This window comes from Phyllostomus hastatus, unplaced genomic scaffold (genome assembly GCF_019186645.2).
Source record: "Phyllostomus hastatus isolate PE091 unplaced genomic scaffold, TTU_PhHast_1.1 phas_scaffold_755, whole genome shotgun sequence".
NCBI classification, from domain to species: domain Eukaryota; kingdom Metazoa; phylum Chordata; class Mammalia; order Chiroptera; family Phyllostomidae; genus Phyllostomus; species Phyllostomus hastatus.
The window spans coordinates 9,927,667-10,071,845 of record NW_025334039.1 but is presented as its reverse complement, the minus strand read 5'-3'; the positions used below and the strand labels follow the sequence as shown (position 1 = coordinate 10,071,845).

Sequence of the window (144,179 nt, the reverse complement as noted above, 5' to 3'; positions counted from 1 at the left end):
GACAAGGAAAACAAAAGAAAAAATAAACAAACAAAATTATATCAAACTAAGAAGTTTTTGCACAACAAAGGGAACCATCAACAAAATGAAAAGACGGCCTACTGAGTGGGAACATATATTTGCAAATGATACATCTGATAAAGGGTTAATATCCAAAATTTATAAAAAACCTCATACAACTCAAAACCAAACAACCAAAGAATCCAATTAAAAAATGGGCAGAGGACCTGAGCAGACACTTCTCCAAAGAAGACATACAGATGGCCAATAGACATATGAGAAGATGCTCACCATCACTAATCATCAGAGAAATGCAAATGAAAACCACAATGAGATATCACCTCATACTTGTCAGAATATCTACCATTAATAAATCAACAAACAACAAGTGTTGGTGAGGATGTGGAGAAAAGGGAACCCTTTTGCACTGTTGGTAGAAATGCAAGTTGGTGCAGATACTAGGGAAAACAGTATGAAGCTTCCTCAAAAAATTAAAAATGGACCTGCCTTATGACCCCAGAAATTCCATTTCTGGGTATCTAAGTGAAGAGAATGAAAACACGAATTTGAAAAGATATGTGCACCCATATGTTCACTGTGGTGTTATTTACAACAGCCAAGACATGAAAACAAAGTGCCCATTGATAAATTGATGAGTAGAGAGGTGATATATATATACAGTGAAATATTACTCAGAAATAAAAAAGGATGAACTCTTATCATTTATGACAACATAGATGGACCTAGAGGGTATTATGGTAAATAAAATAAGGCAGACAAAGACAAACAGCGTATGATTTCACTTATAGGTGGAATCTAAAAGGCAAAACAAATAAAAAAACAACAACAAAAAAACACACTTCCTCATAGATACAGAGATCAACGGATTGTTGCCAGAGGGGAGGGAGATGGGGAGATGGTTGACAGAGGTGAAAGGGAATAAGAGGTACAAAATTCCTCTTAAAAAATAAATAAGCCACAGGAATGTAGTGTATAGAACAGGGAATATAGACAATAATATCATAACATTTTATGGTGTACAGATGGCTGCTAGATTTGTGGGGATCATATTGTAAGGTATAGAAACACTGAATCACTATATTGTACACCTAAAACTCATACAATATTGTATGCCACCTACACTTTAAAAAAAAACAGAAATGGTATGATTTTCATGAGCCTTTATGATAAAACTGCTTAACTCAGTGGCTGTCATATGAATGTGCATATGTGTATGTATGTTGCCTTTAGTGACAGTATGTTTCTTGTTCAACCCATTTTTAGTCGACCCATATTTGACAGTAGCAGATATTAGCTTTCTTATATGTTTGGAACTATCTTCTTAAAAATGCCTCTACTTAGAAATATATCTCAACTATAAGAATCCAGTTTTCTGTACCTTAATGCTTGTCATCATCTTGAGTGAAGCCAACAGAGTCATGTTGCAGAGTCTACAGGCTACAGAATGCCCAGGGAGGCACTAGGTCCCAGGCCTCTAGGCATCTTCACCTGATTGTCTGGTACAGCGGAGCTTCCTCCCCACTTCACCCCCAAGCTTGTTGAATGAATGAATGAGGGTAGGTCATGTCTCTTTGTATCTGTTGCTCACATGCTTTGCCTTCTCCTCTGCTCTCACTGCTCTTTACCACTTGGATCTTCCCTCTGGTGCTCTGGGTGGCTCTGCTACTTTCTGCAACTCAGAGCTGACTACAGGGAACCAGAGTAGCTTCATTTGGAGTTTCATTTGCAAAGAAAAGGTGGGTGAGGCAGGAGAGGGGAAGATGAGTACTTCATAGCCTCTTTCCAAGACCAGAACATCTATGACTCAACTGTTAGACCCAGCACATTTTTATCAGACCTTTGGAGCTCAACATATCAAAACCTAAATCCACCATCTTCTTCCTTTCTCTTTGTCCTGCTCTACCACGTTTCCTATCTGGGCAAATGTAATCTCCACTCACCTGGTTGCCCTAGCCGGGAGTCATTCCTTCTGAATGCTTCCTCCCTTTTTAACCCCCACAGTAACTCAGCGGCTGTCGATTCTGCATTCCAAGTGGCCCTGGTACTGGTATTCTCTTTTCCACTTCCACTGCTACTGCCCCTGTTCAGGGCTTCTTCACAATTGCAACGACCTCCTATTTTGAATCCAATCATCTTTCTATAGTTTCCTTTAGTCTATCTTTCAGTAGTTCATTCATTCACTTATTCAGTAAATATTTTTTAAGGACCTGGTATGTGCAGAAACCCTTCTGGGCATGGGGCTTACAGCAGTTAACATAAGAGGCAAAAATTCCTGCCCCGTGAATCTTAACTTCTGGTGGGAGGAGACCAATAATAACATACATAGGTAAGTTTTGTAGTATATCAGAAAGTGATAATTATTAATAAGACAAATAAGGGACATGGATACAAGTGTTGGGGAGAGAGAGGTGAGATTTTACATAGGGTGGTTAGGGATGGTTTTACTGAAAATGTGGCCTTTGGGCAGGGTCTTAAGAAGACTAAGTGGTGACCCATGCAGCTATCTGGGAGACAGGCACGAGTAAGAGGGAAGGTAGAGCTGTGCCTGGTGTTTTCCAGTGGTTGGGATGAGTGGAGACGGCAAGAAGTGTGAGCAGCATTAAGAGAGCTAATGGGAGCCAGGTCATATGGAACATTTACATTTAGAGAGGTCATAGGAAGGACCTGGACTTCTGTTTCCCTGAAATGGGAAGTCTTTGGAGATTCTGAGCAGATGTTGTGAGTCTGGCTGCTGTACTGAGACCGGGCTGTACGAAGTTACAAGGGCAGAAGAGGAAACTATTAGGAGACAGTTATCACACTCAGGATGCCAACATGACTTTAGGTCATCCTCTCACTCAACATTCTCTAATGACTTCCCAAAATGGACAGGATACAATTGAAACGGTTTGAATGGCTTCTAAGGTTAGTCATAATTTGTCACCCCTACCATTTTGATCCCATCTCCTTGTGGATGAAGAAGGGCCACATACTGAACCTGACCCTCAGGGGAGGCCTGCCTGGTGGCCTTGCAAACCCAGAGACCTAAAGTAAGCTCAGAGAGTGGTCTGGAATTACAATTTACTAACTGAAAGCAGTTTATGGCAGGCACTCACAACCTAGGCTAGAATCTTCCCTAACAAAAGTCAATCTTTACCTTCATTAAGTCTGCCTATTGTCTTTTTGCATCTATGATAACATACCTTTGGAATGCCAGTAATTTTCTTTTTCTGGACACCTCCAAGCACAGATGCCACACTGAGCACCAAAGCAAAGACCATAAATCCCCTCATTGTTATTGAATTAACTGTTGACTGTTAACTATCCTTTCCCCATCTATGTAAAAGAAGTATGTGTCTATCATTTTACTTTTTATCCAATCCCAGAAGTTTCTCCGTTTTGCTTTCTCCTGCCTCCCTAATCTATCACCAATGGATTTCATAAGTCCCTTATGTCTTCTTCCTTGATCCTAATGTATAAAATAAGGTGCAAAACTGCCATTCTCCAGAGCATTTTCTCAATCCCTTGAGGTTTTGCTTCCCAGCAATTGTCATCAGTTTGGCTCAAATAAACTCATAAAAATTTCTTACAGGTTTGGATGTTTTTTATATTGACCTCTTGCTAAATCTGACTACTGCTCCCCTCCCCCATTCTTTTGTCTGATTGACAGCCCGGTAAATGCCTTTTGAGTTTCCAAGACACAATTTAAATGCTTCCTTCTCCATGAAGACTTCCCTGATTTTACCTATGTTTCTATTCCACATTTGATTTAAGCACTTGTTCCTTATAATATTCATGTTTTTGATTCTCCTCCCACTAGCGTATGTGCTTCCTAAGGTTAAGGACTCTACTTTTCATCCTGTTACATAGAAATGACCTCCCCCCCCAAATTAAATTAATGCCTTTAACCATGGAATTTGTATTGGCTTTCTCTATACACAGTTCATGGCAAGGGACTGGAAGAAGGGTGGAAGGAAGTACTAGATTTTGAGATCATGTGAGTTACTAGATTCTTTTTTTTTCTCCTTATTGCTAAAATACTCCAGAAGCCACTGAAATCCTTTTTACAAAGGGATGCGAGGATGGGATTTACATGCCTCCTCGATCTGCAGTCATCTCCTCCCCTTGAAGAACAATGAAATCCTTTTCTATTGTTCCTTGTGTTTATCCAATTCCAGAATCCCCCAAGTAACACTTCAAGAGAAAAAGAAAAACAAGAGAAGAAATAAAATGACTTTTCTCTAGCTGCTATTTTATAATACTCTTGGGTTATTTATTTACATATGAATTTTGTTGGAGGAAAGGATTGTCCTAAGCATTCAGGCTACACTTATTTTCATCTTTGGGTTAATGTTTATTTCATTCAAATCTCTGAGAATGCCATTCTATAAGACTTAAGAAATGTATTTTCCCCCAAATCCTGGAATCCATTTTCCCCAAAATATCAGCTTCTAAGATGTTTCTTCCCAGTTGTTTTGCATGCTTATTTTCTTGTTGCAGACCTCTCAGTTGAGACTGGAATTCACAGTATCTCCCCACAGTTTCTACAATAACAGTCATTAAGATACTCTTTTGTCTCATTCTGTTGATCATTAATGAAGCTGTTAACTAACACTAGAGCTTCATTGATTCCTGGGGCAGGGCTACCAGACATTTCTGTAATGTGGTACATCGCCTTTCTCCTTCGTTGCTGTCATCAGCCCTCAGTTTTCAGCCAGTGTAGAATGCTGGAGTCCAAATCCAATCCAATTTGAATTCATTTTGCAAGGAAGACTTTATTAGGTACTGTATTAAGTGTTTTACCAAAATTAGGTTATGTTACATCTTCATTTTATCTCCCTCTTTTATTAATCATGCAATTCCCACTCTCTTTAAAAAAAAGAAAAAGACGAAAAAAAAAAAGCAATTAGGTTTGCCCAGCTTGATTCAATCTTAAAATCCAGGCTGCTTATTGCCCGTGGTTCCATTATAACCTAAATGCGTGCAGTTGCTGTCAGGCCCCCATCTTCCTTCTCTACGAAATCAGTGCCACATCAGCTTCTATCAGAACTTCATACCTCCTTAGGCCTCAGTTGTTTTAGACGGAAAGTCCCATCTGATTAATAATGCTTGGAGCTGCAAGTCTCCCCAGAGGCATCAAATAATGTGGTTTTCAAAGTGCTTTTCTCAAAGTTCTTTCTCCCCATAGATGCCGTAGGGACCACAGGGAAATGATAAGGCAGGCACCCAGGGGCAGTGTTCCTTATTCCTGCTTTAATCAGAGCAATATAGTTTTTATCTGTCTTCTGTATCAGTGTTCCATGCAGGACTACCTCTAGTCCACATGGAACCTTTGTGTAAGTTAGAAAAAGTCACCCTTCCTTGGAGCAGACACAGACTCACAACAAGGTAGCCATGGTGTTGTATAATATTTGATTTCCTAAAGGGGTCTCTGATGCTAAAAATTAAGTTGGAGAGCCTTTAACTCAGGCCAGCCTATGATGAACACAGGAAAAATCCAAAACCAACAAGACTAACTTTTCACCATTCCATAGCACGGTTGTCTGTGTATTCAGCTTCTTCCATCTTGAGTATGTAAATATTTTTGATATTTTCAGTGGATAGCTACTCCTGCCTTGACCACTCATTTGTGCTCACAGATAAATGAATTCATCTAACACATATTTACTAGGCATTTACCAAGTCCACATTCTCATGAAACTTATATTCTAGAGGAGGAAGATAAGTGATAAACAAAGTCATACATAAATGCAATGTCCAGTAGTGAAATGTGCTACAAAGAAAAATAAAGCAAGATGAAAGACAGAGGGTCAAGGGAAGTGGAGTACTACTTCAGGCATCCCATAGAACAGTAATCTCTGAGAGTGATTATAATCTCTTTCACCTTCTTTTTTTTTGAAAATTTTTTATGGTACAAAGTTTAGGAAACAAACAAAAATACCAACAAACATATTCTTCTTCTCCACTTAGTATTCAGAATTTACTAATAATGTCAATAATAAAATGTGTATCAAACATACAACAGTTTTTAAATTTATTCAATAAATGTTACTAAATAGCCACTAAAAGGAATACATGCAAACAAATAAGATGTGTAATAAAACATTTCCTGTCCTGAAGGACTTGAAGTCTAGTGAGATGCGGATATACATATAACCAACTATAACACATTCATAATGAAATAACAAAAATCTTTCAAAGAACAATGACTAGTTGCAACTGGTAGGAGATGCTGGGAAGGGGAAGGTTTAGGTCAATAATATTCAACAAATATTGTGTGTTTGTATTCAATTAGAAAAGATGTGTCAAATGAGCTAAGTATCAAATATGAAAAGGCCCCTAGCAGAAGGTCAAGGCAGAGAAGGATGAGTAGAGACAAAGAAACTAGTCTGATAAACAGGGAGTAGCTTGGAGAGGTACAATGGTGGAGGCATTGCATAACAGGCTAAGGAATTGGAGATTTCTCCCATAGGCGATAGGGGGAAATGGCAGAATCCAATGAGATGAATGAATCAGTATATCTAAAAGAGACTTTCAGGACTTCCAGCCAAGATGGAGGTATAAGTAGATATACTTTGCCTCCTCACACAACCAAAAGAAGGACAACAACAAATTTAAAAACAAAAAATAACCAGAATTGCCAGAAAATCAAACTGTGTGGAAGTCCGACAACCAAAGAGTTAAAGAAAAAAACATTCATCCAGACTGGTAGGAGGGGCAGAGTGGACTCATGGCAAGGTGACAGCTGAAGGACTGGGCAGTGTCACATTTGCATGTGGATAAACTGGGAGGAACAATGGGGAAGCGAGACAGGTCTCACAACCCAGGGGTTCCAACACAGGGAAATAAAGCCTCAAAACCTCTGGCTGAAAAATCCTGTGGGGGTTTCAGCAGAGGGAGAAAAGTCCCAGCCTCACAGGAGAGTCCATTGGAGAGACTGACAGGGTCCTAGAATGTGCACAAGCCCACCCACCCATGAATCAGAACCATAAGGGCCAATTTGCTTGTGGGTAGTGGGGGAAGCAACTGAAAGCTGGGGGAGAGCTGAGCAGGCAGACTTGTTCCCTCTCTGACCCCTCACCCACTTAGAGCTCCACAACACAGCAATGTGGATTGCCCTGCCCTGGTGAATACCTAAGGCTCCACCATTTACTATGTAACAGGCAAACTGAAGAAAAAAAATATGGCCCAAATGAAAGAATAGATAAAAGCTCTGAAAATAGAACAAAGCAATGAAGAGATAGCCAACCTATCAGATGCAGAGTTCAAAACACTGGCAATCAGGATGCTCACAGAAATGATTGAGTATGGCCACAATATAGAGGAAGAAGTGAAGGCTGTGCAAAGTGAAGTAAAGAAAAATATACAGGGAACCGATAATGAAAGGAAGAAAACTGGGACTCAAACCAACAATTTGGAACAGCAGGAAAAAATAAACATTCAACGGGAACAGAATGAACAAGAATTCAAAAAAATGAAGAGAGACCTAGGAACCTCTTGGACAACTTTAAATATTCCAACATCAGAATCATGGGGGTGCCAGAAGGAGAAGAGAAAGAGCAAGAAATTGAAAACTTATTTGAACAAATAATGAAGGAAAACTCCCCCAATCTGGCAAAGGAAATAGACTTCTAGGAAGTTCAGGAAGTTTAGCGAGTCTCAAAGAATTTGGACCCAAGGAAGCACATCATAATTCCATTATCCAAGATTAAGGATAAGGAGAGAATCTTAAAAGCAGCAAGAGACAAGACGATAGTTACCTACAAGGGAGTTCCCATAAGACTATCAGCTAATTTCTCAAAAGAAATCTTGCAGGCAAGAAGGGGCTGAAAAGAAGTATTCAAAGTCATGAAAGCAAGGACCTACATCCAAGATGACTCTATCCAGCAAAACTATCGTTTAGAATGGAAGGGCAGATAAAGTGCTTCCCAATTAAGATAAAGTTAAAGGAGTTCATCATCACCTATCCCTTACTATATGAAATGTTAAAGGGACTTATCTAAGAAAAAAAAAGTATATAAAAATATGAACAGTAAAATGACAACAAATTCACAACAATCAACAACTGAACCTAAAAAACAAAAACAAACTAAGCAAACAACTAGAACAGGAACAGAATCACAGAAATGGGGTATTATCAGCAGGAAGGGGGTGGGGAGAATTGGGGAAAAGATACAGGGAATAAGAAACATAAATGGTAGGTAGAAAATAGACAGGGGGAGGTTAAGAATAGTATAGGAAATGGAGAAGCCAAAGAACTTATATGTGTGACCCATGGACATGAACTAATTGTGGGGGGAGGGAGGGTGGAGAATGCTGGTGGGAGGGGAGGTGCAGGGTGAAGGGGAAAAATGGGGAGGAAATAATGAGACAACTATAATAGCATAATCGATAACATATATTAAAATAATGAAATAATAAAAATAAAAGAGACTTGCAATGATTTTGTAACATATATGGTATTAGTCAATACATTGACTTATATACTGAATATGCAGTACAAATGTATTTGTTAGGATTCTCCAGAGAAATTGAACCCATAGGAGAAGAGAGAGAGAGAAGGAATGAGTGCTTGAGATTGAGACTGACTTTAAGGAATTGGTTTATGTAGTTCTGAGTACTGGTAAGGAGTCCACTGGGAGAATTTTCTCTTCCCCAGGGGAGGTCAGTCTTTTTGTTTTAAGATCTTCCACTGATTATATGAGGCCCACTCACATTATGGAGAATAACTTACTTTATTCACAGTCCACTGATATACTAAATGTTAACCTTATCTTAAAAGTACCTTCACAACCATATCTAGGTCAGTGTTTGACCACATGTCTGGGTTCCATACAGCCTAGCCAAGTTGACACATAGCATTCACCATCACAGACACCTTCTCACCCTTTGTCTCTGGTATTGCGTGCACACTCAGTAAACAATTCCACCACTGCCCTCAGCAGCAACGGGTCTGTGGACAGTGTAACTGAAGCCTGTGCACAAGTGAGGAGAACGGAGGAGGCCTCTGATGTATTTCAGGAGAAGGCACGGAGCTGGAGCTCGGTGCCTGCCAAGCACTAAATTCTGACTGTGATTTTGTAGGTCAGAAGCGAGGCCCAAGACTGGCATTCCTGACAGGGAATGCTGACACCACTGGTCCATAGTCCACCCTTAGGGCAGCCAGGCAGTAACATTTCTGAAGCTCTAATTTTGGCAAGATGGGTACAAGGGAGCCTGTGGAGGAAAAGGGGCCCTCTGAGTTAGTAGCGGAGGGTGGCAAGCGTTGCCTCTCGTGTCTCTTTGAAGGCAATGGTGGTTTTCAGACTTTTGTGCCTCATCGTCCCCTGGAGAGTTTATAAAACACAGGGGCTTCCTCTCTGGAGGTAATGACAATGTGTCTAAGGCCAGGACTCCGTGTGAACAATATTAATTCCAGGAGTTACTGAGGCAGATATGGGGCCCCCTTTTGGGAAACACTTGTTTAAATGTTTAAGGTCCAGGAAACACTACAAATGTGTTTTCTGAAAAAAGTTTTTGAGTCACCTGCAAGCACATTTGCTGGGGCGGGGTTGGGGGGAACCTAGTAGGGTGGGAGATAAGTTTTGGCAAATTCAAAGTTTTACTAGGATGAGAGGACATGTATCCTTGGGGAGTGATGAGTCTATAGCTACATGGAAAAATTCCTAACCAGATTGGACAAGGATTCCTCTGCTCTTCCAAGGGCAAGGATCAGAAGTGGCCCCTAAGCCCTGTGCGTAGATACAGAAAGTCTCCAGCGACACTGGTTGTAGTTTTTTGAATTAGGTCCAGCTGTTCTATCAAAGATGTCTGAAATGACAATGACATTACTGAAACATATATTTCTCATGTAAAAGAAATCTGGCTGGTGTGGTGACTCCATAAAACTCCTAAGGGGCACGGGCTTCTTCTAGCCATAGTATGTTGCCTCAATGTCTCAGATGGCTGCTAGAGAACCAGCCATCATTTCTATATCTTAAGCAGCAAGAGGGAGGAAGGAGTGAAGAAAGGCATGTGTTTTTCCTTTGAAGAAGACTTCCCAGAAGTCCTATATATTATTTAATTTCACATTTTAATGACCATACTCCCTCAAATAGTTTAGCTGAAGTATCGGTCATGTCCTCTCAACTCCACCCCATGTCAGTATTCTCTGCTAAAAGTGAAGTTTTCTGTTACAAAGGAAAAGGGAAAATGAACCTTGAGAGGCAGCTAGAAGTCTCTGTTAGAGAAGATGCTCGAGGTTAGTCAATCCACAGAGATGCCAGGCTGGCAGGTAGGGGAAGTAAGGGAGGCCCTTAATGGGACAACCTCAGATGGAACAATATGTAAAAGCAGAGGGTTCGCAGCTAGTTTTGCAATCATCCTGGCTTCAATCATTGATTGAAGAAATGCTGATCGATTTCTTTGGTGGTTCAGGCATGGTACTGTTCAGTGATACAACCATGAACAAAGCACAGTCCGTCACTTAGTGTCTAGCGAGAGTTACTAATAAATTTACAGGCTATTATAATGTGTCAATCGCAACATCAGTGCTAAATGTAGGTGCTGAAGTGACCCATAGGTGTGATATCCAACCTAGTTTTGGGAATCAAGGAAGATGTCCTTGGTGAGGGGAGGGGTGTGCCTGTGCTCATGTCTGAGTCTGTCTCTGTGTGTGCACACACACACACACACACACACCTGGTGGAGTGTTCCAGGTGCAGCGAAAGATGTTAAAGGGACCCAGGATGGCAAGCTGCAAAGAAAGTTGCCTAGACCCCGAACTGCAGCGTACATGTGCAGCCGAGCCACCCGTAAGCCGTGAGTGTGTGTGTTCACATGGGCAAGCAGGCTCACCTACGTGCTTTCATAGCAAGAGGATGTTTAGCTGGGAGAAGGGCTGACAGGAGCGGTTATTTGCAAGACCATGTAGGTAATTATATTTTCAATATTCTGTATACAAAACAAAATGCATAGGTGGTAAAAGATATTTTCTCCCTAACAGAAGGGCTCGTGATACTATGATTCTGACAGCACAATGAAGGTTGGGGGGTAGGGAGACGGGGCAAAACCCAGAGCTGCAACTTTGTCCATTTGATGTGCATGCCTGGCAAACAGCTGGAGTATTTCTCCTGGGGTTAGTTTTTCAAAAATAAAATTTTCCATTTAAAAGAACAGACAGAGCCATTGAAAAACGTTTTTGTTGTTGTTGTTTTGTTGTTGTTTTGTTTTGAAGACACCAAATTTGAAAAGGTAGAAATGTGGTGACAAGTCCAGCCCACTGTGGGGGATCCATCACAAACCCTGAAGACCCAGGATGGAACTTCAGCAGACTGGTAACACTTGTCCACAGCCCCAAAGATGCTGTCATAATTAAGAAGTTTTTGTTTCTCCTAATGGAGTTTGATGGTCTTAGTTTATCAGCAACCTTTGAATTGAATTAACAACACGAAACTAATTAATCCTGGTATACCCTGGCAATCCACTTAGAAGCGGCATGCAAAATTCAATTAAGTTCCTTTGCCTTTTATGAAGCATGCACAGTCAAGAAGCCTCGGTTTACAGCTGAGAATTAGGTGACAAAAGGAAAGAGCTTGTCATGTTTTTCAATCCCGATGTATGAAATTAGACAATGGGTTTTAGAATTCTCCCGATTCAGAAAATTGGCATCTAAAAGGACAGAACAAAAACCCTCCCTGAGCTAACCAGCCCTTGCCTCCCTTGCCTTTGCTTAGATCAGAAGAGAAAGGTGGTGGTCGGTGCCTCTGCCTGGCTGGCCCTGGTTTGTCACCAGAACCTTAGAGTTCACGCTGCTTCTTGAATGCTTTTTGCAAACTCTTCTTTTCCTGGCTTCTGGCATACTCAGTGCTGTCAGTCTTATTGATTAAAACCCTTGGTGGATTTCAAGACCTTCTCGCCCTGTATTGTCACAGATCTACTTAAAATGGATTTTCTCTCTTTGCCAGACCTACGTTTCTCAGTTGGTTGAGCAGATGCAAAGCAGGTGGTACCGGGACTTCAAACAGAGCCTGTTTCTAGTTACCGGGGATAAATGGTAGCATTATAACTTCTTTTGTTTTCTTGTCTCTTTACATTTTGATTTATCTAAAAAAAAATCTTTATACCTCTCAGTGTGTACAGTTAATTCAAATAAGTAGCATTTATTGCTGTTAGTAAAAGAGTATTTGGCAGAGGTAACAGTCCAAGGCTTTGAATAGCTGAGACCCCATGTGAGAAAGATGTGATAATGTGCTGCAGAACAGAAATGTGCTGTGCACACATTAGTGCTTCTCCCATATTTATTTTTCTTTTGCCCCTCCCAGCAGTCCTTGGCATTGGGAAAAATGCGTGAAATCTGACGAATTCGACCCTTCAACCCCTCCAGCTTTGGGTTTGGAACTCATGACCTCGTGAGAGTCCATCACAACATTTCTTCCCCAGACTACGCTGACTAGTTCAGGGATCTCAGATAGTCCTGTTAGAGAGAACCTCAGGACTTTTGTTTGGAGTGTGGGAATAAAGGCACTTTTTATCTTTCTTTTTTTTAAGATGAAATATGCAGATGGAAGACCCGGAACATCTGCTGTCGTTTTTCCACCACAAAAATAGTTTTGTCTGCAGACAAACCTGGTACTTGGAAGAGTCCAGAGTCCAGGAACCATAGTAAAAGTTGCAGGGGTTTATAGACCTCTGGGTCAAACTGAACCCAAAGCCAAAACTATCCCTGGCCTTTTCAGTTTGGTGAAACAGTATATATTTTTTAATGCTTCAGCTAGTTATAGGGTCATATTTTATGCTATTTAAAATGAAAAACATTTTAACTGGATGAGTCAGCTTTTGTTATATAACAAACATCCTCAGATTCAATGGCTTATTAAACATAAGTAAAATAATTTATTAATGTAGCACAACAGCTTGTGGGATAGTTGGGGTCAGCTGAGCTGGGCTCAGATTTGCTGGGCTGCTTTGCTGGTATCTCCTGATACTCGTGGATCATCTGGCTTACTCATTCTTCTGCGGATAAACTGGGGCTGTGCTTGAGACTGAGCTGGGATGAGTCAGCTTACCTGGGGCAGCTCCATTTGACAGGTCTCTCCTTTTCTTGGGACCAGAAGGCTAGCATAGGCATGATATTTTTTTCTTGGTATGGTAGAGGCACAAAGTGATAAACAGAAACATATACCGTGTCTTGAGACCTAAGCTTGTTACTGGCTCATTTCTGCCTCGTTCTGTTGGCCAAAGCAAATCACATGACCAAACCCAAGGTCAAGAGGTGAGAAAATAGACTTGACCTCTTCAGGAAGGAAGTGAAAAATCACAACATAAAGGGCAGGAAAAGGAAGGGGGTGAAAAAATTTGGGCCAATAATGCAATCTGCCATACTAACTGATACAGGGCCTGCCACCAACATTTATTGTTATCTGGATAGCTCAAGATAACTAGAAAACTTAAATTGTAAAACTGTATAGAAAGTGATTATGCCAGTTGTGACAACCATTTGAAATCTACCTTTTGTCAGCTAATGTATTTGTTTTGATATTTTTTTCAGTGAAGAAACAAAATTTAATTTTGAATTATACTTTGGTTTCTATATAAGCTGATCTCTGTTCAGGCATGATTTAATCATCCTCTAGATTTAAACTATTTATTTTTCCCTATATATGCAATTGATTTAATGATTGTAAAAACCAACCATTTCTTTTTAAAAATTACACATATTTACTCATGGAACTAACAGTGCACCCTTCTATGTGAACATGTTTAATTTGTTTTACTGGGAAAAGGCACAGAAACTGAAAGTCTGGAACTTTTCACCTTCATCATTCAATTTAGATTTGGATGCTCTACTGAGGTTATGAATATAATACTAGCAACAATAACAATAGTAGCTAATGCTTATATAGTTCTTAGCATGAATCAAGCATGGTCCTAAAGGGCTCTATATAAGTGACCTCATTTAACCTCATAACAACCTTAGAAAGTACTTTTATCACCCTCCCATCACACAGATAAGGAAACTTAGGTACAAAGTCAAATACATGGCAAATGGTAAATCTAGGATTCAAACACAGTCAGTTTCCAGATTTCATGATCTTATGTGTTAAAAAATACTGTTGGAAGCTCCGTTAGTGCACTGTACCACACTATGATATTATTTTGTATGCATATTATTGTCTCTCTAGTCTGTGAATTTCTGGACATTAGAGATGTTACTAATTTTTATGCCACTGATGCCTAGCACAATGTCTGGAACATGGACAATGATATGAAGATTGTTGATATTCATTGGATACTGAAATGCATTTTACCACTATAAAAATGAGTAATTACTCTATAAGAATAAGTAAATATTCACTTATGTTCTTGTTTGCCATGTTAGCGTTCTATGCACTTGATCTTAACTCACAGTTTTTGTGGTATTTTTGTTAGTGAATTCGTTTTTCCTTCCCTTACAGTTATGGACTTCTAAGTGCTTCAGCGATGTTAGTCTGCTGTTGACACCAACAGTCAGCAAAGCTCCAGGAGTATAGCTTATAATGACATATTTGATCAGGTATAGAGTTTCTTCTTTTTCTGCTCAGTATTGTCAGAAAATATAGTTATTGGTCTAGAAATGAGAGTTCTTTACTCTAATTAATAATTCATTATTTTTAAAGTTAAATATCAAATCTCTAACTGCCATTGATTCTTTTAAAATATGTAGAACCAACACATCCAAGAAAGATTTCTGGATTCTAGCAACCAATGATCACCTTTCCCTTGAACCTTTATAGTGTTTCCATGACTTTTATTTTGATTATTCATGCTCCTAAGCACCTCTATTACTGTTTTAAGAAGGAACTTAAATTGTATTCCAATCACACTCAGCACTATGACTTATTAGAAAGGAAAGATAGCCCTGGCTGGTGTGGCTCAGTGGTTGAGCTCCAGCCTGTGAATTAAAGGGTCACCAGTTAGATTCCCAGTCTAGGGCACATGCCTGGGTTGTGGGTCAGGTCCCCAGTAGGGGGTGTGCGAGAAGCAACCACACTTTGATGTTTCTCTCCCTCTCTTCCTCTCTCCCTTCCCCTCTCTAAAAAATAAAATAAAATCTTTTTTAAAAAAGGAAAGATAATTAGAAATGTTGCAGGAATATCCAACCTTTTGGTGTCTCTGGGCCACACTGGAAGAAGAGTTGTCTTGGGCTACACATTAAATACATTGCAATACACAATCACAAAAAAAACTCATAATGTTTTAAGTAAATTTATGGTATTGTGTTGGGCCTCATTCATAGCCATCCTGGGCTGCATGCGGCCCACAGGTTGGACACCCCTGGAGAGTAAGCAGATTATGTTTCCTGGTTTCCCTTAATATTAAATTCAAGGATTTATTAACTAACAGAAATATGATGCAAATAGATTTGGCTCCATTTCTTTGATATAACATTTGCACAAATGCTGATGGATTAGACCATGAGCCAGACACCACCATTAGACTATAAATTTCTTGAAGGTAAAGTACATATCTTTTGACATACCACCAGCAGTTAATATGGTGGCTGGTACATAATAATTAGTACCGGAAAGATAGATGGGTGGATGGATGGATGAATGGATAAATGGATGGACAGATGAATATCAAAGAAGTAAAATTAGGTTGTATAAAGTATATATCAGTGTCTTCTGATCGCATGGAGATGTTGTCTGCTCAGTAGGCTTATGGCAACCAAAACACTTATTTTCTCACCCAAAGAAGTAACAACTGTCATAATATTGATTATTAAAAATACAAAGCAAAGTACAAAAGTAAAAACAGTGTGTTTTCAACCATCTGTACTACAAATTATACTTCCAGTTCAATGCTGTCTTTCAAATGTGGGGAAACAGATTTCTTGTTTAATCCTCCTTTGCTGCTTATGCTCACAATATTTTTGCAATTTCCTTGAAGAAGATACCACTCTCTCAGATATATATTTGGACACACTTGTTAAAAGTTATACACCTTACTTTGCAGCCACATGCTCAGATTTTATTAAGGTGAAAAGATATCTGGGAAAAATGAGAAAACAGAAGTAAAAATATTAACTTTATTGAACTAATGAGATAATATGGGGACCTGCTGGGGGATTTGATGGCAAAACAAGAGTTTCAGAATATTTCTTAGGGTTCTTAATTATAGGATGGTGATAGAACACTGTCTATCAGTAACAAGACCAGGCCTCATCTGCATTTCACTTTGGAAGACTGAATTTTCCAAAGGACTCAATTTTAGCTGTTACTTCCCTTGATTTATGCTCTATAATATTTAAGTAGGTGACTAGATGGAAGAGTTGGAAGTGTGCCTCAAACATATAGCCCTCATTTTGCAGGTTCTTGCATGAACTGTCTTTAAAAGCAAGTACCATTGTCCTGTGTACCTTCATAGAAGGGACATTTTGACATTTTCAACTAAATTATTAATAAGTGCTTTGAGAGACCTGAAGAGCTATGGAACTATTATCTAGCTTTTAAAGATCCTATAGTTAATTTTTTAATGTCCACTATTATCATATTTCTTTTGATCCTTTAAACTGTGAGAATTCTGTGTTCATAGAATTTATATCTAAGGAGCTCTTTGGGCTTTTGGGGCTTCTGTGGAAACTATTGATTATCAAAAAGGAATTCCAGAGTTTTTTATTTATATGAAATTTTTATTTTCTTTATCACAATGTTTTTAAAGATCTTCCTTCTTCCTCATTCCAGGACAAGGATCATATCAAGAGATCAAAAAATGTAATTTTCCATTTTGGATGTTGAAATTCTGGGATCACGATGATTCTGCCAGCTGTATTCCAGTTTTATATGTCATAGTTGTTGTAACTGTGACCATCGCTCACAACTTCTCTTGTAAGGACTTCTTTTCTTTTCTTCAGCACATTTTGAGAATATTTTTAAAGAACCACCCCCATTTCCTTGTAGAAAGCCATCTTATATTCTACAGTTGGAACTCACCATACTCTACTTCTACTTGGGTTTTACCACCATAACTTTCTAGGTCCTACGGACCAAAATCACAGATTCATGTATCTCCTTGTTTATTCTGATTTCCTCTTTTTACCTCCACTAAGCAGAAGCCTAACTTGTCACTAATGTATTTTCTGTGTCTTCTTTCATCACTGATCCATCTTCCCTTGCTTTTCAATATTTTTTACCCTTTTGTTTTTTAAACCAAGAATTTGTTTTAGGATGTGGGAAAAAATGAAATCCTCTGGGGATCTAATGTAGACAGGAATTGACCTAATTAACAAATGCAGTTTCAAAAATGATGGATAATGATTTGGGTGTATAAACATTAATAAGTAGGAAAATAAAAAAGATTGTGTTCTATGGTAAAATATTGTCCCTTCTCCCAGCACCCTCCCCCCTGCCAAATATATGAGAGTGGTTTCATAAAAGAGAGAAAACAAAGTAATTCTTTCTTCTCAGTCCCGTCATCTTGTTATTGCCATTTTAAGTTGTAGGCTTGACTCTGAAACTGGCAATAGTCATTATGAGATGTGTGGATTAGAGAGAGAGTGACAAGAGCCAGTGAAAAGATTTGGGACGCATCAAGGAGACAGGCTTCTAAAAGCTCTGCTGCTTGCTAAAATAGGCTTTTGTGAAAATGGAAATCTCTAGTCATCTCTAAAATAATTGATTGGCAAATACAATGAGTGACCGAGCTGAACCAGATAGAATTTGAAAAGTGCCAACAACAAAATTATATCCCTTCAACCAAATATGTTTTCTTTTCACTGAAATATAATTGATTCATAATAATACTAATTATGCCTAATTATCATCTCAATTATTTTATCCTAGCAAGCACATTTTATCATTATGGTGTTTATCGGGTATCTAATAATAATTTATATTTTCCCCCTTTTTAAAAGAAAAGTTTCACTGGTTTCAACACACTTCCATGGTTTGGTAAGATATACAATTATTATTATTGGCTTTTGTTTGATTGCAGGCCTTTGATGAGTTAGAGAGAATAGGTTCCTCTAAACTCTTCTATAATAAGTTTTATCAGGAGAGTAGTTTAAGTGGTATTACTGGGGCTCTGGAGGGAGGCCCCCTGTGGCTTTACTGATTAATTGAGGGAGTTGAATTATCTTCTTGTGGGATGAATGTGACCAAGGAGCTGATACAGAGGCAATAAGAAGAAAATGTTAAGTTTCTACTGTAGCCTGAGAGTTGCTTAAAATTCCCCACAAAACGTAGAGACCATTAAATGGGAGAATTCTCCTTTAACAACCCTATCATGTCTTCAGCTTGGTCAGCCTTTGAATGTGTCTAGATTTGAAGAAGTCATTTGGCAGAGACAGGCCCTCCCACCAGTGAAAGTCCTTTCCCCCCAAACAGAAATGCTTCTATTTCTCAGCCCCACCTCTACCTCTTAGGGCCACACAGAACCCTCTTCTGTGTGACAGGTCTTCAATTTTCATAATGGTGACTAACACTCGTAAAGCATCTGCTCATTGACAAAGTGGTCTCCCATACATTATCACATTCAGTCCTGTCAATTGCACTGTGACATAAGCACAGTTGTCCCAAGATTTTCCTCACTCTGCTGTCTCACCTTCACCTTCCTTCACACCTGTCTCACTCAACCTTCGAGCCTTTGAATCCCCTTCTGTTCTGGCAGCTGCCTCTGAATTTTTCTCTGCCCAGTTGTCTGTGTATGAAAAGTGTAGCTCTGAGAACTACGTTGTCCTGCTTTCAGCCTCGTTGTTGTGACCCATGCTTTAACCTACTGTGGTCAAAGATTTCTTACGGCAACGTAAGATGTCATTTGTGTTTTTGGCAATGCTATCTTCTGCAGGATTGATCTGGACCACAACGGAAACTTTTAGCATTTTAATCATGCAGCTGCAAAGTCACCTTTCCTGTACTTGTGAAGGTTTCTGTTTTCTGTTTTTGGTTTCCAGGCTAGAGCGCCCCAATTTTCTCCTGTAGGACCTGGGGCAAATTGACTGACTACTGGACACAGGCAGGTATGGCCCGAGTTCAACTTCCTGCTGCACCACTATTTAGTTGTCTTTCCACCTGTGTCAATGGCAAACCCATCCTTCCAGTTGCTCAGTTCCAGAACCTTGCAATCAGCCTTTGGCCCCACTCTCAAAATTCCTAATAGTTTCACCTTCAAACATTTTAGAAGCTGATTGTTTCTCAGCCGTCCATCCTAACTGGTCAGGTTCAAGCACCCTCAGTTCCTGCTCAGGTGCTGTAACAGCTTCCGACTTCGTCCCCTCCATCCCACATCCGCCCCTGTACAGTCTATTTTTCATGCGACAGACAGAGCAATCCTTTTAAATCATGTCAGGACATGTTATTAGTCTGCTTAAAGTTCTCTGCTGCCTTTTCATTTCATTCAGAGCAAAAGGTAAAATATTTACAGTGCCCCTCCCACCCCCACGATGCTCTCCTGGTCTCCAACTGCTGTTTCGCTTGTTCACGCCATCTAGCCCTGGATTCTCTTGTGTTCCTCAAACTCACTACGCCTGGTCCTGCTTCTGGACTTTTGCACTTGTGGCCTCTACACAAAACCCTCTTCTACCAGATTTCTGCTTGGCCCACTCTTCACTGTTTTTGGACCTCTGCTCAAACATCCCCTTATCAGAGGACCTTTCCTGACTGTATGGAGTAGCACCCCAAGTCCTCCATAGCTTGCTTCATTTTCCTCCATAGCACTTTCTAGTACCTGCCATATTATATTGTTAAAATACAAACTGAGACATAGTGCAAATTTTAAGAGTTTATGTGAGCAAAACTTGATTCAAATTGGGCAGTGCCAAACCAGAAGTGGTTGGGAATGCCCCACCCACAGGGACTATGGGAAAGATTTATATAAAGAATTTAAAGAAACAAAGATGAGAAATTATTGATTGGCTATAGCTTAACCCCTAATTGGCTGTTTGTGATAGGTTGACCTTTAAGTTTTGATTTTGTAGCCTTGAGGCATTTATGGGTTTGGGCTTTGGTCTGCTTAGTCAGTCACCGAAACATTGAAGCTACTTTAGTCTAATAGACTCTTTGTTTAATTAACAACATATTCACATATTCACGTGGTTTCATTGTTTATTGTCTGTCTTCCTCAATCAGAATGGAAGCTCCTTAAGGCCAGGTCTGTTTTGTTTACTGATGAATCCAAACATCTAAAATAATGCCTGGTACCTAGTAGGCATACAACAAACACTTGTCAAATGAAAGAATATTTGGACAATTTTTACATTTCTGACTTTGGTTTCCTTGTCTGCAAAAAAATAAATACATAAAGATAAAGATGTTTGTATTAATTTCCTAGGGCCATGGTAGCAAAGTACCATAAACTTCATAGCTTAAACAATGGAAACATATTGTCTCCTAGTTGTGGGGGCCAGATGTCCAAAATTAAGGTGTCAGGAGGGTTGTTTATTTCTGGATGCTTCAAGGGAGAATCCTTTCCTTACATTTCTCTTAGCTGCTGGTGGCTGCCAACTACCCTGGGTGTTTCTTTGCTTCTAGATACAACACTCAGGCTTTGTCTTCATGTTCACATCAGCTTCTCTGCAGCATCCCCAGAGCTTCTAAGAGCACTTGTCATTGGATTGAGGATGCATTCTAACTTAAGATGATCTTGTCTCAAGATTCTTAAGTTAATTATATCTGTGAAAACCCCTTTCCCAAATGAAGTCACATTTATAGGTTCTGGGTGCGCATATTTTTTTTTGGTAGTCACCATCCAACCCCCTACAGCACTATCATGAGGACTATACACAATAAGGTTTATGGAAGCTCTTTGTAGAATTTAATGTATTATTCAAGTGTGAGTCATTATGTTAAAACATTTTATCCTCTCAGATATGATTCGGTCCCAGCCTACTGAAATATGTTTAAATGCTAATTCTAGCTTCTAGGGTATTCATTGGTCTTCCTAACCCTAAGTCAATAGTAAAATTGCTGAATATGTCTTCTATATATTCATTCCAGTTATTAATTTAAATAGCATTAAATAGAACAGAGCCATGGAGAGAGGAATGAGGTCTGAAAGCAGAGAGCTTTTCTGGATCAGCATGAATTGGTTAATCAGTACATTTCAGGTATAGGGTTGTGTCCAGTTAAGTAACTCCCTCAGGGTACTTTCATCTTTCTATTTCTGCATATTAACCACAGCAATATTATGTTATTCTTTTGAATCTCTTATAAAATATAGATAGAGCTGGCCCATCCCATTGCATTTGTTTGTTGATTTATTCACCTGCTCCTTCAACCAGGAATCATTGAGTGCCTGCCAGGTGCCAGGCACTGAGGAGTTGGCATTGAACAAAAGAGACAGTGTTTCCACTCTAGTGGAACTTATTGTCACTTATTGCTTGGTCTAGTGACTAGAATTAGAATGAAAACTGTGAGTGAGTGTGTGTGTGTGTGTGTGTGTGTGTGTGTGTGTGTGTGTATTACGGAGCAGGGACTGGAAATGAAGTCAGGCAGTCATGACTGTTTTGCAGCCCATCCTAACCATCACATTCCTTTTTAGGTGTTTCGAACCATCCCAATTAACTGGTCTGTTCACAGATTCCAGCTTTCTCCTTATCTTGTTTGAATATTAGAAGTGCATTTGTTGGGCTCCTGTCTAAGAGTGTGGATTTAGGTCTCCAATTCTTCAGATTCAACCTGTGGTCAATCCTCTTGGAAATTTCTCTTGGTCTTTTGAGGTATCATTCATGCAAGGCAGAAGGCCTGAATCTAGATGCCCTTTTCTGTAGCAATTATAAACATAGGCAATAGTGTGGTGATAGCCAGAGGGAAAGGGGGGTCGGGTAGGTGGAGGTGGGTAAATGGAGGGAAAGAGGGAGACAGAAAGAGACTTTGCTTAGGATGATGGGCACATGATGCATTGTGCAGATGATGTTTTATTGAGTTGTACACTTGAACCTGTTTGGTTTTGTGAACCACTGTCACCCCAGTAAATTCAACTGAAAACCTGAATATTATTTTAAAGCCAAGAAGAACTGCTATAATTTTCAGCAACTTCACTGGGCTAAATGCTTAACAAACACCATTTTTAAAAATCCACACAAATTTATCCTATGAAGAAAGCATTTTACCTCTGCTTTACAGATCAAGAAGCAATGGCAACAAGGGGTTAAGTAACTTGCCCAGTGTTACACAGCTAGTGATGGTCAGAGCCAAGTTCAGGCCTAAGGCTCTTATTCTTTCACCTCTAGGCTACCCTGCCTCCATTCTTTCCCTTTGATCTCAGAGCTCTTGAACTCCCTCCTAGTGTTCTTTTCACTGATCTGTGCTCCACCCCTTTCAGTTTAGAAATCCCCCACTTGAACATAGCTGCTGTGTTCTTCTTCCCCTTGGTTATCCTTCGAATCAGACCACCAGCCCAAGGCAGAAAGCTGCTTATCCCTGTCAATGTCAGGTTCTGAATAAAACTGGAAAAGCTTCCTTTGTTGTCCCTCACATTTTTCTCATCAAGAATCAGTTCACTTGGGGCTTCCGCCTTTCTGACATAGTCCTTATAAGTCCAAGCCTCTTTCATCTGGTTAAGAGCCCTTCTTACCATCTTTTGAATATTTCCATTTTAATACCTGAGTGTCTCAGAGAATTGGCTCCTTTAGGTACTTCTTTTTCCCTTGATTGGATTTATTTGCAATTACATGTCAGAATTACTTTTATTTTCTGAGAACGTTCCACTTTTTTGAGTAATCTCCTTTTTAGCATTTTATAGCCTCAGTATCATCAATCAAGTTGTATAAATATACCCTGGGTCAAACTCTATTCAGTACAGAAGTCTAAGAATCTGGTTCCTCAATCTCTTGAAGGAGATATTATAATATTATGTTCTATATGTGGCATCATATAATGACATACAAATTAACGGTTAAATCTGTGTTTCCTCATTAAGTGGCATAGAATGGGTTGGGGGAATAGCTGTGAGCTAGAACAGTAGAATAAGCCTCCACAGAACAGGAGACTTGAATAATATTAGATAGTATATATAACATTAAAAACCACTTAATCCTCCCTACAACCCAATAGAATATCCCCATATTTCAGATAAGTGAATGGAAGTATAGAATGAATAAGCAAGGTATCCAAGGACACACAGATTGTAAGTAGCTAAGTAGAATTTGAATTTTGTGCATAGGACTCTAGAGCTCAAATTCTTAACTGCTCAGCTCTCCTGGAAGCTTCTAGATAAAGAGAGAGAGAGAAAGAAGGACTACCAGATGAGGAATGTTCATGACTGGGATGGGGCACTATTAAGAGGAAGACTTTGGTTGAAGGACATTTACTATTAATTGGAAGAGAAGGATAAGGGCACTATACCTCAGTGATGGCCCTGAAAACCAACTGGGCCACCATGTGCTCGGAGGAAACAGCCCCAGATCTCATGAAGCCCAGTTCTGGTAACATGACCAGAGTAAGGAGAAGAGAGGCTTATTCTGTGAATTATAAGAAAAAATTAAAAATTGGAGTGGTAAATGACAGTGAACAGTGTCAATAGATGCCCCTTGCAACAAATCAAATGTATTCAATGGGGAAAATCATTGCAGCACATTTTGACATCTTGGGCCTTTCTTGTGCTCGCAGATAGCAGTATTAACAACACTGTCATTGAAAAGGAAGAAAATGACACATATAACAGGTGAAAATAAAGCCATGTGAAAGGTATGAAATTTCTCAGAAAAATGAATTTGGAGAAAATTCAGAGAAATGCACATCTGTTCCACTATTCAATGATCAAACACCTTGAAAGCAAAAACATGACTTGGAGTGCTAGTTGGCTATATCATCAGCTGGTGAACCTACCCCCAATAGATAATCCTGTGAAAACACTACTCATGTGATTTAATCCCATGTTTTTCATGAAGCATTAAGTTGCTTTCTAAGGATTTCTAAATACCAGGTTGCTGATGGGTGTGATTATTAACAATCAAAGAGTCCTATTCACAAGTGTAAAGGCTGCAGTCTTGGGAATATGGCTAACTTCCAATTGAATAATTAAAGACAGTATTCCCCCTTATCAGCTGGGGATGCATTCCAAGACCCCAGTAGATGCCTGAAATCATGGATAATATCAAACTTTATATATATGGTATTTCTTTTTCTACTCATACAAACCTAGAACAAAGTTTAATTTGTAAATTAGACACAGTAAGAGTTTAATAGCAGCAACTAATAATAAAATAGAACAATGATAGCAATATATTGCAATTAAAGTTATGTGAATGTGGTCTCTCTCTGATAACTGGTCTGATCATTGGGATAGCTACTAAGTGGCTAACACGCAGGCAGCATTCACGGCATGGAGATTCTGAACAAGGGGATGATTCTCATTCTGGGTGAGACAGAGTTGAGATTTCATCACTCTACTCAGAACAGCATACTCTTTAAAACGTATAAATTGTTTTTATTAAATAGAACTTTCCATGTAATATTTTTGGACTAGTGTTGACGTGGGTAACTGAACCCGTGGAAAGTGAACCCGTGGATAAGAGAGATGACTGCATAGAGGACCTTGTTGAATCCCCCTTGGAGTTGTGGTTATGAGGGCAACTTAGAGGGTGATTTGTAATTGTGTCTGTGGCCATAGAATTGTGCGATGCATCAACAGTAGAATAAGCATTGGCCTCTACTGAAAGCATAAAAAGAACCTATCATGTCTCCTATGGGAAAGCTAATGGTCTCCCTTCAAATAAAAAAAAATGAAAATGATTACTGACACAATCAAAATAAAATGTCAATGAATCATTTCTACTTCTAGTTTTGCAGAATATAGTTAACTACCAAATTATAGCACTATGTCAGAGAGTGTTTTAGAGTACTAAAGTATTTGCTTTTATAGTATCTATCCAAGAGATATTGTTTTTAGTACATAATTGAAGTCTGAGCACTCTTAATTTTTTTATTTTTTATATAATAAAGCAAAAGGACTTTTCTTTTATAAGGTATAACATCCTAAACTCTGCATCTAGTAGATAAGGATACAAATGATTTTTTAATTAATAAAAGATTTGATAATTTACATGATCGAATCCCAAACCCAACTGTATACAAGAATCACCTGAGAAGCTTAAAAGTAAAAAAGTTCCGTGTTCTTAGGTCCCTAACATGAACTGCTTAATTAATCAGTGGTTGGGAGTAGGATTTGGCAATCAGTATTTTTCTATTTTTCCTTTTAATCCTCATCCAAGGACATTTTTTCATTGCTTTTAAGAGAGGAAAGGAGAGAGAGAAACATTGATGCCAGGGAGAAGCATTGACTGGTGCCTCCAGTACACACCCAGACCCGGGATGAAACTTACAGTCTAGGTATGTGCCCCAACTGGGAATCAAACCTCCACCCTTTCGGTTACTGGACAATAGTCCACACAACTGAATGATATCAGCCAGGAGGGTAATCTGTATTTTTCAAAAACACTTGATGTGCAGCCAGGTTTGAGAATATTTGGTTATCTTCACTCAGCTTCTAGACAATTGCTTCTCTTATGAACTAGATGTTTAAAAAATACCTTTGATTAAAAGAATGGTAGCAACCAGGATAACATCCCACTGTACAGAGAGCCAGCAGCTGGGGGGCTGACAGTAGTGCTGGGGCAAGGTTGTCTGCATCCACAACCTTTTCTTTGAGGTCCTTTGAGACGGGGCCTCAAAGTCATTGGTGAAAGTAGAAAAAAATGTCTTAAATCTGATGGATGTCTGATAGTTATTAGACAAAGATCATCAACTACTGAGAAATCCTTGTTTCTTACATGCATTTCACAGGAACTTCTTGAAAATATGCTCCAGTCATTTTCAAAAACAATTAAAAAAAAAGCATAACTAGGGAATTGCAACATTTTCTGTCCAAGTCTGGAAGGGAAACCAAGTAAAAGTTTATCAGTTACTCCTTTGTTCTTAGGTTCCTAACATGAACTTAGAACATTGATAGAATATTTATGGAGGTGATGAAAACTACCTAACCTAAAATGACTTTGTTTATGAAAATAAGTTTATCATCTTTGTGCCGTGGAGAAACTCTAATGTCTTAGGTGGAACCATGGCCGTCTCAATTCATCACACCACCTATAACTCAAAACAGTGGATTCATCAGATTTTTCCAGTTTATTGGCAATGGGAAAGAACAGTTTATTCATCTTGTTGGATTAGATGATCTCTAAGGTCCTTTCCATCTATAAAATTCTATTATTCTTTTCCATCTCAGTGATAGACAAAGTATAGAAATTCATCACATCTCTCTGGTACAGTAGAAACTAGTAGAATCTACAAGTATTTTAACCCCAGAGTTTAGTCTCCTCATACATTTTACTGGTGAAGTATACCTTATACAGCCTTAATTTTTTTATGACTCAAAAGTAGAAATTCATCAGTAATAATGGTTATAATCAATATGGGGGTGCTGAGTGGTGATGGTAAATAATAGACTCATTACTATTCTCTTGGGTCTCATTCCTAGCTGATGATGAATAATCTTTGAGATATAAAAGATCCTCTATGATACTAAATTATATGAAACCCATGGAATATCAAATAGTTGCCGCACTGTCTTTGGTGCTCCTATAGTTTCTCATATATCTGTTAACATTTATCTCATTATTTTGCATTTTTCCTGTGATGTGTCTGTCTCACTGACTAGACCAGGAGCCCTTTGGAGGTCAGGGCCACTCATAGGTACATCACCAGGATGCAGTGCAGTGCTCAGTGTGTGCTTAGTTGGCATTTGATTGGATATGTCTTGAATATTAAATGAATTCAACTGCCTACAAATAACTGTTTCATTTTTTGAAATAAAGGCTGAAAGACAAAAATCTTTCTACAAAGTCTATGATGAAGCTTAGAAAAGAAGCTAAGACAATCTCAAGTACCTAGAAAATGTTAACTCAAGAGAAGGCTAGAACACTTACTTATCAGGTCAACTTTCTCTCACTTCTGCTTTTAGGAAGGATAGGTAGATCAACTAAACAATCATTGTGTTTCAATTCAATGTAGTGTTGTTTAGTGTTTAGATCAAGTAATACAGTATGTACCATTGATTTCACGGGGGGATGTCTTCCCAGGTATTCACTTGATCACTTTGGTGAAATATTTAACTTGTCTGAACTGCAGTATGTTTTTTAAAAATGGAAAGGTTAAATAGATTAATAGTTTTCTAACATTATTAATAGAGAAATCCTTTCTGTCTTTCAACACACACTTATGTGAAACCCTTTATAGAAAAATGATGCAGTGCTATTGAGATGGGAGGAGGAGTGTATTGGTTAAGATATTAATACTAGGTACTATAACAAATGACCCTTAATCATAGAAACAAAAAATAATTTATTTCTCAACTCACATAAAGTCAATCTGTAGCCAAAAGTAGGGTTTGAGGGTTAGGACTCTCTCCAGATGATCACACAGAGACACCAGTAGGTGGAGTCTCTGCCACCTTTAATGTGGGGGCTTTGAGGCAAATCTACATTTTGATGCCAACCAGAAAATGTAAAAAGAGACAAAGGATTACCCATGGGAGGTATTTTATGGTCCAGGTCTGGAGGTGGGCACATAGGTGGGGCCATCAAACCTAACTGCGAGGGAGGCTGGGAAATATGTTCTTCTTCTGTATCCACAACAAAGAGTAGGTAATGGGTTTGGTAAACAGATAGCTGGACTCTGTCACAAAAAATGGTGGCCTGTCACCCAAGAATGTTTACCTAGGGCACTGAAGAGGACAGTTTGCAATCACTGAAACAGGTGAACCCTAAGAGCCCCTTCAGCTTAATGTTCAGTCATGGTACCAAGCACCATGCCTGAGACACAGGAGTTCCATAAATGCCTCACTTTCCCTGAACTGTTGAAAGAGAGATGTTAATTCCTGTTCGGTATGGCATAGGCCGTGTTTGGTACCTCCCCTCTATGCACCCCTGCAGTGTGATAACTCTCCCGGAAGTTCCAAGTGGCTCTTGGAGTTGGGCACTTGCACAGAGTATGAGATGGCAGAGCTCTCTTAATTCTGGCTTGAAGTTGTAAAATAGATCTAGCTGTTTGTCATTCATGTTAAGGAGAACTTAGAAGATATAAATGAAAAGTTTCACTCACCCATATCAGACAAGGATTCAAATCCATGTGATGTCTAAGATGTCAGCTATTCTCTCCATAAGCTTCTTACACTGCCCCTGCCTGGCTGTTGTCCCCTGCTGGGTCAAACCTTTCATCCTGACTGCGTCCTGCTGAGCCATCTCTTCCCTGTGTCTCTCACTACGTGTGCTTTCCTTCAGCAAGCTAACTGCAACCAGGGTTTTGGTTATCATCTGATGAATTCCACATCTGTTTATTCAATCTGTGTCTGCACATCTGTATACCGAAATGCTCACAAGACAGCTCATGTTCAAAATGTCCAAGACCAAAATCCTATTTTTTTCTTCCTCTGGAATCTCAGTCTTGGAAGACTGCACCATCATTCACTGCTTCATCCAGTTTGGGTCTGGGAACCACATTATCTGTTTCTCCCTCTTTTTCATCCTCCTTCAAGCCAAAATGGTCACAAAGTTATAATCACTTATGTCTTTTTAAAAGTTTTTGTAAAAGATTTTCTTGATTTACTTTTTAGAGAAGGGAAGGGAGAGGGATAGAGAGGAAGAGAAACACCAATGTGTGGCTGCCTCTCACACGCCCCCTACTGGGGACCTGGCCCACAACCCAGGCATGTGCCCAAGACTGGGAATTGAATTGTCAACCCTTTGCTTCAAAGGTCAGTATTCAATCCATTGAGCCACACCAGCCACGGCCTTTTTAAACATTTTTGAAATTGCCCCGTCTCTCTTTAAATCACCACAGGAACCAAAATGCCCATCTTCTCTTAGCTGTATTATTTACACAGTCTCTCAACTGATCTCCCAGCCTGTAGTCTCTTTCCTCTTCAGCCTGTGGTGTATTCAAATCCCCAACACGTACTCCATTATGTAAACCATTTGCCTGGCTAGCAGGCTCTTAGCTGTCTCACTCCTGCCAACTATCTATCTTCATTTACTGTCCCCTTCCCAAATGAACAATTTCCGACAAAGTAGTCCCCATTTGCTGAACATGCTGTGCCTCTGGTGCCTCCATGCAGGGTCTAGAAACATCCACAGACAACAAGTAAACCACATGGGCTTGGCTGTGTTCCAAGAAAACCTAACAAAAGTAGGTGGGGGCTGGATTTGACCCACGGGCGATAGTTTGTTGATCTCTGCTCTATACCTTTGTATTTGTTGTTCCTTCTGCCTGGAATGACTTTCCATCCTCACTGCACACCTCATTGTCTCTGCCTCTACCCTTATTTTGAAATTCTAATTTTCAAATGTTTACTGAAACGTTTCTTCTTCTATAAAGACATTTTTGAATAATGCTCTCTCCTAGAGCATATTATACATATAGGCAATTCTGATTATTTGCAGTGGTTGTATTCTGTAAAGTTGCCTTGAACGCTGAATTAGTGAATACTGAACCATTGCTTCCAGGGTAAATACGAGGTTAGGTTCCTGTGAGCCTACAGTCAGCACATTTTCACCAACTGATAGATATATAACCCTGTTTTATGTGTGTGTCTGTCTAGAGAAACCTAGTTTAATATATATTACTACTTCATTAACATTGTACTCACAGTCAATAGCCAACTCATGCCTAAATGATGCTTATGTGACACACATATTTTCTCCACAAGGCACATCGCAACCTTTTTGTGCTTAAGAACACCCGACAGCACTTCAGCACTTGCTTGGAGGAACTTTTAAACAGTAAAATCACCAACAAAAGTACAAAAATGTGAAAAATGTGGCACCAGGTAGACCACAAAAGGCATAACTGTTTACAGGATGAGAGCAGAAATGAGAAGATAGAACATCCCTTCGGATTGTTCTCCCTCAGCTGAGAAGGTACATATCAGACGACTCCAAGGCATCAGTGCTCTGCACATGTCTGCAAAGGAAAGCACCATGACTACTAATTGTGGGCTTACACATACATTTTAGTAATTGGGGTATTTGCAAATATGGAATTAGGAAGGGTTGACTATATCTCCATAGCAGAGTCAATAGACTGGACTGCTAGGTTCTTGTGGACTACTTAATTCTCTTTCTCTTTTCTATCTCTATGTCCTTAGGGCTTAAGTGAAGATTTTGAGTATTTATATGAATGAATGAATGAATGAATGAGTGAACGAATTTAATAAAATATATATTCTGCTTAATATTTTTAGTAGAGGCTTTATACATGCAGGGAAACTTTAAAAAAAGACTTTTTCTAGCATTTGCTATGTGATTAATAATTCTACTGCAGTACATAGGGAATGATGTTGCTTTCTTTCTATTTAACATCTTCATCAATAATTTCCAACAGGCAGTAAACAACAAATTAATGAAATCTGCAGATGATACTATATAAAGAGGTGTTGTAAACACCAGTAAGAGTACTGATGTAGGATAAATGAATTCAGAGAAATTAAAAATATGAAGTAAATGAGGAATGATGCAACCAGAAAAATACAAATAAAAAATCTAGTCAAGCAAATTTTAACTCTCCAGGAAAATCTGGATACTTCTGCTTGTTGATTCTAAATTACCTGTGTACTTATTTATTCAGCAGGCTTTTATGTGGGGCCTACTAGGTACCTAGGATAGTGCTCTGTCCTGGGGTTATCAAAATGAACAAGACAGTCAGTGCTCTTGCCTCATGGGGTTTATATTCCAGAGGAGGAGAAAGAAAAGAAGAATGAATAGTCAAGAATCTCCAAGATAAGTGAAGAGATGATACTGGAGTTGAAGGAAGAGCAAGGGAAAAGTGTGCTCCAGAGAGAGGCATCCCCAAAGCAAAGGTACAGGGAGGGTAGAATTTATATAAGAGTGGCAGACACAAGGAGCAGAAAAGGAAGATGGTTGGAGCTTAATGTAGGTGTGGCCTGGAGGATAAGGGGGACTTGTGACCCGTGAAAGAGCAGGCAGGGAACAGGTTGTGTAGTACCCTGTAGGCATTGTGAAGGAAGTTGGATTTTATTTTAGGTGCCATGGGAAAGCATTGACAACTTTTAAGAAGAGTAAGAAACAAGATTAACTGACATTATTAGGGCAGATATATGGCAAAGGGTTCAATTAGAGGGTTATAGCAGTGATTCCAGCAAGTGGAGGTGTGGCTTGGGCTAAGATCTGGAAAGGAAAAGCTTTTGGAGGACTGGGATCTCTTTTCAAGGGAAGACTGGCAGGACTTGTAATGGATTGGCTGGGGATGGTGATTGGAAGGACCCAGAAGAATCAAGGGCGGACTCCTGCATTTTTTGGCTTGAGCAACTGTTTGCTTGAGTAACCAGGAATGAGAGCTACTGACTGAAATTAGGGAGGCCTCAAGGAGGAACAGTTTAAAGAAGAAGGAAGTAGAAATTGGTCCTTGTGGATATATTAAGCTTGAGATGCCTGTTAAACATTCAAATGACATTTGATTGTGAGCTTAGTTTGCACTTTACTTATGGTTAATGATGTTGAGTGCCTTATCATGTGCTCATTACCCACCATATATTTTCCTGCATATGGTTTTTGTTTCAGACTTTTGCCCATTTTTATTTGCTTATTTATTTTTGCTAATATTTGTTAATGATTTTTGCTTCTATGATCATAGGGAAAATGGTCTGTAGTTCTTTTTTCTTTAATGTCTTTATCTAGTTTTAGTATCAGAGATGATAATTAGCTTATTAATTTTCATAATGTATCTGTACATGAGTAGGTTTTAATTTTTATAATATCCATTATATATTTTATTTTTTTTAAACTTAAGGTTAGTGCTCTCTGATTTCTAAGAAATCTTTGCCTATCTTAATGTGGATATTTGGGGAGAGTGATATGCTCAGAAAGAACATGGAAGCTCTTTGCCCTTTCTCCATACCTTCCTTGCCTTATGTATCTCCTCCATCTGGCTGTTTGGAGTCATATCCTTACATAATAAACCAGTAATTCAGAGAGTAAAATGTTTTTCTGAATTCTTTGAGCTGTCCCAGTGAATTGATCAAATCCAAGGAAAGGGTTGTTAGAACCTCAGACATGTAGCTGATTGGTCAGAGCGCAGGTGACAACAGTGGGGAACAGTCTTATAGGACTGAGCCTTTAACTTGCAGAGTCTGATGCTGTCTCCAGGTAGACTGTATCAGAATTGAGTTGAATTGTAAGACAACCAGCTGGTGTCCGAGAATTGGTGACAGCAGAAACCACCCCCTCCACATTGGAGATTGACTCCAGAATCCTTATTATCTTCTTACTGAAACTTAATTTGTGGGCTAAGATATGCGTATCCTGGAAAATAGCCCATGTGCATTTGAGAGAATGTGTGTTATGTTGTTGTTGGATGGAGTAGTCCTGTGTGTCACGCAGGCCTAGTTCATGTATTGTGTTGTGTAAATCTTCTCTTTCCTTACTTATCTTTGCCTGGATGTTCTAGCCATTATTGTGAGTGAGGTATTGATGTCTCCAACTTTTATTGCCCCTTTCTCTTTTCAATTCTGTCAGTTTTTGCTTTATGCACTGATTGGGTTGGCCAAAAAGTCCATTTAGTTTTTTCCATAAAATAAAAGACACATTTTCCATTTTCACCAATAACTTTATTGTTGGGATATTTTGAGTATGTTGACTATCTACCACATGGTATAATGTTGATTATTCTCAGCTAATGTCTTGATTTGATGGCTATCAACTTCAACTGCTCTATCTGACCATGGAATATCATCCAACAAGAAATCTCCAGCATGAAACTTTGCAAAACACTTTTGACACATTTGACCAGTCCTAGCACTGCCCATACACTGTCAATACACTGCCCAAATCTTATTTTTTTGTATTTCAGTGTGTATTTGTCTTTCTTGAAATAATAAAGCATAATATGCCAAAATTATTATTTGTTTTCTTCCATCTTCAATATTAAAATGACTACACAAAAATTGACCACTTTTGATAAGTTTTTTTAAAGCATACTGATATGACAGCTGTCACATTGCAATCTAACAAAACTGTTTTGAAAGAAGTTAAAGACAACTAAGCACTACTAGGGCCATCTTATGAAAAAAAAAACAAAGGAGGTTTTTGGCCAATCCATATTTTGATGTTCTGTCATTAGGCACATAGATACATATAATTGTTATATATTCTTGCTGTGATAAACCTTATATCAATATATAATGTCTTTATTTGTTCCTGGTAAGCTTTTATGAAGTCTTTTTTTGTCTAATGTTAGTATAGCCACCCTTGCTGTCTTTAGGTTACTGTATGCATGGAATATCTTTTTACATGGTTTCACTTTCAATCTGTTTGTGTCTTTGGATCTCAAAAGAGTCTGTAGTACACAGCAGATAGTGGGATCATGTGTTTTTATCCATTCTGCCAATCTCTGTCTTCACTGGAAAACAGGAACTTAACAAGTTCTTACTACGTGTAGGCGCTGTGCTTGGTCTGGGGATAGATCCATGAATAAGACAGAGACAGAGATAGTCTGTGGCCCCAGGGAGTTTATGTGTTCTTATAGGTATACAGCATTAAAAATTAATTACATGACTAATTTCTTATAATTATGTAAATCCTATGAAGGGCAATATGTAAGTGGATGGTGTTCAGAACTACAAGCTTGTGATCTAAATCAGACTTTAAGCCTTAGTTAAGTAAGCCTGGAACTGACCAAAAACCAAACAAACAAAAGAGAAAAACAAAAACAAAACTATAGTGTAAATGTTCATCTCTCTCCATGACTTCACTTGACTGCAACTTACATACAACTTTTCAACATATCACCATTTGTCTTTGTAAGTAAAATACATTAAGAAACCATTTCAGTGTTCATACATAGGCCACAATGGATATGCCAATAACTATAACTTTTCTTGGAAATGAGTAATATTAACCTGCTTAATATGTATTTTCATCCCAAGAAATAGACACTTGGTATTTTCCCTAGGACTGGATTATAGGTATTAGAGATGGAAAAAGCAGAATTGGCCACAACAATGTCAGTTCTCCCTATTTAAGAAAATGCCTAAAAATGCAGGAGCCTGTCCGGCCTCCTCATATAAGCCCACCACCACTTTAGAATGATTGCAGCAGACTTCCCCGTCGTCGTGTTGGGTGGGGGGACAGGCACTCCAGCCTGAAGACGACGGGAGGTGGCTGTGGCGGGGGAGACCCTTTCTCAAAACTGTGTGATTGCCTCGAGTCCTCTGAGCGCTGGCCAGCCATGACTTGTCTGATTATTTCTTTCTCCACATTTTTGATTTTGAGTTCTCTTAGCTAAAAGCTCAATTTTTAAAAGTCTCTGAAATCTGATTATTTAAATGAATGTAAGTGGATTCAATATCTACAACCTCATTATACGCTGCACCAAATCCATTAATAAATCAACCATGATTCAACTTGCTTCTGTATAATGGAATTTTTGCTGGAGGTGCTGTAATTGGAAGAACACCACCAATTGCTTGTTATTTAATCTAGTGATTTATACAGATATTTTTAAATGCATATAATAGAAAACCAATTAGTATTAAGTTTCATTTCCCAATTAATTTTGGGACTAGAATGATTAAACATAGCTACCTGAAATAGCTGGTAATGAGCTGAAACAGGACGAAAATATAAGCAATTAATTGACTCATCAATTCACATGGCACAAACTGTTCAGTTCATATTTTAAAGAATTTTGAAAGAAAAAATTCTCTTTGGGGGAAGAGCCTAGACGGTGGTCATAACCATGGGTAAGACACTCTAATTTTCACTCTCAACATAAACTGTGTGAAGAGTCTTAAGCTCAAAAAATCTAAAATTCGTAAGTGGACGTGGATAAGGCTGGCCTGTGCCCGCAGCCTGTGTATCACAATGCAGAGGGATTTTGTGAGGCCCTGCGAATTCATCACAAAAGCCCACGTCCTGCAGAGGAGGGCAGGGTTCCTCATTTCTGTTTCGGTCAGCTTTTTGCATTGTTGATTGATTTACTGCAGTGCTGTTGTCAGTATTTTATCAATAGTCACATAGATCTCATGACTGGCATTCTGGCTTTTTAAAACCGTCCCCTTTGCTGTTACAGAGACCTGGAACCTGGAAGCCTGCGGGGAATGGCTGGTAGCCGTTTTATTATTATTTATGAATTCATCAGAAAGGAATAATGACCTCTAATTAAAGCCAGAAAATTACTCCTGGAATAAATTGCTAAAGGTCAGTCTCTTTGCAAAGAACCTGCTATGTGTCTATGTGCCTCGTGTTATCACTGTTACCAATAAGGCAGCATTCAGTCTATTTGTATGCCTAGGTGAAGGGAAAGAGTTGTTGTGTTAGTTCTTGCTTTTGGTGTTGAATTTCAATTAAACTCTTTTAATTTTTCCCCCCTGTTCTTGGTATGTTTCTCTTTTGAAGGTGGGAAGAACTGCTCTGTACTAGAGGTGATTAATTAGAATGGGCCATTCTTTTCTTGAGAAAAGTAATATGAGTATTACTTTTAGTCCAAAAATATTTTGGAACTCCATTTTCTAACAAAAGAAGTTTCTCCCCAATTATAGGAAGTTCTATGAAAAGCATTTGTCTATTTTAGATTAGGAAATCAAAGTGAATCAAAATACTGTAATAATCAAAAGAAATAATCAAAAGAAACAGCCTCACTTGAGATTTTGGCACAGTGAATAGATATTTAAATATTTAACAACTCTTTTTATCTTTACCTGTTCACAAGTTATAAACAGGGAATTGGAATGAAATGAAAAAGCTGCCTATTGACTTTGAAATTAAAGTAGTTATTATGCCCAAGGTTTGAATAACTTCCCTTCTGTCTGTTAGAAGGTTCTGTTCTCAGTCTTGCTGGTGTTAAATTAATTATGTGCCTAAAGAGGTGTACATCATACTGTGTTGATGCTATGTATTCTCTCATATTTTGGGATTATTGAGGGGACTTTGGCATTTTTTAAAAAAGATTTTTTAAATTTGTTTTTAGAGAGGGGAAAATGGGAAGAAAGGAAGGGAAAGAAACATCAAAGTGTGGTTGCCTCTCACCTGCTACTCACTGGGGATATGGCCCACAACTCGGGCATGGGCCCTACACTGGGAATTGAACCAGAGACTCTTTGGTTTGTAGGCCAGCACTCAATCCACTGAGCCAGGCCTGCCAGGGTGGGGTTTTGGGATTTATCAACCCTGAAAAGATATCTTTGAGGTGATTCTTCAAATCTTGTTTTTTATCACATATGATGAGTAAATTTAATAAATTACAGTCTTTCTAATTTGGCATTTAGCATAGAGGTTTTCCTGCTGGGGGTGAGCCTGTCAAGGCCTGGAGACAGTTTTGGTTGTCACCACTCCGGTGGTTGTGCTACTGGCCTCTAGTGGGGGGAGGCCAGGGATGCTGCTGAAAACCCTACAGTGCACAAGACAGACCCCCAGACAGACAATAATCTGGCCCAAAATATAAATAGCTTGGAGGTTGAGGAACACTCATTTAGAGAAATAGGATAAAATGTTGTTTAATGGTAATAGTGACTCAACACTAAAATTTCACACTGGGAAATACAAATTTAAATAACAATGAGATGTCTTTATCACCCATCTGAAGAGCAAAAAGCAAAGGAAATGATATTATCAGTTCTGGCAGAGACGGCAGGAAGCACGCACACTCATGCATTACTGGAGGGAGCAGTTTGTCAATAGCTATGGAAAATATACAACTTTCCTTTCTCTCGGTAATCCCTCCTTTGAAAACATCAGTATACTAAGATCCAGCTTTTGTGTTGTGGTTAAAAAATTACTGGAAAAAACTATGTATTAATAGATAGGAGAATAATTTATGAGACATCTATAATATAGAGTATTATGCAGTTATTTAAAATATATGCAATGATGGAGAAGGTTACCCCTGATGTTTCAGTAGGTGGAAAAAATCAGTTTCATATTAACATGTACCTTATAAGACCATTTTTGTAAAACAAGCAGCCAATACCTTCCATACATTTGTACATTTTTAATGAGCACATGAAAGATTATTTAGCAGATATTTAATTTGATTGTTTACTTTGAAGAAATGAGAATGAAGGTGCCTGGAGGTTATTTATTAACTTTTCCCTTTCATATGTATTTGCTCTTCCATTTCCAATTTTAAAATTATAATATTGCTTTTGTAATATGCAAACAATTTAACAAAGAAAATTTCTGTCACTCTTCCAGGACTATTTTATGTTCTGTGTTGTTGTCTTGTGAACCTCCTGGAAATGTATACCTCGGTCAGTGTAATTAGTGAGGTATTTACTTTTTGTTTTGTTGATGAATGCTGAAATGAAAGGCATTATAGAATGAGTAGTTATAAGTATGTAATTTTTGTATACATGACACACTTCAGTCTGTCACTGGATATGATATCAATTCCATATGATAAAAATTGCCTCCACTGAGAAAATCTGAAGGTGATGGTGAATAGTGAAGAAGAGCAATCAGGAACTCCAGAGCTGTCCCCTGGTTTGGACCCATGGGCCAGTCATTCAGAGCTGCCCGGGGACCTGTTGAGGAAAGGGCACTCTTGTTTTCCTTGATGTCAGCCTCAAAGGTTAGGGACTTTTCCTGAATCTTTTATTATCTCCCCGTGTGTGGACAGCCTCAGTGTCTCACTGACACAGAAGTTGTTGGAGGTGCGACTTGATTGTTTTACAGTTTCAGATATAGTGGTGAGATGAATTTCTTTCCTTGAAAATTATAGGTGAACACTTGGTGTAAATACTATAGTTAAGATGGGGCACTGGCTACTATCAAGCAAGAAAAAGAACAGGGAGAAAGTTTAAGGGTCAGCAGCCCCCCTTCAGACTTTAATTATCACGGGTACTGAAACCACGGCAGCAAAGTGTTGACTGATTCGCTCACCCTGTCCCGTTCCTTCCCCTGTGGAAACAGCCAGCCTTGCTGACCACATATTTCTGACCCTACTCTAATCAGTTCACATGACTATTTTAATTTCCGTGGCAATCTAATGAGGTATATTTTATTTTTATCCTCATTTTATACTTGAGAAGACATTCACACAGAAGTTAGACAGCTTGCTAAAGTCGCACGGCTACAATATGTCGGAGCCAGAATCTAGGGAAGAAGGGTCCCCCGGGACTGTGAAAATACAGTGGAAATTTGAGACTGTGGAAACTGAAGAATCTTCTTATTTTGTTTGGAGTGATAAAAAAAACCAGAACACCATAACTGAGCAAATTTTTAGCTTCAGGAACAGGTAATTTTGTAAAGAAGACCCTTATGGATTAATTTGAGAAATATCACCTGTTATGGATATTAGCATTTGGTATTTAGCTAGGAACTGTTCACTACTTTAAATAATGACATTTATTTTGGCCCAGTGAATAAATATAATTCCTTCAACTTCTTCTCTTCTTTAGAATGAGTATGCACATATGCATATGTTCCTATAATTGCCTTAGAGAGCAGTTTGTAAGCAATATAATCCTCTGTAAATAAAAAAAATATGAAAGTTTAAATCATTTGGACCATAACCTAGCTTTTCTGGCCTGGAGATCTTGCGTCTCTGGTCATAATGAATGCAGTTCCATTACCATTTAATATCTTATGTACACGTTCAACGGAATTGTGACACCAACACATCAGAGAATGTAGGTTAGTCAATGAATAAAAATAGTTGGAGTGTGCTTTCTCACATTTGAGGTTTAATTCTCTCTCTGCTGGGAGTGTTATATTGAGAAGAACATATTTTGCAGATCTTTCTGCCTTTCTGCAATTCAGTCCTCAGTTCCTGTCTCCCTCCCTCTCCCCCCGACTTTATAATTTTCGTGTTCTCATACAATTCTGTAGCCATAAAGCCTACCACTATATGACTGGCTTTGGGGGGGGGCAATTTTGTATCTAGGTTTTCTTGTCACCAGTGAGTGCTTTTTTCCCTTCCTTATTGCATAGATTTTCCATATAGCACGTAAACCACACATCCTAAAGTGAAACACAGAGTATGAAGTCCATTTTGAGGAGGCTGAGTCCCCCTCCTCTTTGCCCTGAAGAAGAGAAAATTCAAAGCATGAAATACTGTAACAACTTATCCACTGTTTTTGATGAACAAACATTTGTACTGACAAGGTGAAAAAATATCTAAGTGTGAAGATCTTTGAGCAAGAAGATTTCTGACAGCTGAGGTTACCAGAGCTGTGAATACAGGATGGGGGTGGGGTGGGGTAGAGTCTCCTTAGAAAAAGCTGTGACAGGGCAGACAGCGCTAGGGTCAGGCTCCCTGAAGGATAATCCTTCGTGACGTGCCTAGCATGATGGAGGGTGTGTGGAGTCGTAACTGCCAGTCCTTTCTAATGCTTCCCTAGAAATAAAATCAAATAGTATAACTAGTTTGAGGAAGAATCAACACATTGGTATTAATTACTATACCACGGGGGCTCCCAAATGAGGGCGATGTCTTTGGGAACAATTTATTCAATTGAACCTGTGTTAGGATATAGCACCTGTTCTCCAGAAACACACAATCAATTCGCTGTGGTGATAAGCATCCCCAGAATTCAATCTGGAAAGTTAGACTGAGGTAAGAACTATTATGAAGGATACAAGTTATGCGGTACTGAAAGACAACAGAAGAGATTTGTTGTAATCAAGGATAGGGAATCTAGGAAGATGCACGGAGGACGTGGAATGTGAACAGGGACTTTTAAAATGCATAAAACTTTGACAGGAAGAAAGAAAGTGAGGGATGCATGGGAAGTGGGAATCATTAAAATAAAAGCTGGGGAATATAAATTGTGTTGACTACTTCAAGATGGTTGGAATAGAGGGTACCAAAAAGGCTGTAGCAAGAGAGAGATTTGGAATCCAGTCATGGAAGAACTGTACCTTTCAATCCCTCGCTTACTTGTGTCTGAGACCCCCTTTAACGGAAGGAACCATCATTGCATGTTGCATCACCTGGCACTCGATGGAGGTTGAATAAACACTGTCTCTGTGTAACCTGAAGAGTTAATTCCAGTCTGGTTGTGTGCTCGAGTTTATTTTGGCAATCCTAACTTCCATCCATTGTCAGTGTGCATTTCCATCATTAATCCAGTTTCAGGTGGTATGCGTTCTGATTTTTAAACCCCATGCGGAGTGGAATATCACCTCGTGACACAGCCTTATGCACATAGCTGTGAATATGAGATGGGCGGCAGCTGACCAAAAAGGGATGAACACTGTCCCTGATTTGTTTGGCCAATCTGAAGAAGACAAAACACTTCCCTATCTAGCAATACTCCCAAACACTGTAACTCTTGGCATTGAAAAAGAAAATGATGAAAGAAGCCTTGGATGCTCCATCTTTCCCACCCTCTCCATCTTGGACGTGGGAATGAAGGGGAGGCAGCCTCTGAATAGGGCAAAACAAATCACATCTGCGTGATGGATCGAGGCTGTGCTTGGCACACCCCGGGTGATTGTGTCGGGTGGAACAGTCATCAATTTGCTCCCCCAAAAGGGCGTGTGGTGGAGTCATAAATATTTCACAAAATGTGGGGTGGCATCTGCTTTCCTGTTTACGGAGAACAATGCCTGCTAGAATGTTCCTCCTTCAGACAGTGGTTGCCAGTTCTGATCTCTCAAAGAGTGATTTACCTGCTGACAGGAAGCGTTGCTATTTCTTTCATTTTCCTTTGAGTTTTCATTTTGATTTTTGATAACTGCATATTCTCCAGAGGCTGAACTTTATTTTATTATGCATTTTGTGGGAGGTGAAAGAAAACACACATTCCTGCTTACGGGTTTGAAGTAGGAGCAGTTTCTAAAGGGCAGAATCATTTTTCACGAATTGGTATTTTGTGGCTCGGTAAAGAGAAGCTGAGTTCTTGTAACATCACCATCAAGTGAGAGAGAGAGAGCGAGATCAAGGTGCTCTTTGTAATTTTGGCTGGTCACTTGTTATTGCTTGCACATTTTCATAATACTTCATATTTTAAAAGTGCTTTCATATATACAATGTTATGATATGATTGTTACAAAGGCTCTGGAATTTTTTAAAAAATTCCAAGAGGAGCAAACCAACTCTCAGGTTTAGGAAGTCACCTGAGTTTATGCAACTAGTTAGTGGCAGAACTAGGATTAGGACAGTGACCATCTTCATAAAATTATTTAAATATTCACAAGAATGAATGAATGAAGGAAGAAGGAAGGAAGGAAGGAAGGAGAGAAGGGAGGGAGGAAGGAAGGAAGGAAGGAAGGAAGAAGAGAAGGGAGGAAGGAAGGAAGGAGAGAAGGGAGGAAGGGACGGAGGGAAGATGGCAGGTGGAAGGAGCCAAGTGTAGCTGGGAGAGTGAACAGATAGATGATCGGTTCCATCTCAGTTCCCCCCAAAGCTGTCCCTGACACAAGGATCTCAATATAAATAATTTATATCCGTTCGTCTGTTAACTAATTATGTGATGTATGGAGTATTCAAAAGTCAATAAAGCTTTAAAACCATGGTTGGCGATGGCTGTTATGTTATTTTGCTCTCTTTGCAGTCAGGAGAAACTGGGACAGGAGCAGGTGAAGTGATTTGCTCCTGGTGCTGAAACAAGCCACCATGGGAAAGACTGACAGACTCTGTGATTTTCTAGGCTCACTCAGCTCAGCGGGGTCACGCCACACCTGAAGTCTCTTCCCCTCAATCCAGGTAATGAAACTGCAGCAGGGACAGCGTGCTTGCAGTCGTGTGGCGGGTCTAATAACTGGGCCGTCCTTTCCCGTTGTTATTGTTATGTGCTGCGACTGCGTCTGCCCCGCTTCGCGGAGCGCTCCGTCCTTTGTTAAAAGTACTATAGCTGAGTTACTGTGAGGCCAGGCTGCACTCGGTGCTGTTTCCTGTAGAGGTGAATTGTTACCTGGTTCCTCATTGTAAGCACTGGAAATACGTTTTTTCAAAAAAAAAGTTCCAAGTGAACACTGGAAATGATTTCGCAACACAACTTAATGAGGTTTCTGCGGCAGCCAAACATTAAAATGGGCACAAACCTGAGCTTATTTGGATTTTAATATTGTTCCCTCTCCAGGGGACTTATAACGGAATGCAGCTCGTATCTGTGGCAGGATCCTGCTTTTAGTTTTTTTTTAAATATTTATTTTTACAAAGATTTAAATTAAGTGCTATTTGCCCTAATTCCAGGGCAAAATCTTTTTCAATAAAAAAATTGAGAGGAAATAATATAAAATATTATCTACAAAGGATATATTTTACTTTATTTTTTTCTGTTCTGTGGTTATAGGCATGCATCTGTCACCGTTTGAACTTTGAGACGGTGTTGAATTCGGTTTGCTGCCTGGGGAGGAGGTGGCCTGGAGGCAGCCGGGCTAGGGTTTGTTATCAGGATGTTGTTTATGGAGGAAGAGGAATCACGGTGTTTATTTCTGGTCAGATTGTGTCTGTGTCTGGCACTGATATGAGTGTGTTCAAAGTCATAAATGGGACCTGGGGGACAAAGAAGCAGTGCCAAGCTGAGAGCCTTATTCTTGAGGACAGCAAGGAAAAGCGTAGACTCGGTTGGGATGGATCATTTATCCCTCTCCTCCCCACCTGTCGTCATGAACACAGACCAGTGCACGGGAGTGGAGATGCTGATGCCCTGAGCTGCACTCAGGGTCAAGCGGTCCCTGGGAATGCCAAGTTGGTCTTCCAAATCACGTGGGGCCACCTTGGGGAGATGCCCTGATGGGAGTAGCCTCACTCTGCTAGCCCCAGCCACCTCCTGTCCTGGGGCATGAAGGTTCTGAAGGTTTTCTTTAATTCTTTGAAACTGATTTTTCTCTGAGTTTTCAGCTTAGGGCATATTTTGGCTTTCTGAATACATTTTAAGAATTTTAGGAAATGATCAGACCTGTCTTTATGTAATTCTAATACACATTGGTTTCCCTTTTGGTTCTAAGTCAATAAGACAGTGGATCTAGGTCACGGAAAATAGAGTCAGATTAATTTTTCACCTTGAAATGAGATTACTGGATCTGATAGACAACTCTATTCATTTTATTTATTTAATCAACCACTCAACAAGTATTTATTGAATGTCGACTACGTGACCAACAGTGTCCGAGGCATTGGGATACAACAGTGAAAAATAATATATCAACAATCATAAGGGTCAATATTTACAGAGTTCGCTGCGTATCTGGTACCCTTCTAAGAATTGTATTTTACACTTGCACCGCCGACTAAGCACATCATTTTATTCTTCCCACCAAATGTGTGAAGTCAGAATAGCAAGTACAATTTTTACCATTTTTCATGGATGAAGAAACTGATGTAGAGAGGAACTTGCCCGAGGTTTTGTGTGAATGAGCAGATGTGGGTGATTCCAGCTCGCTCTCCCCTTACTGCCCACATTTTGATTCGTATCTGAGTTGGCGTTCTCATTCACAATGCCGCTGCAGCACGGTTGGCTACGTTTTCTAACATCTCTACAAAATCAAAACCAATTGGGATTATACCAGGATTTGGACTGACACAGATTTTGAAGGGAAGAGAGGGCTCATGAGTTGGAGAAACTTGGATGAGCCAGGCACTGTGCACGACCACGATTTCTCATACTCACAGCAACCGTGGGAAGTGAACATTGTTCTCCCCACGTTATACAGGGATGGGAAAGTGCAGTGCAGTATTTTGAAAGGATCTGTTCGAGGTGTAGTGGCCAAACTGGGATTCGAATCCAGGATTTTGTGATTCTGAAGCCTGTGCACTTTGTCTTCTGAAATTCCATTTCCCATGCATGTAAGACAATTGCTTAACTCTTATTCTCAGCACTGCCGTAATCTTCAAGGGTATTATGAAAGATAATGTAAAAAGATGAGGCAGTAGGGAAAAATCTGACCCTACTCCGTAGAGAAACAAAAAAAAAATACTTCCTAGGAAACTGTTTTTACAGCTTCTTAACCTGTGTGCTATTAGAAAAATATAGGGGACAAAGAAAATGAAACCCTTCTAATATTCCTTTGAAAATCAAAATATTCAGTGAATTCCCTTTGAGGAGAATGTGATTAACTTAGTCTCTCATTTCAAAAAGTTAAAAAGTACATTTCTCTTGATCATTCAACATTTTTGAATAACCAACAGCAATATGTAAGGGCCAGAAAGATGTGATTGTATCAGCCAGATCCTGTTAATAACTTGGATGGCTGTGGAGTCAAGCATGTGGCAGTTGCTCTGATGATGTATTTGCGCCCATGTTCCTGTTTCTCATCTCGCCTTCAGTCAAGAGTGCAGTCTACCAGAGTGGGAAACAGATAGGAATCTTTAAAGTTCTCAGCGTGGCTGTGGGCGAGTCATTTCTGGCTCCTTCGAGCTTATTTCTGTCTCTAAAATTACACACAATTATCCTCACAAAGGTTTAGGGAGAAGATTCATTAAGAAAATTACCACTCATTTAGAAAATTGCTGCTCAAGTTTGCTAAATGTTTCCCTGGTGGGCCTAATGAGCACACGGCTCTCCTCAAGGTGAATGAATCACCTGTCTCCCTGGGGGAGAGCCTTGCTTTTTCTCCATCTCATCCTTCCTCATCTTGGGGTGCCCGGGACTAACAGTTTGCTTTCCTTAGAAAGAACATTGACCTATTTACCCAATCTTTAAAAAGAGTTATGCTTCTCGAAAGTAGTGGTTTGTTCTGAATATTTTCTTCCAGATCATTCTGGATTTGTGAATGTGGGGGTGTAGAAAGCGGCCCACACAAAGCGGCACTAAGACGAGACCCCTCGATGGTTCTGTAATCACAGGTGACGCTTCCCTCTGCAAGTTTCAAATATGATTGGTCAGGACAAACACTATTTTGTACTGAACTGATTTAGAAAGGCACATGAGTGGCATGCGAGACAGTTCAACTATCTTAACCCACTGTGAAGTAGTTTATAACCTCCTTGTTTCTCAAGTCATCACTGATCCCAAGGAGCAAGTGCCAAAGGCAGCCTGACTTCTTCAGCAATCAGGCAGATAGTTGAAGAGGCCTGGTCAAAATCCTCAGTGAATATTTGCCTGTATGAAGGAAATGATGAAATAGACACTGTTATTGTATTGGAGGTGATGGATGGGAAGACTGCAGCATTAGCAATTTTCTCCCCCCACCCCCACCCCCGCCGTTCATGATAACTTCAGGCTTCAGCTACACTCCATCCCACATTCTCCTCTTGAAAGAGAAAACACATGAATTATTCTGATTGATAAGGAGGATTGGCTGATAGAATATTGTTCTTTTCTTCTATTTCTGGCCCTGCCCGTTTGTCACATAATAGTCTTTGAAATCAAGGACTGGGCTGACAGACAATCTAAGCAAAGAATCCTCTGATGGAGGCCCGGTCTGATGAAAATGTTGCCTTCATCTTTTTTATTGATTTGGGGTTTTCCTGTAGGGATTCAGTAGGGGCTACAAAACCAAGCTTCGGGTGACTTTGTAGCACACACAAAGTCAGCTTTTTAGGTATGTTTTCTCTAATTCTACCATTTCTTGATATTTCTCATCATATTTTGAGCTCATATATGACAAAATAAAAGTCCATTTATTTTCATGCCCAAGCAGTATTTTATTGAGACTTTGTCAATGACAGTATCCTATCTACAGGATAGTATCTCCAGACAGTATCCTATCTATAGGATAGGATCTCCAGGGGTAAGTAGTAGAGATACTGTAATGAGGGGAAGGAAAACATGTGATCTATGAGACTCAGATCTTTGACACTGGTCAAAAAGCAGAGTTAGGAAAAGATGGTGAAGTGTGTATGTATGTGTATCGAGGCGGGTGTCAGGGCCAATGACAAAGGGTCTGGGGAAACATTGACCAGTTCACCTCTTCATTCAATAAATAGTGATTCTAGGTATGGGGACATCAATGGTGGCGGGGTCCGTGACATCAATGTCTTTTTGTTGAGTTGAAGGGATAGTTTGGAAAATTCTACTTCGGAAAATGTATGGAAGTTCTTTTAGTGATGTTCCAATATTTGATAAGTAATGGAGGGAGGTCCAGCTCTTTGGGGGCCCAGGAAGTCGGGTGGGGAGAAATGCATGACTGGTTCTTACATCTCTCCTGCAAGCCAGTGCCCTGCCAGGGACCTTCACTGGCGTCATCTCACTCGGGGTCTCCGCAGTCAGGTGGGGAAAGTCAGGTTCCCCATGGTTTTAATGACAAGGCAGCCTCAGAGACCCGAAGAAGGAAAAGAAGAGGAAATGCGCAATCCCAGAAAGTATGGAGTAATTAACAAGTGCTTCTTGAGCTTGGCTGCACATTGGAGCTTTACAGTCCTCTGAGTGCCGGCTACGCTCAGACCGATTCATTCCCACTCTGCGGTGTTCGGCTCGAGCACCAGTGTTTTTGAAAGTTCCCAAGGTGATTCCAGTGTCAGCTCCTGTTGAGAACTATGGCTTTAAACAATATTTAAGGTATATTACATGTATATTTCTTTCTTTAAGATTCAGAATCAAGGAAAGTTAGGACAGGAAGTGACCCTAAAATCATCTGATCTAATTGCTTAATTGTACAAAGGAAGAACCCATGGGTGAGATAAGGAAGGTGACTAAGGAAATTCATGCAGCTAATCTGGGACAGAGCTGGGTGTCTTCCTTTAACTCTGACTTGCTGACCCCCTCAAGAAAGGCTGGAATACAGTCACGTCCATATTGCTGATGTGCATAATTAGACTTGGAGCTTTATGACATATTTTCTTGAATTTTTCTGTTTTAATTGTGGGAGCCATTTCTAAACACACACTAACATTTTAGTATTTTAGTATCTGTTTTGATAGTATTTTTTTTAATTGGGGTAGTGATTTTTTTTTCAAAACAAAGAATATCCACAAGGTGAGGCTTGAAAAGTAATTTAAATTTTGTCAAGTTTTTGCATAACTGCTGTATCTTTGCTGTCTCAGAAAAGGACTAGGGAATCAGAGGTCAACCAGAAGCACCTCATTTATATGATAATTACCAGTAAGCAGTGGCCAGTGATTCATGATACAAATCATTTGTTCCTCTGGGACTTGTATGTTTACTGGGCAGGAAGTATGTGATTATGTCGTACTAATTAGTTTCTTGGTGACAGAAAGAATGTAGCACAATTGAAACTAAGTTTAATTGTGTGCTGCTTAGTTTCTTTATTTACTTTTCATGGCGGTGTTTTTAATTTAGTTTTTAATCCACAGTAAGTCTCTGAATGAATATATACCTGGATGGCAAAACACCAACCTTCATATTACCACTTTCATAGTTTATGACACGCTTTAATATGCTAATCTTATGTAATCACAGCACCAGTCCTTTGAGGCACATATTAATGTTGTTATAAAACTCCCTTTACACATGAACAAATGAAGACAGAGAAGTTAGAGTAAGACTTGAAGCTCCTACAACTAGAAATGTATCATATTACTTGGCAATTATATGTTCTATGATTAATAATTATGAAGCATGGTAATGAACAGCCAGAAATGATCATTGTTCAGTTAACTTTTTGTAATTTTCTCAACTACTAAGAAAAAGGCTATAAAGGAAGATGATAAGCAACCATTGTATTAGGGATGGGGAATAAAATTATTAGTGAGGAATATAAATTGGAAGAGGTGTTATTTTCACAACAAGGGGAAAGAACTTCAGTGGGTATAAGCTGAATTAAAAATTAATGGAATGGTATTTCTATTCTAGTGGTAAAGAGGCCTGAGCCTTGGCCAGTGTGGCTCAGTTGGTGGGAGTGTTGTCCCCTAACAGAAAAGTCGTGGGTTCGATTCCCCATCAGGGCACATGCCTGGGTTGTAGGTTTGGTCCCTGGTCAGGGTGCATATAAGAGGCAACTGATTGATGTTTCTCTCTCACATTGATGTTTCTCTCCCTCTCTTTCTCCCTCACTTCCCTTCTCTCTAAAATCACTTAAGTGTGTCCTCAGGTGAGGATAAAAAAATAAAAAAAAATAGAAAAGAAGTTTGAGGAAAGCAAGGAGAAGGTAAGAGTAAGTTTGGGATCTGAAACCCACAAAGAACAGTAAAAGTAATTGCACAGAGAAAGACAGGAGAAAAGCAAAAAAATAATGACCAAATGCAGTGAAAAAGAAGTCTGTCATTAAACAAGGCAAGGTGGGAAGTTAGAAGTATGTAAATAATAAGTTTGGTTTTTAGTAATTTTTTAAATGTTCCAGTGGTATAGAAATGTTCATTTAAAGGATAGACAGAAAGTTATTATCTGAAATGGAATAGAAAAAATAGATAGGTGCCACTTTTACTTAACAGCATAGTGTTCACTGCATTTGTCTCCCAGGCAAATGTTTCTTGAATATTTATGACAGAACCTTTATGACAAAAAAATACGGTGCTGTATTATCTGAAATACAGGAAAAATGCTAGCTAGTGTGGAGCCCAAAGGCCCTTGGATATGGCTGATGTGGAAAGAATATTATCTCTGAAACAGCAGATTTTGCTATGCTTATAAAAAGCCTTGGGCAAAATGTAGGTACTACAAGAACCCAAGACTATCGATATAGGTGAAGTTCCACAGTCTGATAGGCAGAATGATACTGGCATAGAGGATTAAACTTCACAAACTCAAAGGGCACTGAATTTGATTTAATGCCTTTATTAATCTCCAAGTGCTTTCCTGAGGAATATTGTTATAAATTCACATAAATTCAAAAATAACTTGGGGCCAAGGGTGTACTACCTATTGCTACCTGTTAGGTCTCCATTATGTAAGCTCAGATCATCTTAGGCTGTCACATGGCCCATTAGGAGAACATCGGACAAAACTAGTGTATTAGTCAGGACTTTCCAGAGAAACAGAGCCCACAGGATGTGTGTATGTATATATATGGAAAGATCCGTTTTAAGGAACTGGCTCAGGTGATTAAGGGAACTATCAGATTCAAAACACACAGGATGGGCTGGCAAGCTGGAGATGCAGGAAAGGCCAATGTTGCAGAGGAAGTCTGAAGGCCACCTGCTGGCAGAATTTCCTCTTGCTCAGAAGATGCCAGTCTTTTGCCTATTTAGGCCTTCAGGTGATTGGATGAGACCCATCCGTATTAGGGAGGGCAATCTGCTTTACTTAAAGTCTGCCCGCTTAAATGTAAGTCTCCTCCGTAAACACCCTCACAGAATCATCTAGAATAATGTTTCACTAATAGCTAGGCTTTGTGGCACAGCCGAGTTGACACATAAAATTAACCATCACACCTAGGCTTACATTTTATACTCATTGACTTTTCCACTATCTGGATTCTCTTATTTAAGCTCTATAAAGCATGTGTGTGTACATGTGTGATCACTTTATCCCCCAAAGAAAGAGAAACATTATTGGCTGACTACACAAAATCAATACTGGAATTTGACTTTTTGTCAGTGTGTCTGGGAAGCCCAAGGATGAATGTGTGGGGTAGGACATAACTTTCAACGCAGATTCCAGTAGCTTTGGCTGATGGTATCTGTGGAAATGACTATACACATGTAGAAGCATAGAGACGTGTATTTCCATTTTAAGGAAACAGTCTTCAGGTGTGCATAATATGGAGAGTTGCAAAATTCACAGGATATTCTAAAGAATGGGGCTTGAGTCTTCAAAGGAAAAAGTAAACTACTACCATTGGTTTATAGAGTGATAATAATAACAATAATAATGATAATAATAATGGCTAACATTGTGTCAAGTGCTTTATATGTATGCTTTTAATATAATCCTTAAAACAGCCATTCTGAGTCCGAAGTTAAGGAGACCAAGGCACAGAATAGCTAAATAATCTGCTAAGGCCAAGAAGCCAGCGAGTGGTAAGAAGTCCTTGGGTAAGGAGGGACTTTGTAGTCATATGAATTGCTCTTGAACCCCCTGAAACAGCTCTGGCAGATGGCCATCCTGCTTCTGCCCAGCATCTCCAGAGACAGAACCACCTGTCTATCATTTTTGCATCAAGGAAGGATTCTGCTGAGAAGTCATTTGTGAATGGAGACCTGCATTTCACTCTGAGCCCTCCAGCTGCAGCTGGGCCTTCCATGCTACTTGTCCGTCATTTCACTCCTTTCTGGCTGGCAGCCTTCCTCATTCCCTCAGTGGCTGTTTTGAGCCTTTACCATGCTTCCCAGTGCCCCCCACCCCGGTCACTCAGGGACAATGGTTTCATTTTCTGTCTCACTGAAACATAGCACCGATGGGCATGCGCTTCCACAACTTGCCTCTTTTCCATAAGTCAGCCTTATCTTCACCCAGCCTTCTATCCTCTGGAGACCTAGAGCCTTTGCTCCAAACTCACTGGTTCAGGGCAGTCTAGGATGTAGTTAAGTATGTTGAACAGAGGGAAGAAGGGGGGATTCTTCATGAACACTTTCCGTTCAAGATAAGTTTTGAACTATCCGATATGATTTTTTCAAATTTTGCCCACCCTAATTTCTAATGTCTTGATTCAAGTCCATTTATCCTACTTTCTACTCACCCTTCAGATTTGATGCACAGATGTTTGTTTTTCATTTTTATGATTGTAATTGTGGCTTCTCTCTCATCAATAGTGATGACTTGTCTTCCAGAAATTCTTCCTTGGAATACTTAGAGTGGACTATTGGCTGCATACTACTACTACTACTACTACTACTACTACTACTACTACTACTACTACTACTAATAAATAATAGACAAATACTTCCTGAGTGCTCACCACCTTGCAGATACTATGTTAAGTGCTTTACAGGGGCCTCCTCATATAAAGATACTTAACCTGCCTTGCATCACTAATTCCTTTGAGAACCTGGACATTTTTCCCAGAAAAAGCTGCACTCAGGAGCATCCGCATGTTTTCTGTTTTGTTTTACATTACTGTGAAACAAACTGCCCCAAAACAATGACAGTTCTTTTTTAATTTTTAATTTCCACGATTGTGTGCATGGACATTTGGTTCTTCTGCTTGATCTGGTGTCAGCAGGGACACCGGGGCACCTGGACATTCTGAAATGGCCTCACCCGCATGGATGACGGTTGGTCCCAGCAGTTTGGCCAGGGGCTTCCGTTTTCTTTCTCTTTGGCCTCTCCATGTGGCTGCTTAAACTTCCAACAGTCTGGTAGTCACAGAGCCACTTCTGAATTCTATTAGTGGAAGCAGATTACAGAGCTTGCTCAGATTCATGGGAGCAGGTGGGGAACTACACACGAGCATGAACACCAGGAGGCATGGTTTACTGCAGGCCACCAAAGCTATAGCCAATGATATGCACACCCAATTTTGTGTAATAAGTTCAAAAATTATGCACCGCCTCCAAATCATTTAAGAACTCCAGGGAGTGGATAAGTTTCAGGTTAAGAACTCATGACCTATGGTTAAGCAAAGGGAAGCCTTTCACCCATCCTGTCTAGTGTAGGGAAGAAGACAGATAGTCCTTACCACGAAGGGAATTGCACACAAATAGCACACTGATGGGACCGTGCATGGCATGCTCCAGGGACAGGGAAAGACGATTTCACCAAAAGACTAGGAATTAGAGTTGGAATCAGATTATGGAGTATTTGGAAATGAAGCCTGGGGAGCTTGAACTTCATTCAGTAGGCACTGGGGAGCCATTGCAAGTGTCTTTTTGTTGTTGTTGTTTTTAACAGGTGTAACAAGCACAAATGCTGAAATAATTCACGAGAATTACAAGAACTAAGAAATAAGGAGAATGGTGTAGAGGGAATTATGTTAAGGAGCTTAATGAGGTTGTGGAGTTTTGACTCAGAAGTCAGTTTTAAAGTCAGGATTAAGAAAATCGCCCTAATAAAGGAGGCATAAAAATTGACTGTAGAAAAGATTTTTGTAGTACATTATAGATACATGTATATATCTTTCTATATACATCAATATAGAAAGCATTTTATATCTAGTATCATTTTGTGTAATTGAATTAACAAAGAGCTCAGTTAGCCTTTGTAGTTTCGATTCAAATATATTTTTTAAAAAACCAAGCCTGGAATTTTGGGGGATTGCTTTCTACCCAGACTTCAGAAAGCTTTCAAGTGCAGCTGGGAAGGATAAAGAGCCCAAGACTGAGACATGCTTACTTGGGCCCCTAAGAATGCAGAAGAAGCCCTTGGGGTCAGAGCAAACCTTGAATGTTAGCAGGTTACTCTTCACTAAGGCAGAATGTTAAACCTACAGCAAAGATCCCAAAGGGTCGAGAATACTATCAATAGGGGGCCAAATTCTATCTGTCATTCCATAAAAATGAGAAACTGTCCCCACTTTGGGCCCTAAAATGTTACCTGCCATAGTATTTAGAGGATATATATCAGGGATTAGGTGGGAGACTATAAAAGCCTGTTTATTCCAGGGGTGAAATTTCTTTTGTGAGCTTAAATCTGCTTCTTGGTTTCTGAAGCCACCTTTGTTGAGCTGCTTTATCATCGAGCTTTGGACTCTCTTGGGACTGATTCAGAGTGGCTTGCTGGGTGAGGTGATGGATTGGTGCTGAGCTGTCCACATTCACACGGGAGCTTTCTAAGGCCCACTGGCTGATATTGGGGAACTGGGCAACATGAGGTTAGCAGTGCCATTAGGGCTATGGAAAGGGTCAAAGTCAGTGGGACCATACAGCGATATCTCAGCACTGGGGGTTCTCAAAACAAACAAATAAACAAACAAAAAAACCTTATATTTTACGCCCAGAAATTTTCATTTAATTGTTCTGAGGAATTGTTTTTTTTTAAGTCTACTTGTTTGTTTTTGTTTTAACTTTATTGAGGAATATTGACAAATATGATTGTGTACCACATGATGATTTGATATACATTGTAGAATAATTACCAAGGTCAAGGTAACTGAAAATCTGTACCTGTTGCCCTATGTCACTGGAATGGGGAGTTTTAACATCCCATCTGGGTGATTCTAATGTGCAGCCACATTCGGAAACCACTGCTTTATGCACTCTGCTTGTTAGTACTGGGCTCTTACCTATGGAGCTACCCAGCCATGGTTCCTGATTTCGTAGGTATTACAGTTATTTGGGATGGATTGTTTTCAGGCACCTATCCGGAGAAGGAGGGTGGTAATAATAAATGCTATGTCTATGGTATCATAAATTCTTGACATTGGGAATGCAGAAGATACCAAAAAAAGTGTCTTAGAGGATTTTTAGCTTTCTGCTTTTCTAACAGTTATGTCTCTGTGATGGATGCCTGCAAAAACCAACCAAAAATGCAGTGGCAGCAGCACTTGACCTGAGAATAAAAGAGAAAGAAAAGAAAACACAGCTGTCTGATCTTTCACTCAATGTGCCATGGTGTCGGTTGTTTGTTTGGTCTTCTTACACTTGATTTAAGGAGGGCCAGCCTTCCTTCTTGGAAGCACAACATTATCACTTCTGGATTTCCATCCCCTCCTTGGCTGTTTGTAATTATCACATCCTTGTTGCAATGCATGGCTTCTGGCCCTCAGTCTGCTCATTGTACTTTTCAGCTCTAATTCGATTTTGGTCGTTTGGCACTGAGTCTGGCCTTTCACCTCTCAAACCTGTGTTTTCAACACTGTACCCACCAGCTAGCATTTTAATCACCCAATCTCTGTCTCCATCCCTCCCCTCAGTTTATTATTCTATTTTATCTTTTTTTCCTAACTTTCAACAACCCCAAAACAGCCTCTCAAGCAATAGTCACATTCAATAACTTTATGTTTCCATTCCCTAAAGTAGAGCACACTTTTTTATTTTCACTTCCACAGCAATAGCCTTTATGCTGACAGAGCAAGAGCTTTGTTCTCAGTATAGGAAGAGCTACAAATAAATGCATGTCTGTGTATGCATATACATCGCAAGAGAGGGCAAAAGAGAGAGGGTTTGTAAGCTGAAATATGGACAAAGATAGTGGTCTGTGCTGGGCTTGAAAACTAGTTGGACAATCTGTCTTGACTTTAGTTGAAAACTTTTCGTATTGAATTGCCCTCTTGGGGATGGAATCTATTCAAATTGATCTTTTCTATGAGGAGGCACATCATTTCAGAAATGTTTCTGTGAAGATGTGCTGTTTTCATGCTCAGGGAAGCACACTGCGTGCTGAGTGAGACCGAAGGAAATGCCAAATTAATTCATTATGTCCGTGGCAATGTTCTTTTCCCAGGAAAGGGCTGCTTTAATAAGGCAGGCGGTGATGTGTGCCGTGGCGTACCTGCCGCTGTAGGAAGCTCAGTAATCCTCTCCCTAGAAAACTCAGCTCTGCTGTTTGTTGTTTGAGGCTCTTGATTGTAATATTAGTTCTCGGTCCCACTCTTGCCATATTATATAAACAGTAGGGGAAGAGTGACAATGGAAATTATGGCAGAGAATGCCTTTCAGAATGGACTGCGTTGTGCATGGCTGTGGGTCTGTTTTCAGCACCCTGCCTGAGAGAGTGAATGGCTGTTGTTTCCAGCCAAATGCTGGCCACGGCAGGACCACTTCAAACCATCAGTGCGACAATGTTATCAAGCGGCTGAGTCCCTGCTTCTGTCAGTAAGCCATCATTATTCCTCATGAGCCAACGGCAGGAGAGGGCCACTGCGGCAAATACTCCATTATGTTGCATTTTAACATGTGCCAATCAGCTTAATTCTGGCCCTGACACGGTCTCAGGTACTGCTCTCTTCCACAGCAGATGCCTGCGTGCTTCCTCTGTCTGCAGTTCCAGAGGTTTCTGAAAGAGCGGCTAGGAACCATGATAAGTCAGTTCCAAAGAAACAGAAAGAAGCTCAATCCATTGGGTGGTTGAGCTCTTTCCAATTAAGTTCCGTGATGTATTCCAAAATCCTACAAACATCTGTGCCTGAGCAATCTTCTCATTGACTGATGTGTTTGGGGAGCAGATGCTGAGACACCTGTCCGGCCATAATGAACTTCTGCTGTCAGACTTCACCAAAGAGTCTATTGATCTTTGGGGACTTGTGGATCCTGTGGGGACTTAATTTTGTTCCTCAGGTAGAGGTGTGCATTGTGGATATGTGTTTGCCGTCACTTGACATTCATTTTAAGCTTGGATTTGGAGGCCTCCAGAGATTATTTCCTTTGAACTTTCATACCTAGATCCAAGATAGTTGTCACCTGGATGCTGTGGTGGCTGGATTGTCACTTTTGGGTCGTAGTAAGCTGTCTTCCCAGAAGAAGAGGCAAGTGAGTCAGTGATCATTCGTAAGACTTCTGTCCAACCACGTGTGTCCCGTGGGGGATGGGGAAGGATTTTATTAGAACCTCTGAGCCTGACAATCCCTGCATTTTAAAAGATCTAAATGTGCACTGCAAGACTGGCTGAGAGAGACACATGCACTTTGTTAAACTTCTCACTCATCCTCAACTGTTGCCACTTACGTATCTGAACTTGATTAAAAAATTCACCTTGAATTTCCTAAATAAGTTGAACATCCTTGGAGGTGTTCTAGGCAGTCTTATGTCCAGTCTCTTAGTTCTCACTCTGTTAGGACATTCCTTCAGCCCAGGGTTCCCAAATGCTGTATTGATCTACAAAGAGAGGAATATGTCCAATGTGGTAAATTTTTTCAAGATGGATTTATTGAGATTAAAGTTCTGTTCTTTATTTTGAAATTATGACTTTACTGCTTGGACTTGAATTGTCCATTCTTTATGAATTGACAGTGGTAACATACGATGATTTTTAAAAAAGAAATAAATATACTAACTTGGCAAAATGAAGTTTACGGTCTGTGGAAGTATACTCAATTCATCTATTTATCCAACTACCTATTTTTGTTAATTTTTATTTTTCCTGGTTCTTGAAATCCAGAAGTTTAGTGATTACTGTTTCACCGAATGAATCGCACACTTTTAAAAGGAAGATTCAAAATGTCTGTGGGTTCTTTCAAGTGCCAAATAATAACAAACCAAACCAAAACAAAGAGCCAATTATGTAGCGATGTGAGATATAAACCTGCGAAAAAGTCAGCATTTTTTCTAATTAGCACTTTTCTACCCAGTAACTTCTCTATCCCTTCAGTGCTCTCTCCCATGAAGTATCTTGCTAGTAATGTTTACTAATTAATGTACGTCAAATACACTTCTCATATGTAGTCACAAAGTGTTCCCCTTAGTGTTTTATGTTGCTTCAGCACCTTTTAAAATGTGTGGCCTTTGACAGAGACATCTGACATAAGCTCTTTTAAAGTGACCAAATTCCCAGCCTGTGCTAAACTTTAGCTTTTGAACACTGGGGCCAAGGCCTCAGACAAAGTTATTATGTGATTTCTTAATGATGGTTGTCTCTATTCTCAAGCTTCCACCAGGTATTATGTAACATATTTTTTGATGACCCCATTCCCTTTACCCAATGCTTTCATCCCCTAATCCTCACCTCTGGCAACTACCAATCTATTCCCTCTATCTTTCAGCATGTTTTGTTTGTTTGTTTGTTTTTCTGTTTTTAGATTCCACATATAAAAGAGATCATGCAGTACTTATATTTCTCTGTCTGACTTATTTCACTCAGTGTAATACCCTTAAGGTCCATCCCTGTGGTCACAAATGGCAAGATTTCACTCTTTTTATGGCTGAATAATATTCCATTGTGTGTATGCATATCACATGTTTTTTATCCATTCATCCATTGATAGACACTTAAGTTATTTCACATCTTGGCTATTGTAAATAGTGCTGCAATGAACATGAGGCTGCATATATCTTTTCGAGTTAGTATTTTTGTTTTCTTTAGATAAATACCCAGAAGTGATCATATGGTAGTTCTATTTTTAATTTTTTCAGGAACCTCCATGCCCTTTTCTATAGGGGCTGCACCAATTTATATTCCCACCAACAATGCACAAGTGTTGCCTTTTCTATACATCTTCACCAACACTTGCTATTTCTTATCTTTTTGATGATAGCCTTTCTAATAGGTATGGGGCAGTATCTCGTTGTGGTTTTCACTTGCATTTCTCTGATGATTAGTGGTGTTGAGCATCTGTCTGTTCAGAAACCTGTGGGCTGTCTGTGTGTGTCTCCTTTGGATATACCTAAATAGATCTCTGCCCATTTTTTAAATTGGATTGTTTGTTTGTTTTTGCTATTGAGTTGTATGAGTTCCTTGTATATTTTGGATATTAACCTCTTACCAGATGTATGATTTGATTTGAAAATATTTTCTTCCATTTACTAGGTCACCTTTTTATTTTGTTGATGTTTTCTTTTTCTCCTCCTTTCTTTTTTTTTTCTGTGCAGAAGCTTTTTAACTTGATCTAGTCCCACTTGTTTATTTTTGCTTTTGTTGCTTTTACTTTGGGTGTTGGAATAAAAAATCAAAATGAAAAGGGAACCAACCATACAGGAAAATATATTTGCTAATGATATCTTGGATATGGGTTTGACTTCCAAAATATACAAAGAACTCATATGACTCAATGCCAGGAAGCTAAACAATCCAATTAAAAAATGGATGGAGGACCCGAAGGACTTCTCCAAGGAAGACATACAAAGGGCCCATAAGCATATGAAAGAATGTTCAACATCACTAGTCAGCAGAGAGATGCAAACTAAAACCACAATCAGATACCACTTCACACAGGTCAGAATGGCCCTCATAAACAAATCAGCAAACAAGTGCTGGTGAGATGTGGAGAAAAGGAAACCCTAGTGCACTGTTGGTAGGAATACAGAATGGGGTAGCCACTGTGGAAAACAGTATGGAATTTCCTCAATAAAATACAAATGGAACTGCCTTTTGACCTATCAGTTTCACTGCTGGGATTATACCCTAAGAATACTGAAAGACCAATTCAAAAGAATGTATGCACCCCAATATTCAGAGAAGAGTTATATACAATAGCCAAGTGGTAGAAACACCCTATGTGCCCATCAGTAAATGAGTGGATCAAAAAATTGTGGTACATGTACACAATGGAATAGTATACAGCAGAAAGACAGAGGGAACCGCTACCTTTTGTGACAGCATGGATGGAACTGGAGAGTATTATGCTGAATGAAATAAGCCAGGTGGCAAAAGACAAATACCATATGATCTCACCCATAAGAGGAACCTAATGGAGAACTTCTGGCCAAGATGGAGGCATAGGTAGATACACTTTGCTACCTTGCATAACCAAAAGAAGGACAACAACAAATACATAGATCAACCAGAACTTCCAGAAATTTGAACTGTATGGAAGTCTGACAACCAAGGAGTTAAAGAAGAAACATTCATCCAGCAGGAGGGGTAGAGACAGGCAGACAGGGTGGAGAGCACACACAGCAAGGCCGCAGACGAGGGCAGGCAAGGTATCGACTCGTGGACTGGGTGGTCTTACATTCATATGTAGATAAGCCAAGAGGAACAACTGGGGAGCAAGACAGACTGTGCAACCCAGAGTTCCAGTGCAGGGAAATAAAGCCTCAAAACCTGTGAGGGTTGTGGTGGCAGGAAAAACTCCCAGCTTCACAGGAGAGTTCACTGGAGAGACCCATGAGGTCCCAGAAGATACACAAGCTCACCCACCAGGGAACAAACACCAAAAGGGCCCAATTTGCTTGTGGTTTGCAGGGAAAGTGACTGAAAGTGGGGCAAGAGCTGAGCTAGTAGCTTTGTTCCCTTTCTGACCCCTCCCCCACATGCAGTGCCACAGTGCAGTAATGTAGGTTGCCATGCCCTGGCAAATACCTATGGCTCTACCCCTTACAACATAACAGGTATGACAAAACAAAGAAATATGGCTCAAATTAAAGATCAGATCAAAACTCCAGAAAAAGAGCTAAGTGATGAGAAGATAGCCAGCCTATCAGATGCAGAGTTCAAAACACTGGTAATCAGGATGCTCACATAAATGAGACACAATATACAGACACATACAGACACAATATAGAGGAATAAGTGAAGGCTATGCAAAGTGAAATAAAGAAAAATATACAGGGAACCAACAGTGAAGAAAGGAAATTGCTACTCAAATTAATGATTTGGAACAGAAGTAAGAAAACATTCAACAGGAACAGGATGAAGAAACAAGAATTTTAAAAAATGAGAACAGGTTTAGAAACCTCTGGGACAACTTTAAATGTTCCAACATCCAAATCATAGAGGTGCCAGAAAAAGAGGAAGAGCAAGAAATGGAAAACTTATTTGAACAAATAATGAAGGAAAACTTCCCAAATCTGGCAAAGGAAATAGACTTCCAGGAAGTTCAGGAAGCTTAGAAAGTCCCAAAGAAGTTGGACCCAAGGAGAAATACACCAAGACACATCATAATTACATTACCCAAGATTAAAGATAAGGAGAGAATCTTGAAAGCAGAAAGAGAAAAGGAGACAATTACCTACAAAGGAGTTCCCATAAGACTATCAGCTGATTTCTCAAAAGAAATCTTGCAGGCAAGAAGTGGCTGGAAAGAAGTATTCCAAGTCATGAAAGGCAAGGACCTATATCCAAGATTACTCTATCCAGCAAAGCTTTCATTTAGAATGGAAGGGCAGATAAAGTGCTTCCCATATAAGGTCAAGTTAAAGGAGTTCATTATTACCAAGCCCTTATATATGAACTGTTAAAAGGACTTATCTAAGAAAAAGAAGATCAAAACTATGAACATTAAAATGACAACAAATTCACAACTATCAACAACTGAACCTAAAAAACAAAAGCAAACTAAGCAAACAACTAGAACAGGAACAGAATCTCAGAAATGGAGATCACATGGAGGGTTATCAGAGGGGAGAGGGAAAGGGGGAAACAGTAAAGGGAATAAGTAGCAAAAATAGTAGGTACAAAATAGACAGGAGGAGGTTAAGAATAGTATAGGAAATGTAGAAGGCAAAGAGCTTATATGTATGACCCATGGACATGAACTAAGAGGGCAGGGAATTCTGTTATGGGTATGGTACAGGGCAGAGGTGGATAAAGGGGAGAAATAAAATGAATCAACTGTAATAGTATAATCAATAAAATATACTTAATAAAGAGGAACCTGATAAACAAAACAAACAAATGAGCAAAATAGAACCAGAGGCATGGAAACAAGGAACAGAGTGACAGTGACCAGAAGGGAGGGGCGAGAGGAAGAGGTATAAGGAGGGAAAGAAGGAGAAGCATCTAGTCAAGGAACAGGTGTAGGGATTGACTGTGGGAGCCCAGGTGTCAGGGGGAAGGTGGGACAGGGAAGAACAATGGGAGAAAATTGGGACAACTATAATAGAAAAACAACAACAACAAAATCATCCTCAAGACCTATGTCAAGGAACTTACTCCCTGTATTTTCTTTTAGGAGTTTCATTATTTCAGGTCTTACATTCAAGTCCTCAATTGATTTGAATTTAATTTTTATGTATGGTGTAAGAGAGTAGCCCAGTGTCATTTTTTGCATGTGGCTGTTTTCCCAGCACCATTTATTTAAAAGACTGTCCTTTGTCTATCTCATGTTCATGGCTCCTTTGTCATAAATTACATTACCATATATGCATGGGCTTATTTCTGGGCTCTTTATTTTGTTTCATTGATCTATGTGTCTGTTTTTATGCCAATGCTTTATTGTTTTAATTACTATAGATTTGTGACAGAAATCTAGGGAGCATGATGGTTCCAGCTTGGTTCTTCTTTTTCCAGGTTGATTTGGCTGTTCAGGCTGTTTTTATACAATATTTAGGATTGTTTGTTCCATTTTCATGAGAAATACCATTGGAATTTTGATAGGGATTAGACTGAATCTGAAGATTGCTTTGGCTAGTATGGATATTTTAACAGTATTAATTCTTCCATTTCATGAGCACTGAATATCTTTTCACTTATTTATTTCTTCTTCAATTTCTTTACTTAGCGTCTTGTACTTTTCAGTATACAGGTCTTTCACCTCTTTGGTTAAATTTATTTCTAGGTACATAAAACATTCCGTATCTCTCCAGCATGACTGCATGAGTTCCCATGATGTGAGAGTGCTTACTGAATATCTGAATCACAAAGTTGGTTCTTTAGATAGGTCCATCTTAAAGACAGTCATCGAAAGAATCACAGGTACTCAACATCTTATATTTATTATCCATTGCTGCATAATGAATTGCTACAAACTGAGTGTCTTAAAACAACCCAAATTTATTATTTCAGAGTTTCTGTGTTTCACAATCTGGGCACAGAGGAGCTGGTCCTCTGTCAGGTCTCTAAAGGGCTGCCATCAGGTGATGGTCAGGGATGGGTCTCATCTGAAGGCCTGCACATTTGTTGGCAGAATTCTGTTTCTGGAGGGTTGTGAGAACAAGGGTCTCCGTTTCCATCTTCCTCTTGGCTGAAGGCTACCCTCAGTTTTTTGCAATGTGGGCTTCCCCCAAGTGACTACTTGCCTCATCAAAACATGCCAGCTGGGAAGGCAAAAGAGAGTCAGCTGGCAATACAGAAGTTACAGTCTTATGTGACACAATCATGGAAGTAACATCCCATCTCTGTGCTGTAGTCTACTGGTTAAAAACAAGTCACAGGACCTACCTGCACTCAAGGAAAGGGGATTACTTAAGGGCATGAGTGTCAAAAGGTAGGAATGATTGGGGCCATCTTAAAGTCTGTTTTCCACACACCCTGGATTTCGGATATATGAAACCTAAGAGCTGTGATTAGTTCTTTGTTTCCATCCATCATTACAGAAAAGAGATCTTTGAGTTTGTTTGGGGGAAGTTAGTCTGGAAGATCTGATTATAGAACAGTGTGGTGGCATATTATTTTGCTATTCTTAAGGTAGCTAATATCTTAAAATTTATGCAAATAGGGTATTATTAAGGAAAGGTCCTATCTGATATTCTTTAGTAACTCTGTAATATCCATTTATAATCATCATTTTGTTTTCATTCTAGTCAATAATTAAGGGAACATTTTGTGTATGTATGTGTGTATTTCCAGTGCATGATAAATGAGGTAGGGAATACAAATTAAGATTACGACAAGGTTTGGTCTTTTAAGAGACGTGTATTTATAAGCAAGGGATAGTGATAAAGGAACAAAACATACACAATTATAACAGAAAGAAAATAAAATTATACAATCAAGTGCTGAATGCATTTAATAACAACCTCAACTCTGTGGTACAGGAAAGAGAGAGCTCGATGTTGGGCGAAGTTACTAAAAGCCTTTTTGGGAGAAAGAGCTTGAAAGAGGAGGGGAATATGGATAGGAAGGAACAAAGAAAGTTAGGAGAATTCAAAGAGAAAACAGAGGAGGGAAGGGAGGGCCTGGGACTCGTGGAGAAGACTGAGAACCTGTGGGTGGTGAAGGGAATGGGGAGCAATGAGGGAGAAAGTCCCAGGGACATGGGTAGGTTTGCCTCTGAAGGCTGTCGAATGCTGACTTGACGGATAGTGGAGAATCATTTCAGGTTCTTCGGCACAGGATAAAAGTGGTATTTGGGTGGGAATCTGTGCATCATACATAATAGAAAGAGAGCCTGGAAGGGAGAATGGGGTGAAGAAATCTGGGCCATGCTGGTAGAAGCAGGAATAACAAGTTGGAACAATATTTATGATGAAGAGCCCGCAGTTTGGAGACTAGACACACTGATGGCATCAGCGTGTGTACTCGCCCCTGCCTTTGACCAGCCCCTTCTCCCCGTCTGAAACAGACAGCACTTAGGCAGCTAAGGGCCTAATTAGAATTCCCTTTGATCAGTTGGTTCGCTAGCTAGTTGTTACCTCTTGATTCTTGAGATATTCATTTATTAATAAATGCCTCAAAAGTCCAACAGCCTGTAAGAGTTATTGACTTTATTAAGCATTATAATGGGGTCAGGGGGGACCTTTATATGTCATCAAATCACACTGCATATGTGATCACGTGCAGCTTATAACAATGCTTTCTAAGGTGTTCCAGAAACCAGTAGTTTTAATAGGTTTTCCATAATATTTCCATATTTCCATAACATATAATAGGTTTTGTGAGAACAAAAACCAAAACCAAAACCATATGGGTACTGAGGATATGTTTGGAAACCCTGAGTTAAAATTCGAAAGCTCAACAGGTACAGTGTTAATAAACCACCAAGAAGATCCTTGGTGGGAGGAGGTATAATCAAAAATGTTTCCCAAACATTTTCGCTAAGGGAACCGTGTATGTGTGTGTGTGTGTGTGTGTGTGTGTGTGTGTGTGTGCACGCACGCGTGCGTGCATGCCCATCATCTTTAGGACTCAATGTACTTGAATCAATGCCAGGGTGTTAATAAGTTTTCAATGAAGTCAACAGCATTTTAGAAATTTTTTGGCTTGTGGACTATCAAGTTTCTTCTTATTATAGCTCCTTTGATGTTTTATGTAACCGAATTTTAAAAGCTATTTCTTTCCCAACAGTGCCAGAAATTGGGCAAGAAAAAAGAAGCAAAAGTAACTCTTTTGCTTGATGTTTGATGTTTCTTATAAGTGTTTTGAGAAAAAGGCATAGAAAGGGAAGTACTTTAAACTAAGGTTGCTACCTCCCTGGGATGTCAAGTTGCTCAGTTTTCAAAGATTCTTTGCTTTATGCCACTACCCTCATTCAACAGGCAAACCTTGGTTTAACTACTGCCTGCATCATTTCTTCTGTTGTAGAACCTGGAAGAAGTTACTTAACCTCTCATATCCTCCATCTTTTTCTGTTTTTTTTCCTCCCCATTGATTTATATTTTTAACTCTGTGAATTTTGTTTCTTAAAAGAGAGTTTCTATAGGAAGAGATAATAACCCTTAAACTCATAATTTGAAATGCACCAAGCTTTAAAAAAAAAAACAACCTCCATTGAGCTATTTTATGAAATTTGGATTCCAGATGATCGGTTTTAGGATGCTAAGAGAAAACAGTTATAAGAGGTGGTGGTTTGTAAAGAGACTGGTGTTGGCCTGAGGTGTTTAGTCAGCCTACTGTATTAAACATGTTCTCACCTGCTATTGTCATTCCAAAGGTGCTATTTTGTTTTTGCAAGGTCAGTGTCATAGTAGAAAATGTTTTATATGTGCATGTCTTGCCATGTTAATGCTTCATTTGTAAGGTTTCTAGTATGATTCAGGTCACTTAACTTTTTATATATGGAGAGAGAGAGAATGAGCAAGAGATGCAGTTATTGATAGGATACTAAAATGTTTACAGTTCTAATTTCCATGTCCTAAATGAAAACACCATTTCTGTGTCCTGTTTAGCAAAACCTAAAAAATCCTCCACACAAAGCCCACATAACATGGGCTGCTGGGTTGCCATGGTCATTGGAATTAATTTTACTTTCATCATCTGGGTCTTGCATAAATCTTTGAAAAGCAGAGGTTATATATGGTATTCCTATAATAGTTTTGCTTGGGACATAAGCATTCGAAGGTTAAAACCATGACAGTACATGACACTGCCCTTGCAGAGTGTGTATCTCAGTATTTACATGTTAAATTGAGCACCTTCTACGTGTGAGGTGGTGGGAATTCAACAGGGAGTCAAGGGTACCGTATACAACAACCCTGGTTTAGGTCTGAGAACAACACAGATGTGTTGTTTCCTCAAAGACACACACACACTAGGTTCTTAATCATTGTTCAAATGCTGAGTTTCACAGCAGCTAGCTGCTCCTGGGATTGAATGATGATTCTGCCATGCTATGCTTTGTCACTGTAAAAGTCCTTTAATTTTCAACCACCAAAAGGACTAATGGACTTGATCCATCTCTTATTTATTCAAGCTGTCCTTTCCTCTTCTAATTTCTCATGATTGTTATTGAGCTAAGTAGCAGTTACCAATTAATATTATTTAGTTTAAGGATTCCTTATGTTTCCCATCCCTAGATTTTTAGTACTAGTTAAAATGTACCTTAACTTTTAAATTTCTAAGTTATTAAGTTCAAATTCTGTGTACTCCTATCACACGAATGACATTTAATTATCTAGATGTTGAACTTACAGAGTGCAGGAGCTATATGTTAATCATCTCTGTTGCTATCTCATAGCACAGAGTCTGAATCATAAATACTTGTTGAACTGGACTGAATAGGTACAAAAAATAATACTGTCAAGGATCACAGATAGGAATATTTTTCTGGCCAGCCTTTACCTTGTCTCCAAGCCACCATACACAGAGCTGGGAAGGGAACCAGGTCAATGAAAATTCACTGGGGAAGTTCCAGTGATCATAGCCATGACTATTAGAAGAGAGAAGACCCCTTTCTTGCTTCTTTTGATAAATACTTACTAGAAAATCTAAACAGGCAACTGTTTCCAAGTGTTCACACCAAAGTAGGAAATTTCCAATACATTTAGTGGCTTGTAAATATTTATTTTTAAGCATATGTAGACAGAAGTTGTAGAATCTGAATGTGTATGCTGAAAAAAATGCAGACTTTGCCCTTCTGACAACCTGTTATGAATTTTAACAATATTTGAAATTTTTATTGCTAATTAGTCAATCTGATATTTGACTGCTGCCTTGGGGAATTTACACTGACCTATTAACAATTTAACACTAGACCAATTAGGTAAAACTTCCAGCTTCCTGCAAATGTCTAGGTATGTGACAGAAGGGCATGATGACATCATACTTGGCTAACTAGGTGTTAACCAGCACCCCCCTCACTCCCATATGGGAGATCTGGATATGCCTCTCAAGAACCACACTTTTGTGGCCCATGAGCATTTACAGCCCTGCCCATGTGGCTGCAGGGGTGGGGTAGGGGTGATGGCGGCAGTGGTGAGAAAGGAGGAGGAGATTGGAGGGGGCAGGCTTACTTCCTCTGCCTCCTCTCTGTCTTTCTCTCTCTCCCCTCCCCTTCCTTCCCCTCTCATGCCCTCTCCACCTTCCTCTCTGCTGAGCTACCATGCTATCACAATATGCATGAAGCCCAGCTCCTCCCTTGGCTTCTTAGAAAATTCACTTGAACCTGAGTTTAGTACCTTTATTAAAGAGTCAGGGAACAGGGTGGAGAATGAATACAGGGTTTGGTCATAGAGGATGAGAAAGTGGCCTTCTTGTTGCCATGTACCTGCTATTCATCTTCCTCTTTTATACCTTTCAGTGCAAACAAATGTTTTCATTTCCCAGCTACAGAAAAGGTTTATCTACATTTTGATGTCCTCTATGGTGGCTTATCAAAGTCTTTTCTTAACAATGGTAAGGCTTTTCTTGAAAGGAGTTCTAGAGCCAGAAGCTACATTTTTTTTCAACATTGTTATTTTAAAAATTAATTTGTATTCATTCAAAGTTATATTAAATGATTTTTTGACTTTTACTGTAGCTGTGCTTGGTTTGAGGTGGGGCAGGGTAGAGAGTGCCCATCAGTAGATGAGTGGATAAAACAACTATGGGACATTTACACAATGGAATACCACTCGGCCCTAAAAGAAAAGAAGAAGAAAATTTCTCCCTTTGTGACAGCATGGATGGACCTGGAAAACATTATGCTAAGTGAAATAAGTCAGAAAAAGACAAATACCATATGATCTCACTCACATGTGGAATGTAATAAACAAACTGAACTAACAAGGAAGATGGGGACAGAAATGCTTTCACTCTATTCTATTTTAGTATCCATTTTTTAAATATTTGTGATATGCATATGTGAATTTATTACAAAGAATTGGCTTACGTGAATGTGGAGGCTGGCTAAGTCAGTCTAAAATCTATAGGATAGGAAGAGAAGGTCATGGGCAGGCTGGAATTCATAGGCAAAAGCTAAGGCTGCTGTCGCAGGCTGGAATTCATAGGCAAAAGCTAAGGCTGCTGTCCACAAAAAGAATTTCATTTCTGTTTGAGAGAAGCCTCAGCCCTGATTTAAAATACATATATATTGTGGTAAAGTACACACAAATTTCTGTTTGTGTTATTTAGGACTAAATCCTGGATATTTTTTATGGCTTTAAATAAAATCAATTAGTTAAGAGCTTTAATTATACCTGCAAAATACCATCACAGAAACAGCTTACATTAGTGTTTGATGGAATATGGAGTAACTAGGGAGTATAGCCTAGCCAATGTGACATATCAGAAAAAGTCATAGCAGATGGGTAAACCTAAGGAATTATTTAAAAGTACTGATGGCAGGTGTATGCATTAAAGAGTTATTCTGACTTGTACCAGGAGACATAATACTTAGTTTATTTATTACATTTTCACAGTTCTACCTAGATTTGTAATTATTGTCTGAAAAAGAAAAAAAATGAGATTAATTTCTTTTTTTAAATGGTGCGTTAAGGTATTTTTTTTATTATGAAGGACTCATTAAGCCCTGGCTGGTATAGCTTAGTGGATTGAGCGCCGGCCTGTGAAATAAAGGGTCACCAGTTCGATTCCCAGTCAGGGCACATGCCTGGGTTGTGGGCCAGGTCCCCGGTAGGGGGCATGTGAGAGGCAACCACACATTGATGTTTCTCTCCTGCTAATTCTTCCTCTTTTCCCCTCTCTAAAATAAATAAATAAAATCTTTTAAATAAAAGAACTCATTAAAATATTAAGTTCATTCAACAAATATGTAATATGAATTTAGTGTATGGCAGACACTATTCTAGATTCTGTGGATGAAATGGTTGCTAAAACAAATGATGACCCTGCCTTTAAGAATTCTGTCATCATTAGGGAAAAAATATATTCATCACGTTGATCCAAGTAATGTACAGACTGTGACAGTTTCTATGGGTCTCTATAGTGAATGGTTCCTACTCACCTCTGGGATGTCTGAAAGTTTGCCTGAGGACGAATGGTTGAGCTGGGATCTAAAGAATGGGCAGAGTTATTTCGGTAAAGAAAAGGAGGCAGATTTTTTCCAGGTAGAGGTAAAACCTGCTTGAAGAATCTGACTGAGGCCAGGAAGGCTAGAACACAGAACATCAAGGTGAACATGGCCAGGACAATGCTGGAGAAGTTGGCAAAAGCTAGTTGGTGGAAAACCACGTTAAAAACCAATTGGTCTTTATCCTAGGATCAATGGAAAGCATTAAAAGATTTTAAGATTTCACACAAGAGAGCAACACAATCAATGAACTTCTTTCAAGACTTTGCAAGACAGAGGTTCTACTTTTGCCTCTGAGGCAGAGGTAGCAAACACTCAGCTTCTCCATCCTTAAATCCTTGTGCCTTGTCTATGGCAGACATCACTAATCCATCATGGAAATATGTATTTTTTTCCTGATAAATACTTACATTCCAGTCTCAAAACATTCAGAGTCTCACAACATTCCAGACAACCAATACCAATCAACATTTTTCAGCAACTAAGCAAACCCTATTTTACTAAATCTTTCATTTTTCTTAATAAAAATACAAGATTGTTTGGGATAAGATTGCCAGCTATAATACAGAACACCTAATTAAATTAGAATTTTAAAGAAAAAATGATTTGTTAGTATAAGTATGTCCCGTGAAATATTTGGGACATATACTAAAAAATTACTTGTCACCTAGGTGAAATTCACATTTACCTGGCTATTAGCTGAATCTAGCAACCCTCATTTGAGAGAATTAATTGAACTAACATAGGTGGTGATAGCCCACAGCACAGTACAAGCCCATAATAAGTTTCTATTAATTCAATCAGTTCTAAAGGTATACCTTTAGGATGGTGTAAAAAGTACTGGTTTCTGACTTACCTTAATTTTTCTTCATGTATTAGTCATAAGAAATAGTCAAAAAGGGTCTGAAGCTATAGTTCAACTGCTTTTCCACTATTCTTTGCCTGGACTAATGGCTCTCCATCACTTTTACTGCGCCCCATAGACAACTCAAAACACTCACAGCCCAGTTAGTCCACTTTCTGATGAAAAACAAAACAAAACAAAACAAAACAATGATAAGAACAGAACAGGTAGGTGCATAGGAAGTAGGCTGTAGGGTTAACCAAACAACTTACAACAAATGACTCTTATAAAAATAAAAAAGTAAATTACTTAATAATTTTAAAGTCAAAAGGAATCATGAAAGTTATTCAAGTCAGGACCAACTTGGGAAATTCTTGATGTAATAAAAACAAAGTGACCTTCCTGAATTTTGTGGGATTTCCAGTTATGTGCAAGTGATCATACACAACAGAAGTTTTCCATCCCTGTCAAGCTATGTGTGGCATTCAGGTATTTTAGAAGAATAGTTAATTATATTTCCCAATAAACCCTAGGAGCTACCTGGGTTTAGTTTATGAATCCTGAATTTAGTAACTGTTAACTGATGTGGAAATCTGCTAGAAAATAAACCTTGGTTGTTTACATAAATGAAAGCCTATGGAATTTTGGGTGATTTATCCAAATGGATCAAAGCAGAGACTAACAATTTTGGATCAGTCTCAGGGCTATTATTTAGCCCTATGTGGCCCATACTTTGAGAATTACTGATCCAGACAGAAGTCCTATTGTTTTCTGGCATCTGAACTCTAAAGGAGATGGTTGGACATTAGAGTGTCTCAATCTATAAATGCAGGTAAATTCTATGAAATAAAAATGATCATTTAAGACTTGTAATTTTATCAGCAGAAATTGGGTAAAATGCGAGTTAATAAAATCTATCAAAGCACTTAGCCCTCTTGGGTCCAAAGTGTATTGTACAAGCACATTATCTATTGTATCTCTAATTAACTCTGATATCTCAGTGTCTCTATGCTGGCTGGAATCAGCATCACCTTCCTTCTGAAAGAGTTTACATTACGAGCATAACTACCATCCTTCCTCGTGGAGTTTGTGCTGGGTTGACCACATTCGTATTATATTCAAGACTGATGCACTTGGAGCTCCTTTGGGAGCTCGCCCAGATTCTTTTCAATATAAGGGTCCTGTAATTAAGGCTGGGAGGTGTGGTTTTGACTGAGTGCCCTGCAGATTGCTCATTACCATGCCATCTGAACAATTTAATAACCTTTTTAATTAATCCAAAATTGGCATGTCCCCCTTCGGGCTACCGTGCAGCTTTTGCAAGAGTTAGTCTCTTGGTAGTTCTCAATTTAGCTTATTACTTGAAACCTAAATCTGCCCAGGCTAATGAGCGTGACCAATTCCTCTTACCAAGACCACATAGGAGTCTCCATCTGCACTTCACGAAAGGGTGAGAGGACCAGATGGCTTGGGGTGATATTCTGGTTCTTGGCTTTTTTAAGAAGTTCCCCTCAGTCTAGAGATGAAAGAAAATAATTTATGGAGTAGTCAAAAATCACTTTTTACTTTCACTTTCTTGTTCTTTTATTATTATTATTTTCTTGCTTTCGGGTTTAACTTTTAGAACTTCTGGTCTCAGCTAGTTCTTCATACTTCGGTGTTAGATATAATTAAAATAATTTAATCATTTTTGGTAATTTGATATTCTGAAGCTTCAGTGTTGCAGGTTATCTGAATGGATTTAAAATATATTTTGGCAAGGTCAGCTTGTACTTAATTTTGTTTTTAACTTGGAAAGATAGGACTAGGGGACACACTCTTTAAAGCCAAATAAAGATGTGTGCATGTGTGTGTGTTTCACCTGGCCACGACCTCCAATGTTTGAGCTTCCCCCAACCAAACAGGAGATTACTGGTCTTAAAATGTCCCCTAGATTATGAGCGTGGAAGCTCATAAAATAATGCCCCACAAAAGCCTACTCTCTCCTGCTTTTCAGTTTCGTTCACCATGGTCTGTCCACTTTCTTCTCCATTTCCAGGCTGACCTGCTTGTGCCTAGAACAAATGCTTCCACCAGCCATTGCTGAGAATCTCAGTCATTCATTCATACAGCAAACAGTTGAATACTCAAATGTGGCAAGTGCTGTGCTAGAAATTCTTAATACCAGTGTCTTTGCCTTTGCTGGTATCTCCACGTGCTCACCGAAAGTTTGTTCTTGAGGTACAACGGTGGGGCTGCAATCCATACAGATGGGTAAAACGCCCTCTCCCCACTGACGCCTGCTGAGGCCAGTACTTTAAAACTTATGTATAGCCCTTACCTCTTGCCAGACAAAAGAAGGTCTGAAATATATGTATTCCTGGTTTTCCTTGCTCCATCAAAGGCTCTAACATGGATGAGATTTGGGTCTCTTAGGGATGAGATTTGCCTGACTTAAACCTCTGCACACCCTTCAGGGCAGTCGCGTATGGGAGAAGAAAAGTTGTGGGAGAGAGTTGCCTGGAAATCAAAGTTCACCCTTGTGATATGAAGTTCATCCCTGTGATATGAGGAGGGACTACTTCCCCGTCCCACATCCATTTGCCTGAAGAAAAAATATTTTGTCTCTGGAAGTCCCATCCAAGCTTAGCAGTTCCAGGCTTAGCTGGCCCAGTTCCACGCACCATCACCTCCCACCTGACAGGATCAACAGTGAAGAAAGCCTCCCCCATTATCACCCACATCAGCATGCCCCACCCGTGGTACATTATTCTAGTTGATGCACAGGTGCTGAGGCTGTGCCTGTGTGAGGGTGGAGGACATGTGGGAAATCTCTCCACTTCCCTCTCAGTCCTGCTCTCACCATCTCCCACGGTGAGCGGGCCAGGTGACACCCCAGTGCAAGTCTCCAGCCTCTGGCTGTTCATTTCAGCCACCATAATGCCCTGGATTCCTGCTCCCAAGTACAAGTTCAGATGTACTTCACGGAAGGAGGTAGGTAAGACAAAGCCCGGCTGCTGGTAAAATGGGCAGCGGGGATCACCACAGCTTATAAACAGGAGGGAGCCTGATTCCACCTGAACCTTGCCGAAGCTTGCATTATCCACTTTCTATTCTGTCAGATTATTTTGTTGGTGCTTGAGGACCCTAGAGACCAAACTGCCTTTCTTAAAAACATATCAAATGTACTCACAGGCCCACACACTGCCTGTATCTCACGTAAGGCTCTAAGTCAGAAAGCCACGCTCCAAATGCTCCAGCCACTTCTGCGCGCACCTCATTAATATGGATGAAGTGCTCGCCACCATAAGGCTCCTCCAAAGTTGCTGTGGAGGGTTCTCCCTTCTGGTGAATGGAGACTGAGCGATGTGCTAGCAGAAAGGACCGCAGAAAGTGCTAGAGGGCATGGTCTGGGAAAGCAGTAAACCCAGGTGTGTCTTTTTAATTGGGGAAAAAGTGCAGGCTTTTGAGTGACAATATTTGCTACATTTACCTTAAATACAATGCCTTTTAAAAGCCAGAGGGCCAGTAGGTATATGGAAAAGCATATGGGGGTTGAATCTCAGGTGTCCTCAGGTGAGATATGTAACCTCTGATGCACAACAGCCCCATCTATAACAAGAGAATGTTGGGATGCTGCAGAATTCATTGTGACAAAGTACACAGTTCATACAATATACAGGTCTCTTTCTCTTTCCCTCTTTAAAGGCTAGAAAAAGGGTAAGGAAACCCACAACTGAGAGCTTACCATGGATTTTGGTGGGGGAGGAAAAGGTTTCCTGTGAGTCTCCTGGGGTCGTGCTAGCTGGCTGGGTCTAAAAATTAAACTGACAAAGACAGACTCACAGGAGAAAAGACATACACATGTATTTAAGCTTTACATGATCTGGGATTCTTCATAAGGAAATGGAGACCCAGAGGAACAGGTAGACCTGAGCATCTTGACGCTGGGTCTGATGAAGGGTGCGCAGTCATGGAGGAATATGAGAGGTGAAGGAGTGTGAGGTAATTGTAATAAAGTGGGGGGACCCAGAAAGGCCTGTTTGTTTGGACTCTGCAGGGAGTCCCTTTATCTTGGAAAATAAGCGTGCTCTTTTCCTCCCAGTATAAGGCAAGAGGGGAAGGTCAGAGTGACCTCAGCTTACAACATTCATTAGGCCAGGATGCGGTATGTCAGATGAATGTGTGCTGATCCCCATCAACTCTGATGACTCACGCCTAAGAATCGGTGCACAGAAACTGCACTAAATTGCACATGGTGAGAAGATCCGTGCCTCTTCTCCTTCACCCGCTTCCTCACCGCCTGCTCTCACAACCTTATTTACGAAAGGCTGCGTTTTGGTGTGTGTGTGAGGGGGGTGGGAGAAGCCGCACTTGGCTGAATGTCAAGTGGACTTCCGTGTCTCCGCTTCTGTGGGCAGAAGCCCCGCTTGGGCAGGCTCCACTCAGCGGAGTGTTTTTCTGTCATTTTAAAGGACGACAGCAAAGATGCAAATTGCCAAGCCTGCTGGGGAGATGGGCACACAAAGAGGCAATTCAAGCGACAAGTGTGCAGGGAGCAGAGCCGGAGAAGGAGGGGGCCGAGGCAGGGAGCATTCTTCAGGTTCTTTCTTCTGCCTTTTGTTCGTGGATTTATTGGGCTTGTTAAGCACTAAGAAAACACTGTGAGGCTTGGTGGCCTCCGGGCCTGGGAGGCCCTTCAGAATTCTAAACTGCAGGCACCTTGGGACTCTCTACCTCCTAGGGTCCCCTGAGAATCCTGGGAATGGGCTCCTTAGAAATTGCATAGATGAATTATATTTTTGTTTGAGGTAGCAAGAATAGGACACGGGACATGCATGACACAGGCAGGTAAAAGTCACAGCTCCCTGGTGTCCGAGCATCCCCCATTTCACCTCCACCCTTTGCCCCCTCCTCTGCCCTTCTGCACCCTGGCCTGGGCATCTGTTTCAGCTACGGGCCTCTCCTGAGCCTGAACTGTGCTGTTTGGTGGAGACCCCCAGCACTCTGCCCAGAGTGGGGGTGCTCTGCCTGCCATGAGCATTTTTCTCCTCCACTGGGTGGGGTTTTGATTCCTGCACAGGCAGAGGTCGTGGTGTCTGGAGACCTGGGTTCCGGTGGCAGCCCTAATTGGCACGGTGACTCTGGGCAAGTCACTCTCCACCCCCCACCCCAGGCCCGTTTCCTCTCTGATAAAACGAGGGGGTTGGGCTGGGGTCTTCAGAGCCCCGTCCTGCTCTGACAGTTGGAACCTCAGTGGCTCTAATTGCCTCATTAGAACACCAGGGAATGCCTTTCTAGTAATTGTCTCCCTGGATCCTGTCTTACCCACTCCCTACTGGGCTCTGCCTCCCAGGAAACAAAAGCAGCTGCTCTCTCCTCTGGGGCTTCCCCAGAACCTGGCGAGTCCTCCTTGTCAGCATATGTGTGCCGGCATCCTCTGTGGTTCTCACTCGTCTGAGCCTCTCTCCGAGGGCCTTCTGTGTGCCCCCCCCCCGCCCCCGCCCCATCCCTCGCTTTGAGCCGGCTCTTTCTCTTGTCTGATTCTTTGGCTAGCGGAGCTGGCCTCTATCCCAGGTGAGATTAAAGTTTCCTTTATTACTCTCCATCTTGCCCATGGACCTGGAGCTGGGCGCTTTACAAATAACCATGTGTGTTGTAGCTGTGCTGAAATAAGGCTCAGGCTGCAGGTGAAAAGGCTCAGATGCAAATGGGGGTGAATGGGTGCAGGAGGTTCATCGCGTGGAGCGGTCCCGGAAGAAATGCTCCTTCAGAGCTCCCGCAGCTGCCCGCGAGAGAGGGTTTCTTTGCTACGCAGAGGAGAGTTCATTTTCTGTGTTTTAAGAACCAGGCATAAGCAAGTGGTGTAGATAGTGTGGCTTTTCAAGTTCGCCCAAAGAGCCTGTCCTAGGAGCCTCTTACAAAATTCTTAATGCTCAGGAGGGTGTGTGTTTCTGAGAGGTCGGGAAATAGTTTTTGAAAGTTCCTCTGGGCAGGTACAGGGCAAGAGATCGCAGACATGGGAGGGGCTTGGTGGGGGACTCAGGTCTGCGTGGAGATGGCAGACACCCGAAAGCCTGGTGGAATTCACAACATCAGAGTTATAGAAACAGACAGAGTGAGCCTAGGAAGGCAGCTGAGGCAGGAAGGCTCAGCAAATTCTGGGAGATCGTGGCAAATGGGGTCTAGCACCCAGCAAGGCAGAGATTGCGGCCCCAGCAGCGGGGAGATGCTACAGTGATCTGTGCTCCCAGAGAAGGGCTGGCCACTGCTGTCTGTCCTTCTAGGTCCCTCTGGAAGGGGGCTGCTCACGCACATCAGTCCTGGGCCCAAAACCAGAGCTGGGTGGAGAATAGCTGGTTCTGATTTATTCAGCAGCTTTCCTTTGGCCATGTCATGTGAGGTTACAGAGTGTGGATTCTGGCATTAGACAGAACGAGTTCAAATGCCATATCTTCCTGTTGATGAGCTGTTCTATGCCTCAATTTTTCTCATCTGTATATTGGGAATAATAATAGCAGTTGCCTTGTAGGGTGGTTGGGAAGATTAAAAGTGCCTAGTGTAGTGCCTAATACACTGGAGGATTCAATACATGTCAAGTACCATTCCGTTTTTGTTTTTGTTTTTGTTTTGTTTTGGATTCTATTTCTTGAGAGCTCTAATGAGAGCCAGAGGGCAGGAAAATTCTTCAGAATCACTTGGAGGACTTGTTTAAGCACAGATTTCTGGGAGCCATCCCTGCAGTTTTGAATTAACTCAGTGTGGGATATGGTCTGTGGAACACACTTTGAGAACCCCTGCTGTATACCCTGTATACCCTATTCACAGCCCATGTGCACAAATGGGACCGTTATTTACTTAACAAACACCTGACCAGCACCTACCACAAGCCAGACTTGTGCATATGCACAGTACATGGTATTATGGACGCTGACTCATTTGCTCCTCAGAGAGACCCTATGAGGCAAGTTTGATTATACCCACTTCATAGATCACGGAGGCCCAGAGAAATTACGTAACTTGCCCAGGCACTCTCAGCTACTAAGGGACCATGTTACAAAACTGAGTACATGCCACCAGAGACACAAAACCTCCACTAGGTAGCACAGAGATTTTAGGGTTCTCAGGAAGTGTTTGGCATCTCCCGGGCTTTCGATTTGGTTAACAGGCTTGGGTCGGTGCTGTCAGGGCCCCGAGTTAAGACAGTGCAGGGGCAGTGGGAGGAGCAGAGACTCTGGAGCTGAACGAGAGTTAGAATCCAGAGCTGCCACACGTGAGTTGTGTGGCCTTAAGCAAAAGAACTTCTCTTTCTGCCGCTGTTTTCCTCATCTACAAGAAGAAGGAAAGAGGATAAGAATAGTAACACCCAAGCAGCAGGGAGTTGTCAGGGACGAAATGAGACACAGGAAGTCCGTGGAGGAGGAAGGTGCCCCCTGCGTGGTCTCTGTCCCTTTTCCTCGTCTCGTCGACCCCCTCACCTCACGTGCCAGCAGGAATGGCTTCTGCTGGATGGCGCCAAGTATTCGTTTCTCTGCCTCCTCCCCCAGATTACCTGTTCCTCAACCCACTTTCCGTTTCTCTGTATCAATGGGTAGCATCTTAGGATGATAGAATCAGAAAATACCTTAGACCATTTATTCCTGGATATATGCCCAAGTCACATGGGGATTAAAATGCATATGTTCAGTTTCTTGGCATCTTGTTTTTAGATTGGATTTTTCTTTAAAAGTGTTCACCCCTTCCTCCTGGTTCCTACAAGAAGAGTATCCTTTCCCCTTCCAATGTTAGCTTGGGCTTTGTTTTGGTCCGTTGACAGACATGATGTAGTAGAGTCTTGACATGAGTTTGTGAAGTTAAGCTTACTCCTTTGCACCCCTGCTGTTGCCATGAGAAGACGTGCCCAATCCGGCATGCTGGTGTCTGGATGAGGGTAAGATGGAGATGGACCAGAGCCGAGCTGCCTCAGTGGAGTCTGGGTCTCATTAGGCAACCCCCAGCTGACCCCCAGACGTGCCTAAGGCAGGCAGGCTTGGCAGATTCATCCAGCCAAGTCCATCACCCCCATCCAGCCAGCCTGCCGACTTGGGACCTAAACACGTATTGATATATGCCTTTGAAATGTGGTGGTTCTTTGTTGAGGGTCTGATTTTGGCTTCATCTCCAGAGATTCCGGATCACAGGCTTGGGAGCCCAGGAATCTGTGTTTCTGAAGCATTCCCCCCGCCCCCACCCCCTTTTGCCTGCTAAACCTGATTATGATGTTCAGCTCCATTCAGAAACCACTTCTCCTCTAACCTCCTCTTCTCTTAGAGGAAGATGCTGAGAACCAGAAAGATGAAGTGACTTGCCCCACAGCCTCAAGACCTGCTAAGATTAGCATTAGAATTCTAGATTTTTCTTTTATATTAACACTCTTTCTCCTCTATCACTCTGTTCCCATTTAAAAAAAAAAGTTAACATGCAAGAAGAAACTCTTCATGTCCCCCTCACTGAGATGCTTTGGGCTGGAATGTCTCAGCCCCACAATGATATCCACCCTTTGAAACCCTTTGACCAAAGGACACGCACAATGGAAAAGTATATTGACTTTGGCTGTAATTGTATTTCTTGGGCCACACGACTCAGCCCAGAGTAAAAATGTGGTCACTAGATCATGCACTTTAGAGGCAGTTTAAAGTACAGTACTTTTTTTTTCAACTTGGGAAAGTTTATGCAATTTCTAGGCAATTATTTCTTGTAGGAATAAAAAGGTGTTACTCTTTCATCCTGTTCCTCTTGCTGTGGTTTCTCCTCATTAGTGGCTTCCTTCCTCTCCAGCTGCCACGATGCCTCCAAACGCAGACTCTCTTACAGCTGAAGGCGGGCTGTACAGACCCCACGGAGACACAGGTCGGCGAACGGAAATGTCGGTTTTGAGTCAGACTACTGTTTATTGAGCACCTGCTATGTGCCCAGCTGTGTACAGACTACTCATACATACACTACTTTTTAATTAAATGTACAGGAATTTACAAGGAGTGGGTGTAGACTGTATCGAAGGTAAAGAAAAGAGACACTTGTGGCTTAAGGCTGTTATTACAAACTCCTTTAGTGACATTTCTCTGTTTGCCAACCATTTGCTGTTTAATGTCCCTCATCTGTGAAGCAGTGAAAAATCCTCTCTCTCCCATATCAACCCTCTAGCCCAAAATCACCTTCTACTCCTTTACTATGCTAAGGACTGCTTACATAAATAAAGCCAGACAAGGAGCTTTATTTGCTGAACCAAGCCGGAACAGGGGCTCCTTCTTGGTCTAAGGTTCTTATTGCATCTCAGGTGGGTCATTGCAATGGCCCCTCTAGTCTTCTCCCCACCCGTTTCCCCCTGCCTAATCTGTACTATCCAACTCCACCTTCAAAATGCCATACCCCAGACCACAGCTGCTGAGAGGAGTCATTCACATAGATCTCCCTGCTGAAACCCTTTGCTGTTCTTCCTTTAGGACATCGCTCAACTCCCACAGACAGAATCTCTCTATTCTGCTGTAGATAGTCCTCCCCTCATTTCTTACTCCTCTACTTTTTCCTCTTCCTAACTTGGACTAAAAACACATGTTTGTGCACACATGCACCCACACATGGCATGACATATTCTGCTTTCATGCCTTTCCACATGCTTTCTCCCAACCTGAGAATCTCTGCCTCTACATTGATTCTCAGTCTCCCACAGGGGACTTGCAGTGTAAATTAGAGAAGCCGAGGTAAGAGACAATAGGGAGTGGTGGGGAGCATAGCAAACTGGAGAGGGCATACCAGGTCTAAAATGCACAGTCACTACTAGGTCCTGGTGAATGGATGCCACATCACAGTGAAGCCCAGTCTTGACGTATCATCTACATTTTTAGAAGCTAGAAATCCAGATTTTATTTGAAATCTCTAGGTTTTTAAAGGTATGGAAGTACATTAAAACAAAACCATAAACCCCCATCAGGTAGCTCAGTTGGTTAGAGCATCATCCCACCACATACACCAAGGCTATTGGTTTGATCACTGGTCAGGGCACATGCAAGGATCAACCAGGGAATGCATAAATAAGTGGAACAAGTCAATGTTTCTCTCTCTCTCTCTCTCTTTCTCTTCTTCTTCTTCTCCCTCTCTAAAATCAATTAGTAAAACAATTTTAAAAACAAAACAAACAAAGCAAAACAAAACAAAAAAAACTTTGTGCACCAAATAGGCAAACCTGCTCTATGCCTTTTGTTGCTTCAAATTCTACCAAATCTTAAAAGTCCAGTTTAGGCCTCTTCTCTCTCTTAAAGGCTTCTTGGATAAATCTGACTTCTGTGTTCTTTCCTCCCTGTCTCCTCCTGTAAAAGAAACCTGGATAGTTCTGTGCACAAGGTCTAGAATTTGCTTCCCGGAAGCAAAACCACCTACTTGCTGTGCAGCCTTGGGCAGGGTAATTGACCCCTCGGAGCTCCTGTTCCTTGTCTCCAGAAGGGAAGGGTAACTGCTGTTTCTGTCTTATAGTCACGTGATGAAGATTAACAGAGAATAGGGACATGAAGTACTCGACATAAGGCATGATCTATAGTACGCTCTCAGGGAGTGCTGGCTGTTATTACTTATTGTTCTATATCTGCGAGCATCGTCACACAGTGGTTAAAAATCCTGTCCACCAAAGTGCGCATAAGTGAGTCGTGCAACAAATCGATGTCTGTCTGTCTGTCTGCTTTTCCCTTTCTCTCACTCTCTTTGTCAAATCAATATAAAAATTAAATTTAAACACAAGATTCTAGAGCCTGATCTCCAGGATTAAAATCTCAGTTTCACCACTGCCTGGCTATGTGGCTTTGGGCAAGTTATTTAACCTCTCTCTGTGCCTTAGTTTGCTCATCTGTAGAATGGAAATAATAAGCCCTATTTAATTATTATGAGGAAATGACTCTTGACTCATATTTCCTCAGCTGCCGGTGTGATATTGTTCTTTCTAACCTTACACCAGGCTCTCAGTTCCACATTTAGCCTTGAATCCCTGGCCTGCAGTTGCAGTTTCAGTCGGCTGGTAGGAAATATTTCCCTGGACAGAGAGCATGTTGTTAGCCATCGCCAGTAGAGGGCGCTGGAGGAACACTGTGGGAGGAGTGGTGGGGGGTTCCTCTCCTAATTCTGGTGTGATGCCTTTTCCTTCTTGCTCCTGCAGTATGGTCCATCAGTGGAGGGGTGGGGTGTGTGTGTGCGTGTGCGTGTGCGTGCCTGTGTGTGTGTGATCATGACCTGGTGCTGCTGCTCTGTCCCAGACATGTGCCCAGAGTATACGGTTTGTGGTCTCTTAGCTAACTTAGCAATGCTGACCTGGGCTTGGTGACCACCTTGCTGTGGCTCTCCGACAGCCCGCTTCAGGGGTGTCCACCACTCTCTGTGTGCCCACCCACAGCCTTGACTCACCTGCACCGGGAGGGAGGGCTGGTTCCTGCTTGCTCTGCAGCAGCTCCCGCGACCCCGAAAACACCTCAGCCATCCACTTCCTCCAGTGACGCCTGAGCCCCAGCTGTGGGTGCTTTCCTGCAGCCTCAGGGTGCTCTTTAGAGAGCTCTTCACATCTCTGTATTTACACTTTATCATAGGTTAATCATTCTTCATACTAAACTGCTGCTGTTTAAATCACTGTGTGATTTCTGTCTCCTGATTAACCCCAGACGTACAAGTATCTTGAGTCAAAACTCACTCCTTGGTAACTCGGACATTCTGGGTATAGTCTTTTCTCTACATCTGCTTATACTGCATTTGCTTCCTTTCCTACCAACACAGTATTTGGTGCTTAGTGGATGCCCGCTGAGCTCCTGTGCAGCCCGGATCTGTGCGTGTGGGCAAAGCCCTTAAACCTAAAGGGATCACTAGACTGCCGCTTGTCAACGTGCTGCCTGTGATACCGGTCCATTTGGTTAAAATTAATTTCCAAATCTGTTCTAAACCAATACTTCTGCAGAGCATAATGAAAACAAACTATTACCAGTAACATAATTTTTTTTAAAAAAAGACTTACTAAATACAAATCCAATTTCTAGTATTAGGTTCAATAGACGTAATTACTCTATGAAATTACTATAAAAGTTTTTAAATGCCCTCCACTTCTACACTTGTGTTGTTGGGGGTGATGACATTGTGCCAGGGCTGTCCAGCCTTTTGGCGTCCTCGCACCACACTGGAAGAAGAGTTGTCTTGGGCCACACATTAAATACATTGTGACATGTCATCACAAAAAAAAACCTCGTAAAAATTGTAAATTTACAATTTTATGTTGGGTCACATTCACAGCTATCCTGAGCTGCATGCGGCCCGCAGGCCTCAGGCTGGACACCCTAGGACCGTGCCTTGACCAGCACTAATCTGGGCTCTCCAGCAATGCCCGGAATCATATGCGGTTCTATACCCTGACTTTTCAAATCCATCGTCTCATTGCATCTTGCTTGCATTTGGGGGTTTGCTTTACTACTTGAAGGGACAGTGAAAGGCTTCCCACCCTCCTCTGGTGCTGTCCATGTGCCTCCTCCAGCACCTGCTCCCATCAGCATCACTTCCATGAGACATCTCAGCCTGGTGCAGTGACTGTGGTCTCTTTACCACAGGCACAGTCCCTGTTCCATGTATCAGGAGGGAGTGGCTGCGACAATAAAGGGTGCCCATATTTCCCTGGGCTCTAGGCCGCTGAATTCAGGAAGAGAGACACACCACCATCCTTCCTGCCACCCCCCACTATGCTTGCAGCTGATAAGAGCCAAAAGCTGAGGGTTATTTGCATATGTGAGTTGTCTTAATAGCATGGCTCGCACCTATTATTACAGCCAAAAGCCATGTGTCAAAGCCCGAGTTCAGCCAGTCAGACAGGAAAACACAAATGAACTGGCCGTGGTGTCCAGCAAAAGCACCGTAATTGCAGCTTTAAATGTTAAAATGGAGGCTCGCTATAGTACCCAGTCTCCCTGTTCGTCTGGTGTGATGGGGGCAAGGCATCCTCCCGTCTCTTAATTATTGTCATTACACCGGTCTATCTAAAACGATATTTGAAAAATTCTTTAGAGCACATGGTAATTCCACTGAGTTTATTTTCACATCTTTCCTCTGTGTTTGTGTCCTGCCTTCCCAGCTCAGTGTGTCAGCCAAAGGTTCATTCTGTATTCAGTAGAGCTTCCATCCCATTGTTGGTGCTTGCTAGGTTGTAATAGAAATGCCATGCCACCGAACTGTGAGTTGAAGCTGAATTACAATGATACCGCCCCAATTTTACAGATGCTGCCCGGTGCCGAAGAGCTTTAATAAAATGCTCAAGGTCACAGAGCAAATCCGATGCAGAATCACGGGTGGGACCAGCTGTTGTGAATTTCGAGCCCAAATCTCATTTCTTTGTATCAGACTGCCTCTCAAAGCCACAAGAGATACTCTTATCAAGGTTGTTTGGTGGGTGTTGCGTTCACGACAGCCGATACCGTCAAAGGATTCTTCAAATGCCAGAAGTGTGCGGCGAGACAGTCTTGGCCTTTACGGACTCGTCCAGTGCTGTAAGCTGCAGCGATGCAGGCACAACCAGGAGATCCACAGCCACAGCCACAGCCACAGCCACAGCCACAGCCACAGCCAGTGCTGGTTGTCACATGTCTGCCTGCCTGGAAGTTACTCTGGGGCGGCAACGATCAGTGCTGGCGTTCACTAAAACGACAGTGACAAAGACAACAATGCCCACAACCCACCCGAAACAAAATCTAAATGACCCGAAAGATAGTCTGGCTCCTAGAGAAGGCATAGAAATATAGCCCTAAGAACCCAGCTCCAAATAATGGTAATATCGAATGTGCTCCTTTTCCAATGCTATCCTCCTCCTCCCCCTTTCCCTCTTCCCTCTTCCCCAGGATATTTTGATCACTCCCTCCCCCCCTGCCCCCGCCCCCAAAACACACATACTTCTCATCCTCCCAGTCATTGGTATTGGGCCAAGGTCAGGTGAAACAGAAGTAAGGAAAGCTGGATTAAAGACAATTTAATGTAAATTGCCAGCATGCATTCTAGGTGGTTAACACTTACCACGTTAACTGCTCAGAGCAAATATTATGATAGAGACTTTACGTACCTTCACTAATTATTAAATCAGCCTAGTAATGTAATTTTTATAGATGGAAAAAACTGAGTCATGGAGAAGGGGACTGGCCTATGATATAGATGGTAAGTAACTGGGTTTCAAACTGGGTCTCTCGGGTTCCACCCCCCACCCTCTGCTCCACTCGGCGCCTGCCCCTTAGGAAATGGAAACGACATCAGGTCATGGCGGTGGTTTGTTCATTTACCTCTGACTCCAGTGACTTCAGTCACTGCTGGAGCCGCAACAGGCGTCAGTGGGAGCTGTTCAAAAGGCGGACAAGCCCTGGGTGCTGAGTGCAGAGCAACTTAAAAAATAAAAGTCAGTACTCTGCCTCGGATTTATAGGTTCTATTTTAGAGTCCCAATGGCTAATCATAAAATCAAAGGAAAACGATGAGAAAGGGATCATAATTTCCCTGGCATTCAGAGTCAATGAGAGGGCGTGAGAAGGAGTGTGGACTTGGGAGATGAGGCTTTCTGCCTGGGATTTAGAAGTGCTCTCCATTCTGCCAGCGTTCCCGGCCCTACCCCCAATTCCATGTGTATCCGTGCCCCTCCAAACTACTTAGTCTCTTCAAGCAAAACCGGATTTAGGAATTCACCTTGTCCTCGGCATAGGTAGATGGGTCTGATAATATCTGTGGCTAATTTAGGGTAAGGTAGAAATGGCAATAATTATAAAAATATCTTGAATGTATTTGATTCCTATATTTTTTAGCTTTATTGAGATACAATTAAGAATAAGATATATATGTGTGTGATATACACCTTGATGTTTTAATACAGGTATATTGTGAAGTGCTCACCATAATCACTCTAATCAATGTATATAAACCTGACATATTTAGCTTTTGGTGGGGAGTGAAACTACTTAAGATCTGCCCCCTTAGCCTATTTAAAGTCTGCAACACTGCATTGTTAATAAATTAACAATTCAACAGTCACATTACTGGATATGGGGGTCCCCAAACTTATTCATCTTGTTCACTAAAACTTTGTATCCTCTGGCCAATTCTTTCCATTTCTTCTTTCCCCCAACCTACCTCGGTAAGCAACTTTCTACTCTCTGTTATTATGAGTTAAGCTATTAAGTGAGGTCATGCAGTGCTTGCCTTTCTGTATCTGGCTAATTTCCCTTAGCGTAATGTCTTCCAGGTTAAGCCATGTTGTCCTCAAATGCCAGGATTTCCTTTTTTTTTTTTTAAGGCTGAATAACATTCTTTTGTGTAGAACACACACACACATACCCCAATCCATCAATAGACATTTAATTTTCATGTCTTGGCTATTTGAATAAGGCTGCCATGAACACGGGGGTGCAGATATGGCTTTGGTACACTGATTTTATTTTCTTTGGACATATAGCAAGAAGTGGGGTTACTGGCTCCTAGGGCAGTTCTATTTTTAAATTTTTCGAGGAACCTCCTCGAAAATGGTTTTTGATGATGGTTGTGCCAATTTACATTTCTGTAAATAGCATAGGGGGGTTCTGTTTTCTCTGCATCCTTGTCAAAACTTGTTAGCTTTTATCTTTTTGATAATAGCCATTCTAACGCGTATGAGGTGGTATTTCTCTGTGGCTTTGATTTGCATTTCCCTGGTGATTAGTCATGTTGAGTCTTTCACGTATCTGTTGGACTTCCGTATGTCTTCCTTTGAGAAATATTTACTCAGGCCCTTTGCCTACTTTCTGAGGTTTATTTATTTATTTATTTTTTTACTATTGAGTTAGAGTTCCTTATATATTTTAGACATAAGGCTTTTATCCGGTACCTGTTTGCAATCCTTTCTCCCATTCTGTAGCCTGTCCACTGTGTCGACTGCTTCCTGTGCAGAAGCTTTTGCTCGGGCACAGTTGCATGAGTCTATGTTTGATTTTGTTGCCTGTGCTTTTGCTGTCACATCCAAAAATCTGTGCCCAGAACCAAAGTTTGACTTTTTTCCCTTTATTTGTACATGACCATGGCATTCCAAAGACTTATTTATAGAATGTATTGATCCTTAACTCACTCAGAGCTGAGAGGCTGCAGGTAACAGCTTCATCCTGCACACGTCTAGACTGAGGCATGTGGCCACCGCGGAGGATTTGTGAGGGGATGCAGTCAACTATGGGGCAACATCTCTATAAGGCAACTATATGAGGCAAAATCTGGAACTTCTAATTCCTCATTTGATGTTAATTTAGCAATACATTAGATATTCAGGTACCACCGGTATTTTCCTCACTGAAACATTTAATTTCATCACAGATTTCTGGGTGAAATATACAGAAGTACCACCACAACAACATTTCTATCACTAAATTCTACAGCTGTGCCAGCCCTACTCTGTGCAAGAAGCACAGGATGTGTGATGTCAAGCAGAGTATTACATCATGACAGGATGTTAGGAAAATAAATATATGATTCTACCTTCAAAATGTTCCAAGTCTGATCTGAGAGGGTATACTTACTCCTATAAAGTCATCACAGCCCAGAATATGGGGTGTTGACCAGCATAACCAGAGGGTGTCAGTGGGACAGAGAGATTGACTAGAAATGGCAAGGTTTATGGAAGACATAATTGTTGAATCATGAAGGATGGACAAAATTCAGCAAGGACAAAAAGGAGAGGAGAGAACATCCCAGGCAGCATCTGTGTGGTGCTTTTCAGTGGGCAGAGTATTTTCACATTCACCATGGGGTTGACCTCCACAGTAACTCAGTGGGAAAGGTTGTTACTCTCCTTTTACTGATGAGGATCCTAAAGATCAGAGAAGTTAGGCAGACTTTCTAAGACAACACAGCTTGTGTAGAGCTTAGAGTCAAATCTACATCTGATGCATGCTCTTTGGTGCCAGATTCTGAAAGGCTGTAAAACCAGGCAGAGGGAAATCATTGCTAATTCTAGACAAAGGCTATAATGTAATGGAAGTGGAGTACAAGAGGGTTGGAAGGACAGGAAACAGAGGTGAACCAGGGATCTCCCCCAGCCACCAAAGCACCTGTGCTGCAGCTGTTGTGTATTCGTGACACCTGGTTCCACTCGTCCACTTCTGGTCTGTCTGACACCCTGACTCTAAGCTCTTGGAGGGCAGGTCTTCCCCTTGGGTAACAGTAAGGTCCAGTATGCTGCTCATCTAGTAAGAAGTTCTAATAATATTTTGAATGAATGAATGAAGTCGTTATAGCTCTGGTCTCGGCATGGAGCAATTATAATCTGGTGGCAACAGTGGAACTAGGGCAGTGAAGGTGGATCCATGGGAACTGATGATGCAAGAAGTGTCAGCATCACCAGCAAGGAGTCCACAAGGAGCATCCAAGGCCTGGCTAATGTTCTGTGTCTTAACTGGAATGAAGGGATACGTCGGTGCTTGTTTTGTTCTTTAAGCTGGAAATACACTTTTATATATTTTATATTTTAGTAATAAAATGGAGAAATAGAAGTAGAAAAATAGATAACATTTGGTAGCAGCCTTGATATGAAGGCTAAAGGGGAAGGAAACAACAAACACAACTTCAGGTTGGCTGGTGTGACACCTGAGAGTGGTTACCTGCCAGAAATGGGGCCCTTGGAAGCAGAGATGAGGTCAAGTTTGGACACTTTCAGGGAGTTGTCACCCATGGGCCTGCAGGTTAAGTCTTAGAGCCGTGGCTCCATGCTTGTGCCCTTCTAGCCCCATTTCCTGGAGAGCTGACTTTCTTCTTTCAAATGCCAGTGTCTTCTTGATATCAGGGGGATGCCCTTCTCCTCAAACAGAGATGACTCTTTTAGCCCCTCTCTTCATTAATGCTCCCCTCCAAATGAAACTTACAGGTGCTTTATTTAGAGGTTTCATTGCTGACCCCTGTGGGCCTATAGAGAAAGTTTAGCACAACTTGTAAGCACTTGGGGAGTGATGAAGTTACAGAAATCTTACAAAATTCTATAACAATCCAAGGTAGCATTTCTATGATTTTTAAGAGTCTCATGTACTACTGACTGAGCCAGCTAAGTGAGCCTATAGTTCTATGTTTTTTAGATAGTATTCATACATCTCCCTTACTGGTGGTTCTCTGAGCTTCCTTAGGCGATTCTAAATGACAGTCTAAACTTTTCAGATAACTAATCCTGGTGGTATGCTTATAATGTGCCAGGTGGTATTCTATATGCATGACATATATTATCTCATTTAAACCGCAACAACAACAACAACAAAAACCCTCCTAGAGCTATGTACTACTATTATCCCTTTTTACAGATGAGGCTATTGAGGCATAGACAATGTAAACACTGAGCCCCAGTTACACAGCTAATACATGGAAACACTGAAATTTGAATCCAAGCAGTCTGATTTCAGAGTCTGCTTCCCTGTTGTAGAGTGTACACTGCTCAGACATAGTCCTGAAGTGCTGAGGCCAAGAGCTTTGTGAGGTTTGGTGCAATCCATGGTCCCTTTCTTAGTCTTACATTCCAAGGATGGACCACTGGGGCTCAGGTTGTCATCCCCTCCCATAGACAATCCTTTCTGGGTTCTGGGCTGTGGTGCAGCCGCAGCAAAGATGTCTCCCTGACCTCTCCTCTGTCTGCTCCAGAAATTCAGCTCTTGTCTCAGGCTCTGTCCTTTCCTATTTGGTTTCTACAGATTCTTCCCCTGGGTTTTGATATCATTCTGCATAGAGTTGAAATGGTCTCTCCTTCATCTTTCACTCACTGATTCATTCAACAGATGTTCAACAATTTATTGTGTGCTGAGCACAATGCTAAAACTCTAGGGAATACCCAAATAAATAATTTATCACTCCTGTCCTCTAAGGTACTCAGAGCCTCATGGGATATACAGATACAGAATTAAATATAGTTTGCTGTAGTAAATGCTGTGAAGGAGGTATGTTACAAACAGTGAAGGGAGTGCATTTGGCAGTTAGCTATATTTTGGGTATAGAGAGGGTTTTGCAATAGAGATGATAACTTGACTTTGGATGGTTAGGACTTTTCTAAATTTACCAGGATAGAGGGTCATTCCAAAGACAGAAAAGAGCTCATGCATAATTTACAACTGGAGAGTCATGAATATGAAGAATTAATTCAGTCGTTCATTCACTTCCCCCTTAACTATGTCCTGAGTGCCTACTTTGTGCAAAGCCTCATGTACATGCTGGTGAGGCCTTGTGCATGTAGAATTCATTGCCCTGATGGAACTTTCTATCAAACAGTTATTTTCGACGAGGCTAAAATCAAGCTGTCGGCAGAGCTGTATTTCTTCTTAGGAAAGACGTGTTTCCTTGAGTTTTATGCCATCTGAGAGCTCACCGCCCCTTCCAGCATTTTCAAAGACAGCAGTGTAGCATCTTCAAACTTCTCTTTGACTCTGATCTCTACTCTGTCATCACCTGTCCTTCTCTGCCCCTTCTGACAAGCTGGTTGTTCAACAGATGCCTTTCACATGTGGATGTTATGAAAAGTCCATATACCTGACTTTTCCCAAGACCTTCTTGTCCCTGTTCTTCCGATCTTGTTACTGCCAGGCTCCCGATCAACCATCCAACCATTCACAACTGCCCACAAGTGTATATGGTTTTACCACACAAAGCAAGATGGCCAGATGAACCACCCAAAGCTTTGTTTCACGGGAGGATTTTCCCTCACTGATGTTTTTCAGAGCAGTAGAAGTCCATTTTTCATTGGTATTTACACGCCAAACTAATTCATTTGTAAGCCAACCTTGGCTTTTTCTCCTTTTCCATCTGCTGGTTATGAGGGACCCCACTGAGGGACCATCAGTGTGAGCTGAGGAGAGGTGCTGGTGCAATAATAGTGACATGGGGGTCTGGACCACTTGCCAGTGCAGCAGCTCAGCTGTGCCTATAACCCTGCTGTGTCTGACACCCGAATGCACTGTTATGTAACCTTATGATGGGTAATTATCAGGCTGTCCAGACCTACGATTTGGGATGTATGCCAGGGACACTTCATGATGGGCAGTTCCAACTGATCCCATGTCCAGACACTCATTTCCACCCCTCAGTGGTGTGCCAGGAACTGTTTTGAGAATAGTGTTTAATTTTCCAATGCAGGAGGCATGGGCTTGCTCCAAAATCCTAAGGGGTCTACATCATGGTTCTCTATTGGACCTTGCCTCATAGTTCCACAAGAGGAGTTTAGATCACTTGCAGGAGTTCACATACTGTCCTTACTTTTGACACCAACTGCATGTTTGGGGAGCATTCTAAAACCACCCTCAATTTCCATAATTGGCTGGAAGGACTCATAGAACTTACTGAAAGGTACTATGGTCACAATTATGGCTTATTTCAGGGAAAAATTAAAGATTAAAATCATCCAAGGGGAAAAAAATACAGAGGGCAGAGTCTAGGGAAGTTCCAGATGAGGCGCTTTCATCGTCCTCATCCCAAGGAGTCAGGAAGTGTTACTTTCTCAGCACTGATGTGTGACTGTACCCTGGAGGGTTGCCAACTAGGGAAGCTCACCCAAACCTGGGTCTTCAGAGTTTTTATTGGGCTCCACAGCATAGGCATGATTGATGGATTGACCACATGTTTGATTTCAGTCTCTAGGTCAACTGATATCCTATGACTCAAAACTTGCACTTCAGATCACATGCTGAACTTTCTAGCATAGCTGGCATCCAACCTAAGGTGAGGCCAGCCCCCACTTGAAATCAAATTGTTACTGTCTATCTGGCCTAAGATCCCCAGGCAAACAACAATTACCTCTCAGGAGCCAAGAGCAAAGGACAGAACACTTTTTGTACAAGGTTAAAGTCTTCACTCCACACTCCATACAGTGGTGTTTTTTTCTTTTTCTCTAGTACAGATATCTCCTTTGCCACAGGGAGTGGCAAGTTGTGTGGCCCAAGCAGCTGGTCTGTGGACCTGGACCTGCTCAGGCAACCTTCTGTGTCACTTGATGAATGAGTTGGAGCAGAATATCCAAGCATGAACTGTGAACCCTAAACCCTTGGGTTTTCCTTGCCAGCTAGCATGCAGATGATCCATCTCTAAATCTCATTGTAGAGTTGATTTCTTAGGATGCCTTCCAGGACTGACTCTTTTTTTTAATCCTCATCTGAGGATATGTTTATTTATTTTAGAAAGAGAGAAAGAAGAGAGAGAAAGAGAGAGAGAGAGAGAGAGAGAGAGAGAGACATCGATGCAAGAGAGAAACATTGATCAGGTGCCTCCAGTATGTACCCAGACCTGGACTCGAGTGCACAAACTTTTGGTGCACAGGATGACCAACTGAGCCACATGGCCAGGGCAAGAATCGACTCTTTTAGGTTTAATTCCCCAGGAAACAGACTCTGAGGCATGGATTTTTCATGCAGGCATTTTATTGGTGGGCATTCTCAAGAATAACACCTGTAAAGGAATGGGAAAAATAGGACTGGAGAAAGGGGACAGATAAACTTTCATGATCCCTAATCACAAATCATATTCTGATGATTTTTGACTATATCAACACCAATGATAGCTGTTCAACTCAGGGCATACAGACTAAATTGATGGCGTAAAAAGCAATCTGTGATGTCTAAAACTGACAAAGGGTTATTATCTGGAATTAAGAAAGGAATCAGCAATAAGACACAATAGAAAATTAGGAAATGGGGATACATAGGTAACTTCCAAAGGAGCAATCTGGTTGGCCAACAAATGAATGACAAAACAATCAACCTTACTAGTAATCAGAGAAATGCAAATTAGAGTGGCAATGAGATACCACTTTAGAACACAGCTGAGCAAAAATAGACAATAAAGTCATATGCAATTGCTGGCAAAGATGTAGGGATCCAACCTTTAATGTACTGCAGAGTGAAGCATACTTGGAATAGCCATTCTGGAGAAAATAGGGCTGCATGGAATTAAGCATGTGCCTATCTCATAACCTAGAACTTCAGTTCCCAAGAATAGACTCCAAAAAGCTGACTCAGGGCCAAATAGAGGCACTTAGGAAGATGTTCATCACAGTGGTGTTTGTAGAATACCTAGCACTGAAAAGCACAGTGTTTTCCACTCTCTCTTCCTCCCTCCCTCCCTCTGCCCAGTGCCTACTGTTGCTCATGCACATGCATCATGGAAGGAAGAATATACGTAGAATCCTTCAGCATGGAGGAGAGGAGAGATGAGTATGGTCAACCATACTTCATGCATCTGAAGATTTTAAAAGAGAAGGAAAAGGAAAACAAATAAAACATGGGCAATAGAATTGATTAATAGCCTTATCTTTTGCAAGTAAATGTTTATTTATGTAATAAATTATAAAGTAAATTATGGAATGATACAAAGTTTTTATAAATTATAATTATTTATAAGGTATTAACCCATGAACCACTAGAAATGCATGAACCACTGATAATAAACTATTATCTATAATTACATAGAGACTTTCTTTTGATCCCCATTCATAATTTCATCCAGCACTTGGGCATTCTTTTTCACTGAGACTCTAATTAGCACTCTCTTGAGGGCTTGGCTGACCCAATAATCTTCACTGCAGACCTGTGAGGAATGAACCATCATCTTCATCATGTAGTTGAGGGGAAAAGGGCTCGGAGAGGTTGAGTGGGGTTTCCTTGGTTGTGCATGCTCTTAGTAGATTGTAATTAATGTGGATCTAACTCTGACAATTACATTCTTTCTTCATCTGTTTTACTTCAAGTATCTGCAGAGCATCATACAACAGCAGTTGCAATTCACAGAGTTTTAGAGTGTGTATGTTGCTGACAGAAAACAGGTTATTTTTGTCTTTTTTTTTTTAGATAAATTACAACCTTACAGATGGACTGAAGTCTCTTGGAGGCTCAAATATCCAATGAACCATGCCTGGCAAAGTTCAGGCTTGATCTGGGGAAAATGAGTTTCTCTCTGGAAAGCACCCTGGTCGGGCTCTCCGCTCTAGCCAATTTCCCTCCTCAGGAGCTTTCCATTAAGAATTAATTTACTGGCATAGAGAAATATAATCTTCATAATCTCCCCAGCGTCTGCTGTTGTTGTCGGTCTCCTTTTTATGTCCTTTCTGTACTCTCCTCAACACACAGATAGAATTGAACTTGGCTAGTGATTTATCAGATACTTTCATGGGAGCAACAGCAACTCACATCTGTCTAGCACTTTACAGTTTAAAACACCGTCTCCACACATTACATCACTGTGTCCTCACAACAGTCTCTTGAGTTGTCTCTCCGTCATGATTTAGAAGAAGAAACGAGGATTCCAGAAGGTCGTGTGTTTCACCTGGGGGGTAGAGCATGATTTTGAATCCTACTCCAAATCCCATACTCTTTTCTGTATAACTCAGTCTTCTCTCTTAAGAGCTAAAAAAGTGTTTTATCCTTCTCATAGCCTTCTCCCTTACTCGCATCCACCATTCCCATCTTAGAGAGCTGAGATGCATATGCTGGTAGGGGATGGGTGACTTGCCCACCATCAGACTATCAGCTGGGGTGGGAGGGCGGTTCTGGGGGTTTGGTCTCCACACCTCTCACTTTGTTCACAACTGCAGAAGAGAATGCTCCTCCAGTTTAATGTGCGGTTTCTCTAGTCAGAGACCATGCCAGTAAAATGTGTAATGCTGATGAACGGCGTCACCCTTTGTGTGACACTCTGAGCATAAAGTGAACATTTCAAAAGAAACAATAGCCTGTTGTAATTTAGTCAGTGGAGCTGGAGTTGGGGCGCAGAGCCCCCAAGCCCAGCCCCTTTCTCAGTGACTCTTAGGCTGTGCAGAACGGCTCACCAGGCAGCAGGATGATGGAGGAGCCTTGAGGAAGCCGAAGATGAAGCTTTGTATTGGGCTGGCCAAAAAGTCCGTATATGGGTTTATCCCATAAAATAAAGACACATTTTTCATTTTCACCAATAACTATTGATTAGTATATTTTGAGTATGTTGGCTGTCTCCTGCATGGTAGAACATTGATTGTTCTCAATTAACATCTCCATTTGATCGCTCTCAACTTCAACTGGTCTACCCAGCTGTGGGGCATCGTCCAGCAAGAAATCTCCAGTATGAAACTTTGCAAACCACTTTTGACATTTTCTATCAGCCACAGAACCCTCTCTGTACACTTGACAAATCACTTTTTGTGTGTGTTCCAATTGCATTTTTACCTTTCTTGAAATAATAAAGCATAATATGCCAAAAATGTTGTGTATTTTCTTCCGTCCTTAATAATTAAAATAGGTACACAGAAATTCACCAAGTTTGATAATTTTTTTTTAATGCAGGCTGATATGACAGTTGCTGCAATACAATTTAACAGAATTGTTTCGAAAGAAGTTAAAGATAAGTAAGCACTAAGAGAGCCTTTTTACAGAAAAAAAAACAAATGAACCCTTTTTGGCCAACCCAATAAAACAATTGAGATGTGAAAGACGGTCTAAGAGATCTGGGGGAGTCCGCGGGTGGTTACTTAGTGATGCTTTCTGCCAGTCCCCCTTGGCTCTCAACCTCGCCTAGGAGCTGCCTGCCTTCCTTCCCATCCATGTTTTCACTGCTCATTAGCAGGTCCAGCAGAGGTTGTTAGAGGAAATGAATGCTGGAGCAGTTGCCTTCATTGCTTGAAGCAGTATTCATTTTCAGTACCAAGGAGTTCTGCCTCAAGTCAATAACTCCAGTTCCCAGAGCAGCTCTCCAGACTCTGGGAAAACAAGATGCAAATCAGGCTCTGATTAGCAAGCTCAGAACTGGGTCTTCCAAGAGAAGGCCTGCTTTTTAAAGGCAGTAACGAAGAAGAGATGGTCCTTCTTAGACGCAGAGTCAAAGGTAACATGGAACCTTATATAAAAGAGGCATCGTCCATCAATGATGCCTCTGTGGTAGGCTGATTAGCCTGTGCGTAAACACGGGCGGTCTGTGTTTCTCACCTGCTTGCGCTGTTCCTAACCTTGGTCTTTTATTTATAAATGCATGGAGAGTGTAGGGCAACCTGGTGGATGGAGTTTTGATGACTCAGGGCCTCTGTCATCACCACTGGTAGATAAACAACACTGAGCTCATGTTCTGACTGCAAGTTCACGGCGTTATCTCCGAGTTAAAGGACAGCCCTGCCGTATCTCTACAGTATAAACCAATTAGCAGATCGGTCTCACAGATGGGACCTCTGCATTATCCCTAGACTCTGTCTTTTTCGCCCTATTTTAACAGCTGCCACATTAACTCAGATCCTTCTACCCAGCTGTATGTGCAGGCTTGTACAGGGTCCCCTGCCCCCGGCCTTTTCCCTGGCATCCATCCAAGTCAAGGTGTTCAGATTCTCCTTCTCAAGCACAGCTTTCTATGTGCCACTTACCAGTAATGGATCTTTCAGAAAACCAAATACCTGCATCCTCTGAGCTGTCAGAATACTGTTGTTTTTACTGTGTTACTTACAGACTTTCATCTTGTATCCTTTTTAAGCCGCTTCTTAAAAATGAATAGGAATGTGGGTCTCTTTCCTCATGTGGTGGTGAGCTTTCTTCGGGGTGAGTCCAGCCTTCTTCATCTTGTATTCTCCAAAACCTAGCCCAGTGCATGGCGCACAGCAGGGACCCTACATATGATGCAGAATCAAAACATCTAATGTGACCTGAAGTTTTAAAAATATACCTACGCCTATATCCTGTGCCTTCTAGAGTAGGGGATGGTGCATTAGAGCCAACCAGCAACCAACCAAACCAAAATCCACCAACTACTTGTTTTTATAAGTAGGCTTTTATTTGAGCGCAGCCATGTTCATTCATTTATGTACCATGTATGGCTTTGTTTGTGCGACAGGGGAGTTGAAAAGTGGCAACTGAGACTGTCTGGCCTGCAAAAATGAAAATATTTACTATTTGGCACTTGACAGAGCCTAGAGTATAAATGCTCTGAAGGCAGGAATTGTGTGTTGCTTATTTTTATCACTAGTCTCCTTAGCAGGAAGCACAATAAATACATGCCAAATAAATTAACCAATGAATCAATATTTAGTGGGGAACTACAACCCTAAAACTTGATCTTTCTTTTTTCTTTTTTAAGATGAACCATGCTAGCTAAATTCCTGATGATGGATCAATTCCACTCATTCATTCATTCATTCATTCCACGATTTTTTAAATTGAACATCTACCATATGTCAGAAATTATTCTTGGTTTTGACATAAATGGTGAGTGAAAGCCAACTCTCATGAGCCTTAGCGTCTTCGAGGGAGCCAGACGTCATTCAAATGGCAGGTGTATTGTGTTCATTGCAGTGGGGGGAGAGAGGCAGATGGGGCGGCGAGAGCCTGCACTGTTGGGTAGAACTAAGATCTGCAGGAAGAATAGGGGGCAGCTGTCCGTCCGACAGTTGGAGGAAGAGTGTCCCAGGCTGAAGGAATCGCGTGCAGAAGGCCCTGTGGTGGACAGAGCTTGGGAATGTGAGGAACAGCAGGGCAGAGCGGTGAAAAGCTCAGAGAAAGGGCACGCGATGGGGCTGCAGGAGACAGGGGTCTGGTGGAGAGTTTTCTCTCTCCTAGCAACAATGGAAGACCCCTGAAGGATAAGCCAGGAAATGCAAGTCGAGGGGTGGTGAGAAGGGGTGGATTTTAATGCCATTTGCATTTTGAAAAGATCACTCTTTTCTGTGGAGGAAGATTTTTTTAGTGACAGCTGCTTTTACATAGTGATTGCATATTTCTTAATGAATTAAACTCAGGAAAATGACAGTTGTGTTCTTATAAGTATTGTGATAATTATACCTTGTACTCGTTCAGCTTTTTAAAAGAAAACCCAACCCTCTGTTTTCACATTTAAAGCTGTCTCTTTTCATAAGTATTGCACCCAGAGTCCCTACCACAAGTAGAACATTGGCGCACCCTCCCATAAACTGCACACAAGGGCTCATTAATGCCGGCCTTTAGACATTGGTTTTCCTTCCAGGGCTGATGTTCCAGGGTCTGTTCAGGGTGAATGCTCCTGCTCCAGGTTAGCTGCTTGCAGAAAGGTGGATTATAGTGCCTGTGGGTCTCACTCAGTGATGGCAACTGGCTGTTCCGTTTTTGTTTGTTTGTTTGTTTGTTTCAGGAAACCTTTGGGCTCCTCTAGTGAGTCACTCTTTCCTAATTGTTCTAGGTATGCATCTCTCCTCTCACCTTTCTCTTGTTTTGTTCCTCTCCTTTCCTCTTAGGCATTAAAATGTCCCTCTGCTTCCTTGCCATTCTTTCTCTTAAAAAATTTTCCATCCCTTCTCAGCTGCAGTAGATGCCTCTCTTGCTTTTTGGAGACAGAGCTGCGAGGCAGCTGATGGGCCCTAGGTGAGGGGAGGCAGAGGGAGACCCTGTCCCGGGGAAGCCGGGACAGAGCACAGGACACAGACCCCTGTCAGTCTCTGTGGTTTTCCCTTCAACTGAACCCGGGTGGCCGTGCACTTGGGGATGTCGTCTAGACCCCTGAGAAGTCGTGTTGGCACACTGACCGCCAACACCAGGAGATCTGGAATCCAGAAAACACTTGGCCAACCGTGCGCCTTTTTGGAGGCAGCTGGATAATTAAGAAGAATTTCATGCTTTTTAGCTTGGTGTCACTCTATATCACATCGTATATTTGTTATTCGATTAAGACATTTTAACGAAGCCACAGCCATTGTTCAGGAAGAGAGGGGCGGGGCCCACTGCTGAGTTCCTTGCTGGGGCCTCACCACTCCTACTGGGCGTCTGGCCTCGGGTTCGTTTAGCATTTTAATTGCAATTAAGTGTGAACTTGAAAATTGTGTCAATAAAATGCTATGCCAACATTTTTCCATTTGAAAGATTCCATTTGGGGTTCAACCATCACTTTGGAGGGGTTTTTTTTCCCCCCCGTTAGTTTTCTCATTATTCATAAATGTATACGGCTCTCAAGTTTGATGGCCAGAACTGTATTTTGATTCACCTGACTCCTTAGGTACCTTTTTCTCTCTTTACATTTTTTCCTTTGAAAGTTATTTACTCATTTATCATCCTTTGGTTCACTAGGTCCCTTTTCACTCTGAGTATGACTGCATTAACCTCTCAGTGCAGAATGAAACAGTTGGCTGTAGAGGGAGAAAGGAGAGAAAAACAGATTCAATTTGGGAACAGCCCTGATGATCAAAGAAGAGACGAGATCTGTGAACCATGAAAGATAAGAACTCAAAGAAGGCTGATGTATTCACGGCCTTGCCCTATGTTAACTGTCCAGGGAATCGTAGTTAGTAAAACTACAGGAGACACCCTCCCGTGCTGATCACAACCAAACAAAAAATAGAGTGAAGGGAAATATTATTCTCAAAATTGTATTACATGATTTTGATGGAGACTAAATCCAGAGGTTTTTTAGATTTTTCTCTCTGGCTCTATCTAAACAGAGCTGATTTTGAATTGATGACATTCCCAATATCTCTTACTTAGACTTAGTGGGGGAAAAAAACCCCACATTTGCAGTTTATTTTTATTTAAGGTACCACCCAATACAGGTTCATATTTGGTCACATAAAAATGTCACTGTACCTGTTGGGCTCTGGGACGCCCTGTGGAGAGAACAAATGTTTCCCTTTTATATTGCCGAGGTGGTGAGGCCGGTTAGCTGGGTACCATTAGCCACGCACGGAGTGCTGCACCCCTCCACAAGCCAGTGGGGTGGAACGTAGGACAAAGAGCTTTGCCCACCCTCAAGTTGGTTGGGATCAGCTGTTTGAATTATCCCACAGAGGAGCTGAAGTGACCGACAGACTCACGTGTTGAAAAAAAAAAATGGTAGCAAATCCTTGGAGGATGCCATATGCTCTGTGCTTTGCAGCAAGCTGCTGACGGTTACAAACCTGAGATTCTGCACCTCCCCAAAAGCCCACAGACAGGAATTTCTCCAGGCTTTTTCATTGCTAACAGGGGCACACTCCTCCGTTTCTGATATTTATCACAAAATGAACTAGTTCAAACGCAAATTCTCTCTGCCTGAAGAAGTCTGCTTGTGGCGCGAATTAATAAAATATTATTTTTAAAGTACCGTGTTGACGGTATGGTTAGAATTCATCTTGCCTCTCTGTCATCGTAGCCCTGGACATCCTAACATTCTCAAGTCTCGGCCATTTAAGCCTCACCTAGTTCATTGCAGCCTGGGTCTAAAATGAAGTTGTTCCAGATGCTCCTTTATAAATACTCATTTCAAAAGGCAAGGGTGACGGTGTTGTAACAGGACAGTTTTGCATACAGAGCAAGTATTTATGGGCCTGTGTGGCTAAAGGCACTTCTTCCTTTCTCCCCATGCCCAGGAAATTCCCGTGCCTGTAATTACTGGCGAGGGGCACAGCGGCTGGCCTATTGTACGAGCCATGATGAATGTGGACCGTGAGCCGGGGGAAGGAGCATCTCCTTTAACAGGCATGGTTTGCTGCATGTTTATTATGTATTATTAGAGCCTTCATGGTAACCTAGCCCAGAGTGAGGATTGCAGGGTGATTTTCTTTGTAATTTCTTATTTTCATTCATTCATAGCCCTGAGAAATGAGGTGAATTCTTTCACGAGGGCACTAAAGGACCCTTTAGTTGTGATCTGGCTGTTCACCTGGCTCCATCTGACCCCATGAAGGCAACGATAAAAGCGCTAATATATATTTCCAGGAGACTGAGAGATGAATTTATGAGTCAGTGATATTTTGCTATAGCTTTTGCATAATCTTCCTGCTCCATAGTTTTACTGCGGATAGTTCTCTCTATTAGCATGGAAGTGTATGTTCTATTACAGCATCCTATTTAAGGCCCAGTCAAGATCTGGCCTGCCTGCTAATGATTAAGCAAAACAAAAGGTTGGAGGAGGGGGGAAGACAGTCCCATATTTAGAAAATCTAGGTTAGTGAGGACTTTTCTAGCTGTTCTCAACAAAACTCTTTTCATTTGATCCCTGCTTTGCTTACTCTTTTTGTTTCCTTATGATTTTTGTCCATTGCTCTAAACTTAATGTTCCAGAAAATTTAATTCTGTTATAAAGCTGTGTAACTCGAGATAAAGAATTCAGCACAAACACTGAGGTGCTGGACAGGTTGATAGGAAGCAGTGACATAACCAGTATAACATTTAATAACACGGAGATAAGGGCAGGAGAAAAATAATGGGATGACAAGGGACATGATTAAAATACCAACAGAATAACAACGTTATTGCAATGAGTCCCAGCCAACCAAAATGCCGAGCTCTAGAATGAAGCTTTTTTCCTACATCTGGCCATGGTGTTGTGCTGGTAGTGTGACTCAGGCTTTGGGGGAGAGCAGTGGTCCCTGAATCAGCAGCAGCAGCACCTGAGAACTAGTTAAATCAGTCCATTATTGGGCCTTTCTCTAGACTTACTGAATCAGAAACTCTGGGGATAGAACTAGAAAGGTTTTTTTTAAATTTTTTAAAAATTATTTTATTGTTCAATTACAGTTGTCTGCCTTTACCCTCCACGATCCCCTCCCCCCAGCCAAACCTCCCTCCCTTCCTGATGCGTGGGTCACCGGCCAGCAGTGATCACAGAACGCTGTGGATGGCTGGATGATACGCGAGAAAAAACATGCACAGAGACAGACTAGTTTCTATGGAGAAGTAGGGACGGAATGGCCACACCCTCTAGTGGGGAGCGCGCCGATTTACCATCCAAACCTACTTTTATTGGGCTCGTTTTGCATAATAATTCAGGTAAAGTACAGTACTCATTACGAGAAAGTAAGGAACAATAGAAAACAAGTAAGTCTGAGGGTCTATTTTGAGTCAGGGTCAAAGAGCTGTAAGACTTTGAGGAACAAACTAACTTCCTCCTTGGACCCTTCTCATTCAACTGAGAGCATTCTAAACAAAGGTTTCACAGGATTTTACATATTCTTTCTTAGGCCTGATCACCCAGGGAATCCACCCTTTTCAGCACAGAGCTGCACCACCCTGTCATTGTTTCAGGCTTAGGTGGAGCAAGGGAACTAAGGCAACCAAGAGATAAGGAGATTTTCTCCCAGACGATGAGAACCCAGGCTATGTCAAAGCTGAGGAGTGGGGGTCCATCACCCCCTTTTGCTGTAGCCCCCAAAGTCCTTCTTTGGGGGACCTCCCACATGATCATGCCTGTCTTAGATCGTTCCCCCCTTGGGGAATCTTACCTGTTTTTGGCTAACCGACCAAGCTTTGGGGTTCAGTTATGAATGAAGCAGCAAAAGCAGCATTCCTGCCAGGGAGATAAGCTTTTGTCTCCTTGCTGGCTTATCGTTCCAAGGGCCTTCCCTTAGCCTTAGCCTAGGCGGGGGGTTACAGCTTCTGATACCAGTCAAGGCAGTTCCCAACACCTCCCTTGCTTCCATGCCCCCACCCTTGGTTTTGTCCAAGTGTCCTTCACAGTTGTTCCTGAACACCCTTCCCCCATTACCACTCCCACCTCCCCTCTGGCCACTGTCAGATTGTTCTTAATTTCGATGTCTCTGGTTATATTTTGCTTGCTTTTTTCTTTTGTTGATTAGGTTCCAGTTAAAGGTGAGGTCATATGGTATTTGTCCCTCACCGCCTGGCTTATTTCACTTAGCATAATGCTCTCCAGATCCATCCATGCTGTAGCAAAGGGTAGGAGCTCCTTCTTTCTTTCTGCTGTGTAGAATTCCATTATGTAAATGTACCATAGTTTTTTGACCCATTCATTTACTCATGGGCACTTAGGTTGCTCCCAGCACTTGGCTATTGTAAATTGTGCTGCTATGAACATTGAAGTGCATAGGTTCTTTTGGATTGGTGTTTCAGGGTTCTTAGGATATAATCCCAGCAGTGGAATTGCTGAGTCAATAATTTTTTATTAATTGATTTTAAAGAGATGGAGAGGAGAGAGAAGGAGAGAAACATCATTTCGTTGTTTCATTTATGTATGGTTTCATGGGTTGATTCTTGTACATGTCCTGACTGGGGATCTAATCCCAACCCTGGCATATTGGGGTGATGCTCCAACCAACTGAGCTATCCGCCAGGGTGGCAACCTGCGTTTTAACAAGAACTTTCAGGTGATTTCGATGCAGCGTAAAGCTTGAGCACCACTGACCTAGGGCCTGGGTGCTAACATTTCAATCTTCGGATGTTAAGAGCTACTTTGAATACAGTACCCTTGACTTGAATTCTTATTTATGATTTAAATGTTTCATTACCTCCAATTGGTCCAGGTGGGGAGCCTCAAACACCAGAGTTCTCTTGTTTATACTATCAGGCTAATGGGTGACTTCTAAATCAACGACCAGGTGCCTATTCTCTAATACGATTCTGATTTTGATGGCTGATTATCACTAGGAAAAGATGAAAATTTTTTATTTCAGTTTTTTAAAAATATCAACCTGTTGGTTACTTATATATCATTAAGTAGGCTACTGGTGCCTTGTCCTTATCTTACCAATTTCCTGTCTGTGAAAACCAGTGGAATGCCAGTAAACATTGTCTTTCTGGTAACTTTTTGTACAGTATGTATGTAGTTGAAAGAAAGTGAGGAGGGTCTCAAAGAATGCATAACAAAATTGATCATTTTGTACAAGGACCACAGAGTACGCAGTTTAGGGAAAACTACTTCTTCTTGCCGCTCTTTTGCATTCAAATTTGGTACTACAGCATACCTGTTAATAGTGCCCTCTTCTGTCCGGTAGCAGTACTACAACTACACAAATCCCTATGGGAATTAGTGTTTATAAGGAGAAAGTTGTGTATTTACTGAAGTTATATACAAAGGAAAACTGGTATCTCACTGCAAAAGCATTTGGCTCTCCTCAGATGAAAATACATCAGATTTTCCTTGAAAAGAAAAATTGTAGTGTTTCTCTTGCATTGCCAATTACTAAATGTTATCTTTAATGGCACTTGTCAACACCATAGGGAATTACTAGAATTCAAAACTGAAGTCGGCAAGATCTCCTAACTACCAAGAAGATCCTCAGCTTTAAACATGTAATGTCATTACTTAACACTGGGTTATTTCTGATGATCCAAAATAAAAATTTCCAATGATCAAAATCAAACCAAATCTAACTATTTTATATGCCATAAAGCACCTTAACATAAATTGTAGAATTGGTGTGACTAGGGTTCCAAGTATCCAGTAGGTGACCAAAGATGTTTGTTGAATGATTATCTAAAGGCAAGTGGTGCACAGTTAAGGTGGCACGTCTGCACCATCAAAGGCATTTCTCCTTACAGCTGGGAGGCAGTTGAGATGGTTGCTTGCCTCTGAAATGCAGGACCTGACCTGGAACTGAAGGACTGTCATTCAAATTCCCTTTGTCTGTGTGGGTAATAAGCTTTGCCAATGAGAAATTTAAGCACTTTAGGACAGGTGTTAACTATTCTAGGTTACTTGGCAAATATTTTATACACTAAGCCTTTGGATACTACTCTTATCAATTTTACATTTATTGAATACTATTTATGTGTCTGACTATATAGTATCATAGAAGAATGTTGGGCTTTGGAATTAGACAAACATTAGCACAAATACTTGGTTCTTCTACTATTTGTGGTCATAAGCAAGGAACTTCCTACTCTGAACCTCAGTTTCCACATCTGTAAAATGGGGATAAATTAGCCTACTGTAAAGAAAAACTTACAAAACAGGAGATCAGGCAGAAAGAAGATAAAATGATCTTAATATGCTAAACGTTCTCTAGAAAGTCCATCTAAAGATAATCAGACTATAGAGGGAAATGTTAATTTGTACAATTGATTAGGGTCCAGATATTTTCTAAATTGTAAAAAAATTGATGAAATGTGATAATATACATTTCTGTCCAACAGAGACGATAGCCCCCAAAGTTTAGTTGTATTGCCTTGTAGGACATTAACTAGTTTTGCCACAAGCTTAGCAATACCTTCTCAGCATTTCTTATTTTTTCTTTCCTTATTCTCTCTCCTCTCCACCCCACTGATTATAATTCTTGTTTGTCATCACCTTTTTGAACTGGGTTGGTTTCCCATCCATCTAGTTTCCTTAATAGTGAGTGAGCTAAGTAAAATTTGGCACATGCTCACTATATATTTGTATAAGAATTACATTTTTATGTTTCAAGCATTATGATTTGACATACTATACCCTGAAGGTTTTTTTTGTCAGAATTGGATGAAAACACCTGTGGGAACCCCTCTATTGGAGTGGTTGTTCCATAATACCCTTATTGTTTTTCTCTTTTCTGGGTCTAAAATGTTAACTCATGGTTCTGGCCCTTGAGGAAGAAAAGTTCTTGCTAGAAAAGCAAAATGATCACCTAAAAGGAAGCTGGAGAATGCTTATGAACTAGATGAACTAGACTTGATGAAGCTGATTCTCAGGGCCCAGGAGCCTGCATTTTAAATAAATATCTCCTGGGCCATGGATTACAACGGTTCAGGGGCAAGGTAACCTGGCAGAGAACATGAAGAAGTTACCGTGACTCCGAACATTTCAGAAGTGACTGTACCTGGTGACAGGATGTTAGGGTGGAAGGAGAGTAAATTTTGTGGTCAGACAGAGGCAGGTTGTTGCAATAGGGAGGACAAGTTCAATGAAAGAAATGAATCTTCTGTCAAAATTTCAGCGTGCAGGAAACTCGTATACTTACTTCTCTATAACTGAACTTTATCTCTATTTGGAGCAGAAGCATAATCCCTGACTGTGAGAGATAACCCAGGGTTGTCTTGGGTTACTCACCACGTCACGCCTCCCCCAATGTGCATCACGACCCTGGTGGTCTTTTGGGGGTCTGTACTCACTGAGGTCCCAGGGGCCATGGAAAGCACTGATGGGAGGAGGGAGCTGGAATTTTGAATGGTGCCATTGTCTTCCTCTGGCATCATCTGAGGCATTCATGTTAGAATGGTGGCTTCCATGTTGGATTCTTTAACCACCAGGGTCCACAAATGTAGTTGCAGAGGCTGGTGGGCCATTTTCAATGCTTCCAAAAATTTCCTTGACCAGGGGTTCATCTTCCATCCTTCCTGCTGACTGAACTCTTTCTCCCAACAATCAAGATCCTATCCTTAAGTTCTTAACTCACATCTCCCTGAAAATTCTCAGGGAGCCTGAGTCTGGTTTTCCTTTGAAATGTAGATGTATCTTCCAACAGTCCTTTGAAAGCTCACACGTTTAGGATCAGCAGTCCAGTGGTTCTCTCTTCTTCATTCAAAGGGGAAAGCTCCACCTAGGAGGGCTGGTCTAAACGGCATAGATGGTCCTGGATTGTGCTTTGGTACCAGAGTTTCCCTTTCTTTTTTCACTTTCTTTGCCCTTTAGTGTAAAAGAATTTTTAAAAAGTCATTAAAAACAAGTGGAGTAGCTGGAAGAAAGTAAAGTAAGGTGGCTTTCCCTGAGGTCAGGATAGATACCAGAACAGTGAGCACAGATTGTTGGGGGAAAGAACGCGTTCTACTAACACTTAAGATAAAGGGGATCCTGCTTCTTAGAGCCTCCGTCCTTTCGTCATCACCCCTTCCCCATCTCCTATGTCAAGTATGTGCCTTTGGTACACATTCTAACCTCGAGGTCCTGGTCCCACTTTGTTTCTGGCTCCTGTCCATCTGGGAGGGGGCCTTCTCACTCATTCAGCATATAGTCATATGCATTGAGTATGGGGCACTGTGTGGGACAGTAGGCTCTGAGAGGTCCTCATAGTGAGAGTGAATGAGACAGACGGAAATATCCTGGTCCCCCTTGGATGGGGGAATCCCTGACTCCATTGTGGGAGCAGGGTCTCTGACTCATTTTAAGTAGAGGGAAATGTTGCAGGCCCCTCAAACTGGAATCCTGGATGTATGTTGCTGTGGGAACTTTGACTCTTTGCACGCGCTATAACATGTCTCTGAAATACCCTTTTCCTCCTTGATTACCCGGAAAACCTGCTGTGTGTCAGAGTATCCCTTCCCTCTTCCCAGACTGAAAAAAGGAGAACATTTCTACTGGCTCTTAAAAAATTGATTGATTTTTAAACTTTTATTTATTTCATTTTTTAAAAATGTATTGTTGTTCTGTTACAGTTGTCCCACCTTTTTCCCCATTGCTCACCCCTACCCCATCTCCCCCACTCCTACAGTCAACCCCCCCCCACCCAGATTGATTGTTTTTAGAAAGAGAAAGAAAAAGGGAGAAAGAAAAGTGAGGGGGGGGGGCGGATATCAATTTGTTCTTCCACTTACTTATGCATTCATTGGTTGATTCTTGTATGTGTCCTGACCTGAGATCAAACCCACAACCTTGACATATTGGGACAATACTCTATCCAACTGAGTTAACCTGACCAGGGCTTCTACTGAGTTTTCAACATCTTCATACCTGAGGACACTTCTGTTTAAGCACTCAGCTCTCTCACTGCAAATATTAGTTAATTCCCTTATATTTTTATTGAGTACATACCAAAAGATATTGTAGAGAGTACTTAAGGGCATGTTAAAACATAAACTGAGGCACATTAAAATTTTTAAGGCTTTATTTGAGCAAAAATTGACTCTAAGAAACCAGTAGGGGCTAGGAGCACTTCACAGACAGGAGCCCAGAGAGAAACTGTTATATAGAAAAGGTGGAAGCAAGGTAAGGGAATTATTGATAGGCTACAGCTTAAAGCCTAGTTGGCTCTTTGTGCTGGGTTGTCTTTAATGTTTTGATTTTGCAATACTCAGGTATTTTTACAGGCTTAGACTTTGGTTTGCTTACATAGGCTGCCAAGGCATTAGAACCACATCAATCTAACAGTCTCCTTGTTTAATTACTTTAACAAGTATTGTTCTAGCTTTGCAGTCAGACACACTGGGTTTGGGCCTCAGTTTTGCCACATTTTAGCCGTGTGACTGCAAGTCAGTTGCAGTCTGTCTCAGTTTTCCCCTCTGCAGCAATGGGGGTAATAATAGACCTAATCCAGAGCATTGCTATGTGTTAAATGGCTTAATAGATGTAAAGTTCTTGGGACAGTTTATATGTTCAATAAATATTATCTATTATTCTGTTCCAAATATTTTCTATTTGACATTGTGTGTCTTTCGAAAGCAGGTAAATGTCTTACTCATGTTTGTATCACCAGTTCCCAACATACGTATCTAATAAATGAATCAGTGAGACACATTCACACACCCTGAATTCCCTAATCTACCTTAAATGATCATTGTATAGTTTACACAGTTGTTCTGTGATCACTGATTCTTAAGCAAATGGGAGGGTTGATTTATACTATTTTTCACAGAAATGTTTTTCTTCTAGATTGTTTAGTGTTAAAACTCATATGTTAGCAGTTCTTATGAATGCATCAACAATACTGTCATAATCACAGTCATCACTATCCATGCTATTGCAGACGTACTGTATGCCAGACACTGTACCAGGTCATTTATGACAATCATCTCATTTAATTCCCACAGCTGCCCCAGGAAGTATTTGTACTTTATAGGTAAAGAAACACCACTTTACAGATAAAGAAAAGTGGAGTAATTTAGCACAATGCACACAGCTGGGATGTCCCAGGTGACAGTTTAAATCCACGTATCTGGCTCCCGGTTGAATGTTCCTGATGGCCTCATTCACCTGTCTGCTTGGCCATGGGAGGAGAGTTGTTGGCATCAAGTCAAGCCACCATTGACTTCAGGAGAGAGAGTGGGAGGAGGAAGACAAAAGTGAGCTCATTCCCTGCAAAATGTCCTGGAATTGCCGTGAGAGCTTCACGGGGAAGAATTTTCAAAAGTGTTCCAGAGCTAATGGGTGAGTGGCATAGGATTTGCAGGGACGTTTGGGTTCAAGTTCTAACTAACTCTGCTATTCTCTAACCATGTGACTTTGGGTCCAGTCACTGAACGTTTGAGCCAGACTTCACCTGTAATGTGGCAGAGATGATAACCCACTTCTCAGGGTTATTCTGAGACTCCATTCACATGAAAATGTGATAAGGGGCTGTATATAGGCTTTGGCTGTTGTTACCTTTCTTAGCTTGGAAAAATCATTAGGTTAATGGAGATAAGAAGAAAACTAGGTTGGGAAATGGCAACTTCCCACTTTCAGTTTATTCTGGTTAACATTCGTGGAAATCCCCATGTGGAGAGGACCTTGACTATGCTCTTTGCTAGCTCACGTGGATACCTGGAGTGGCCAGCCAAAGGAATTCCCCATGTTTGAGGCTCTGTGGGCTCCTAATGACCTTTGACTTCTTGTAACCTCCCTCTTCCCAAATAGCATATAGTTTATATTTATTTTGAAAATTAAAGTGATGTCACTGAGTCCATGAAAATAAAGAACATTGAACTAAAACCCAGGAGACCTAGATTTTTATTTTAGCCTAATCATTACGTGAGGGATCTGAGACAAATCATTGAACTACTCTAGTCCTCCATTTCTTACTCCAAACATGAGATCATAATCCTCTCACTGAAGCTTCATGGTTGCTGGGGTGAATAAAATGAGATGATGTCTATGCCAGCCTTTTGAAACGGAGAAAGGTACCATGGGAATGAACGTAAGGTTAGCTATATTCCTCGTTGTTTAACCAAGATAGAAATCATGTATTCATTTATTTCTGACAAGTCATTCAGAGTCTACAATATGAAAAATGTTATCTTCATATTAGAAGGGCACAATGACAATTGCAATTTACTGGGTGGTAAATGAAGAGAGGAGGAGATAGTACCTAAACTACAAATGCAGGCATGCTGGCAGGTGTCTTGTCAAGGTATACAGCACATGGCATAGAGAGGGAGAAATCTGGGGACGTTCAGATGGCCTTGGAGCGAAATCTGAAAGATGCATGAGATTGCCTCCTTTGGAGGCGAGAGGAGCAGAGGAAAAAGAAATTGAAGTGAGGAAGGAATCCCATGGCCAGATCGCAGACACAGCAGGAATAATTTCCCATGCCCGGAGTCTCTGATGAAACAATTGGCAGTGGAAGAAAGGGAGGATGGTTAGGAACTTTATGACCTGAATAATTTCTTTTTCTAGTCCAGGGGTTTTGAGAAGTCTGTTGAGATACACAGCCTTTCTGCTCTTTATCTGTAGACTGATATGTGCTATTATAGGAGTAATTAGCCATACCTTTTTGGCTTTGGGGTCCTTACATGGCATACCTAGGTTATGACACTTTCAAGGAATCTTCATGGACAAATTTGTCTTATAGAATTTTTGGTAAATCTCAAAATTTATAAGCAGTATTAAAATAAGTGGGGTCAAAAGAGATGATTATGAAAGGAGAGATTTTCTGTTATGAGGGGAAAAGGGCAAGGGATACACTGAAAGGGTAGATCCCCTAATATACTGGGGAGGATTATTAGCTCACTTTCTTACCTTCTATGGCCTTAAAAAACTGAGGCTATAGTAGGGGACAAGCAGGACATAAAAATGTATCATGTTGGCTGGCTGTAATAGAAGAAAGGTAATAAGGAGTACCAGGAATCTTGGTGGGCATAGTTACCTAGAAGGTGTGGCCATAACTTGGACCCACGTGAATATGGGCACTCAGAAATACAGGCTTAGTTCCCGGATGTGGGAGAGTGCGTGTAAAAATGGCTGAAACTGCCTGTGCCTCCCAATATCTACTCCCCTATGCAATAGGACTTCACCTCTTTTCCTAACAAGAGTTAAAATCTATTTCTCTACCCTTTAAACCCAGGTTGGCCTTGTGAATTCCTTTGGAAATAGAATGAAGTGACAATGTGCCAATTCTTGTGTGCTTCCTCTTACTTTCTTGGGACTCTGCCAAACTGCCATATGAGCAGGCCCAAGCTAGCCACTGGAGGATGAAAGGCCACATGGGCCAGAGCTGAGACAGCCCAGTTGTCCTAGTCTAGAGATGCGACAGTGCCCAGGCAAGATCAGCAAAGCCTCCTACCCAACCCAGAGATGACTGCTGATATGGAAGGATGCCCAGTAGAGATTATAAGAACCACCAAGCTTAGCATAGCCTAAATTGCCCAACTGCAGAATTTTAAGCTACATAAACTGTATAGGCCAAACAAAATATGTCTGAGGCCTGAATTCAGTTCTTAGGCTACCAATATGTATCTATGGTCTGACCTTGTATTTTCTCCCTAAACTGTCCACAGACCTGGCTAGAATCTAGTTAGACTGACAGTTTGTCATTCTTGCTTTCTCTTAGGAAATTATCACCTTATAGCTATTTCACGGTTGCCCTTCTTTTTCCACAGCTCCTATTACAACCCACCTTTCCCACTTTGTTTTCTAATCTGAGACTGTCTCTTGCTACTGAACTCCTGATGCTTATTCTAATGCAGAACTTGTCTTCCAGATCTGGCCGTCACTGTCTATCGCCCCGTCCACCTCTAAGAGTGAGCATTCAGGGACCATAGATATTACCAATTTATAAATAACAACAGCTGGAATGGAAAGGTACATGGATGGACAGGGTTATTATTATTGTAAGCTTTTCTCGATAAGCACCAGCATATTTTTGCAGGGTAACAGGGCACCAGAAAAATTCACATCAGTTATGAAACCATTCCTGGTGAGACTTTAGATAACATGGCTGTTGTTGTTCAGACAATTCCATCATTTCATCCCTTATCTTCTGTCTCCTCTTTTCCTTATGCTTTCTGTCAGGTTCTCTTGCTTATCAAGTCCTCATCAGACAGGTGTGGATTGTACATATTTGTGTCCCTTTTCCTGGTGTAGGATTGTAATCATTTCTATGTGTTCAGCTTAATAAATCCTTTCTCCATACATTATTTGTTTAGTTTAGTTCTGTACAAAATATCTCAGCACCTGTGACAGAATAGCTTATAAATAAAGGTGGTGTGTGTGCACAATAAAATAATGTCCCACATGCCCCTTATTAGCTTTCTGGGCAGTGTTTTCGTGGGGAATTACATTTTATCTTGAATCTGAGAATGAGTGCACTTGTGTTCCAAAGTGCATGTCACTCTTCAAGTGACAGCTCCTGTCGATTATGTAGGACAAACCATTCAAAATTTGAATTTTGTTTTAAAGGCACATTACCTTCACGTTGGATTACTAGCTCTTCTTTGTTGGCTGGTTAAAATACAATTCAGATCATAGTAGAAGAAATATTATGATTATGTTAGCAGTTTAGTTACATTTTCAGATATGACTGAAATGAGAAATTATAGACAACAATCCTGATTCTTGTTAATGCGGGAAACCTGTTCCCAGCATGCATTTGATGTCATGATGGCAGGTGACTACTCCCTCTGTGTTACTTTTGTTTTAATCTTTATTAACAAAGAGTTGGTTGCACATGTTTATGCTAAAATGATTGGTTTATGCACCATCACCCCGCACCTAACATCTCAAGTCTTTGCCTTTGAGTTTTGCTTTTTATTTTTTTAAAGGCTTTTTGTCAGTTCTCTGAGACTGAAGAAATAAGATTGCTTGTAGTGTGGAAGGTACCCCCAATGCCCTCCAAAGACAGTATCTGTGTTACCTGTGTTTAACTTGTTCATCCTGAGCTAAGAAGCTCCTCTCCTCCCACAGTAGAGAAAAACCACCATTCTTGGGCTGGGTCAGAAAGGGGAGGTATAGACTTCAGACTCTTGTAAAGCTCAGGTGAGTGTTTGCAATGTGATTTTACAGAGACGAACCCTATTCTGTTAAGTTAGGTCTCAGAGGAAAAAAGATACTGCATTGTGTACAGATGTGGCTGTAGAGGGCCCCAGAAACAGGTGAAAACAGGAAGCCTGAAGGCCATGAAATAATGGTCTAGAATTGTGCTGGAGCTTATGCTGTGCAGGGTGAGGGAGATGATGGCAGGTAGACTTGAGTGTGGGCTGGAGCATGGGTCCTCATGTATGATTTTCCAAACCTTTGCTATTTGTGGGACAAGCCCTGTTTCCAACAGTTCTGGGGAAGTGGGAGAGTTATTTGGGCTGTGTGCTTTATTGACTCGAGACCAAATGGGGCCACAGATGTCATAATTTCCCTATTATCACTTTGCCGAGCGCTTCCTGGCCTCCCTTCATTATCTTGCTCCACATTAACAGTTATAAGTAGCTTCTTTATAGGATCCAAATGCTGTTGACTCCCTTTGGCAGTGCTTCTGCTTGTGGGGACCCAGTGGGAGGACATATAGGAGCACAGCCTCTGCATTTCCAAAGCTGTTAATGTGGAATGTTCAACTCACCTCTCTCTTCCCAGCGTGGGGGACATTTCATTCTCCAGGATAGAAAGACAATGAACTCAGCCACCCTCCAGCCCCTGCCTTTTATTCCTGGCAAGAAGAGAAAGGCATAAACACTGGAAAGTGGAAATCACAGATAAGGGCTGTGTGTGTCCTAAGAGGAAAGACTATTATGGCTCATGTGCAGCCATTCAGGGGGCACCTGATGTCCAGGATGGCTTCCCAGGGGTGTGTGCATGAGACAGCTGGGCGGCCCAGCTGAGCAGAGCAGGCAATCAGTTCTGTATTTGTAGTCTGAGCCCAGGTCATTACTTCAAGGCTTCTTTTCTCTGAGATTAATTCAACACATTTCCTTGTACTCTTCATGCCATGATAGGTTTGAAGTTTTGGACAGCGATGAGGGGGATCTCAGTTTTCTTTCCCTTGTCAGTTGCTAGTAATGCAGGTGTGTGCATTTGTATGCAAGTTTTTGTGCCCTTAGCAAAGAGATGCCATGGAATTCAGGGCCTAGAACAGCGCCTGGCTCACAGTCAAGCCTCAAAATAAATAGCTAATGCCTGGATGAGTGAGTGAACCTGACTCCACTATGCATCAGCTAAATAAACCCCAATTTCCTTATGTTTGTGAGTGTGCATCATCATAGCAACTGTATATGGCTTCCCTAAAGAGTTAAATGAGACTATGTATATAAAAACTCTTGAAGGTGCCTACTTATAGTAGTTAGACATTTAAAGTTGTTTTTTTTTTCATTCTTCCTTCTCTTCCTTCCTCCAGAGCTTGTTATAAGCTGCCAAGGGAATTATGGGTGCAAATGTTCTAAAGACTCTACACAAATACACTGTGGTTTTATTGTCGCCTGGTGGGTCCTGGTGGACAAATGTAGAAGCGCAATAGCTACATGGATGGCTCCTTTGAAAGAGTTCCTGTTCTCTGACAGGTAAATGAGCAAGTGAAACACAATGAAGTCTGCCTAATGGTGCTTTCGTTGGAGCTGCAGGAGAAAGAGAAAGAAAAATCAGCATGTAGAAATGTTCAAGAGTTTAACTGGAGACTTAGGTGTCTATGCCCTCTGTATTGCCAGTGATATTTCCTTTTGAAAGTTACTGATGGCCACCCTGATCACCCAGGCCTGGGAAAGCATAACCTGCATCTTGTCTAGAAATCCATGATCTGCTCAAGTTGAACCAGCCAGCACTAGGAGAACAAGCGAGTATGAACAGTCACATTCTCCTAAAGCTCTTGGATGAAGAATAACTATTCACTTGGTCTATTTTCCACTAGCATGTTTATAGAATATTTAGGGTGAGGAAATATTTGTCTATGCTAGAGCACGCTTAAGAGGAGTAAAGAGAGAAAGGAGAAGAAAGAAGGACAAAATCCTGACTGGAGGCTGTGGGGCAGGAATGACAGAGAACTGGAAAGGGAAAGAGAACACTGAGCCTGTGAAAAAGGAAAACAGTCTAGCTTATATTATATAAAAGGAACCGAGCGAGATGAGGGCTCATAGAAGGAGAGAGTGATGGTGGACACCTGAGCAACAGGAGAGGAGCAACTTGGTGGAAGCGCACAGCAGGGGGGACGTTGGCTGCCTCCTGGGGGAGCAAGGGGGGCTGGTGGGTTAACAGAAAGCATCCTCAGCAGGGAGGGGAGGGAGCATGAGACAGACAGCAGATGCACACAGCAGGGAGCAGAGAGGCATCATAGAGCAAGGGAAGCAAAGAAATTAGGGGTGGCAAAGACCTGTTCAGTCATTTCCCGCTTCCCACCGCTGCTGGTGCCTTTGTCTCGCATAGATTTTAAGATGGCTTCTGGATTACTACGCCCACTCCTTCCTGTCTAAATGCTTTGCTGGAAGATGTGTCCACCACTTTTAGTTTCTGAATATACATATGTAAGACATAAAGAAAGACCAGGATAAAAATAAAAGACAGAGAGTTGTCCTGAATGCAGAAGCACACACCTGTTCAGCACCTGCTGCCTCTCCCACGGGGTCTCATCTACAAAAAAAATGACCACAGATTTCCAAAATGTTATTTAGAAAATTGGTTTGGTTTTGATTTGAAGGGAGGGAAAAGGAGCTAAGTGAGAAGGGATGGGAGGTAGAGAACATGGAATGGGAGGGAGGAGGAGGAGACTGTGTGAAATGGAAGGGTGGGAGATGGAGGAACCTTCTTACTTCTAGAGGTAAGAAAATAGAGGGGTACAGAAGGAGGAAAATGGTACAAAAGGGGCATGGGAAAATATAAAAACTCATTCTGTACTTTGCTTTAAGAAGTATACTTTGATCTTTAAGAATTTAAAGATCATGATCTGTGGTCAGAAACATTTTACAAGTAGCACTGAGATTCCCATCTAAGGGAGAGTCTGCTCACCAGGAGATGTTTGGCAATGTCTGGGGACATCTGTGGTTGTCCCAACTGGTTGTGTGCTTGGGGGAGATGTAGTACGAGTATCTCTGAGAAGTCAGGGATGCTGTTAAACATCTTATAATGCACAGGACAGTGCCTTACAACAAAAAATCATCAGGCTTAGAATTTCAATAGTGCCCAGGTTGAGAAGCCCTGAACATATGCACGCATGCATGTACACAAAAGTGAAATGAAGGGTGTACAAATAACAGTTATTCATCTTCGCTATGTGCAATGCACACTGATATTTTGTATTCTAGATTATTTTATTATGTCATTAAACAATGTTGAGCCAATCCACTAAATTAATTTCTTCATCCACAGTTTGGAAACACTGTGGAAAATGATAGCAATGCCACAAAATCCCCTGCTCCTTGAAAAGTGCCTGGCATAGTAACAGGTGCTCAGCAAAGACCTAAGGACATTTATGACCTGCCCCCTGGCTACTTGTTTCATCTTTTTCTACTCTGCCTTCCCTCTCCCTCAGGCTGTTCAAGGTACACTGCCTCCTTCCTGTTCCTTCCTGCCTCCAGCTTTGCTTCTCCAGCTGGGATGTGCCTTTCCTGGCTGTGGGCATGATGGGGTTCTTCTTAGCATCCAGGTGATACTTGTAAATTTTATCTCTCCCCTCACCAGAATGAAGCTTTTGGAGAATAGGGATCTTGTCTGTCTTGTTTATCCCAAGTGCTTAGCATGGTGCCTAGAATATAACATTCACTTAACAAATAATTTCTGGAAGCCTCTGAATGAACAAATGAATGAATGAATGACCAAATACCTTTTGGACTGGGTAGAGTGAAACTCTGCCATGCGGTGTTCTTTGAGAGGTTTTTGAGGTCAGAATATTTCTACCTAACTATGACTAAAGTGGACCCAAGGGGGTATGGTTTATATCTCTTACCTTTGCCTTTTCCCCAACATCATCTCATTCTAAAGCATGTACTTTGTTCCAGCACTGCTCTCTTAAAGGAACTGCTGGCCTGTTCTGTTCTAGAAGCACCTGAGGGGGCTGGTGTTCACAATGGTTTTACACTACCAAGTATTACCATGATGTGAGCATAATTTACGATCTGTCTGCTCCTTTCCAATCTGTAAGAAGAGAAATCCCTTCCTGCTCAGTGATGGATTTAGGTAAGGCTTATCTCAGACATTTGACGTGGCGGGTGTCTCTTTTTGAGTGAACATCAGCAAATGATCTCTTGAATAACACAAGGAGGGCATTGTCTCAAGTCCTTACATTTTCATTCTACTTTTATTGAGTTATTGAATTTAAAGTGGAGGAAGATCCAGGCAGATGGTAAGGAGATGACAGGCCTCCTCCTATTTTACAGATAGGGTGACTGACAAAGGGCTAGGGAAACAAATTCTGATAGGTCTAACATCCACCTTACAAGTGAGATTTAAAGTTGTCTGTTCTTAAGGTGAGAGGATGGGGGCGCTAACAGTTTATGATCTGCTCAAGCCAGGCAGCTAATAAATGGTACAACCAGGAATCAACTTCAGGTCTTCTTCTGACTCAAAAAATCCAAATCCACAGATGTAGGTTGGGGAGACATCAACATTTATGGAGTGCCTGAAGCCACGGGAAATGAGGCATCCATTTAGTATATCATGTAGCATGAAGAGAGATGGGTGCCTGGGAATGAAGCCAGTAAACATTAGTATTTAAGATCCAGGCAGAGGAGGATAGACCTGAAAAGGGTGACTGAGAGGGAGGAGTGGAGACAGGATGGGAGTGGGGCAGGGAAGGAGAGCGTGGGATCACAGGAGCCCAGAAGGACAGGAGTGACCCAGAAGGTCGAATGTTGCAAGAAATAGAACCAAAAGTGCCCTGGTGGCCAATGTTCTAAGGGTTTGGCAACATGGGAATAAGGAGGTGTTTGGTGACTCTGAGGGCCCTTAATTGAGTAGTGAAATTTCAGTGAACTGAGAAGCAAATAGAGGTAAAAAATGAGATGGAATGAACACAGTTAATGTTTGAAAAGGAAAAGCAGGAGATAACTGAAAATCAACATAGGTTGTGCTTATTTGTTTGTTTTTAAAATAATAGAGAATGACATTAGTGTAAGTGATATCGGGGGACCACTTTGTAAAGTGTGTGATTGTCCACCCACTATGCTGTGCACCTGAAACTAATACCAAATAATACTGAATGTCAACTGTATTTGAAAAATAAACTAACATAAAGCAGGCCCCAGTAGAGAAGATGGGTTGAGGGTACAAGTAAAAGAAGATCATGAAGAGCTCAAGGCCTCTGAGTTCAAGAGAGGGTAAGTTTGCATTAACAGGAATTGAGGGTGAGATTTTAGACACAACAAATTAAAAATTCAAGCCTGATATTACGTATCAACCATTAATTTTCTATGAAGTAAAATAATTCATATACAGATACATCTTACAATTTCTAGAGAGATCATCTCTCTATCTTCTTTTATCTTTTATAGCATTTATAACTTTCACTTACTTACCTTTGTTTTTTTATTTTTGTCTGTTTTTCAGTGCAATGTGGGATCCATGGGGCAGAGTCTGTGACAGAGAAGTGGCCCAAATATTTAGAAACTTTTCCCTTTGAAACAATTCTATTTGGAAACTGAGGTGATGCTAAGATAAATCTCACGTAAGAGAGTTTTTAATTCAAGTTGAATAGTGAGAAAAAATAGTCATCATTTAACAAATGTGAGTGTGTGGACTTGGATTGCATTGAACAAGCAATAAACCCAAGGGCACATAAACCAAACAAAAATTCTCTCTTGAGCCTGTGAGAGCTCTTGAAATAAGCATGCAATGCAGTTTTCTCTTGACTTTTCCTCTCACCTTGATAATTTTCAAATTAGAAACTGAAATTGTTAACACTAATTTGAAAAATGTAGAAGGTGCATGAAGGAATTTATTTATTTATTTCAATTTTTTTATTGTAGTTCAAGTACAGTTGTCTCTATTTACTCCCACCACTCTCCCCTGCCCCTGAAACTTTGTATGTTCTCTCATCTGTCACTCACTCTCTTGCTAGCTTACTCCCACTTGCAGAATGAACTTGGCATTGCCTGGAAGAGAACAGGAGCACACACCACCACTGAAATTCTCCCCTTGGCTCCCCGGGACAAGTAAGGGAGCCTGCCGATATTTTTCTTTTGAGAGGAACTTTCTGTTTTACAGACCACACACTGATTTTCCAAATTAAATAAGATAAAAATGCTGCAATCTCTTCCAAACCCACAAAGAGACAGGTGCCTTGGGACTGTGTGGGAAGCACAGTGAAGGAGAGGGCATTGGGCACCATGCAGACAGCAGAGCACAAGGTACAGTTTATAATTAGGTGACAATAGCATAGTGTGGATTGTTCAAGGGCGTTTAAGGAAGAGGGGACTAGATTTAGATTCTGTTCTGCCACTTACTGGCCGGTGACCTTGGCCTGTACATTAACTTTTTCTGAATATTAATTTCCTCATGTATAAAACAGAGGCAATTTTGCATACATAGACCTGTGAGGATTAAAGAGATCATCCATGAACTTTACCTATGCAGTGCCTCAACAAAAACTAGGATTCGGTATATTTGCATTCCATTTTGCACCCTAGATTACAGTCCTCTTCAGTTCCATTTTGAGTGAATAACACCATGAAGGAGGCATTTTGCTCAAGTATGTGGTGTGGTTCCAGGGACCTGAGATGAAGTAAATCAAAGGAGAATTCAAAGGTGGGGGCAGGAGGTGAGTTCAGTTTGGGGCATGCTAACTTTGAACTGTCTCTGAGACTTTCAACAGGGGAACCAGCAGTCAAAACTACTGGAGCAAAATCAGTCAACATAGGCGGTAGTAGGTAAAAAAAGTGGAAGAACTCCTTGAATCCCAAGGACTACTATTTTTTAAAGGGCCAATGTGAGAATGAGGTGCTGTGGGAGACTGAGATGAGTGGTGCAGGGGACTGGGAGACTATGGCCACAGGTACCAAAGGGACCAAGAATCTCCAATAGCACAGTCGTCACCACTGCCAGATTTAAGAGTGTACTTCAGTGACATGGTAAAAGGTGTCCCTCAAAGTTTTGAAATTATGGAGTTCATGGGTGAACTTGATAGCAGTATTTCCAATGAAACAGAAGGGACAGAAGCCAGAACACTGCATGAGGAAGTGGAGGTGGTGAGTGTCAACTACTCTCTCAACAAAGAGGGTCACAGCCAGAGACAGAGATGGGGTCAAGGGTGAACTATGTCTGTTAGATGAAGAAGCTTGAACGTGTTCATGGTCAGAGGGCAAGGAAACCAAAGGGAGAGGAAGAGATCCAGTTAATAAGAAAAAGAGAATATTGGGGGCAGGAATTGAGAGGAATGGGAGAGAATTGGATTAGGGGGATGGAAGGAGGGAGGGGATGGCCTTAAATAAATGGTGTGAGGGGGTACCTCGCTCGCTGGGCCTGGAGGGTAGACGATGTTGGTGCAGGCAGAGGGATTTGAGACGGGAAAGGGTTGTGTGTTGATGGAGCTCACTTCCAATCATTCATTTTGTCTTTGCACACCAAGATATGGTGAAGTTTGGAATGGTTACTGAAGGGTTTTAAGATATTTAAGGATTTTGAGGTGTGCAGGTGTTTTCTTAGTTCCAGGCTGCTTGCTCACACTGCATTTGCACTGCATGGGGGGCCTCTGCGAACTGGATCCTGCCCGTGCTCCAGCTTCTAATGTACGGCTCAGCGTCCTTTACCATTCATTTTGTTTTATTTTTGCTTTTTTTCTTTTCCTAGCCCATCTTAAATGTCTAACGATGTAAGCTCCATTGACTTTTTCAAGAACAGCATTCATTCAACAGCAACTTAGTGAGCACTTGGTAGGGACTGAGTCAGTGATTGAAATCGCGTAGTCTCAATCTTCATGGAGCTTTCAATCTAGTGGGGGTAAAAAGACAACTAAACATAAATGACAAATTATGGCAACACCTGTGAAGGTAAAGCACAGGGCCTGATGACAGGGGATGGAAAGATGAGGAGAGAAAAGGGCATAAAGTTGACCAAGAGAGGGAGACACAGGCCAGTCCGCAGACCATGGTGAACCTTACTAAGACTTGGACGTTATGATGAGTATGATGGGAGGCATCAGAGAGTATTGAGTTGTATGTGTGGCTAAGGGGAAGTGTAATGTGATCATATTTGCTGCTTAAAAACGATTCCTCTCATTGCTTTGTGGAGAACCATCGAAGGGATCTAAGAGGGGAAGGAGGTACAAGATGGTCTGCTAGAGACACTCTGATCATCCCAGTGAGAGAGAATGGAAGTTTGGATGAGGATGGTGACAGGGGCTATGGAGGAAAGAGCGCTGAACTCAGATCTGTTTTTGGAAGCTGACGCAACCAGGCTTGGACGTGGGCATAAGAGAGAGGGTGCTGTCATGGCTGACTCGGGGTCATTATGGGTCCACTGAGTTCAACTGACTTAGATAGTACTTGACGTGCCATCACCCTATAGTGGTGTGAAGTTATATTTATCCTATAAATCTATTGCTTCTGAGTTTGTTTCTTGAATTTAATTACATGCTACATCTGAATTATGGAGTAATAGAACATGGATCTCTATTTTTTTCCAATATTTTCTTTCTCAAGCTTCAGGAAAGTGCTGTATTTAACTAACTATACAGCACTGGTTAAAACAAGCTTAGAGTCATCTTATTCAGATTCTTTGTGATCTTAAATAGTTTCACAGCTGTGTGACATTAGGCAAGTCATTTAGTCACTTTAGCCTTAGTATCTTTATTTGTAAAGACAGAAATTTCTGAATGGATATTTCAGATTCAATTCAGGATGAGGTAATATAATATGATACATTTGCATCTTATGAGATTAAATTCCAAAGTCAGGACTTAAAGTCACTTATGAAGTATCCTTGCATCTCATCAAGCATATAGATCCAATCTCCTGTGTACAGGAAAGTCAGGGGCAAAAGAACAAATTAATTAGTGTTGGGAAATAATCAGATAAATTCAGCATGTGGGATATTCTGTAAGGTATTGAGTCTGGTCTCTCAAATAGTCAATATCGCAGGGGGAAAAAAGAGTCAAAAGACGTGACAATTAAATGCAATGCATGAACATGATTAAATCTTGATTTGAAAAGAATTACCTCCAAAAGTTATGCGAGGAGGGATAGCTGGGGGACTGTGAATGTGGATCCTATGAGGGAGTGACTGCTGGCATTTGTAAGGCGTGAGAATGGCATCACAGTTTTGTAGGAGCACGTCCTTATTTCAGGAGCTGCATTTTAAAGCATTAGGTGTAAAGTAGTGTGGCATCTGTAACTTTGTAACAGTCACATAAAAGTAAGGATGTTGAGATGGATAGAGAGGTTGAGAGATAAAGCAAACACGGAGAAATGTCAACACTTGCTGGAGATGCTGGTTAAATGAGTTTTTATTATTCTACCTCTCGTGTTCACTCAACTCTTTTATTATTTGAAAATTTCAAGTTTAAAGTCAGTACAGAAGGCACAATTTGAGTGTCATCAGCATTGTCAGATGAGGAAGTTGGTTTCTTTTTAAGCTTTGTGTTGTATGAAAACATGTATCTTTAAGCGCTAGACTCATATGCAGCCTAGGAAGATGTGGGCACTGTTTGAGGCCCTTGGGGACCCGAGAACCAAAAGTTAGCAGATCTGGGTGTCCCATATCAGGCTCGCATGGAAGCTGATTTTCTGGGACTGGAACGGAGGGCGCGAGTACTTGTATTATGCAAATCAATAACTTCTCTATTTGTAATTTGTTTTGTCTGGCTGGTAAAATTGTACTATGGACTCGATACATGCATGAGGCAACCAAAACATGATTTATTTTTGGAAACTACTCAATACTGTGTGTATGTAATATGAGAAATGCTCTTTTAATAGTGTAGTTCCTCATCATTTCAGACCCAAAGTCCCTGCCTTTGCATTCTGTTACCACTGACCTGTCTACCCCTGCAATTAACATCTTCGTCCCACTCTTTGTCTTCTTTTCCTTAGCAACGCAATGCTTTAATGCAGGTAGATGATGGAATTTTAACCATTTGGTTGGTTTCTAGGACAAGTCATTACGGGCTAACACTGTGAGTTTACTGAGGGGTGAACTCAGGTGGGGGCTGAAGTTTTGAGGGGCTTTTTTAAGGAAACAATTCAAAATTACACATAAATAGCAAATGAACATTTATTTATGAGATATAAACCTCAACAAATTTAAAATTTTTTTAAAGATCTGCCAAAGCTCATAGACATCATAAGATCCAATATAAATAAATTAATTAATTAATAAATAACTTTAAGAAAAACTAACTTCACTTACCTGAAATACTTTTTACACAAACATTTTTGGATGATATTTATACTTTTTAAAAATTGTCGTTCAAGTACAGTTGTCTCCATTTTCTCCCCACCAGATTTTTAAACTTTTAATAATGTGGCTCTTCTTTGTTAAAAATATTTTCTATGGAGGAAGTAAAAATATAATCCCATCTTACCTCCAGCTTTCATTATGGAAAGGTTTGAAAGTTTTTCTCATCTTAAATGTTTGTTATTGGTAATGGCAGATAAACTATTGGACTTACTGTTAAGTTTGGGAAAGATTCTATTAAACTTTTTTCAAAGGTAAGCCATAAGAGTTTAGGTCATTTCAAGTTTTTCACGTGCAATGACCAATCACAAATTCTCTTGGACTTGACAATGTTCATTAACCACTATTCATCAATGTCAGGATGAGTGTTTTGTCAGCTCTGGCGTTTTATGTCACCGGCTTGGGTGAGCCAGTGCATGGGCAACAGGAAGTTTCTGCAAACCATTCCTATAGGCTGACAGCTAGCAGTAACTTTATTACCTAGAAATGGCAAATGAACCATTTTACATATATTCTTCTAAGCAAAAACGAAATATATCCTCAAGTCAAGTGTCCCTAACCATTCTGACACCATCAGGCACAGGGAGTAGAGGAGATAATGGTGAAACTATAGGATTTTTGCTGATTTTACTATATGAATATGTCAGCACATCGCCAAACTCCTCCCTTGGGTCTATGCAAATGAAGGCCCTGAAATTTAACTCGTTAGCTTTCTGGTAAACCTGTGGCACTGGAGGTAGCATTTCCTTATTTCATAGGAACTTGTAGAGTCTAGTAGAGAGCCATGGGCTCTTAATAGTTGCTAAATTTAAGCTGATTTTTTGGAAAATATTTTATATAGTATTGCACATGCTGTTTAAAGGCCTCAAATAAAACAAGCCATGAGGAAAATACTTCTGAAATAATATTATTCAAACTTCTCCATATATAACTTATGTAGCTCCAAAGAATCTTCTAGTGCTGTAGTTTTCAAGCCCGGCTGCACACTAGAATCTCCTGGGATACTCTGAGATAAATACCAACATGGGCAATGGTATTTTTTAAAAGCTCTCCAGGTGATTCTAATGTTCAACCATAAATTGATATCCACTGTTGTAATGCTTAAAATTCCTTTTAAAATTAAAAAAAATTTGTTTTGCTTAAATGTCAAAATATTAGTCTAGTTCTCCCCGGACTCTTTTGAATGAAATATAAGGCTGTGCTGTGCAGGAAATGCATTACACATGCGTAGCACAATAGGCATTATGTAAAATACATCTTTGCTGGAAAGGAGCTACTCTGGTAAAAATTACTGTTTATGTAGAATGCTGTTCTATGGTATGCTGACCAGACAATAGAAGAACCAGATGATGGGAACAGCTCCTAATTAAAAATAAAGTTAATTTCCGACCAAGCATCCTCTGCTGCACTTGAAGGCAGATACACTTTTTTTTGTATTGGGTTGGCCAAACACTCCTTTTAGATTTTTTTCATAAACTAAAAGACACGTTTTTCATTTTCACCAACAACTTTATTGATTTGGACATTTCAAGTATGTCGGCTATCTCCTGCTGGTATAATGTTGATTCTTCTCAATTACTGTCTAGATTTGATCACTATCAACTTTAACTCGTCTACCCAACCGTGGAACATTATCCATAGAGAAATCTCCAGCACAAAACTTCACAAACCATTTTTGACACGTTCGATCAGTCACAGCACCTTCTCTGTACACTGCACAAACCTTTATTTTTTTTGCATTTTAGTCGTGTTTTTACCTTTCTCGAAGTAATAAAGCATAACATGCCAAAATGTTGTATATTTTTTCCATCTTTATTATTAAAATAGTTACACAAAAACTCATCAATTTTGATAAGTTTTTTTAAGGGCACGCTGATATGACAGCTGTCACAATACACTCTAACAAAATTGCTTTGAGTGAAATTAAAGACAGTTAAGTGCTACTAGAGCCACCTTACAGAAAAAAAACAGTTGAACTTTTTTACCAACCCGATATAATAAGGGTGCCATGAACAGGTCAGCTACAAGGGTATTTCAAACAGAAAAGTGTCCAGCGTGATAAATCTATTCCAGTTCCTCAAACACCCTTTTTCTCATGGTGTCTCAGGTAAGCTGTGGAGTTGTCCAGAGTTGCCAATGGGCTTGTCCTCTCTGATCTCCAACTCAAGTGGATTATGCACCACTCACGATCAATATCTGCGTATTCAATCTGCCCACACTGCATGTATTGATCTTATTTCTCCAAATATGGCTAGTTGGAAGAATAAATATTTTCATCTGATAAAAGGAAATTTAGAATTAAGGACTTCTTCATAAGTGAGATATTTAATGCTTTCCAAAGCTATTTGATGCTGTCTGAATGTAAGCTTAATCTCCATCTTTTCTTAGAGCTGTTTTTTAATATTATACACCAAGAAAATTTTTCACGACTCCCTTAAATTTCACATTATTTCACTCAAATTCAAAAATGTATTTGTCAATAAAGCGTTTTTACATGTACACTTAAAACTATGTGTAATACATACAGAGTGTGCTGTTCTCCTGGAAAGTAATCTAGCTCCAATATAAAGAACTTGGCTCAGCTGTGAAACTGGCCTGCGACAGCCTGATTTCATAGGCTTACGGCTGAGCCCCTTAGCTACTGAAGTGTTTGGAAGTGTTTTCCAGCCCAAGAAGGATTTATAACATGGTAGAAGGAAACAACAAAATAAAGAATGTCAAACTGAAATAAATTTTATAGTAAAAAAAAGCAAACATTTGAACCTGCTGTATGCCAGAGCCAAAGCATTTCTTTCCGTTTTGATTGCTCAGAACTCGTTGGGCAGGGAGGTCTTAAAGCTGTAATGAGAACATCTGCCATCTGATATATATTTCTTGGGACAGGAAAAATAGGGCTGCAGAGGACATTCCTAGCCCATCAAGAGGGAAAGGCTTCTCAGTCCAGGGGGGAAAAGGGGCAGCCAGAAGTACAATTCAACGTATCCACATCCAGTAGTCTAAGAAGCCAACCAGAAAACGGGATGTGAGCAAGGAGATTTTAGTTAGTCGCAAGAAAGGATTAGTGAGTAATTGCTAAATTACCTTTAACTTTCTCTTTACCTAGAGTGAGAGGTGGCCTCCTCAGGTCAGGCTCTCAACTTCTCCACCACAATGCAGAGAAATCTTCACGAAACATGGAACATGATCATGTTAGACCTCTGCTCACAACCCTGCAATGACTTTCCCCAACATTCTAAATCAAGAATGCAAGATGTTTAAAAAAACATAAGCCCTCTGCCTTCCTCTCCAACTTTTTCTCCAGCCCTTCAACACATTAAACTACTTCCATCACACACACATAAACAACACGGTGTCTTTGCTGCACATTCTGTTTGTCTTGCCTGGTCCACTTGACAAACCCATCTTCCTCCATGAAAGTCTTACTGAGGTGTTGTTTCCCCATGAAGTGTCCTCTGAACTGCAATTGTTAACCATACTCAGATCAGTAGGTCTTCTGAATTTCTGAAATTTCATAAATTCCCTTGTTTACAATCCTTTTCTACTGCCACATTGTGTAAGCTCCTTAGGTGCAGGGACCATTTTTCTTTTGGGAGGCCACCACACGTACTATGGGCCAGCACAAAGAGGTACCCAATAGTTGCTTAATTGCACAGAAAGAGCTCAAGTGTGTTAATTCCACTCACCCTCACTTCTTCTACTCTCGCATACTAGGTGAGCCCCAGGATCACAGATAAACAAATATTTCTCTCATACAAATCCATTAGTTTATTCATAATTCCATGTGGACATGAACATGGCCATAGCAATTGTTATTTAACTCCAAGTCCTAACTGGGTATATCTATCACTGTTTTTATCAAATTATTTCCCATAAAGCTTGCCTACAAAGATTATTATAGACTATGATGGATTACAGAAGACTACAAATTCTTTGCTATTCCTGCCATTGAGAGGGGGAACTAAATTCTTCTCCCTTTGAATCTGGCCTGGCCATAGAGACATTTCGATAAATAGAATATAGAAGATGTTACACACTGAGGTTTCTGAGGCTCAGTCATGCTTTGAAGCTTCCTCCTGAACCAGAAGTCCAAATATCCTGAGACCACTATGCTGGAGGGTCCACACATACGTGTTCTGACTGATAGACTCAGCTGAACCCTATCCTTCTAACTGTCCCTGCCAAAGAGCTAACATGTGAATGAATCCCTCTTGGATTCTCCAGACCACTTTATGTGCCAGCTGAGGGGCCTTTGTTGATACCGTATAGAACAGAAGAATCACCCAGCTGAGCCCTGCCTAAATTCCTGGCCTACAGATTTGTGCAATAATAATAAAATGGTGGCTGTTTAAAGCTACTAAGTTTTGGGATGGTTATGCTTCAATATACAACTTGGACATAGGTCCTCTTTCCACCACTTTTGCTTCATTGCTCAGGACCCTTATCAGCTGAGTCAAATATAGAAAGATTCCTGCTCTGAGTTCTTAAATTATTTGACCAATTTACATTTATAGATCTCCTTTATTTATCCTTAGTTAAGCATATTTTTATTTCTTTCTCATATAATTCACTTTTAGACTGACTTAATTAGTCTTTAAGATTTTGAACAATTTCTAGCCACATCTTTCTCCTCATTTTATTCTATCCCACCACACTCCCCCCCCCCATCATGTTATTGTAATGGACATCAGAGTAACCCCCAAATCTCTTTGCCTTCCTCCTCAAGAGGGCTGTATAAAGTTATACAGCAACCAAAGTGATAATAAGTATTTGAACTGGCAATTTAAAAAAAAAGTTGGAGACTCCACATCCCTGGAATACTTTAAAATAGGATAAGCAGTAGATAGATGTTTAAATATTCCTCGTCCCAGAATCAGAGGGCCTGGATTAGACAAGCTCTAGTGATTTCTTTCTGCCAGAAGATTCCATAATAGATTCACATTCACTGAACCAGTCACAGGCGTGAAACATGTGAGCCACCCATTTCTTGATATCATAATTTTATTACAGTTAAATAGCTGTTTGAGCATGTTTTTGATATATGTTTGAAGAATTTTATCTCTTTAGAACATGTTTTACTTCTTGAAAACAGTTGTAAATATGAGTTCTTCCAAATATAATCAGTGTTTATCGCTGTATTGATTGTCTTTCTGGTGTTTTATAGTCCATTATAATTTTTTCCTTTGTGAACATTTTCAAACCTTATTTGCAATTTTCTGCTTCTAGTGTATTTAATTGCTGCTCAAGTGCAGTTCTCATTCACTGTGGGTGTGGGGGTGGGTGTGGGTCGGGGAGAGAGAGAGAGAGAGAGAGAGAGAGAGAGAGAGAGAGAGAGAGAGAGAGAGAGAGAGAGAGAGAGAGAAGACAGAGGAATCTACTTTACATACTTGCTTTGGTGACTAACCTGTGCACTTCAGAAGTGAGCAAACTATTCCCCCAAGTGATGGCAAGATAGTCCTCTTAGAATGTGGGAAAGCTAGGAAATTCTGCTTGTCTTTTCTCTGAAGGCCTTCTCCTAAAAATAAATGGGGAAAAGAAACAGCATTGTCAAGAATAATAGTTTAATAGCGTATATTGACCTTTAAAATGGGTCTGGTTATAAAGTAAACCATCTTTGGCCAAAGCAATCAAGATTGCCAGCCATTCTGTTTCCTCCACCCAAAGCAGTGGAAGTAAAGAATTCTCACCATATGATGTGTTGACCGACCAGAGGAGAGCTGTGGGTGAATCCATGTCCTAAAGCAGCAGAATTAGACGGAGGGCATGCAGTGGGGGTAGGGGAGGCAGGCTGTAGGAAGCCCTACACTTTCATCCCCTGCCAATTCCCACCAATATGGCAAAATTTGGTTGCTGTAACCAAGAAACCCAATAGCTCTAAAGGTCTTACTTTCAAGTCTAATTCAAGGTGGGGTTGGAATCAAGTTGGAACAGACTCAGAAAGATTCTTCACTCTGTCAGGGGGGAAAGGCAGTGTCACATGGAGTCTAAGAACCAGAAGCATTCACATAGTGAGAGCAGACACATGATACCCTGCAGAACTCATAACAGCAGGAAAGTCCAAAGACACGTGAAAAGGAAAGGGAAACTGAGGCTGTGCCTTCCGATAAGAATATGCCCACAGGTGAAGAAGGCAAGTTAGAAAGAGGAGAACAGTGAGAGACTGTTTCTATTCATTCTTATATCTGATGATATTTCAGTATTTTACTAGTGTCTACAAGCTGTCAAATACTGTTCTAGGCACTGAGAATTTTATGACCAAAACAATCAAAAAGCTTGGCCCTCAAAGAGCTTAGCTTATAGTTGGGGAGAGAGCCAATAAATGTTTATTTTTAAAAAAAATAATTGCAAAGTGACATGTCAAGTGGAATCAAAGCTTTGGAGAAAAATGAAACAGGCATAGGGAGTAGGCAGGACTGAGGAACGTAAGAACTTTCAATTTTAAGTAGGGTGGTCAGGAAAGACACTCTTGATCAGGTGACATTGGTCTTCAGGTGAAAACCAGAAGGAGTAAAGAGGACGAGTCACGTCACAATTTAGGGCAATAGCCTTTGTGGGTCTGATTGGTGTATAGCTCTGCCCAGTTTGGAACCTTCTGGGATCAATGATCCCAGGATTATCTGCCAAGGAGCAGTGTGTGCTGGAGATGGAGGGGTCCTCCTACATGCAGAGACACCATGTCCTGACAGTGACCATCTCTTTCTTCCAGGGAGAGAGACCCGCACCCCTGGTTAGCAGGGAAGCCCAGTGGGATAGGAGAGTAAGCTACAGGATGTTTGCTGTGCAGGGTGGAGCCACTACTCCTCTACTCCCAAGCCTGGCGGGGGAGAAGAGTGGTTTGCTGGAGGTGGATTTCAGCAAGAGGAACTGGGTGTACATAGCTCTACTGTTGTCTCCCTGTTTTATCTTAGAATCTGGACTGTGAGTTTGCGCTCTGGGTTGCTCCGGGCCATGGGTAAGCCTTGCATCTCACAGGGGAGTGTGGTGGTCATTTGGTGCATCTGTGGCTGTGTGATAAATCTCCCTGAGTCTGGTGTTTGACATTACAGTCTCCAAGTCTCTATATAAGACAGTCTCCTCTAGCAGCTGCATCAGAGAAAAAGATGTCGATTTAATCTTCATTTATTATTCCTTTGTTTTATTTCCATTGGGTGGGAAAGAAGAGTGTTATGTATTGGGAATCCTCAAACCCAAGACTGTACGTGTGTGCATAGTGTATTATTCATGTAATACATAGTCACCGAATGAACAGATGGATGGATGACAGCTGAGTTTGTGATTTTCTTACTGACCTTGCAATTTTTTGGAACTCCAAAGTCTAGTGAAAAGGGTAATGTAATTTAGATAAAAATGGACAAAGCTGTAATGGATAGACACATTCAGAAAAAGGGACCAAAGGGAGGGACGGTTGTATACAACCAGATTTTTCCATTTTAATGGGTAAAACGTTATATTCACAAACACACTCACCCAATGGCATTTAAGTTCAAAAGGGTGACTCCTCTAATTGAGGTTGCTGCAGACGCGTCTGTCTTTCACGTACCTGCCCAGATTTCCCCTGTGTGAAAATCACACCCTTGGTCTTGGATGACTTTGAAAGCTTCTCTCACCCTGTCAGACTGGTGTCCTTAAAGGTCCCCGAACAAGTATAATAATTATAGTCACTGTTCCCTGCCGACATTGTCCCCTAGAACTTGGTCTGTCCTGAAACTCGAGATGAGGCTCCGCTCTGTCCTTGGGAGGAAGAAAGGCATGAAGGAACTGGATGTTATGAGAGTAGTGGATGTTATAATAAAGGGGGTATTTTCTAAGATAAGTGATTACAGAAACATTTGAGAACCTCCAGAGTTTCAGAGACTGCCGAATGGTCTGAATACCTGAAAAGGTGTGCTGCTGAAGGGTAGTCAAGGTACCACATCCACGTGCCGTCTTCATACCCTCTCTGTGCTTTCTTGGCTTTGGGGTGTTTCATGACCAAATTTTTTTCTTCAAAAAAAAATGTTTTTTTCTTTCTACATAGTTACTGATGAGCCTAAGGGCTCAGACAATAATGAGACAGTCAAAACAAGAATCGTGAGAACAACAGTTTGCTTTTCTTTTTTATTTGCTGAGCATTAGAATTATGTTTGTTTTTAAGTAGAAATTGCAGTGTAAAGAGATACCATAATCCACATTTGGGTTCATTTGGGTGGCTGAATTCGGGTGTAATGGGATTTGCTTATATTCCACTGGCTGATAAATGTGACACCATAAACCAGCCTGGAGCTTTTCTATGTAAACAAAAGACCAGACAAATTAGCATTAGGACAAACTGCCTTTATAAAACTCTATTAGCTTTTGAGGTAGATTTAGATTGTTTTTCTGTAGATTGTAAAAATCCTCTGCTGTCTCTTTTCTGTTCCTTTATCTGCCGGATTCAATGCTGTAAACACAAAAGTACTCCATAAATGACAGACTTGGATATAAAAGCAAAACAGTATTCAACATTGCTAGTGTTAGTTGGTTATAGTTAAATTTTTTTTAAAAGGCCGTGGTGGTATAATGTATTAGAACTCTCAGCTTCCCCTAGATAATGACAAAATGTAGCCTGTACTGCCTTGGTGAGGCCCCTGGGTGTCTAGAATAAAGACGGATTAGGAGAAAAGGTCCAAGAGACTTAGCAAAGAGCTTTGTCATGATAAGATGTAGGGTGGCATAATTCTTAAAATTCTCCTGGAGGAATCATATCCATTGATAAGCTTTCCTCCGCTTCTCAGAAAGGGCACAAGTAGAACTGTTTTAACTTGCTCCATGAAGTGATACATTACGTTGTCACATCTGGCACCTTATAGCCGACTTGGTGGGCGCTACCGACGTCCCTTCTCTGGAGTTCATCTTGAATGCTTTATGAATGGCAGCCGACCTCTGAGACTGTTCAAAACCTTTCTTACGTAGAGTTGGTAATCCATAAAATGATCATCCTTTAACAAATGAGCAATTTTGAACAGATTTGTGAGAAAGAGACCTTTACTTTTAAACTCTGAAATCATATTAATGTGAGTAGGGAGAGAGTTTGGAAGACAAATCATCCTGATATATTACTGCCTCAATTCTTTTTGAAGATTAAAACTAAGAATAAGTATATGTAATCCATTTTTTAGGGATTTTCTATTTTCATAGAAATGTGGCTTAAACTAAGGAAGGACCCAGGTAGAATTTTTCAAGGTGTGCTTAGGGATTGTTTAGCTCTTCCTTCAAAAGATGTGAGGTTGACTTATGGACAATTTATGGTTGGATTTTCATAACAAGCATAAATCAGTTGAAGCAGCAAATGATTTGTGAGTTTGTATGATGGATGGGGGTTGGGAGGCGTATATTGTTCTCTCTAGCAATCTGCAAATTCACGGCCAGTACAGCAACGCTTCTCTGTATGCGGGATGACCTTACCTTTTAAATTTAATGTTGGTAGATTCTGTTCTTTAGTGATTTACTGTTATCTCCAATTAGAGTGTTTCTTGCAATTTCTCTGTCCTTGGATGAGTTTTGTAGGCCAAGGATGAAAGCAAAATGAGTAAATGCTTCAATTACAAACTGTTCATCAGCTTTCTTTCCTGTCTTTCTTTCTTTCTTTCTTTCTTTCTTTCTTTCTTTCTTTCTTTCTTTCTTTCTTTCTTTCTTTCTTCCTTCCTTCCTTCCTTCCTTCCTTCCTTCCTTCCTTCCTGCCTTCCTCACTTCTTCTTTCCTTCCTTCCTTCCTTCCTTCCTTCCTCCCTTCCTTCCTTCCTTCCTTTCTAAAATTTCACTTCTTAAATTCTCTCCAGGTTATTTAGAGATCTCGTACTGTTTGGAGACCAGGCCTGGGTCTGTGATGTGCTTTAGCCGCTCCCATGACTTTTCATAATGATGCCACTTTGTTCTTCAAAACCCAGCATCTTCATGCAGATTTATGCTAATGATTATTTACTATGCAAGTACTTCAAGTTAGTATTTATAATAGAGGAAATACTGATCAGTAAACCAGAAATTGAAATGTAGCTCAGTTTTGAATTATGAGACCTCATATATTTTATGTAATCTCTTTGGGATATAGTTTTGCTTCTGTACCATGGAGGTCTTAATAACCATCTTAATAGCACTGTGGTGAAAATTCAGTAGGTGAGAGCTTTACAGACTGTGAAGTACCAAACAGGTGTTAGACTGCTATCTATCCATGCAGATGCCTTCCCCTCCTTTTCTGAGTAGTGGTGTTCTATCCGGATTCAGCCTGGGACTACACATCCCAGGGTCCTTTGCAGCTAGATACGGCCCAGTGTTTAAGCTCTTACCCAAGGAATGAAAGAGGGAGAGATATGTATCATCATTGCTTTGTTTACCTTGCAGAACATCTCTGGCCCTGGGCTTCAGGTGGTTCTCTGACTAGAAGGGTTATTAGCACAGTGACCTTGGAGACCAAGTGTCATTACACTAATTTCCTGAATCAAAAAATAGGGCAGAGGTATCTATCTAACATACCTACTGTGGACCATCCAGTGAGAGAGATTCTTTTTTTTTTTTTTTTGAGCTGTTGTACTTTTGGGTTTTTGCTAGCAGCTTAGCCTACCGCAACTAATGCCAGCATTATTTTTGAGCCCATTTTGATAGCGATTCACAGAACTGGAAGGATCCAGAGAGGTCGTCTTGCATATAAAAATAATGCTTGGAGAGGAAATAAATCTTTGCTTGGTCACAAAACAAATTAGTGACAGAACTGGAATAACATTCAGTTTTCATGACATAACTTTGCTTCTGTGTAGAATGAGAAACAAACCGATGGAACTGAGCAGTGCCTGAAAGACGTACATGCCGATCAAATGAATCAGTTCGAAAAATGCCTGTGTAAACTTTTTATAACCCTTTTAGAAATGGCAAGTTAGGGAAGTGCCATTTTACCTCACTCTTTACGTTGAGATCCAGGTGGATAACCAGGCCCTTGCAGGAAGGACACAAACTCTGGGGGTTCATTTATCCATACTCCTCAAGCTGGAGGGCCCAAGTGTCCGATAAAGGATAGCGATCCCTTTTGGTTCTGTGTGCGAACTGCCTCAGGGACAAAGGGCCGACCTAGCAGTGGTGCTGCTTTCGTGCTGGCCACAGCTGCTGAGAGCTTCTGTGCCTGAAAACATTGATCTAGCATGACTTCTTGCAACATAACCCAACTGGAAGAGGGAGGCGAGATGATATTTTGAGCATCTGAACCAGAACACACTCACATTCTGCTTTAAAAGGTCTTATGGGACCAAAAAAGCCCAGGGAAACAGAAGTTGCTGTTCTCATTAAAGGAGAGACGTATTTTTATTCATTGTTTTTATTCACATCAGTTAATTTAACATGCCTTCAAGGGGCCTCTTCCAGGGGAGCGGTATTAAAGTAGCAGCTTACTCACTGATTATAAACAAACATTAGTCACGTTGACTTAGAAAAGTTGGTGCATGGATAAAAAGAAAAAGAATTACCTTCTACCTGACAGATGGGATGAGTCCCAAAGGTCTCTTTGAGCTCTGTGACAGTGTGCCTTATAAGAAACTGAGAATGAGATCCGAATCTTTAACCATGGCTTGTAAATCTCTCCTCAATCAGACCCCACCTACTCAAGACCCTGTGACCTTGGCTCCCTGCTGAGAAGTCCACTTGGCCTTTCTGATTCACAACCATAGCCTCGTTCACATGCCACAAGTTCCTGCACGAGCTGCTAATGTGGCTGGTTAATTTCCTTCTCGGGTCTCAACTTCACAGTCGCCGCTCTAGAAATGTCTTTCCTGACCACCCTCCAACACGAGGATCTTGCAAGTCTATTTTTCCTTCCATTTAGTTTATTTCCTTCAAAACACTTAGAGCAATTGCCATTTATTTTATTTATGTGTCTGCTTATGTACTTTTTGTGGGGTATTAATTCCCCTCCCCCACTTGACAGTAATTTAACTGGCTAATGACCCATTTTGATCGCAAAAGGGGCAAAGTTTAATCCAGGCAGAGTTTGAAAACCCCTTGTTGAGGCCAAGCTAGAGCTCAGGTAGGGAGGAACAGAAGCCTGGAGTCTAGGGATGGAGGGTGGGATTAGTGACCTGATGGGGTTTCCTTGGCAGGAAGGGCAGACAGGCGGAGGTAGACTCCCAGTGAAGATCAATCTCGTGTAAGTTGAACAAGCAAACCAAGAAGGTCAAGGACCAGAGAAGAAGCCAATAGAGCAGCAGCTAAGGCAGGGAAAGAAGCAAAGTCTCAGAGAGAGTGAATGAGACTCCCTTTCACGTTCAGCTCTTCGACAGAGCATGTCAGCACTTCCCTGGATAGGCAGCCCAGGTCATTCTCAATATTTCTAAGGACCTGGACAATTGAGTCTTGAAGCCTTGGTCCCCTGGGTCAGTGAGTTCATCTCCCTTGAAGGCAGCCTATTTGTCCTGTCCTTGGGTTAGACAAGTGGAGGGTGACTCTCCTGTCTGGTGTCACCCCTGACTAGTTCTTAACTTTATGCACACATTTCAGCAATAGAACATTTTCCTATCACTTTGGGAGCTCACTTCTCTGAGGGTAGTTTTGCACCTTTGGTCTGGAAGCATGTCGTCTACTGACCCCCAATTCTGATCGTCTTATGCCTCCGTTCATGCATCAAAACCCTCTTCAAGTTCTGCTTCTAATGAAAATTCAATTCACCTTTGCTCTCTTGGAGATGGACCCAAGAATCATCCTGGCTTGTGGACTGCCCTCTGGTGCAAAGGATGCTCTTTAGATTTTGCCTTTCTGCTGTTACAGTAATCGCAGGTGTGCCTCTGGAATGTTATGTTTCATGGAAACATAACTATACCCACAACTCTATTTGTTTTCTTGCAATACAGAAGCCAGGAGAAACTGACAGGGTAATAGAATCAAATCTTTGCAAGAAGTAGGACTTGTAACATGATGAAATCTGACATCTAGCATGTTCTACTTTACGAAGAAAACGTAATGCCAATAATTTACCTGTACTGTGATTATCAGCATAAATTGTGTGATAAAATATTTAGGTGTAATGGAAACTTCAAAAGCATCGAATAGATGATAAATGATATAAAACACAGTGGATTACTTTATCTTTGATTTTAATGTTTGTAAAATAAACAAAACAATGCATTTATATGTGGAAACCTATATTATCATAAACATATTGGCTAAAACAGCATAAATTGTGGTTGAATGTAGTAATGTCTGATGGTATGCTTGAATGTTTCTTTGTGATTAAATGTGAACAATTGCTCCTTTAAGGTAAAGGTCTGTGTATATGTGATTAATCAGATTGAAATGAAAGTGCAGACAGCTCATGCCATGCCTAGTTATCAGAATGATTGATTTCAGTCTGTGCTTCTAGGTGAAAAAATGTCTTTTAATAACCCCAGCAGCCAACCCCCTGATGTCGCTGATAACTCAATGATTTGTGCACATTCTGCACTATCGCGCCCATTTGCAGGTACAGGGTCTGCACAATGATCCGCTGGATTGCAAAATTATAACGTGAAAAAAGTGACATCCAGATTTATGCAAGAGTTATGACTGCAAAGTGCATTTCATCACTGGAAAGTTTAAAATTGTTGCTGTTCTAACTGTCACGGGCATGTTATTTTCTTTGGTTTGTGTGCAGCAAGGCTGTCAAGCTTCCATCACGCAGCCTGGTGTTTTTGTGTACCGTTGCTCTCTGCCAGTCTCTGAACCAAGTTGTTATTAAGTCTTCAACTTTAAGATAGTGCTTTACCAACCAGGTTGAATTACACTCGCTCACAAACACCTTAATGCTGTACGGGGTGTAGAAGGTGCAGCGGGAAACATGAAAGCAGCTCTGCAGTCAGTGACGGGAGATTGCCAGTGGGGGCGGTTGCTTTTCGTCACTGTGGAGGAAGTGATGTCTGACTCCGAAGTCTCAGTCCTGGGTCCGCTCAGAATGAAGGACGGAGGTTAGCAGGAAACTCCCCAGGTAAAATTTAGATGTATTCTGTGTCCTGGAACTGCTGATTTCCAGACCTAGCCACTGTATCACCCAATTGTCAAACACTCTGGCCCTGTACCTTTTAGCCAAGTGAAGTTCTCTCTCATAGCTATCAAATTGTTTGTTTCTGGGGGCATATGAATCCAGAATATCTAGGTAAATTTATTTGCACCAACTGTCTTTCAGATTCATTTTTTTTTCTTGTACTCAAAATTGTTTTGGTGCCTGCTATAACGAAACCTGGAGGAACTGACAGAGTATTAGAGTCCCATCTTGACAGGAAAAGTAGTGAGATTATTTTTTTTTGTGATGAAATATTTTGCCTAACATATGCTACATTTATGGAAGGAAATGCAATGCTAATACTTTATTTGTACTTTGATTATTAGGACATATTGTGGGATAAAATATATGGATATAAGGAAATGCTGCAAATAACAGCTCTAGACCACAATGGATACATTTAGTTTCAGCTAGTATACTTGCAAAATGAATGAAACAATGTACACAGAAACCTCTTATTAGAAAATTCCATACAATTGTGCCTGGCATAATACCTGGCCAGCAACAAGCAGTCTATAAATAGAAGCCATTAGTAGTAGTAGTAGTATTGTAATAATTAGTATTATAAGCAAAAAGGCAATATAGTTACATGTGCATTTGTGTGCTGAATGGCCAGATAACGGAGACCAAAGCAAGACCACAGAGGAAATGAAACTTCCCAGAGAACCCACAGCTGAGGAGGCACTGTGCTACTCTCCCAGCTTGCCTGGCTTGGCTCTTAAGCAGTTTATGTCAATCCCGGCCTAAACCTCTGGGGTGGTGCTATCCAATGTAGTAGCTACTAGCCACATGTGATTATTTAAATTTAAATTAATTAAAATTCCGTAAAAGAGAACATTCAGCTCATCAGTCACATTAGCCACATCCCAAGTGCTCATGGAGAACACGTCCATCACCATGCCATGTACTGTATTAGGTGGCATTGCTCTAAGGTCAACTCTGCAGAGAACCTGGGATTTGGAGCCCAAGATCTGCAAAAAAAAAAAAAAAAACAGGAAAAAAAATCAACTATGCAATCAAGTGAGTACCAGACTTGTTTGTGGAAATTAATGAGTAGGTAATTGAAAATGAGTCATACTGTAGGTGTGACTCTCTCATGGTTGGTAGACATGGGCAGGTAAACAGGGAGGACCACTGGTAACCGTTCAGCATCACCTCTTATCATCCCATGGGTGGGAGACTCTGGAAGCAATGGGTCCTAAGGAGCTTCCATGGAAGGGAAACCAAACCCAAACCCAAACCCAAACCCAAATGGGATTATCCAACAGAAATGTGGTTTGTAACTAAATGAACCTGGGAACCATGTGGGCCATCTTAAAAGCATCCCTTTCAAGAGTCTGAATAGCCAAAGCAATTTTGAGAAAGGAGAACAAAGCTGGAGGCATCATGGTACTTGACATCAAACTATACTACGTGGCTATAGCAATCAAAACAGCAGGGTACTGGCATAGAAACAAACACATTTGGAGTAGAATAGGGAGCCCAGAAATAAACCCACAAGTAATATGGTCAATCAACCTATGACAAAGTAGGCAAGAGGTAAATGAGTAGAATGAGGTAAAGAAAGTGTCTTTAATAAATTGTATTGAGAAAACTGGACATGTGAGAAACAATGAAACTAAATCACATTCTTACACCATATACATGAATTAACTCAAGAGTTCTGGCCAAGATGGAGGCATAGGTAGATATGCTTTGCTTCCTTGAACAACCAAGAGGAGGATAATGACCAATCTAAAAACAAAAAACAACCGGAACTGCCAGAAAAACCAAACCATATGGAAGTCTGACAACCAAGGAGTTAAAGAAGAAACATTCATTCAGACTGGTAGGAGGGGGCAGAGCCAAGCAGCTGGGGTGGTGAGGATGAAGAACAAGGTGGCGACTGGAAGACTGGGGGTGGGTGAGGTGGTGGTTGATGGACCAAGCAGTCCCATGTTTGTGTGTAGATGAGCCAGGAGGAACAACTGGAGAGCGAGACAGACTGCACAATCCATATGGGAAACTAAAGCCTCAAAAACTCTGGCTGTAAAAACCTGTGGGAATTGTGGTAGCAGAATAAACACCCAGCCTCACAGGAGAGATCATCGGAGAGACTAGAATGTACACAAGCCCACCCACCCAGGAATCAGCACCTGAAAAGGCATAATCCACTTGTGGGAAATGAGGGAAGTGACAGAAAGTGGGACAAAAGTGAAACAATCTAGCAAGTGGCATTGTTCCCTCTCAGACCCCTCCCCCACATACAGTACCACAACCCAGCTAAGTATGTTGCCCCACCCTGGTGAGTACCTAAGCCTTTACCCCTTACAATGTATCAAGTGCACTTAGACGAAGAAATGTGGCCCAAATGAAAGATCTGGAGATCAAAACTCCAGAAAAATAACCAAGCAACAAGGAAATAGCCAACCTATCAGATGCAGAGCTCAAAACACTGGTAATCAGGATGCTCACAGAAACGACTGAGTATGGTCGCAAAATAAAGGAACAAATGAAGGCTATACAAAGTGAAATAAAGAAAAATATACAGGGAACCAACAGTGAAAGGATGGAAACTGGGGCTCAAATCAATGATTTGGAACAGAAGGAAGAAATATACATTCAACCAGAACTGAATGAAGAAACAAGAATTTAAAAAAATGAGGAGAGGCTGAGGAACCTCTGGGGAAATTTTAAACATTCCAACCCTGTCCTGTGTCCATTTTGGAAACATTCAAATCATATGGGTGTCAGAAGGAGAAGAGGAAGAGCAAGAAATTCAAAACTTATTTGAACAAATAATGAGGGAAAACTTCTCCAATCTGGTGAAGGAAATAGTCATACAAGTCCAGGATGTTCAGAGGGTCCCAGAGAAGTTGGATCCAAGAAGAAACACACCAAGACACATCATAATTAAATTACCTAAGATTAAAGAGAAGGAGAGGATCTTGAAAGCAGAACAAGAAAAGGAGACAGTTACCTACAAAGGAGTTCCCAAAACACTATCAGTTGATTTCTCAAAAGAAACTTTACAGGCTACAAGGGCCTGGAAAGAAATATTCAAAGACATGAAAGGTAAGGACCTATATCCAAGATTACTCTATCCAGCAAAGCTCTTATTTAGAATGGAAGGGCAGGTAAAGTGCTTCCCAGATAAGGTCGAGTTAAATGAGTTCATCATCATGAAATCCTTATTATATGAAATGTTAAAGGGACTTATCTAAGAAAAAGAAGATGATCAAAACTATAAACAGTAAAATGATAACAAACTCACAATTATCAACAACGGAACCTAAAAAACAAAAATAAAAACTAAGCAAACAACTAAAACAGGGACAGAATCATAGAAATGAAGATCACATGGAAGATTATCAGTGGGAATAGGGTAGGGGGAGAATAAGGGAAACAGGTACAGGGAATAGGAAGCCTAATTGGTAGGCACAAAATGGACAGGGGAAAGTGAAGGACAGTGTAGGAAATGGAGAAGTCAAAGAACTTAATATGTATGTATGACCCATGGACATGAACTAAAGGGGGGTAATGCTGGAGGGAAGGGGGTGTGCAGGGCAGAAGGTGATAAAGGGGAGAAAAATGGGACAACTCTATTAGCATAATCAATAAAATGTACTTAAAAAAAGAATAAACTCAAAGTGGATTTAAGACCTAAATGTAATACCTGAAACAACAAAACCTCTATAAGAAAACAGAGGCAGTAAACTCTCTGACATTGCTCTTAGTAATATATATATATATTTGGATATGTCTCCTTGGGCAAGAGAAACAAAAGAAAAAATAAGTAATTTGGGCTACATCAAATTAAAGAGGTTTTGCATAGCAAAGGAAACCATCAATAAAATGAAAAGACAACCCAGTAAATGGAAGAATATATTTGGCAATGATACATCTGATAAGGGGTTAATATCCAGAATATATAAGGAACTCATATGACATAAACCAGTAAGACAAACAATCTCATTTAAAAATGGGTAGAGGGCATAAATAGAAATTTCTTCAAAGAGTACGTATAGATGGCCAATAGACATATGAAAAGATGGTCACTGTCACCAATTATCAGAGAAATGCAAATAAAAACTGCAATGAGGTATCACCTCACACCTGTCAAAATGGCTATTGTCAATTAATCAACAAGCAAGTGTTGACAAGGATATGGAGAAAAGGGAACCCTAGTACCCTAGTACACTATTGGTGGGATTGCAAATTGGGACAGTCACCATGGAAAACAGTTTGGAGGGTCCTCAAAAAATTAAAAATAGAACTACCAGTAACCCAGCAGTCCCACTTCTGTGATTAATTTGATGAGCTATGTGCTTGCCTATGTTTATTGCAGCATTATTTACAATAGCCAACATATGGAAGCAACCTAAGTGTTCACTGATAGACAATTGTATAACAAAGATTTAGTACATATATGCAATGGAATATTACTTGGCTATACAAAAGAATGATATCTTACCATTTGCAACAACACGGGTGGACCTAGAGGGTATTATGCTGAGTGAAATATGTCAGACAGAGAAAGACAAATACCATATGACTTCACTTATATGTGAAATCTAAAACAAAATAATAATAACAAAACAGCAACAAACTCATAGATACAGAGAATAAACTGATGGTTGCCAGGTGGAGAGGAATGTTGGGTGGCTGGGTGGAAAAGGTGAAAGGGGTTGAGAAGTACAAATTACCAGTTATAAAAACAGTCACAGCGATGCAAAGTGCAGCAAAAAGGAACATAGTCAATAATACTGTAATAACTATATGTGGTGTCACAGGGCTAATGGGGGGATCGCCTTGTAGGTTACATAAATGCCTAACCAATATGCTGTACCCTTGAAACCAATAAAATATTAAATGTCAACTGATCTGAAAAACAAAAAAGTAAAATAAAAGTGGTCTTTTCAAATGCAATGTGATTTGGTGGGTCTTTGTGTACATCTGAATTTAATCATGCTTAGAAGGTGAGCAAACTCAGTCCTGGTTACTCATTTTTATCTAAGTTTCCAGGAATCCATCCCATCATTGTGAATTGTGCTACATTTACTAATGACACTCACTTAATTAACCCCAAGGGAGGCAGGAGCTGATGTCTGGTTTAGTCCTGACAATTATTAGAAATGTAACTGATAGCATTGCCTTTAGAATAAGTGACTAGAATGAAATTCCTGTGATAGTGCTGATGTTTTCTTCATACTTCTCAAACAGTTTAAGTCACTGCACTTAGGAAAAGTTGTAGCACCCTGCCTTGAAAGAGTCCTCCACTGGAACCCCCTCGTGAATATGAATATGGTAAATTTGGCTGAACTTCAGTCAACTGAAAACTGAAATTGGAGAATGTAGAGGATTGCATGGTATTTTCAGCATATTAAATATTGAGTGAAGGTTATAAATACTATCGATTGTTTTTAAATTAGAAAAGTATCTTCTGTGTTCAATATCAATTTTGGCTCACTTTTTTTAGAAATCAAGAAATAAATTAGAATCATAATGCTGGCAGAGAGCCCAACTGACAATCTTGTCTTTCCTCTTAGATCTAAGCCAGGCTGGGTAAAAGTGATGCTCAGAAGCTTGCAGGAAGCTGGGAAGTGGGACAGTAGGAAGAGCACTGGTCCAGGGACCCGTACAAACAACCCCTAGTCTAGTCCCAGCTTTGCCTCAATTCCCCCCCAAACCTCACAACATCCCTGGGTCCCAGTCTTCTTATTGGTAAAATAAGGGAAATGGATAAAATAGTTTCTGTAGCACTTGCTAACTATATTGGTTTTCTATTGCTAGATGACAATTTACTGCAAATTTAGTGGCTTGAAACAGTGGCCATTTAGGGCAAAGGACTTGAATGGATATTTATTCAAAGAAGGCATCCAAATGGCCAACGGGTATATGAAAAATGTTCACTATCACTAATGATCAGGAAAATGCAAATCAAAACCACGGTGAGATATCACCTCAAACCTATTAAGATGGCTTCTATCAAAAAGATGAGGTAACGTGTTGGCAAGGATGTGGGAAAAAGAAATCCTGGTGCACTGTTAGTGGGAATGTAAATTGGTACACCCACTGTAGGAACACTATGGCAGTTCCTCCAAAAATTAAAAATGGAACTACCATATAATCCATTAATCCCACTCCTGAGTGTATATCTGAAGGAAGTAAAATCAGTATCTTGAGTATCTGCACACCCACGTCCACTGCAGCATTAATCACAATAGCCAATACATGGGAAAAACCTGAGGGTCTCTCAGTGAATGAATGAATAAAGAATATTATACACACACTCAACAAAATAAGAGGGATGGATCAATCTTGCTTTCACCCCTTAGTAGCAACCTTTGTTTAGGGCATTCATAGAGAGCCATTTTCAATGAAGTTGACCTTTCTTCAGTCCAGACCCATTGTGGTGATTTCAAGTGACTTAGGTATGGTTATGCCTATTATTTTCATAGTGATTTTTTATTGTAAAAATAAATAAAATAGAATCTGGAAGTATGGATGACCCATAGAAAAGAATGAACATCACCACAATTGCATCATTCAAGGGTAACCACAATTTACATGGGATTGTATGTCTTTCTAGATGTTGTCCTATGACATGTGCATAAATTACTTTTAAAAGGATATTGTACAACACTTAACAGTTTATGGCAAAAATTTTCATGCCACTAAAGATATTTCTAGGATATCATTTTTTATTGAATTTATTGGGTTGACATTAGTTAGTAAAATGATACAGGTTTCAGGTGTACAATTCTGCAATATATCATCTGTATATTGTACTGTGTGTTCACCACCCCAAGTCAAGTTTCATTCCATCAAGATTTATCCGCCCCCTTACCCTCTCCTAACTTCCCCCAACCCCCTTCCCTCCGCTAATCACCAAATGGCTGCCACCTGATGTTTCATCGTGTGACTATACCAGTATTTATTCAATCATTTCTGCTAAACATTTAGGTTGTTTCTATTTCTCACTTTTTATGAATTATGCTTCAGTGACTATCCAAGCAGCTAGACTTTGAGCATCTCTTAAATGCATAGGATAAGTTTCTAGAGGTAAAATTGTTTGGATGGAGCATAGATACATATTGAAATTTTTTGAAAGGTGCTGGCAATGCCTTCTAATTGAAAATGCCCATTAATTAATATGGCATCATGATAAACACACTGAGTTTGTGGTAAACAGGTGGGCTGGAGGCCCCCTTTCATTGCTTGCTAGTAAGTGAGATGATAAAATCAATATCCCTGACTCTCAATGTCCTCATCTGAAATTTGGAAATAATAATATCCACTCTACCTACCTCTTATGAAAGGTTATTATGCAGGTGAAGAAAGATAGGTTATGGGGCAAGAACTTTGAAAATCATAAAATTATGAATAAATATAAGGCATTTACTTTATCCCTTCTGCCCAGACAAGGATATTGATCTTCAGGAGAACCATCCATATTTTCATCCCCATTAAATGACACCTCTTCTGAGAACATGTGATTGTACTGACATCCCCCAAGTGTACACTGTGAATTTGATGGCATTCTACTGAGTACGTTGCTGGCTCTAGTCCTGATCCAAAGTGTGCTTCCATATGTGTTTGCCTGTGCCTTTTCTTGCACGATTATGTCTATGACTTGGGAAATCTATTCTCTCTGGTTACTGTATTTATTTAGTTTTGTCCCCTTGCTTTTTCAAGCTGGCTATTCACTCACTCCCCCTGCTTCTCTATGAGGTTGCCTCTACTGGTACACATAGGCTGCATTTAGCACTCATATGGTACTTTTCATCTTGAAAGCATTTTACAGACATTAGCTAATTAATTTTCACATCACAGCATGATAGGTAGGTAGGGAGCTAATCTAAGCATTTGAGCTATGGCAATGGAAGGTGTGTTACAAGCACAATAAATTATTTTTATTATTCTTTGGAGGAGGAAGGGATGCTTATACGATTTGTCCCAAACCACAGAAGGCTTTTACATTATACTTGAAATTCAAGCCTTGTCTGATAAACTGAGTTGTACCACAGGCCTTCTTTCCAGTTCTGGTCCAGCTTGCTCCCCAAAACAGTATTATGGGAGTGAACCGGCCAGCTGGCTTTTTCATCCACGCTGCAGAGGAAGCAGCATTACTGCCATTTGAGTCACTTTCTTCCCTTCTTTCCTTTTTGAAGGATGGTGCCTATTGAAATGAACCTGATGAGGAATTCGAAAATATTTCAGAGGAACCTCCAGGTTAGGAGAGAGAGAACAGGCACCAGCTGGAGGCCACACCCAGTATAGGGCAAGCGTGGGTTATAAATGGACTTAGAGTTGCATTGTAAGTTGCTTTTGAAATCTAAGTCTTTCTGACTGGCAAAATGATGATGTCCCTCTTGCTCTGGAAAGTAGTGAGGGTTAACATCCCTGGCTTGGCTCTTATGAGCTGTTCCATTAGGGACCTTAGAGTGGAGAGGGAGAATTCTGCAGTTTGTCAGCATTTTCCCCTTTAGCCCCTGGGCCTCCCCAGATCTGATAAGGATGTCCCAACTGCCCAGGATTCTCCAGAATTCCCCCAAAAGTTGATGGACTGTGAGCCCACAGGCTTTCTCTCTTTAAGGGTCATATTTGAAGATAATGAAAGGATCCAATCCTTTTAGGAGAAGATCTAATTCAGTTTCCTGTGTTCTGAAATGTGGTCAAGACTTAAGTGGTACTTGAGATGATAAAATCTTTAGACTTTGGAAGTTGTTGGGGAAGAGGGTGCTGGTGGAAGAGGGAATGAGAAAAAAACAAGTCCTGATATTTGAGCTATTTGCCAATAGCTCTTCTCTGATAGTCAGATTTCTCTAGTCTCTGTAATTTCTCGTGCCAGTGGGTGTCAGTCTGAACACCTAAGCAGATGGCCTAAATATGAGGGGAGATTTGACATTTAGCTGTTAATTTATTTTACGATGTTGGCTGCCATGTATTATACATGAGGTAAATAAAAGTGATGGACTAATTGTGGAAACGTGTACTGCCTTCCAATTATTCTTGGATTACGAGTTTAATATTTTGAAGTATTCCAATTACAGGAAGATTTGTCACTGCGGCAGACTTTTTCATTTGTGGAATTCCAACTTTATCTGCAGAAAGGCGCAGCTGATTTTGTTCTGCTAAGTAAATGAACGTCTTAGACTTTCTAACACATTTGGGATTTTTTTTTCCTGGTTGAATCATATTTTAGACTTATATTTTTGACAACCTATTTCACAGATGACTGGCCTCCCCCTCCCAATCTGGGATTCTGGTCCACTTTCAAAGAGGAGATCCACATTTGTTATCATAAAAGGGCAATCTTGTCATTTTAAAAAGATCACTTCTGGTTAATTCAAAATCTGTAACTTGTTTTGGTCTATTAGCTCTCTCATATTTCTTTTCATGAACAATTTGATTGGGAGAGGAATGGATCAGCTCAACAATATGGCTTAATGTTATCCTAATGCCTAGTTAAAAATTACATATAAATTTTAAAAAGCAGAAACAACTAGGTTCTCTCAAGCTTAAGTTAACAGTAACAGGAGCACTAGAATCTTTGAAAGCTAGATGATTGTTTTACTTTGTGTCTAAAGACTTAATGAAACTCAATTTTGTTTCATTTTGACTTCATATTCTAATATATGCTAACAATACAACTCAGAGCCATCCTTCTCATATCATAAAATTTGAAATTGTATAAAAATGGAAATTTTTTTGTTTGCTTGTCCATTTAAGATTACTGTGTCTAATCCAGAGCTTGCCAATTTTATTTTGATCTTTTGCAAAAAGTGAGTTTCATACAAGGAAACATAGTAGCTTTATGACAAAGGAAAATGTTATGCATGCTATGGTTTGAGCATTCTATGTATAAATAGTTACATTAGTTTTATATGCTTGTATCTAATCTCATTCCAAAATGTCATTAGAGATAGCTTAAACAAGTACA

At 40.7% G+C, this 144,179-nt stretch overlaps 1 long non-coding RNA gene across 1 annotated transcript; it reads left to right on the top strand.

Annotated features, from left to right (window-relative positions):
- Positions 1-35,051: 35,051 nt before the first annotated feature.
- Positions 35,052-97,785, top strand: LOC123810552. Its single transcript, XR_006784275.1, has 3 exons — positions 35,052-35,161; positions 41,458-41,609; positions 97,683-97,785. It is a non-coding gene; the product is annotated as an uncharacterized LOC123810552 (long non-coding RNA).
- Positions 97,786-144,179: the final 46,394 nt, after the last annotated feature.